The following is a 138,367-nucleotide window of genomic DNA, read 5'->3' as shown; positions in this document are numbered from 1 at the left end:
TTCAGGAAGATTTTTAACTAAAATGGGAATTTAAAGATTTATGCTTTATAAAGTCTGTATAAAGCATTTTAATAAAGCCTTTTACCTAAGTACACAGTTCAACCTTGGCTGCTATTAGTTCCTGAATATTGGCCTTTTGGAGATAATTTGTAGAAGAGTCATCTGTTTCCTCCAGTGGGATGGGGTAGGGGATGCTTGTGAACGGCCACCAACCTTTCTAATTCCTCTCTAAATTTGGTAGGATCTTTTGAAAGTGGAGGTAAAGGGCTTTATCATTTCAAAGATCTGTTGCTGTCCAGGGAACATGAATTCTTTGTGGTGGGAGGTCTAGGGTAAACCTGCAAAGCACATTGCGTTGGAATGCCTGAAGCTGGCAGAACCTGATTACAGAGCCCTGGAAAGTAGATGCAAAGTGAGACTACCAGTCCTAGGCACTTTTGTTAAATTCACTTTTTGGCTTTCAGCATTTATATGAGTAACCTGTACACTTTGGACCTAGAGATTCAGCCAGAGTGCTCTCTCTAAAGCCTGTATGGAAGAGGGAATTTAAAGCAGGCTAATGTGGCTGGATTTTAAGAAGGGGGATTTATGTTGTTATTTTAACCTTAAAAATAAAACTGTTGGTTTTTTGTTTTTTTTTTTTTTTTTACCAGCAAAATGAGTTTATTTGGGCATAACAGAGAATTGCAGTTCGGAACAAGCAAATATGTCAAAACTGCAGGGAAGTCCAACAAACAAAGGAGATGAATATTTTACGGAAAAGAGGGAGGAAATTGGAAGGGGTTGTTTTGGATGAAAGTCGATTGGAGAAAATCAACAGTTCAGAGTGATGACAATTTCTTATTGGCTGAGTTGCTGGACTAGCCAATTTCTTGTAGGAAATGTGGTGTATGTCTTTCTCTGTTAGGATCAGTCATGGATGATTCTTTCTTGTTGATGGTTCTTTTGTTGAGGTCTGTAACTGACAAGTCTTCCTGAAATTTTCATTGAGTGGTACTGCTCCCCCTTTCTGCCTCCCCTTCTAACATCCCAAGTCCATTTTAGTGGTTTCCCTTTATTAATTTTCACATGTCCCCCCTTTTGATCAAGATTTTTTTCTGAAAGCATGACTGATCAAAAATCAATTGTTTGTTTTTTTGTTTTTTTGTATTTAGTGGTTTTGCCCCTCTGTGCCAAGAAAGACCTTTCCCTGTGTCAGAGGGAAAGAGCAGAGCAGTTGGAAACAAGGCCACGATTTGAGTAACAGGGTAAGTTAGGAGAGAGAACTCTCAGGCCCTTATCATCAATAGTTCATATGTATCAAGATCATAAGCATTGAAAACCATCTCTTTATTGGGTACATCATTATTGTAAAAGTTTCACAGGCAAAAAAATATAAAATATAAAATAATTATATAGAACAGAAGTAACATAATAATTCCAAATTGTATGATAGCTCTACACCAGGACACTAGGTCTGAAAGTACCAGTTTAAACATTTATTGGAATTTATTCAGACTTAGGGGTTTTTCCCATCAAGGCAAATGATGTACGCCTCCTGAAAGTCTTTGCTTAGAGTGGCCATGAAAGCAGAATAGTAATACTGCAGGAACACACTGAAAGAGTTAACCTAGTGCATTTGGGAAAATACGATGCAGGCATAAATATGAAGCAATATAATGAACTTTTTGCAATGAAAATAGCAAAGCTTCAAGGATGTATTAAATGTTTGTTATTTCAATGGGGCGCCTGGGTGGCTCAGTCGGCTGAGTGGCCGGCTTCGGCTCAGGTCATGATCTCGCGGTCCGTGAGTTCAAGCCCCGCGTCGGGCTCTGTGCTGACAGCTCAGAGCCTGGAGCCTGTTTCAGATTCTGTGTCTCCCTCTCTCTTCCCCTCCCCCATTCATGCTCTGTCTCGCTCTGTCTCAAAAATAAATGGTAAAAAAAAAATTAAAAAAAAAACAAAAATGTTTGTTATTTCAAAAGCATTATTTGGAACTAAATGTTATCAATAATATAGTCTGAAAAGTTATGAATCTGGAAACCATGAATTTGGATAAGAATCCAGAGTCAGTTAATAGTCTAGATGAAAAAAGACTTTTGTGAATCTTGAACCTTCTAATCCTTCAGAAGGAGCAAGTGAAAATATTTGTCATGAGATCATGACAAGGTTATTTCCAAAAGGCCGTGGTCAAGAGAAGAGGTATTCTCCCTTTGGCAAGGGTTTGGGAAATGCAGACATTGGCACTGTTTCCACAAAAGAGATAGTAGAAGCAAACAGTGAGAGAAAGACAGATAGGTCTGATCCAGACATCTTGGGAAAGCTGTCTCATCAGATGTCTTCTGCTTCAATTCTGAGAAATATTTACTTTCAGGTCACCAGATGGTGTGCAGGTCCAGTCAGGGTTTGGTAGGTTAGGTATGTCACATGAATCTAGGAGTCTATTCCTTGGGAGGTTCCTTGGGCTATTTTCATCCAGTGTGTGGCCTACCCTTCACTAAGCATGTGGACTAATTGATGTAAATCTGAGAAAAATCAGGTTGGTAGGTTTGAATAACTATGTTAAATTCTTCAGTAAACTTATGGGGGCCCTTTAGTTACTTTAGAGAACTCTTTAACTGTGGCTCCCAATTCAGCTTAGTCCAGAGAATGTAAGAATCTTGGGGTTTCCTTAGTTCCTCAGAAGACTTAACTTTAAAGTAACAGGTTTTAAAAGGTTCAGTAAAGGAGAAAATGGGGCAAAGTTTGGAGGAAAAGGGAAGTCCAGCAAAAAGAAAATAGTGCTGGAGGCAGGCCTTGAGCACAAGGTGGCTGCCACAGGTCTGCAAAGAAGATGAGGGAGGTGAAAAAGAGGCCTTGGAAGACATTTCGACTTCTTTCTGTAGAAATAGTATTTTGCAAGGAGAATCCTGAAAACATTTGGAAGCGTAAGGTACCAATTAAACTATGCATTCCCATTTAGTTTAGTTTGTTTTAGAAGCTGTGGCTTTCTAACTTAATTTGGAGAAAAACAAGTTTGGGAGATTTGAAAGTTCCCCATAATGGCCACTGACGTTCTAAATTACTTTTGGTTAAGTCCATCCATTTAGTTAGAAATGCACAGGAGGAGGGATCATAGTCTTTAAACATAAAATTGGGGTCCAGTAAGGCAGGATGCCCTCAAAGCATTTTGGTAGCTGGGATCCCATTTCTTAGAGGTTTTTCTCTAGAGTAGGAAGAAAAATTCCTAAACAGCACAGTTTCAACAGTCACAGCATCATTCCAGAAGGAATCGGACCAAAGACTAGCACAGTTCCAATAGAACAGTCCAGTTCCAAAAAGAAGTCAGACCAAAGGCAAGCACAGTTCCACTAGGAACAATCCAGTTCCAAAAAGAAATGACCACAGGCTAGCACAGTTACAATAGGAACAGTTTGGTTCCAAACAGGAGCTGGAACAAAGGTCAGCACATTTTTCATTAAGGACAGTCTGGTTCCAAAAAGGGATTGGATCAAAGGCTAGTGCAATCCCAACAGGCACAGTTCCAACAAGTATAGTCCACTCACAAAAATGGGAGTCAGACCAAAAACTGGCACAGTTCCAACAGGAACAGTCTGTTTCCAAAAAGGGGTTAGACTGAAGGCCAAAGGAATATTCTCAGAAAGAACCAAGTCTTTAATAGAACCCAAATAAAGCTTGGAGAGCTCAAACACAAAGAGTGGAGCTTGAAATCTGGGAGAAAATTACCCTCAAACTCCAAGGTCAGCAAAAAAGCAGTGAGTAGTCCAGTTGGCTCTGTGGGCTCTGATGAGCACCTGTTTGCTCATCAGCGTTAAGGTTGTTGGGGGGTCTTCCGAGGATCCCACCTCTGATCACCAAGTAATGTTAACCTTCAAAATAAAACTGTCAAGTTATTTTACCAGCAAAGTGGGTTTATTCAAGAATAACAGAGAATTGCTATTTGGGACAAACAAGCTATGGCAGAACCATAAGGAAGTCTAACAAACAAAGGAAAAGAATCTTCTTTTATCCAGAAGAGGGAGGAATTTTAGAGTTGTTCTGAAGGAAAGTCCATTGGAGAAAAGCAAGAGTTTAGGGTGATGACAGTTTCTCATTGGCTGAGCTGCTGAGGTAGTTGATTTCTTCTAGGAAATGCAATGTCTTTCCCTGTTGGAATCTGTCATGGATGACTCTTTTCTGTTGATGGTTCTGTCATGATCTGCAATTGACAAGTCTTCCTGTAATTGGCATTGAGTAGTACTGCTACCCCTTCCAGCTTCTCCTTCTAGCCTCCCAAATCCAGTTTAGTAAAGTGCTTTACTAATTTTCATAGTCATGGCCATTAATTTTTATCTTAAGTGTAATTTCTGTTCTTTTATCTTGTCAAAGGAGTCCCTAATGCTAGCTGTTATACTAATAAGACAATTGAGAGCTCTCCATAAAGATTTTTTTTTCTTTCAAATATAGCCAACTTAAAGGATCCATCATCTGGCCATTGGCAAGTAGGATCTATTAGTAGTGTCTCAAACCAATAAGCCTTTTAATGGCTTAACCAAAGATACAAGAGGCGTTCTTAGGGAATAGATGAATGATGCAGCTTCATGATCCAAAAGTTCCTAAGAAAGCAAAGGCCTTCACTGTATAGGCAGTAAGGATGGTGTATAGTAAAACAGTGTCCCTGGTCTCCCCCCAGAATGTGAGATGCCTCCAGTAACAGATTTGCCGATCTGTGACACCAGGCAGGTGCCACCGGAAAGGGACTTCACAGCACTAACAAGCAACGAAGGTTGAGACAACAAAGATTTCTTATAGTCCGGGACCTCTTTATGACAAACTTCCCTGAGAGCTGGCACAGTCAGACAAGAACTGTGAGGGACTCTGTTTTTAAACAGCTGTGTCAAAACACAGGGAATCACGTGTTTTCCCTACTTTGAACAGAATAGGATGACTTACCAAGCCAAAACTTCACCCCAATTTTTGTTTAATTCCCTAAGTTTGAGTCCACAGCCTATTCAGCTATCCCCCAGATGTGCACTGGTATGTACATCCTTCAGAGCTTATGCCAAGCTCTCAGGACATACAAGATGAAAGGAAAACCTCATCTAATTTTTCTTATGTGCACATTTAACAGCTTTAGCTAAGCCACGGGTCTCTTGGAGCCCAACATATTAGGAGGGATGTGCCATGGAGTTAGAGATTGTGTGGTGTTTTACAGTGTACCATGTTGCATGGAAGTTTGCTTGAAGTTGACAGGTGACCTAGTCTCCATCTAACCCATTCTGTGAGTTGATGGATACGATATGACCAACATAGCCTAACACAGGAGTCTTTGAGTTAGGTGGCAGGCACTCTAACAGCTTTTGAGTGTGCAACCCATACCCAACTATTTTGTGGCTTTGGTTTCCAAGATGTCCCTTCGCAACACCCTTTTCCTCATGTGTATGTACATTAACAGCAAAGTTTATCTAAACAGATGCCAGTCTGGTAAGAACCATGAACTCAACAATCTGTGAGGCCAGGTTGAACAGCAGACTTATAATAGGGCCTATGCCTGCATTCTTGCCCTATGGTTTTTCCTTTTAATGACAAACAACATAACAAAGATGAGAACAAAGACCATCTCTGGGAGGAAATGGATTAATCAAACCAAGAGTACTCTACCAAATTTAGCAAGAGTTGCTAAGTCCAAGGAACTAGTTTTCACAAATATTTTCTCCTGCTAATCTAATTTAGAAAGAGGGGCGCCTGGGTGGCTCAGTTGGCTCAGTTGGTGGAGTGTCCCAACTTTGGCTTAGGTCATGATCTCACAGTTCGTGGGTTTGAGCCCTGCATTGGGCTCTGTGCTGACAGTTCACAACCTGGAGCCTACTTGCATTCTGTGTCTCCCTCTCTCTCTCTGTCCTTCCCCTGCTTGCTCTCCCTCACTTTTTCTCAAAAATGAATAAAATTTAAAAAAAGAAAAAAATTAAAAAAAATAAATTTAGAAAGAGAAATCTTGTTCCATTGGACCCTGCAGACAGAAATTCTGGGAGGCTGACACAGTAAGAAAACTTACCTTCTGCTGTATGTATGTCAAATGCCCAAGAATATCAGTTGAAGCAGTACTGGGGCAAGCTTCCACAAAGTTAAAGTATCCTGCTGACTTTGCTAGCTGTTGGGGAGGAAGAAATTTTACTGTGCCCTTCAAGGTTCTTCTAACTGAACTAAGAATTAAATAGGCGTGAGACAGAGCTGAAAATGAAATTTAATTTTCTATGTACAGAGAATCCACATAGACATGAGATTCCAAAGTCAGGCAAAATGAGGTATATATCTCATCCTGAACTAAGGAGAATGGTAGGGGTCTGGGACTTCAAAGGGAAGGAATACCATTCACAGGAGGATGAAAAGGAGTAAATGCTTGGTAAACAAATGTTTTCTGGGCCATTCAGAAACAATGGGACATAGAGAGGACCTTGACCAGATAGTCCATGCCAAAGTGGTCCATCTTGGGAAGGTCTGACATTGGCCCTTACACAGATAATGATAATTGGAATTATTGAGATCATCTAGGGAAGGTATGAAGCCAGAGACAATTCTCCAGTGCAACAGCGTTTAAGTGATGATCACTAGTAGAAACTAAAGGAAGAGTGCTTTCAAAAATGAGGGGGCATTCAACACTGTTAGATATTTCTCAGCAGTCAGGTAAGATGAGAACTGAGAAGTATGCTTTAGACTTAACCAAAATGTTGATGGCTTTGGAATGAGTGGTTTTATGAGAATAGGAGTGGGGAAGTAAAGATAACTAAATAAATACAGTCATTGGGAAGTACCATGGAGTTGAATTGGTTTATTCATGTATTTTACAAAGGGAAGGTTTTGAGTATGTCTAAATGCTGGAGCTGAGGGACCAGTGAGTCAAACTGTATATAAAGAGGGAGAAGTTAAGTACCTGAATAGAGTCCTAGAGGACTGGAGGTTTGCCTGAGGAACCTGTCTCTGATTGGGATGCATTACAGTGTGTTTGAGAAATGTGTGGAATTGATGTGGGCAGACATAGGTTGGAATTAAGGCATCTCCACTTTCTAAACTCTGTAACCTTGGCTGAGCTGCTCATTGTCTTCAGTGATTATGGCTGTTTCTCTTATTGAGCACTCTTTATGCTACAGGCACTAACCAATGAAATCATTTTGTGGGTTTTTTTGTGTGTGTGGGATTTTTGTTTTGTTTTGTTTTGTTTTTACATTGGAGAATGCTAAGGCTATATAGCCTAGTGGAGAGAACATGTTTGTTAAAGTAACTTAGACCACCGCCCAAATCTAAGCCGGAAATTGAGAAAATCCTTCTATGATAATTTACTTTTTTGTGTGTGTGAAGCAGGAGACAGAATACAGCTGAAGCTAAAGGGAAAGGTGGAAGAAGCCCACTGTATAAACCATGTAAAGAAAGGAAATTCAGAATAACCAAATATTTATCTACTTTAGATAATCCTGTCAGTGATGTCATGGAGTTGACAGGTTTTACTGTGTATTAGGCAGGACTCTTGGAGACTCCGGTACGGAAAAGCCAACTCAAACTTCCTTAAATAAAAAGAGACTATTTTGTCTCAAGTCACTGAAAAATCTTCAGGTGGAACCAGAGCGTCAGAGTGTATCCTGCCCTCCTTCTTCTCCCTTGTCTTCCTCCCCATATTTCATCTCTGTTTTCTTTGCTGTTGGCTTCACAAGACTGACTGTATCCTTGTAATGACAGAGATGGACAAAGTAGCACCAGCCTGCAGCAGTCCTAGATTGGCAAAATCTCCCTAATGAGCACCTCTCTCCGTAATTGCTCTAGAGAAGCACCAAGATTGACTCTGATTGGCCAAGCATGGGGCATGTTTCCACTCCTAGAAATTGGGAATAGGTTTGGTGATGTACACACACACACACACACACACACACACACACACACACACACAATCTCTCCCACTGATTTAGGAGCGGGAAGGATCCCCAAAGAACACAGCAGATCCTTTCACTCAAAGAAAGGATGCTGGGCAGGGGAAAACAACACACTGATTATCTGTTTCCATGTTCTGCAGACTGGAAACATGTTTTTTTATAGTGTATTTGTACTTACAAATTTCTTACTGAATATTTTTTCATTATTGCTAGAATTCCTTACTGGGATATAATGAACACATTCAGTCCATGAAATGTGACATTCTGAAATTTAAAGAATAATGATTATTCACATTTTTCTCTTTTTTATTCCTCTTATTTGGTGATGTTTCTTTTCTAAGTCAGGTAATGCATGTATACATTTCCACCTTCTCTTAGAGGAGATTTAGAAAAAAGAAATACGATTCACCTGAATATGAGTTTATTGGACATAAATCTTAGAAAATCAAGTTGCTCTTAAAAGCAGTGAAAGTATTCTGAATCTGGCAAGTAGCTGGAAAAAGGCAGCCACATCCTTAGTACCTATGTTCTCTTTCAGTTTCTTAGCTCTTTAGCATTTTCTTTGGGTGAGTGGCCATATTAGTCAGGGTTCAGTGAATAAAACAGAAGTCACTCTAGCTATTATTGGCATGAAGGGATTTAATTCAGGAAATTACATGTATACAAAATAGACTAAGGTGAGTTCTAGGCTGGGCCTCTGAGCATAATTTCGAGAATAATGATCTACCTGAGAAGCTTTGGGGAAGTTGCTGAAAGTTCAGGTGAAGACATATACTTGTAGCTGCAGTCCAAGGCGAGGAAAATGAATGAAGAGAACACCACCAGTTAACCCTGCTCTGATACTCAGAAAGCTAGAAGGCTCCCAACACTGAAATTTTGATCTCCACAGTCATGCTCATTAGTAGAAATACCCACTGTGAGTTTACCTTTCAGATCTCAAATGAAGGTATGTATTCATAGTCTCTAACTCACATGCAAAACCCTAGCTACAAGGGACTCTGGAAATGTCTACTTAGCTTTTCCAACCAGAAGGGTGGAATAGAGGTTGAACAAGCCAATCCACAGTTAATTATCACAATGGCTGAGGCATTTTCTTTCTTTTTATGTTTTCTGGCAGGAGTAGTTGGATTGTTTGTGGTGGGAATAGGCAGAGGAAAACTGAAGAACAGTTGCTGCTTGAAAAAGGAAATGTCGAATTGCAAAAGCTTAACTCTTGGAGTCATCCTGAGCCTTATTTCAATCTTTCTGTTTCCTTACAGACTTAGAGAAGTCACTATAACCAGACCGATATATCACTGTTTCTGTGAGTCATCGACAAGAACTGGCATATTGTTCCTCATTCAGTTCTAATGGTGTTCATTGTAATGGAATTTTGCTTCTAGCAGGGCATGTATCCTGAAGGCATGGGCCACAAAGGCCAATGTCATTATCCTTTCAATATAGTGAATACTGTGCACTCAGATATAAGAAAGATTAAAATGTGCCCCCAATGCTCTTTATCTATATGTTTGAGGATGTTAGGGGGTTGGAGGTTGTATAGAGGTGAGTAGGATAGAGTCTGTTTCCTAGGGGCCTGGTTATTCCATATGCCATTTTACAGATGAAGAAATTAAGTTATTAGGGGTTAGCAATTTTTTTTTTTTTAATTTCAATTTCCAGTATGTCTTCTTTATCCATTCATCTGTTGATGGATACTTGGGCTGCTTCCCTAGTTTGGCTATTGTAAATAATGTTGACATAAATATAAGAGGTGCATATATCCCCTTGAGTTAGTGTTTTCATATTCTTTGGGTAAACACCCAGTAGTGTGATTACTGGATCATAGAGTAGTTCTATTTTCAACTTTTTGAGGAAACTTCATACTGTACCAGTTGGCTGCACCAGTTTGCATTCCCACCAACAGTGCACGAGGGTTCCTTTTTCTCTACATCCTTGCCAACACCTATTTTTTTCTTGTATTGTTGGTTTTAGCCGTTCTGACAGGTGTGAGGTGATCTCTCATTGTGGTTTTGATTTGCATTTCCCTGTTGATGGGAGATGTTGAGCATCTTTTCATGTGTCTGTTGGCCACATGTATGTCTTCTTTGGAGAAATGTCTGTTCATATCTTCTGCCCATTTTTTTAAAGTTTATATATCTTGAGAGAGAGAGAGCGAGAGCGCATGCAAGCAAGGGAGGGGCAGAGAGAGAGAGGAAGAGAGGATCCCAAACAGGTTCTGTGCTGTTAGCATAGAGCCCAACACAGGGCTCAATCTCATGAACTGTGAGATCATGACCTGAACCAAAACTAAGAGACGCTTAACCAACTGAGCTACCCAGGGGCCCCTCTTCTGCCCATTTTTAATTGGATTATTTGTTTGGTGTTGGGTTGTATAAGATCTTTATATTTTTTGGATATTAACCCCTTATCAGGCAGGTGTATCATTTGCAGATATCTTCTCCCATTCAGTAGGTTGTCTTTTAGTTTTGTTGGTGGTGTCCTTTTTTGTGCAGGAGCTTTTTACTTTGATGTAGTCCCAAAAGTTTATTTTTGTTTATGTTCTCTTGCTTCAGGAGACCTATTTAGGAAAATGTTGCTATGTCTGATACCAGAAAAATTCCTTCCTGTGTTCTCTTCTAGGATTTTTATGGTTTCAAGTCTCACATTTAAGTCCCTAATCCATTTACTTTATCTTTGTGTATAGTGTAAGAAAGTGTTCCAGTTTCTTTCTTTTTTTTTTTTTTTTTGCATGTAGCTGTTCCAGATTTCGCACCATTTGTTGAAAAGACTGTCTTTTTACCATTGCATATTTTTGCCTCCTTTGTTGAAGATTGACCATATAATCATGGGTTTATTTATGGGCTCTTTGTTCTTTTGATCTCTGTGTCTGTTTTTGTGCCAATACCATACTGTTTGGATTACTACAGCTTTGTAGTATATCTTGAAATCTGGGATTGGGATACCTCCAGTTTTGTTCTTTTTAAAAATTGCTTTGGCTCTTCGGAGTCTTCTGTGGTTCCATACAAACTTTAGGATTGTTTGCTTTAGTTCTGTGAAAAATGCTGTTGATGAGCACTGGGTGTTGTATGGAAATCAATTTGACAATAAACTTCATATATTGGACAAAAAAAATGCTGTTGGTATTCTGATATGGATTGCATTAAATCCATAGACTTCTTTGAGTAGTATAGATACTTGAACAATATCTGTTCTTCCAATCTATGAGCATGGAGAGTCTTTCCATTTCTTTGTGCCATCTTCAATTTCTTTCATCAATATTTTACAGTTTTCAGAGTACAAGTCTTTCACCTCTTTAGTTAAGTTTATTCCTAAGTATTTTATTATTTTTGGTAAATGGGATTGTTTTCTTAATTTCTCTTTCTGCTTCATTATTAGTGTATAGAAATGCAATGGATTTCTGTATATCGATTTTATATACTGTGACTTTACTGAATTCATTTATCAGTTCTAGAAGTTTTTTGGTGGAATCTTTTGAGTTTTCTATATATAGTATCATGTCAGCTTCAAATGATGAAAGTTTTACTTACTTCTTACCAATTTGGATGCCTTTTGTTTCTTTTTGTTGTCGGATTGCTGTGGCTAGGACTTCTAGTATTATGTTGAATAAAAGTGGTGAGAGTGGACATCTTTGTCTTGTTCCTGACCTCTCCTGAGAGCATTTCCCCACTGAGTGTGATGTTCACTGTGGTTTTTCATATAACGCTTTTTTTATGTTTTCGTATAACGCCTATTTTATGTTCCCTGCAAAACTACTTTGTTGAGGGTTTTTATCATGAATGGATATTGTACTTTGTCAAATGCTTTTTCTGCATCTATTGAAATGATCCTGTGGTTTTTATCCTTTCTCTTATTGATGTGATGTGTCACACTGATTGATTTGCAAATATTGAGCCACCCTTGCATCCTGGGAATAAATTGCACTTGATTATGTTGAATGATTTTTAAATGTATTATTGGATTCAGGTTGCGAATTGTTGAGGATTTTTGCATCTGTGTTTATCAGAGATACTGGCCTATAGTTCCCTTTTTTTGGTGGTGTCTTTGGTTTTGGTATCAGGGTAAATGCTGACTTCATAGAGTGATTTTGGAATTTTTCCTTATGGGAATGGTTTGAAAATAATAGGTATTAGCTCTTCTTTAAATGTTATGTAGAATTTGCCTGTGAAGCTGTCTAGTTCTGGACTTTTGTTTGTTGGGAGTTTTTTGATTATTGCCTCCATTTCATTGCTGGTAATCAGTCTGTTCAAATTTTCTATCTTCTCCTGCTTCAGTTTTGGTAGGCTACTTGTTTCTAGGAATTTATTCATTTCTTCTAGGTTGTCCAGTTTGTTGGCATATAGTTTTTCGTAATTCTCTTAGAATCCTTTGTATTTATTTGGTGTTTGTTGTTATCTGTACTCTTTCATTTGTGATTTTGAGTTCTCTACCCCCTCTCCCCCCGAATCTGCTAGAGGTTTATCAATTTTGTTGACCTTTTCAAAGGACCAGCTCCTGTTGTCATTGACCTGCTGTATTGTTTTTTTAGTTTCTATATCATTTATTTCTGCTCTAATCTTTATTGTTTCCTTCTCCTGGTTTTGGGTTTTGTTTGTTCTTCCAGGTTATTTACACTGATGTGGGTGTTATCTAGTTGTATCTATGGAACAAAATGAGGCTAGGATCCTCCTACTCTGCCTTCTTCCCCAGAAGTCAGGGGTTAGCATATTTGTCCAAGGTCACACAAGTAGGAAGTGGCAGAGAAGTAACTTAGACAAAGACTTATCCCTGAAACCATTGCTACCCAAAGTGTAATCCATGGACCAGCAGGTTTGCAGCACCTGGAGCTTGTTAGAAATGTTGATTCTTAGGCTCTGTTGCAGACTGCCTGAATCAGAACCTTCATCTTCACAAGATCTCCAGGTGATTCTTGGCTTGTTAAAGTATGAGGAGTCTGCTCATAGCCACTCTGCTGATTGAGACTTCCTAACCAGGAGTAGCTTTCTCCCTGAGGCAGGTGCCCTAGAACTTGGGTTCTGTCAGTAATTTGATGAAGCAGAACCTGTCTTCCTAGGGGAAAGTGCTCATTTTTTCATTTTTGCCTTTAATAAGTCTTTCAGTCTGTGCATTATGACATGTCAGAGGGAGAAATGGGAGTTTTCAAGCTGTTCTTCCAATAGTAAACTCTAATCTTTAATGTTCATGATGTAAGTCAAGCACAAGATGGGCCCTGTGAGCATTTCCTCTTCTGCATAGCAATAAAGGTAATAAGCAACAAAACGGTAGGGCACCCTCCCACTAAAGGAAACCAAAGAATTGATAGTGTGTGTAAAGAACTAAGAAAGCATTTTAAAAAAGAATCTCCTTTTTTTACATTCTTCTATTTCAGAAAAAAAAAAATCCAAAATCAGTACAAAGCAATTTCAAGATGCCTACACACTGACTTTGTGTGCATGCCCCAACCCCAGCCTGCATTACAGTTATTGTATTAAGGGGTAAGACACAGAAATAAGGTCAGTCTTATTGTACAAAGTAACCTATGTTGATAAGCAGTTCAAATTCAAGACTTCAGTTCACAGTACTTTGTAGTTAAAGGTACTTAAGTTTGTAGGTTGTAGCTATAACACCCACTAGTAAATCATGGAGTGTGATAGACATTGAAGAGTGAGACAGAAGGTCAGTGAGAATCAAAAGAAACTATGTCTCCCCATCTGTGAAATGGGGAAGTAAAACTAGATTTCTCTACTTCCTTCCTACTTTATTTAATGTGTTATGATTCTACATAACAAACAAGTGTAATTACAAAAACATTTAACAAGCACTTCCGAATCATCTCATTTACTCTTTACCAGAACCTATGAGAGGGGCATTTGAGGGCTCACTGGGTTGAGCGTCTGACTCTTGATTTTGGCTCAGGTCATGATCCCAGGGTCGTGGGATTGAGCCCTGCATTGGGCTCCATGCTCAGCGTGGAACGTGCTTGAGATTCTTTCTCCCTCTGTCCCTCTCCCCTTGCTCATGCTCTCTCTGTATAATTAAAAATATATATATTTTTAAAGAAACTGTGAGGTTCCTACTATCAGTCCTGTTTTATAGATGAGGAACCTGGGGCACAAACATGTCAGTCACTCACCAGGTTATATTCTAGGAGCAGAAGCCAATTCACACTCAGCAGTGTGGCTCGAGCCTTGCTCTTATACACCCTGACCACTTGCTTCCTCTCTATGGCAAATATGCCTCTGGCTTCTCAGCTTTTGTTGCTGGTGCGGTGGAAGCACCATAAGCAGAAACGAGGCATTTCCCATGAGTGAAGAGCCCTTTCCATAAATATCCAGGCCACCCAGTGACTTCTAAAGCAGTTGTCAACATCAGCTGCACTTTGAGTCATGTGGGGAGCCTTGAACAGCACTGATGCATGGGGTCCCATCCTGAGATTCCAACAGAGTCTATCTGGCATGTCTAAGCATTGGGATTTTTTAAAATTTTATGTTCCTTAGAAATTCAAATGTGCAGCCCAGGTTGAGAATGACTATTCCAGATTTTCCAGGAATGGGGTTGGTTCTGAAGGCAAGTTCTACCCACATAGGATCAGGTACTCCTCTTATGTCAACCATTGATATCTTAATGCAAGATTTTAAATTCTGTTACTTCTATAAAGTGAGTTCATCTGTGTTTGACAGCACCATCTGTTGTTTTATCTAAACATTTTTCTTTCTTAGAGTCTTTTAAGTATTGCAGTATTTTATTACACTACTGGTAAGAGTTAAAAGAAAGGGAAAGAACACAAATTGATTCCTACTGAAAGCATCCATTACATTATTTTACTCTTTGGGAATAACTTTTTCACAAATTCTGATTATGATTTTTGGTCCATTCTATACAAGATCTGGTAAGTAATATCATTATGTAGACAAAAGGCAGTGGATTTTATATTTAAAAGTATAAATTAGCTATCATGCCATCCAACCACTTTTTTGATTAATTATTAGTTATCATATGGTAGGTTCCACAAGAACAAGAATCAAGTCTGTGTTACTTCTGTATCTCTGTCGCCTTCCATACACGTTGGCCTGTAATAGGTACTTTAACAGGTTCTTTATGACTATTGAATGTCAAAGTAAATGAATTATTATAGCTTCACATAACGAAGAAACCCAAACTATTGCATACTTCTACCCAAAAGTGACCATAAAAGAAAATAAATCATACTTTTGTTAAGATCCTCTCCCATTCTTAGAGGTCAGATAAAAGGTATAGGGAGGACTGTGGTAATGATAGAGAATTTGTGTGTGTGCGTGTGTGTGTGTGATTTTTTTTTTTAAATCAAGGTATAGTTAACACATGGTGTTAGTTACAGGTATACAACATAGTAGACAAGCCTATACATAGGCTGTGCTCATCACAAGTATAGGTGCCATCTGTCACCATAAAATGCTATTACAGTGTTAATGACTGTATTACCTGTGCTGTACCTTTCATCCCTGTGACTTACACATTCCATAACTGAAAGCCTCCATCTCCCACTCCCCTTCACCCATTTTCTTGGTTCCTCGCCACACCCCCTTTCCCTCTGGCAACCACCAATTCTCTGTGGTCATCTGTCTCTGCTTTGCTTTGTTTTTTATATTCCACATATAAGTGAAATTATATGGCATCTGTCTTTCTCTGACTTACTTCACTTAGCATAATGTGCTCTAGGTCCACCCATGTTGTCACAAATGGCAAGATCTCATTTTTTTATGACTAATATTCCACAGAACGTAAATACCGCATCTTCTTTATCCATTCGTCTATCAGTGGACACTGAGGTTGCTTCCTTATCTTGGCTATTGTAAATAATGCTGCAGTAAACATAGGGGTGTCTGTGTCTTTTTAAATTAGTATTTTTTTCTTTGAGTAAATACCCAGTAATGGAATTACTGAATCATATGGTATTTCTAATTTGAGGAACCTCCATACTATTTTCCACAGTGGCTGCACCAATTCACATTCCCACCAGTAGCACATGAGGGTTCCCTTTTCTCCACATCCCCACCAAAACTTACTTGTTTCTTGTGTTTTTGATACTAGCCATTCTGACAGGTGTGATAGGTGTGAGGTGATATCTGATTATGATTTGATTTGGAGTTCCCTGATATTTAATGATGTTAAGCATCTTTTCATGTATCTGTTAGCCACGTGTGTCTTGTTTGGAAAAGTGTCTATTTAGGTCCTCTACTCATTTTTAATTGGATTATTTCTACTTTTGGTGTCAAGTTGTAGAAGTTCTTTATATATTTTGTATATAATCCCCTTATTGGATGTTTCATTTGCAAATATCTTCTCCCATTCAACAGGTTGCCTTTTCCTTTCGTCGGTTCCTTCACTATGCAAATGCTTTTGATCTTGGCATAGTCCCAATAGTTTATTTTTGCTTTTGTTTCCCTTGCCTGAGAAAACCTGGCCAGAAGAATGTTGCTAACTAAGGCTGATGTCAAAGAGATTACTACATAGGTTTTCTTCTAGGAGTTATGATTTCATGTCTCCCATTTAGGTCTTTAATCCATTTTGAGTTTTTGTGTATGGTGTAAGAAACTAGTTTTCCCAGCACCATTTATTAAGACTGTCTTTTCCCTATTGTATATTTCTGCTTCCTTTGTCATAAACTGATAAGTTTGGATTTATTTCTAGGCTCTCTCTTTTGTTTCATCGACATAGGTCTTTTTTTTGTGCTTGTACCATAGTGTTATGATTATTATAGATTTGTAGTATATCTGGGATACATCCCTTTAGCTCTGTTCTTCTTTCTCAAGATTGCTTTGGTTTGCCATCTGTTGTTTTAGGTAAGCTTCCTATAAGAGGTCTCATTTGTATGTATATCCCCAGAGTCTATTACCATCCTTAGAAGCTTTACTTCCAACTGGAAGAAACAGTTAAACGACATCTATCTCCATTTCACAATGACAGGGTGTTAGCAGAATATTCACTTAAATCTATCTACTGGTTATTGGTTAATTGAATGCTTATCTGCTAAGCTCTGGATAACAAAAGAAGTAATGTCATCCCTATAGTTTGAGACTTTTTTGTGAATGTTCTAGAAGAATGAATAGTAGAAAATTTTATCTGATCTCTGCTAACATGGGTCTGTTGCTGCCCATTTCCATGCAACAGACAGCCTGAGAGATGGCATCAGAAGGGCAGAGACTGATGCCCATGAGCTCCACTGACTTATAAAATTTGCACTTGACTCCTTTACTCCAGGGTCCTCATTAACCATTCCCTGGCTGGTTATATACTTTGTGGCACCTTCTCCACCCTCACACTGTGCTAGACCAGTTTTCTCACTCTGATTTGTGTTTTATAATTCACTTATTCTTGGAGGATTTAACCATGAATCCTTTCACAACCGTCCCTCTAGATAGGTCTGTTGTTATCGCCTTTGCACACCTGGCCTCAGCCACTGGTACTCAGCACTCAGTGCTCCCCATTCTAACAGCTGGGCCTTTCAGAGTCAGCAAAACCTTTTTTTTTTTTTTTTTTTTTTTTTTAAGAGAAAGAAAACACTTGCCATTTGACCAGAAGCAGGAACTACTAGAAGAACAGAGGCCTACTAGCTTTTTTTTTGCGATAGCTACTGTTTTGAAATCATTCTGAAGTTAATTTTCTTCATCTCTTTGAACCTTGCCTTCTCCTTGGTGGTTGAGCCATGACTGGACCCTACCCTTAGGTGTTATAGAATTGCCTGTAATCATTTACTTTATGCTACCCCACCTGATCACCACTTTCATACATTCCTGTTTTCTTAGCCCTCAGGTTGTATTCATGTGGAACCCAGCCACCTATAGCATTTCACTCTTTTCTTCAAAACAAAACAATCTGTTAATCCCAGTCTGTCTTCCCACATTGTCCTTTCATAGGTTAGTGTACTGGAGATCACTTCTCAATAAGATATTTTCATTTAGAGTAGAAGGCTTGGTCTTATCCTTACTCCCCTGGTCTGGACAATTTAAAGCATTCCCACTTACATCTCAATAGTCTCAACTAGTCTCAACCCCAAGGGCATGACCCAGCGTGTGGTTGTGGCAAGTAATCTGTAACCAACAACAAAACATCAGTGTTTGTAAATGGATCCCATTACTCTACAACTGTCATTTCTAGGCATTCCTGTACGAGTTTTTAAGAGGGAGAGAAAGGGGTAGAATCCCTGGCGTCCTATAAAGCATTGGCATGATGTCCAGTGCAAGTCATTTATGCCATCACCCTAGCCAGGCCACAGCTACTGACACTCTGAGTGATTACACACTGTAGTAATTAATCTGGGCGGATCCTTGGGACTGTGAATAAGAGGTTCACAGCCACTGGTCTGTCATTAAAAACTACCACATTTCTTTGGGTGGTAATACCTGTCTGATCTTCAGAGAACTAAGACTACAATTCACTATATAATACCAAATAGAAAACTATTAATTTATTAGACAGTATATTTTGCATTGGAAAATTATTCAGGCCAGTGCATGCTGTGTTATCTGAGCACTACATACATGCCTTATTTTTATTTATTAGATTGTGATAAACCAGCTAGAAAAGGTTCATAAAATTGCTTAAATCTAAACAAAATCCTTTGGTGAAGAAAATATTTTCAGACTGGTCAATTCTGCCAGATCAGTCCTTGGTGATCGGTAATGACACATGTCACATCCAAAATACCTTCTAAGAAGAAAGCAACTTTGCCCTAAGAACTTTTACTCTTCATTCCATGGTATCATTGCTAAACGACATCTCTCAATTTGTAGGCATCTTGAATAAACCATCTTTAAGATCATTTTCTTTTGACATCAACTGAACAGTAGAGCCCAAAGGAAAAAAAGAAAACCTTCAATCATATAAAATAAAAACCTCAAATACTTCAGTTTGGCTCCATGGAATAAAAAAAACAATTCAGGTTATAATTTTAGAGTTTGTTTCACATATATAATGTGGTGTTACTAAGCAATGAACACTTTCATAAAAAATTTATTTCACACTTTTATACAAATATCCACAGGTATTTTCTAATCATGAAATAATTTTACAGTGCTAGTTAGTATTAAAATGTATCAAATGCAAACAGACCAGTGACTTGACTTGAGATGACATTTTTAACAATATACACCACTACATTCTTGTTTCATTGTTGTTGAACCACCCTTCCACCTCCTCCCTCCCTTTTATTCATTTTTTTTATAACAAAGGTCTGTAACACTCAAAATACCAGCTTCTTAGCAACCTAGAAAGACAGTGCATTAGGTTACAAGTTACCTAAGGAAGAAATTGAGATTTCAGACACTGGTATGACCGATTTTAGAGAAATTTTTGTAAACAAAGTATCATTTGTAAAACTGTCTTTGTGAATGAAAATCCCAAAGTACAACAAGAGTATCTTAAGGGCATACGATTTCTGAAAAGAAAAAAAAAAAGCTCCACAGCAAAAATGGCACATATAGCTGTATTTTGTTCTTTTGAAAGATTGAGACACTGCTTATACTATATGCAAACAAATTAGCACCTGCTTGCTATTATTCCCCATATAACATTTTGAAATTTTTTTAAATTCAGCTTTACTATCTATTCAATCTCTGTTGAATGTATAAAAATGCCACTTCATTCTTATAATTAAGCCATTTAAAATTGTGGTTAGTGCAGTCCCAAAGTAATTTGGGGGAATACAGATTAGGGGAGGAAACAAAGTTAAAGACAGAACATTGACTCACTGTTTCCAACATTTAAAAACTTAAAAGCCATGATGTTCTGACTTTCGGTATCAGATACTCAGTAGTCTCACGCTGGATCAGTCTGGATCTGCCAGAGGCACCCACCATTTCTTTCAAGTCCTGATTATACAATACTTGCAGTAAGGACTAAACTGCACTGAAGTTCAGCAAACGAACACATGATTTCCAAGGGTTCCTGAAAGTTACAGCACAAAATGCAGGACACATCACACAGGGCTCCAAACTCAGAAATATCCACTGTGTGGTAAGGATTAAACCTCTATGGTTAATTCCTATTTCTTAAACATTTTGGGTCTGGAGGAAGGCGTGTGAGGGCTGTCATGAAGGGAGATGCAGTAGGAACTTTATAAGGAATGTTGTTGTTGTTGTTGTTTTGCAGTAAATCCAAACCAGTGACAATCCAGGTTCTAATTCTGATGGTTTAATCCAACTGGAAGAGAATCTTTGGCCTGTCAATGACAAAATGGTTTATAAAGAAGAAAAAATAAATACCATATACAAGTAAGTATAACTAGCATTCAAGTCTGTTGCACCTGTGTGTTTTAGTGAAAAGGAAGCATGAAACCTGTATGTTATCTAGTGTGAGTATTCACACATCTAGGAAATGGGAAAAAAATGGCAGGATGGCAACATCACCTATTGCACATTTAAGAATAGCACTTTAAATCGAAATACAACTCCCCCGACGGCATAGTCTTGTGATGAGGGACAGTTAACTTGCGAGTTCTCGAGTCCTATGGGAACAATGTGTGCAGAGGCAGCGCCAGGTTAGGACCAGTCTGTTAGCGCCGAGACGGGGAGCCCTCTTCAGCTAGGCTAAGCGGGAAGATGTCACGTGAGCGCCACCCGGCGGTCCCTGTCCCGGCACGTGTAAGTCAGCCACACCAAAACAACAAAGGCAACCCGGAAAGTTAAATTAAGGCAGTGAAAGAAAAATCCATTCCAACAGTCTTAAATTTGGCTGTGCAAAACCGGAGCCTCAGGCTACATGACCACGTCCACAGTTGAAACTGCTCAGTTCGTACTGTGTGTAGTCTGTCTGAAGTTAATATTCCAGGGATGGAGCAGCCTTTTAAGTCCGTTTCGATTTGAGTTGGGAGGGGGAGGGTGCAGTTTGGGAACTGTGAAGCTTTTTCTGGCCCCCTTTAAGAGTAGCTTTCATTTTCATTCCACCTTGTGATCCACTGTTTTTTTTCAAGGTTATCATTATATTTTTCATCTTTGATCTCCCGCTCTTCCTTCCGGATCCTCACAGCATGGTATCGGGGAACGCTATCATCGTACCTAGAGCGTTTAAAGAATCCGCACTGACGAAGGGGAAAGAGAAACAGAAACAAACTAAGTATCTCAAGAAAAGCAAATGCACAAAATGGGAATGTCTAAGCTTTCTGTTCAGCTACGCCTACCTTTGGATGAAGGGGAAAAAATAAACATGGTTTAAGAAGGAACTAGTAGGTCCAAAAGACATACCAGCAGTGGGGATAAACAGAAGAGAAGACAGCTGTAACATTGGAAGAAAAGTCCGTTTTTCCATTGTGTCTCTACTAACAAACTTAAGAGTTATGGAAAAATGCTTCCATTTTTTATAATCACAATATTATATGTTAAAGATCTAATTTTCAGGTTAAAAAGATTGGTCTTTAAAAATGATATTCTAATAAAGGCCATAAACCAAAGATTATTCATACCCCTTTCCCACTAACAAAATGGAATCAGATCACAAATATTTTACAAATTACTACTTAAATATGCCAGTGTTCAAATGGGCCAATTTAAGAATCTTCTCTCCTCCAAGGCTCAGCACATATCTCTCATTAGCTACCAGGCAATTTATACTGCCTGGATTTCCTGTTGTGCTTATAAATTAAGCTGTTTCATTAATAAATCATGTAGTAACTGTGTCCTGTAATAAAATCAATTGTGTACCACAAAGAACTTGAGGACAGTAGCACTACATTGAATTTCTGAGCACCCCTGATTTTTTTGGCAAAGGAAATTTAACACTTAAATTATTAATATATATTTTATTCATTTTTTAAAAAATATTCAATCTAATCGAAAGTAGATTTTTATTGAGAACATATTAGGAAGTTTTTTACTCAAACTGAATTTTTAAAATGAATAAAATATACGTTTAATGAAACAGATGTGTTTTCAATTTAAAAATGCAGATAGAGGGAAGATGAGGAAGACAGTTGGAAGGGTCAATTTGTATCACGTAACAGGAATGGAACATTTAGATGTTATAAAAGTGCCACAGGGGAAAGTAAAATTATATCCAGGCATCACTAAATCAGTAGGAAAAACTGACCAAGACATTTTGTTCTAAGGCCATTTCTACATTGGACTCCATAATTATTCTGTGCAAAAAGCCAAAATACCTATCAGTTACAAAATGTGGCTCTTCATTTAGACAAAGGAGGAAATCAAGGGTGGTATGTAAAACTGAAATGGAAATGCTGGGGTTCATCATGACAATGCCATGGAAAGGGATTATGGAGTCTATCCTCTCATGCCCAGAGAAATGGAAAAAGGAATTATCACCAATTCCTGTTTCCATGGATCTACACACAAGAGAAGCAAAATACATGAACTTAAAATCAAGAACCAAAGTTGAATAAAATCTCTAGGAACATGAAACAAGATCAAACTCCATTACAACAACATTGAAATAGTAACTGTCCAGAGCATTTTTATATTAGAATTTTGCATAATGAAGGTCACTTTAGTATAGAACCATCTTCTGAAACTGGCCATCATGTCCACCATGTCAACAACAGTCATAGTTTGTTGTAATGGTCTTTGACCTGTAGTAGATAAGCAGGAAAAGGAAGTTGCATGCTTAGCTAGCATAAAACAATTTCTGAGCAACAATAAAAGCATTCCAAGCCTTCCCCCATCACTTTATAGCAAGATCAAAAAAGACAGTGAGAAAGCCTTCTCTTCAGGAGAAACACGTTTCCAACATGCAACAGGTTAATTAGGCAGTCAACACAAGCTTCTATCTCTGGGAAATTCCAAAATGGACAAGAAACCGGTCACGATTTCTTATTCATCTTTGAAATTCCAAGTGGGATGCTAGGTACTGGATTGACAACACATGGCAAACTGGGCTACTGTGGAGGGCTAATGCCTCCTTTTGTGTGTACATAGATTACAATCTTCTTCATTGCTGTGGGTGATGTTTGACAACAACACAGAATAACTCACCTGCAACAAAAGATTCTTTGTGCATTTCTAAAAAATAAAAAAACCCTGAGCTTTCAAGTGAAATAGAATAAATCCAAGCAAGGCAAGCCAGTGTGGACATTTGGAAACATCTGTTAATGGGACACACACAGCAAGCTGTTGCTCTTAAAGTTAGCCACCACAACCATAGCACGTCCCACAGCTAGCAATTAAAAAACATTGATCAATTACCAATTACAGAAGTAGATCAATACTATGCATCAGAAGTAAGCCTCTCTTTATCAGATGGCTGAGCATGGATCTCAGCCTTGTGATATGTGGCATCATAATGATCTTTCTTATTTCTCTTGAAGAAACCACACTATAAGGAAGCAAGGTATTTAGTCAGTTTTACAGTTTTGTATATAAGAGCTAAACAAAAGCAAATCTCAGATGTTAACCTGTTTTCTATTTATAGCTTGTTTATTTACAAAGAGACCATGATGGATCAGCCAAAAGTGGACAGCCACCGCACTATGTTACACGGACAGCGACCAAACCAACTCGATTCTCATGGGTCTCTGGTCAGATACTTAGATGACATTACTCAGCTGATTTTTGTATTTGTAACAGAAATCCTGAGGACAAAAATCATTGTAACGGTTATGAATATGAACTCTAAAACAGGCAAAAGACTGACTTTTGCGTTTTACTTAGACAAAGGTTAAGGAAGTTCTCTAAAATTTAGCACAAATCCAAATAAAAAAAGATGCTGCATTTTTCTGTCTTTCACAGTAACTTGTATGGAACAAATGCCATCTACTTGAAGCCTTTGGATTTGTGGGTAAATCACAATATAAATTTGAATTTACCATCATGAAAGAATGATTGCTGTCATTTTCCCAAATTCTGAACCACTATGAAACCCTTAAGTGGTAGGAACCTATGTTCTTCAGGTTAAGTCACTCTAAATGAACACAGAAGTGTAATTCCACTTTCTACTATAATTTCCTTCACTCAATGATGGAGAAATTCTTTGGTCTACTTGTTCATAAGGCTATGGAACTGCCCTTTGAAACATAGCTTGGTCAAATAAACCTGCCCTCCTGGAAAACTGTGCTTCCTAGCCTGGCAACTCATGAAAGTAAAAATCTAGGTCTGTTTTGTATAGCATGCTAACTACTAAGTACATGAGAGTATTCAAATTTAAATGAAAAATACCTCCGTCGCACCAGCCACATTCCAAGTGCTCAGTAGTCACCTGTGTCTCATGACTACACACTGCATAGTGCAGCTGCAGAACACTTCCATTATCACAGGGCGTTTTATGGGCAGCACGGATCTAAACTCTCTATCCTGGTGTTTACTTGTGACTCTCTCCATTTAATACACAGTGAACACACCCAGCCAACTTTCAGTCACACATGCCAGGCAACAGGGTGGGGAGAAGGAATGAGCCAGGAACCCAAAGTCCTGGTCCTGCCTGCAGTTTGGCAACATTCTTAATATCCACAGGCATGAGCATCGTTGCTGGCACAATTAAAGCGACTGGACCAGCCTCAAGGACTTTTTGTCTTTACCTTCCAACAAAACCCTATGTAATATCCTGGAATTTAAAGCAGATATCAGAACTACTCTGGTTGAAGTGGGGATATTTGCACTAACTCCCCTGCCTCACTTCATCTTGGCACCTATGTGGATGTGCAAAACTCACTTTAAAGGCCACTGAACCAGAGTCCTCTCCGGCCCTCCAGTTCTAGGATTTTAACACATAAAAACAAATAGTTCACTTTCAGAAAGAAGAGTATCCGTAAAGTAATAAAAATGATCTTCATGGAGGGGACATAGAGGTTGTCTGAGTTGCACTTTTGAGTTCTGGATACTTTAGAGCTACAAACAACCCATGAGATCACACAGTCCAATGTACGTACTAAAGAGCTAAAACAAACCAGTGCCCTGGGGAGATGAAATGATTTGCCTAAAATTATATAGCTTGGGTTTCTTAACTCTCAACCCACTGCTATGTCTCACCCTCATTAAAGACTGCCAATAAGACCTGCTCTGAAAAAGACTGTCTTTGTGACCTCCTCCAAAGAGTACACGAAGGCCATCCTCAGATATCAAACCTCAAATTCAGTTTTTGATACCAAAATAGCTTCCAGAGCATCTCCTGTGGCTGGCTGTGCTGACCAGAGAAACCTACTGCCTAAAGTGAACATCAGAGGTAGGATTGGCTAATGTCCAATTCAAGGAGGAGTCTTGGCATGAACAATTATGAAGCTTCAATCACACATTTGGAGGACACCAGAAAGTTATCTCACACTAGGAAAAGGAAGTTACTTGGAAAAATAAAACAAAAAAGAAATGTCCAATATTTGAAAGTGACAATATCCTGACTCCTTGTCAATTATACTTGGATCCAAGGGAAGGATATAGATGGTTTGGTCCTGGAGATTGTTGGTAGAGGTTCATAATCATTTGCCCAAAATCCTGTGGACCAGAATTTTTCTGGAAATCCAGAAATTTTGGCATCTTAGAAAAGTAACATGCTGCATACATAATGCCACTGTAATCTAGACATTAGTTTCACAGAACTGCTAAATAAAGGATAAAGGGTATATACTGCCTCTCTTCACATGTCGTCTTGTTCCCAAATAAGTCGTTACAAATTTTCAGAGTTTTTTTGCAATTTGTAATTGTCGATAAGGGACTATGAGCCTCCTTTACTCACTTAGAATCGTCCAAAATCTATAGGTCATAATCTTTGGCAACGAAAGTATGCATCCATCCCACACACATATTTTTGTAATGTAGTCTATTTACTGGCAGAAATCAAGGGGAAGATACTAAACTTTATTTGCGGGACCAAATTCTCATGAAGAACATCAAATTAAACCCAGATCTTCCTCATGTTTGATAGAGGCTATGAGGACTCCCTTGCAGTGGAGTTATTAATTGCATGTTTTTAATGTTTATTTATTTATTTTGAGAGAGAGAGGGAGAGAGAGAATCCCAAGACCTGCTCTGAAGGTGCTGAGCCTGACACGGGGCTCTGTCTCACGAACTGTGAGATCATGACCTGAGCTGAAATCCAGTGTCGGATGCTTAACTAACTGAGCCACCCAGGTACCCCAATTTCATGCTTTTCTATTTCTAATCTGGCTGCAACTGTAAGTAAGCCCCGTTTATTCACAGAAGTTGAAATTAACAAGGATACACATTCAGGTTAATGGGATATCCAACAATTTGGCTTAGATTCCTAATTTAAGATGAAGAAAACGCTGAAGTAGTAAAACTTTTAAATTGTTACTTTCCGAACAGCTAAATTATGTGAAAAGCACCAAGATTTTTTTTATTTAGGAAGCTCCTCATAATGTACAAATGACATACCTTTAAATCTAAGGTGCTTGGTAGATATACAGGTTTCACTGTAAAATTCTCAAGTTTGCTCTATGTTGGCAAAGCTTTATAATAAAATGTTGGGGAAAGGGAAGCATTACAAAGAAATGTACAGACTATCAGTGTAAATTCACTGTTTTCAAAAAACATTAAAACTCAAATGCCAGCCAGGACTTACCTTCCAGAGTAAAAACACTAAGAGAGCAAGCATCAAAATCCCAGCAAGTATAGCCACTAGGATGATCCACCAGGGTACTCCTGAATATTGAGCTACGGTCTTTGAGGGAAACACAGTCACACGAACCTATGGGGCACAAAAGCAAGCACCACTGTAAGTGGGGTTCATAGTTCTAAGTCTGTTCCAGACACATTTTGAATACAGCCTAATTGCGATGCCTTTGATCTAATTGATGCGAGATCTTTTCTCAGAGCCTGGAAAATGCTGGACTGTGTTTTGACAAAGTTTTTTTTTTTTTTTTGCTAACCCCTCTTTTTAAAACCTTTATATTGAATCAAAGTAGAGAAAATTGTATAATAAACCTTCATCACCAAGTTTCAACACTCATCAATACACAGCCAATCTTGTTTCATCTGTATAATCTGGTATCTTTTTGAGAATGATCACCTTCTCTTTTCATTTTCACTAATGGAAATAGAAGGACCCAAAATGGCTAATATAGGCCATAATTAGCCTATATTCCTCAGATTAAAAAAATGTTTATATATTTATTTTGAGAGAATGAGCAGGGGAGGGACTGAGAGAGACGAAGAGAGAGAATCCCAAGCAGGCTCCACACTGTCAGCACGGAACCTGATGCGGGGCTTGAGCTCATGAACCTTGAGATTATGACCTGAGCCAAAATCAAGAGTTGGACACTTAAGTGACTGAGCCATCCAGGCACCCCATTCCTCACTCAGATTTTAAAGATGATGTGAAATATGGAAACAGGGATGGAGCTGCATTGCTGATACCATTTTAACTTTTCGATAGGATGTCCAACTAAGGACCCTAATACACAGTAAGGTTTCCTGCAATGGCCTTGTACGTGTGTTCTACAATAATATATTTGGACAAAGTAAGCCCTGGATTTGTTCTTAGAGGGCTTAGAGCTGTAAGCTGCAGCTGGTGAGAAGCCTAAACTCTAACCATTTGATAGCTGGCAAATACCAATGAAACAGAAATAGTGTCTATTCAGAAACCTAAGAAGTTGCTTACAGCAATTTGCAACAACTCAGTTATGTGCGTTTAGGATTCAGGTGGATTTCTGTGAAACCAGGAGACTATTTTCCCAAGCACGTAAAAGACCTGGTGATAGCTACAAACAGGATTTTGTAAACGGATTAGAGAGCTTCCAGTTGGGTTTCTGATATTTCTGAATTACAAGAATGTAAGGTGAAGGGTAAAGAAAAAGTGTGAGTACTTGGCTTCTGAGAAGTGTTTTCAGTCAAGTACTCTGTATTAGTATCGAATTCCTGATGCTGCCTAAAAGTGCTTCTATGTCTGTCTACATTGTGCTTCCAAACTTACGTGATTCTCTTTTTAAAAGAAAACCTCTTCACTAAAATACCTCTCTTTCTACTTATAATAGAAAGTAGCTTCTCAGCCTCATTTACAGAATATACTTTAAAGCAAGAGAATTGCTTTTCTTTGAACATTTAAGAGGAAAGAAGTCTGTTTTCAGCCTGTTACACCAACTCTGACACCTCTCCCAGCTACTGTGTTTCCTGTTATGCTCTCAGTGAGGTTTCTCTCAAACTGCCAGACAACTGTGGGGGTGAGGGGGCCCCTTTGTTCAATCCTCCCTACCTTCCATCCCCCTTCAGAAAGGCATCCCAGCTGTAAGCTAAAACCACCCCTGATTACTGGGTCTAACACAGGCGTATCCATTTAGTGGGAAGAAAGAATGGTGAGAGACCAGTGATGAAATAGCGTACTCGATGTGACTGGTAAGCCTGCCTACTCTAAACCAAAACAAACAAACAAAATTAGCCTATGCTGATCTCACTTACTTGGGGGCCAGATGACAACCTGGAAGGACCATCCTCATTTTTAAGAATAAGTTCTGATAAATCTGGAAGTGGAGAGTGGAGACTGGTCCGTGGCAGGGGACCCAGCCCCACAATCGCACTGTGTATCAGAGTGCCTTTTAAATGGCTAATAGGGGAAACCACTCCTATAAATGGCAGCAGTCCAACAGTATAAGAGCTGAACAAGGTAATTTTTGATTTGGTGGGGGTGGAGTGTACATCCTGCTGAGAGGTCTAGCCCCGAGTCTGACTACCATTCAAACCAGATTTTGGAGCCTTTCAGAAACTGTGAAACAACTCAGCGTCGAAGACTGAAGACTGAAGCCAGGGGCAGGGCTACACTTGTAAAGGGCAGATGTGCTCTGCAAACCCAGGCTGTGTGTAAGGCCACACTGCAGTCCAGGAAGGTGAGAGAGGCGAGTCAGCAAGATTTTGTTTTTTCCATAAACTTTCACCTAAATTTTGTTTTGTTTTTAAGACAGTCATTCTCCAGCTGGGACTGGGAATCAAGGGGGAGCTGACCTCAGAACTGGGGAAGGGGAGACCAGAAGTGAGCTGTGACCTCCAGAGCTCTGGAAAGCCTGGTCGGATCTTGCCACAGCAGCTATTATTGATGGACAGTGACAGGTTAAGGGGAGTGGGAATTACTCCAACTCCAAAAACATTTGGGGGGGGGGTTGTTCTTTAAAATCTAGGCGTTTGCACATTTCACATATGCATGTGAAGATGAGGCTTGAGCTCTGCTGACGCATTAAATTCCATCATGAGTGAGCAGTGCTTAGACCCCATTTGCCTGCTCACTGCCAGAATGGTTCCCCTGAATCACTCTCTGACATAGTACTCTCTATTCTTAGAACATCAATGTAAGAAATCACGTGAAGGGATTTTCATATCTTTCACAAAACTCTTTATTAAAGACATCATCACCTTTCATGCGCGTTCCTCATATCAGAAGCCCATCTTGTAAAAGGATCCAGATCTCATATTCTCTGAATTTAAAGCCAAAAGAAGAAAATCACATTCCCCTGAAGAATGATATGCCTTTTACCTATTTTCGGCAATGAGGAAGCAGATACTCTTCCCAATTTCCTTAGGAATGAAGTGGGGGATATATAAATACAACCAATAAACAATCTCTTCCTTCCTTGACTTAATTCAACAATTATCTCCTGGTTCACAGTCCCCTAGACCATGAAATTCTTAACAGTCAACACTGTATCTTACTCAACTTTGCTTCTCTAGCATTTGTTCAGGGAAGGCACTAGTGTGTGTGCACAATAAGTACTTGTTAACTGGATGGATTTAATTGATGCTAAAATGTAACCACTTTATCTGGTTCAATTAGGTGACCAGCTCTCTGACTTTATTATAACAATGTGCTAAAATGTATTGAGAAGCAAACAGAACACTCTTAAAATTGGTTGGGTTATAAGGAAACTAAAAGGTGTTTTTTGTTTTTTTGTTTTTCTTCCTTTTCTTTCCTTCTAGCCAGGACTAGAGTGAAAGCAAGGAGAAGTTTTAATATGAAGACCAAAAGACAAGACTGAATTACTCAACCTCCTTTGCTTCTATCTCCAAAGAAAAATGATCTTCAGGCTAGAAAGGACAGATGGACTAAGATAAAGATGAAACTGAAACCCACAATAAGTGAGGGAATAAAGAGAACGGCATCCTGACACCTGAATTAAGCTCACATCTTTAGGCCCAGGAAAAGTACACCTAAATACTAAAGAAAATACTGAAGAAACATGTAGATGGATATCTGAGCTGCTGTATCTCAGAAATCAGAGTCAATAGAAGAGGTACCAGAAGACGAGAGATAAGAAAATGTCTCCATTTTCAAAAGAAATGCACTCTAGATACAAAACCGTAATACATTCACAAATCCACCCATTATTAAATAACCAAGGAGGGTCACAGCAGACTCCACTTCCCATTAGCATGCACGAGTTCTCCAAGCCCTTACATGAAATGCCCCAGAGAACCTCACTTTCACTTGTGACCCAGCCACTAGACTGGGTACCAGCACCCTAGTCCCATCATCTTCCAGAAAACAAGAGCACTTGATGGGGGCCTGTGAGCCCAAGGTCTGGTCTCACGTCACATGGCGGTCCTGTGACCTGAGGGAGAGACAACCTTCCTTGGATTGTTTTCTCATGGGAATCTGACATCTGGAGACTTACTGGGAAGCAGGCGTTACAGAGTCAAAGAATAGGAGCCCTGAAACCAGAGACTTACAGGTTTCAACTCAGGATCCCAACTGTGCCTGCTTCCTTTTAGGTAAAATGGGTAAGTCTACCTTGTCATTCTTCTGAGGTTTAAATGACTGTACATAGGTAAAATGTCTAGTAAATTGTAGACATTTTATTAATGCTTTATGATGTTTATCCATCCCCTCTAAAGCGTTTCTTCTTTTTCCAGCTCTAAAAACTCAGTGATTCTCAGGGTTACTGTTGTTTTTTTTAAGTGTTTATTTTAATTTTGAGAGAGAGTGCACACAAGCAGGAGTGGGATGGAGAGAGAGGAGCGAGATTCCCAAGCAGTCTCTGCACTGTCAGCACAGAGCCCACGACAGTGCTCGAACTCCCAAACCAGCAGTTCATGACCTGAGCCGAAACCAAAAGGCAGGTGCTTACCAACTGAGCCACCCAGGTGCCCCTCAGGCTTACTGATTTAAAGTTCTAGCAAGCTATCGCAGCTGCCTCCAGTCAGAGAGGGTAGAGAAGGGCTTCTCAGGAAGGTTATGGCTCCACTGACCGTCCTCTATGATGCCTTATTGATAAGAGGCAGAAAGGTGGGCTGGAATAACATGCAAAGATAATCTAAGGCCAGGGTGACGTATGTCCTTGTGAGCCTAGGACAATCCTAATTTATATCCCTTGTCCCAGCATCCTGCCCAGTTTAGCATTTGCCCCAGACAAAAAGACAAATGTTTTCTAGTTTGGACGATAGGTTTTAACAGCTAAAAATCACTGTATTCAGAAACGAGTGCTCAGGAGAGCTCACTGCTGGCTCAAAGGACTGAAGCCAAAACACGTCTATAGGCACATCAGTAGATCAGTTTAAGAACGGTAAGTCACAATCTTCTTCTCCAGTCTCTTGTAAAACATCCTGGTCTATGACATGCAGTCACTGTATCTTGAGAGCATGACAGAAGCCCCTGTGGACTACAGACCCCCATAAGGAACCCTTTCCAGTGTGCCCCCAAAGCCACTGCTCCGTGAAGCAAAGGCACGCATTTAGGGGCGTCTGGGGGGGCTCCGTCAGTTAAGCTTCTGACTTCAGCTCAGGTCACGATCTTGCACTTGGTAGGTTTGAGCCCCGTGTCAGGCTCTGTGCTAACAGCTCAGAGCCTACAGCCGGCTTTAGACTCTGTGTCTCCCTCTCTCTCTGCCCCTAACCCACTTGCACTCTGCCTCTGTCTCTCAAAAATAAATAAACGTTAAAAAATATTAAAAGGTATACATTTAGATTTTTAAAAATTGCTCAAGGACAGGATATGGGAGCTATAGCTTGACGGCACATTCTTTTGAAAACACTGGGAAGTTTCAGCAGAACACAAACCGTAGCCGCTAGAAGTGCAAACACAGTCTCCCATGTTCACCACAAGACCAAGTTTTAGGCTGACAGAAGCGTGGAGCCGAGGTGTCTGGAGTTCGGGGCCTCAGGGTGAGGCGAACCAGGCAGACAGCAGGTCCACACTCTGCCCATGTGGGAGTCACACTGCCGGGCCAGTGCCAGCCCAGGAGGAGAGGGCCTGGCATGACGGGTAACTGAAGAGGTGGATGCTTCGCTCTGAACGGAAGGAAAGGCATGTCCAAGGGGCATCTCCGTTTCCTTCAATTATTCCAAAGGCCGCTACGTGGCTAAGAGAGAGGGCTCATTTGGGACTTGTGCCAAGGTGCATAACCAGGGACCGATTTTATAAGATTCACCTCCGGATTCACATGTAAAGAGATCTTTTCCAATAACTGCAGCTGGCCACACGTGCCATGAGCTGCTCCATAAAGTGGTGGTGACCATCAGCGGGGACACTCCCAGCGATGACTACGGCATCAGGGATGGTCTAAGACTTGGGGTTTCTACAGAGGTGGGAGGTGCACCCATTCTTTCACGGGGCTAATAGCTCTCCAATCTGCCACGTGCACTGCAGAACTAGATGACCCCAGAGGTACTTCTTTTTCCAATGATTCTATTAAAATACAGCTTGGGGTGGCAGCACCTTAACGCATCATCTGACTTCTAAAGGAGGGGTCACGGTGCTGTGAGCGAAATGAGTGCCACGGTAGCATGTCCTCAGGCTGGGGCACAGGGCAGAGACAGAGTGATTTTCTCCGAGTTCAGGCAAGACAGGGGGACCTCTCACCTGAGTGCCTGCGTGTGGCAGTTTGATATTCTCAGCAGCGGCAGCGACATCAATGGAAGCCCGGACGAGAATGTCCAGGTAGTTCATTTTGGAATATTCCTGTTTGGAGACAAAGTCAGCAAATGCATTAAGAAAGTGAGAGATGTCCTAAGAAACAGCAAACGACTTGCAGGGGACAGCCTCACGGCAGGACCAAACCTCTAGAAACGTGCTGTTCCATAACCTCGAGCGAAGGACAACAGAGGCCTTGCTGTCCAGCCCTCGCAGCGGACAGCTTATGTTCACACAGTTCACGTTCATGCTGCAATTCTGGACAGGACATAAGAGGGGCAGTTAAAATCCAACAGTACAGGGAAGACCTTCCCGCCACCATCTGTCAAACAGTCCCGGCTCTTGAAAAAATACTTACAAGGGTCTGATATTTTCTTTCAGCAAATAAAGAAAATTTTCTGCCATCATCTGTCTGTTTTTCAGCAATTTCCCGTTTCCTTCTTGAGTTGTGAGACTCCTGAAATTATATCCAAACCAGTTCTACTTAATGTGATTCTTTGTCCCTAGCATACAAACCCTTGAGCGCTCCCTCCCAAATAACGCCAAATTCACGTAATCAGCAATTAACATCTGCCCGTCTCCTGTCTTCAAAGGCACAGAAATAATTTAAGTGTAAAATCCACAAATGTTCCGATCTCATTGCAAGTTTATTGACTAAGGTCATTTATTCCCACTCTGACTTCAAAACTCAGGCAAAGAAAAAGAGGCTTTCTATGCTCTTCTGTCTCCTCACCAGACTGAGTACCCTGAGTTCAGGCATCAGATTTCATTGCTTTATCTTTAGCACCCAGCTCAGTAACTAATGTATGGTACAAAATCAGCACATCTTGAATAAATAAATGACACTGAAGAACAAGGAAAAAAGCAAAGGAACTAGTCAGTGACTTATTCAAAGTAGAGTACTGAAAAGTAAGCCATGTAAGAATTCTGTTTCAAAATAGCATTTTCCTTAAGACAGGATTAAGAGTAATGGACCATCTTGGGTTTCTTTTTTTTTTTTTTTTTAATTTTATTTTAGAGAGAGAGTGTGATCTGGAGAGAGGGACACAGAGGGAGAGAGACAGAATCTTAAGCAGGCTCCACTCTCAGCACACAGCCCAACATGAGGCTCGATCTCACAACCCTAGGATCATGACCTGAGCCAAAATCAAGAGTCAGACGCTCAACTAACTCAACCACCCAGGCACCCCTGGACCATCTTGTTTTTCAAAGTTGATGAACAGAGGATACTTCTATAAGCCGCCAACTGTTAACACTGGTCATACCCGAGTCACTCTACAACTTAAAAGAAACAGACATGCAATAACAAAGCAGATCCTCCAACTGGAGCATAGATGATAAACCCATTATGTGCACCAGTACTGAGCAGTTAAGAACACAGGCTCTGAAAACAGGTGGAGCTGAGCTTGAATGCAGAATCTGCCTCTTAACTGCCGAGCTGATTCTTAAAACGTTAATCTCTCTGAACCTCAGTTTCCTCATCTATGAAGTTGTAGGGATAAGAAAAATACCTTAAAGGCCTATCAAGGGAATGAAATGAGAAAAAGCAAATAAAATGCTTAGCACAGTGTCTGAGACACAATAAAGACTCGACTAAGTATTCACTATTTTAAAAAATAAGAATGAAAGCTCTGAAGGTCACTTGCTAAGGTGCCAATATCCTTTGTAATGAGTTTGGTTCTCCCGGGAGTTAACACTGGCTGGCCAACCCCCAGAAGCATATCCTAGTCCTCTTTATAGGTCATGCTGAGCTGTAAAACTCCAGGAAGCGTCATTTCCTTCAACAAGTGCTGAATGACCCTGCCATAACGATCACTAATCAGCAGCAACCCTCAGCCTGACTTGGATACTCAACTGTAACAGAGAAACTGACACCGGAGAAAAAGTCAACATGCCACTATGTCAGTTTCCTAAGGAAAAAGATGATTTTCCCCTCAAAGGTTAGCTTCCCTATTTACATCGATGGAGACAGGAGATAAATCCATCAACATACCTTTAGTTTCAGGGAGTTTATTTCACTTTGCGGCTCACAAGCTATCTTTTCCAAGCCTTTGGATTCTACTTTCACCAAATAAAGCAACCATTTGCCATTGCTAATTTCTTTTGGCCACTGGATATTCAAGGTTGCTGTGCCGAGGTTTTTAAGAGGTTTACCCAAGTTAATAACCTGTTAGAAAATAATACGTATTATATATCTCAGTGTAATTCTCTCAACATAAAATTAAGTAGCAGCTCCTGTTGCCAAGGAGGAAAAAAAAAAAACAAAAACAAAATATCTGGCATAATCCTACAGTGAAAGTATAGGCTCCAAAAATTGACACTACCGATATGGGGTCCAAAACAGAGACTGATGCCTAAAAAAGGTAAAGAGAAATGATTGCTCATTCCCACCCAGGAACTAGTGTGTGCAACAGCATCTGTGGTGTAGATATGCCACACCCTCAACACACTCGGGAAGTCACCAATAACCTGCTTCTGGGAAGCCCCTCCCACTGTAAACATGAAGCAGGCTCTGTCCTCTACTACCCAGGGGAGGCTTGGGTAGCAACGCAGAGTCTGAGTAAAAACCATTATGACAGCCGCGAATCAGGAGTCCAAGCTGGGGACACAGTAACTTCCCGCAGCAGAAGCCGAAAGAGGCACGAGCTCTCTTTGTTTGTGCGCGGGGACAGCTGTGGAGCCCAGAGACGCGGCTCTCAGCCACCCCTGTGCAGGCATCATCACGGCCACCGCCACCACCTGTCACAGCTGTGTCTATGATGCTGAGACACACAACAGAATTCAACCCCTTCATCCTGCTGGGGACAGGGGTGGGCACATTCTTGCCATCTCAGACCCAAATCCACGGATGAGGTATGAGCCACCTCTGTCCTACACGTTTCTGTTCATCCAACCAGACTTAGAGGCACTGTGTGACTCCTATTTTGAAATGCTTCAGAGCAATCAGTAGTCTTCCTCTCTGGCACTGGGCTTGTGAAATGTTAGGGAACATTAGCCACACACGGTAAGAAAGATGTCCTTATGGTGGAGGAAGAAATGAGTCCTAACACATTCTAAAGCCAGATATGAAGTACTTTGAGATTTTTGTTTTACAGACAGATTCTGGGGAGGGGCGAGGTGTTCCTTGGTCTCTACACCACTTACACATTAAAACTCTCTAACAGGAAAATGGCCAAACTGAACCGGATTTTGAAAGTCCTATGTTGAATGACGGTCGTGTTCTTCATTGTGGAGGATAAAACTTTTACCGTAAAGCCAGTCTGTTGCTTAAAAATTGGTGAACTCACTTTTAACTGAGCATTTATCATGCTTATTTATTAATATTACTTAATATTGATATTACATACTAAAATCCATATCCACATTTATTAAAATTACATCACATATCACCATATATAGTATATGTTAGCTTTTAGTATATATAATACGGAAGACCAACTGTTTCAACTCACCCTGAACTCATACTCTATTAAACTTCCCACCTCATCTTCAGATTTCATAGCTTGCTCACCAACAACTGTTCCTCCAAAATACACCTGGGAAGGTTTAGCAACTCTGTTAAATTAAAAAACACCAGTTTTAGCAGGATTGTAAACGGTTCTTTTAAACACTGATTTGTTATGCTAAACACAAACACTTACCCAGAGACCGATAAAAGCAGTTCAATAACCACTTTTGCTGTAGCTGTAATTGAAGCCAAATTATCTTGATTGCTTGTTCTGAAAATGAAAAGGAAACAATAGGGTTTCATTTTAACCGTCAGTTTTCTCATTACAATTACACTTCTTTTAGGAGTTCGAGCAGAGCTGGTTCTTTGGCTGTGTTTTCATGAAATAATTCTGAATGGAAAGGTTGAAGAAACGCTTACGTTTCCAGCTTCAGATTAATATCCAGATCTGTGGTGTCAAAGGTAACCTCAGTTGTACTTAAAATCAAATAAAAAGTCACCTAAACAAATAGAAAGAGATGTTACCAGAGATCAAGCATGTCAACACTGTAATGGCACGTAGAACAGTACAATACAGTATGTAAAGGCATCACCTACACTGGAATTTCTTTTAAAAGGATTTCCAAGTTCACAGTCTGCTTGTGAGCCGTTCTGATTGGCAACACAACTCAACTGTTTCTCCTGTAACAAAAAAAACACGAGATCACAATGCATTCACTTGCCGCACAGCTCTGGGTGTTTCCTCCTCACAGCTCTCCAAAAACACTTACAGGGAAAGCCCTCAATTCTCTGTAGGCCGAGTAAGTCAGAGTGTCCGGAAAAGTTGCAATGAGTTTAGCTTCATGAGCGTCATCGCCGTCTTTTGTGGGGTTCCTTGGATTGGAAGGGCTGTTTGTCACTGTGATTTCTAAAGCAATGTCCTTCTGGTCTTTTAGAACTAGTTCTGGGACACCTTTTTGACTATTAAAAAAACAATGCAAAAAAAAAAACACAAAAAACAAGAAAAATGACAGAGCCCTCAGTACATTTTCAGTAACCCACTGCAAAGCAGTCATTTTTGCTAGGATGACAGAGCGATTCTTACATTGGTAAATAAGAAAATTTGTCTTGATTTCCTTCCCGGGTACAAAATTTATATTCTAGTTTAAGGTTGCTGTTACATACATTGTCGGCTCCACATCCCTCTTTTAAGAAGTGCACCTGTAGGAAAACAAAACCATTGTAATTTATGCCATTTAGGACCCTCAACAGTGACTGGCTGTTTCCACACAGTCCTTTCCCTGTGTGACAGTTACCACAGCACAAGCTTCAAAGGTACTTTGCCATGCATCCAACGCCCACTCTGTGCTTTAACAGAACCACGCTTTAAGAACATTTTGGCCATGGCATTGAGGTGTAGTAAAGAGCATGAGCCCTGCAGCCACACAGATCCATGTTCAATCCTGGCTCTGCCACTCACTTAGCCATGTGGCTTGGGGGAAGTCACTTAACCTTTCAGAGGCTAAGTTTCACCTTAGGTAATATGGGGATACCACCACCCTACTTGCTAGGGATACTGTAAGAATTACCAACAATAATGATGATGCTAACACACGACTACATATTTTAACTCAATCCTCACAACAGACTTAGGAGGATATTGTTACGGGCTCCACTGTACAAATGAGGAAACAGAGTTTAAGATCAGGAAAGCAAATGGTACAGTGCTAACAGGTGCTCAAGAATCACACTGATAAACAGGAAAACAGTCTCCCTGTCTGTTATGTTTAACTGGACTACAGAGCTAGGAATAGACACAAGAAATATTCACGTGATGATAACATCCAAAGTCTATGAAAAAGTATACGATAGTGTAAGGAACCACACTTTGTGACAATGAAGACTGGCAACATGTAGACTGAAGCAGGTCTCCCTGCTGAAAGGCTTCACCCGTGGGCCACCAGAACCAAGAGCCTCAGAGTGGATGCTCCAGCACCAACTGGATTATGACAGCAAGTGCACAATGACAGACCAAGATGCCACAGCTCTCCAGACTAACCCTGTATGGCCACCACCCTAAGCCCTAACAAATAGACCCCACCTCATATGAGGCATACGGCAAGCCACATTAATTTTTCTTCCCAAGATTACATAGGCTAGGCTACATTAGCCACTAGATGACTATTTTATGGCTAATCTTTTTCTGCCTTGCTGAATTGTTATATGCCTTGACTGTTTTTGAGTTTATTTATTTATTTATTTTTTGAGAGAGAGAGAGAGCACGTGCATGTGCGAGCAAGCTCAGGGGGAGGGGCGGAGACAGAGGGAGATGGAGAATCCCAAGCAGCCTCAACAGGGCTCGAACCCATGAACCGTGAGATCAATGACTGGAGTGGAAACCAAGAGACGCTTAACCAACTGAGCCACCCAGGTGCCCCTGTGGTGCTTGATTTTAATGTTCAGACTAACAAGTTTGTTTTCTACATTTTAATGTTCTCAATGGTAAAATGCAATGTATTTTTCTTTGTACATACGGCTACAAGAGAAACTTGAAGTGAGAGTAAGTTATGCCAATTATAGTCTCAGTAAGTTCCAGTGGCCAAAAATTATTCAGAACAATACTCTGGTTCCAAATTGTATTCCATATGTTTCTATTCTCACTATTAATTTGGGAAACAAATCTCAACCAAACTTTGCATATATTAAAAAGCTTTACTTAATACAAAGGAACAGATTTTAAAGCAAATCACTAGTCATACTGCCTTCAGAGACATGTGATGTAACATAATAACACGGCAAAAGCTTTGGCCATACAAAAATCAGAAAGACTTACATCTCTATGAACTGTCTTGGGTTCGTTTGAATTCAGAATCGGAAGAATTTCTGGAAGTGAATTCACTCTCCTCCGTGTGGTTGGCTCCTGGATCTCTACTGAAGCAGTTATGGGAATGGGGCGTAGTTTATCTCTGATATTTTCCTGAAAAGTATGCAGAGTTAAGCATGGTGTCAATGCTCCTGGGCAAACAATGATTTCCTTTTTTATTATTTTTTAATTTTGTTATTATTTTTTAAAGAGAGAGAGAGCACAAGTGGGGAAGGGGCAGAGAGAGAGGAAGACACAGAATCCGAAGCAGGCTCCAGGCTCTGAGCTGTCAGCACAGAGCCCAATGCGGGGTCGAACCCACGAATCATGAGATCTCTACCTGAGCTGAAGTCGGACACTTCACCAGCTGAGCCCTAAGCACCCGCAATGCTTTCTTTCGTACTGAATAATAAGCCGCTGGCATAAATTTCAGAAATCTACATATGCCACCATAAAACCCAACTTCTGTCCTAACAGCAGACGTGACTGTCTGTGGGCCTCACCTGCAGCCAGAGGGTCTCCTCCATGCACGCACTCTGCTTCTGCCTGTTCAGAGTTAGCTCTTGAGTATACTTGGGCTCAGAGCCTTGGTTTCGAAACTGAACTCTTGATGACAGCCCAGATTTTCTTCTCTCCTTTTCCGCCTCAAGTGTACCCAAAATGGCTAGATAAAATGAACAAAATCATATGAACTTTAAGTGCATCCACGTACAGTTCAGCCAGAAGTATGGGGAGTTCCCTTTTGCGTTTAGTTCCTTGCAGAAGAATACTTTTCCCATTGCCCTTGTTGCTCTTCATATTTCCTGATAACGTACATTTTGACTGATTTATGGTGTTTCAAATCAAGCCGTCCTTTCCTGCCCACTGCTGTTAACAGTTTATTTGAAGTTAAATTTCCATTGAGCCACCTGGGGGAGCTCGAGAATAAGTCAAAACCTCTGAGCAGCATCCAAGGATTTCCGGCTAAATTTCAACAACTCCTAGAGAACTAAAGATAATGGGGGATCCAACACTCCTTAAAGGCAGACACTGATTCCCATTCAGCTGTCTGTTGCTTATGTGGGTCCATGTCTGCATATTAACAAAAGGTCTCTGAACCAGGTCTCCTCAGGTCTGTTGGGAATTCAGAATCTCAAGCCCCAGCCAGACCTAGTTAACCAGAATCTACATTTTAACGGGACCATCAGGTGGTTCTTATACATGTTAAAGTTTAAGATGCACTGATAAAATGTTGGCCAAATGGGAATAATCGATATTAGAGAAGTCTTTTAATAGGAGACTTTTCACTTAAAAGAATTAAAAGATAAAACATATTCCTTTTAGAAGCTAGAGGGCCCAGCTACTGTATCTCCCACAACCAAAGTTTCCAACCTCCTCGAAGGCACATCCTGTTCCTGATTATCTGTACCAACGGAGCTCAGAGGGCAAGCCAGGATTTGGACGACCAAAATCTCATTTCTTGACCTCAGAATGCATTCTCTGCTGGTTTGCTGGATGTAGCTACTGTGTTTCTTCATGGGACAATATTTAAATAACTTACATTCATTCATTAATCACTCACTAACCATCAGGAGGGGAAGAAAACCAAAGTGTGTACAGGGCCACAGAAGGCAGCCTCAAGAAAAAAAAACAAAACAAAACTTCTCCAGAAAATGTAGAAAATGAACCACCCATGTTCTAATATTCATGCTGGAGTTCAGAAGAGGCCTCAAAGAGCATCTATTTTAATACCCTTTTCTTGCAGATGAAGAAATGGGACGCCCACAGAGGTAGGAGACTGGCCCAGGATCATACAGTGAGGGACAGAGGCAGCTCCAGCTTCTAAGTCTCTGTCACAAACACACAAGACAACTGCTTGATGAAGACCTCTTAGATGTCCAGGTTCCCACTTCCTCTAGGCCTCTGCTTCAGTCACTCTCTTCTTCTGCCAGCTGGACCCCTTCCCTCTCCACTTCCCCCTGACTGCCTGGCTAACTCAACTCCTCCTTCAGATCTCAGCGTGGACATCAGTTCCTCCAGGAAGACTTTCCCGGCCTCTCCAGGGGGATCCGACAGTATTCTATTTCCCCAGCCAGTGCACTTAGCTACTGTGCTGTGATCGCCCGACCGTCTTCCCCAGGCAAAAGCGTAGGCAGGGACCACATCGGTCTGCCCGCCACTGTGTTCCCCAGCAACAGGACAACACCTGATGTAAGTATGATTTTTAGAACAGATGAACGGAAGCGGGAGTGACTGGCACAACACCAACATGCACACCGATGCACACACAGGCATGTGCACAAACAACGTGACGTTATTCTTATGCCGAAACAATAGCCAGTCGGATGTGTGAGACCAAAATTTAGAAACACTGACACTTTCAATAGTAATTTCTGCCAAATGGAATGTGCTTCCATTTTAGCCTTGTAGCCTTGACATCATCCATTTATCAATGACCTGTTAACTTCACAATGAACCAGATGAAGGCTCACATGCTGAGTGCCCCTCACAGCAAAAGTAGGGGAGGGTGTGGGTGCATTAAAACCGTTTATCTACCAGGCCCACTCTAACCTTCCCTAACCCTCCAGACAGTTCACATCATCTTAAAATCCTTGCAGGCCACCTTTGCTGACCTTTTGAGGGGCAAGCCAAGTAGAATACTCATTAAGGCTCAATTATAAATATCTGTATGTATGGAACACCGCATCTGAGGACTATGGAGTTAAAATAGCCTGATCAAACAATAAGCTCACATTCTCAGACTCTGGGAACAGATTTGAGATATATCAACTCATATAGCTTTGTGGAAGTTCTATTTGATTTAGAATTACAGGAAGTACAGGAAATGAAAAACAGGGTCCCTCTAAATGTCTTCACAGAAAAAAGTTCTATCCATATTAGGCCATCGGTAAACACCTGGCTAATGGAGTTGTTCATAAACACTTGGTTAATGGAGTAGTTACTGAATACGAATTTCATACCCAGGGCATCAAATGCTGCACGAAAGCTAGAATGAAGTTTGTGACTGTATAGAAATGTTTGATGTGGGAGGAGACGGGGAGTTCTTGAGGAGGTTTCACGTCTGTGGTCAGAGATGTATGGGAAAATGACTGACTGACTGAGAAAGATGTCTCCCCATTTCCTCTCCTCCTCTGGTCAGAGAATTGCAGATTCTCCTGGTCTCTCTAGTCTACTTCAAACCCAGAGGTAAAACGCCCGTTATCCAAACAGACAAGTGTGAGGTACTGCATTTGGGTACAAATAACACAAAAGATACTGAAAGGATGACGGGGTGTGAGAGACCATAGAAGATGTTTTCTTCTCAGTGGGTGCCACGCAAAGAATCGTTTCCAGTACTGAATAAAATACCAGCCACGTCAAAAGGCAAAGGGCACAGGCCATGACACAGCCACACCAAGCACACTTCAGGCAAGGTCTGCAGATCCCAGCGAGAGAGGCTATGGCGGCAGACAGCCCAGAAGAGGGGCCTAAAGAGATCAGGGAGGTAAAGAAACTGCCTGAGGATGGCTCAAAATATGGAAAGACGGAGGCTTAACATACAAAAAGGGGGCCTAGGACAATGTGAGCTGGGTGGAGACAGACACATTTGCCAAATCCTGGGACATCATAAGGGATATACCGTTAATAAAGAAACGGAGTAATACTTTAGGTAACAAGGAGGAAACTTAAGAAAGCTCATTAGCTCCAGTAAAAACTGAACGCCACCCTGTCCCTTCAGAAAGCTGCCCCTGGTAGCATGCTACGCCCTCACCGCAGGCCTCTGGGACTACCGCCTGACCCAGGATGGAGGTCACCGTCACTCTTTGTACCTGCTCTTTGGGAAATGGTTTTCTTTCAATTCCCGTGCCCCCGTCTTGCCTCTGGAGCTGCAGCAGGTGGCTTACACCTGAAAACTCATGGCTGTTACTAAAACATAGCACAGAAGGCTTTGGTGACGAGCACTCCTGTTAGAGTACCATTAGCCTTGTCTAATCCTGGGGCAGAAATCCTGTTTGGATTGTAGGGAAAGGGAGCAGAATAATACCTTGTAAATGACAAACAGCTTTCACCACAGCATCTCCTTTGCTCTCACCACAATCCTCTGTAGTAATTCTATTACAGGCATTTTTCTTACTGACAGGAAAATGCAAACTCAAATGTTAAGAGACTTGCTCTGTGCGGCAGGGTCGGCCAGCCTTGGAGCTGGAACCAGGAGCAGAGCCCAGGGCTCTGAATTCTCAAGACCGGCCTTCCAGCCTTGCAGGAATCTGCACTCAGGGACACAGCGTGGGTGTTCCAGGCCGTGGAGGCCTCCGGGAGGGGACAAGGGAGTGAAAAGAGGCTAAGGCGGCAATTCTGTGCAATGCTCAGGCTGTGGCTCTCACTCTTCTCTAACCACCCCCCACCACCTCACAGCCACAAAACCAATTTTCCACATGGCTCTTCAAAGGCAGAAATGGAGGAAACAGTTGTGGTAGCAAATGACTGCTCTCCCAAGGCATCCTGTCCTAAACCATCTGCTCTGGAAAATCCAAATGAGGACCAAATGGAGTGTTATTCCCTCCTGATTAAAGAGAAGACAACAGATACGCTGAATTCCGTAAACACGAATTTATGAACCCAGCTTGGCCACTGCAGTTTTTATTTTTCCGTTATTTATGCAGAACTTTCACCCTGGCAGATAGAAAATACAGAATTTTTAAATGTACTGGGTACTCACATATCGAAGGATTGTAACCTGTGGGTTTGGCAGTATATTCAAAACAGGCCTTCACCTGGAGGCTGTATAAAATCAAACACATATTCCTTAAAAGATCCATTACTACAGCAGAAAAAAACTCCATGTTCCCCAACTCTCAAATACCCCACTGCCCACCGATGAGTAAAATGTTATATATTCACTTGAGAATCCCTGTCCCCTTTGCCCATTTCTGTCTACCCTTGCCTATGGCTCCCCAGCGCAATCGGGTCATCATAAAGCAGGGCTGTGAAACTGAGGAGGTCATGGGGACCTGGGTGGCTCAGTCGGTTAAGCGTCCGACTCTTAATTTTGGCTCAGGTCATATCTCACAGTTCGTGAGATCAAGCCCCACATCAGGTTCAGCTTGGGACTGTTTCTCTCCCTCTCTGCCTCTCCCCTGCTCATGCTCACTCTTAAAATTAAGAAACTTAAAAAAACAAAAAACAAAAAACAAAAACACAACACTAAGGAGGTTACATACACAAAGCCAAAGCTCTCACCATATCCCACTAGGTGCCCCACAGAACATTTTCTGGCGGAGATCAATCGTGTTCGGTGTTACGGTGAGGGTTTTCTGAATATTAATCACAGGCCGGGACCTGAAAACAAAGGAATAAAAAAACACAGGCTTAGCCTTTTGCTACCTTGAGTGGGAGATGAATTTACATGCTATCAGCTGCCTACAACATCTTAAAAACCAGAGGGGGAAAAAAATGTTCCCCACTGCCAAAGAAAATAACAGATACCATTGAAAACCTGATGACACAATTTTTTTTAAGTTTTAAATATAACATTTTATAATTATAAAATGTTTTATAGTTTTAGCAGAGTTTTTAAATGGTAAGTAATATGTGTGATATGTAAAAGTTCCAGAATTTTCAGGTAAGTGTTAAGTCTCTGTCCCCATCCAAACCCCCAAGTGGCCTGGTATGTATGTCCTTCCAGAAACCTATTTGGTCTTTGTGTTTCTGTTAAAAATATTACCTAAAGTTAAATATAGAAACATACATATGCTTTTCTTCAATGGGAGCTTTACTTGCTTCTTGTTCTGAATGTTGCTTTTTCTAACATTTCAGAGGCCTTCTCCTATCTATCCATAGATCTAGTTTACGGTTTCTCGCAGCTGGTGGTGTTGCTCTGTCCCCACACAACATCATTTATTTAACCAGTCCCTAACGGGTAGACATTTGATGCTGTTTTTAGGCTTCCGGCTCTGACAAACATCCTTGTACCTGCTTCTCGGCACACGTTTGAATTTACCTGTAGGATAAACTCCTAGTGGAACTTCTGAGTCAAAGAATATGGACATGTTTTAAATTTGCCAAAATATGTTCAAAAAGGTTAAAACCCCATATACACCCAACACCTGGGATGCAATCAGGGTTTCTACATACATGAATTGTATTATTACAGGCAATCCTTAGCTCTCGGATATCCATCCTAAAACATTTGCCCTTCCTTGCTCCCATCCGCAGCCTCAAGCCTTTGTCCTCTTGCCACCAGAATGGAGCACAACTTTTCTGCCCCAACAGTATCTCTGTAAGCAGAAACTTCAAGCCCTTTGCCTTTTTTCTGCCCTGCCTTAACCCCGACCTCGCAAATGCTCAAGAAGCTGGAATCCCACACCTTTGGTCCTTCTCACCATATGAAAACATCCTTGCTCTGCCTTCCATCTTCTTCTCCCCTACTCCCCACAGCCAGTGGGGTCACCCCCAGCCCACGTCCTGAACTCTGCCGCAGGTACGAGAAATCCAACTAGACGGTGGCTGGGAGTGTAAGTGGATGGGGAGACAGACCCCTCGCATCTCCATCACTCCTCAGCCAGAACTGAGAATGGGTTCCATGGTTTTATTACCACATGGCTCCAGTTCGACTGACTTCAGCAGTCTTCTGGTAACCTAGCCGTCTTGGGTAAGATGTTTGATAAGCATTCCAAATCCCTTACAGGTAACTGGAACTTCTGGACTCCATCTATTGGTAGGCTAGAAAAGGCATGAGAACATTCGTGGGCAAGGTGGAAGCCTATATAAAAGGACAAATGCTGCCCACCTTCTCATTTGTAGATTTCCTTTTATCTCAATTATTTACCTTTCTATTGTTATTTCAGACAGCTGCTGGTTTCTAAGATGCTAGATATATTTCTAATTAAATTCTAGATATATTTCTAGATATATTTCTAATTAAAGTTTTGAGAGCATATTTAAGAGACAAAAATCCACAGAATCTTAGAACCAATTGCTACAGATGCAAGAGTATTTCATGTATGACAGTATTAAAGCTTTAATGTGACATAAATATCAGAAGGATATATTTTAACATACCTTCTGCCTAAAACATTTTTATTTTTTAAAGTTTATTTATTTTGTAATGCTTATTATTTATTTTTGAGAGAGAGAGAAAGACAGAGCATGAGCAGGGGAAGGACAGAGAGAGAGGGAGACACAGAATCTGAAGCAGGCTCCAGGCTCTGAGCTGTCAGCCCAGAGCCCGACCCGAGGCTCAAACTCACAGATTGCAAGATCATGACCTGAGCCAAAGTCAGATGCTCAACCGAGCCACCCAGGTGACCTGAAATAAATGATTTTTAGTGCTGATTCCCAGCAGTGAAAAGGGGGACTCAAGCAAAGGTGATGGGCAAACTACTGTAGCCCTTCTGGAGGTCATTTTGGTGAATCTGAATCCAAAGTCTGAAAACACATATGCCCTTTGACTTTTGAAATTCACTTTTAGGAATTTATCATAAGGAAATAATTCAGGACATAAACAAAAGTCAAGATTTTACCAGCTTTGTGTATCATCAAAAACAAACCTGGAAAGCAACATAAATATCCAATGACAGTATGGCGGTTCTTAACTAAATTAGGACCCAGCCATGTGACGCCTTATAGGCAGCCATAAACTTCATTTCAGAAAAGTGCTCAACGAAAGGGGAAAAAACACCTGTACATTATAAACTCACTTACATGGAAGAAGTCCACTAATGCATTACAAACTGACAAAAGCAGGTTATAAAACATTATGTACATTATGATCTCAGTTTTGTAAAATATACATGTATGTTCATAGCAAACAAAGGACTAAAAGGATGTAAACCAAGATTTTGGAGCTTACTAATGGATATTAAATACAGGGGATGCTTATTTCCTCCCTTATAAGCTTTGTCCTGTCAAATTTTATGTTTCAGTTTTTACCAAAATATAAGGTTTAAAAAATATTTCCGAAGTAGAATTTTCACCAATTCTGACTTTTTCCTCAATTCAAAATTAGCAAGATTTTACAAAACATGTCACATTGTTATACCACTGTCAAAAGAAAAATCTTCAAAATTCATACAAGCTTTTGACTTTGAAATACAGGTATTACAATTTTCAATTAAAAGGGTCAAAATCTGAGTGTAACCAGATTACTGAACATGCTTCACTGAAGTCAGAGATCGCATACCTGAACACAGTTACTGAGTCTGAGAGTGAACCAACAGCAACATCAGGGTAGGAATTTCTATCAAGGTCCATATTTCCAGCAATTGAATATCCAAAATAAGGTGTTTTACCCTCGAGAATCTGAAATGAACAAAGCATCAGGATGAACGACTGGCCCACCAAAACGAGCTTCTCTGTGCTTTCAAAAAGCCACATGGTTCCTTTTAAACTGAAGTTCAAGAGTTTGCTTATAAATGATACTAAATTATAAATGAGTTATAACTAAGTCTACATGTTATCCAACACTTCATATATTTTATTTCATAGAAGTCATCTGATTTACATTGTATCTCAAAGGTTTTGAGACAAGTTTTGATGAGCTTCTTTACTATATACCAAACAAACCTCTCTGCCTGCTCTCCAAATGTCTTATTCTTCTCGAAAGCAATTTTTAATTTTTGGAGTCTCAATTCTCCATGTAATCACAATCATCTATTTCACTTGCCCCATTTTTACCTCCATTTAGTATGCTACTAAAGGAAAGATATCATATTTCCATCTATTTGTGCTGTCCCGGCAAAATCATCTTTTCCTTTGTATTACTTCAACTCCTAATTTATCTAAGAAATTTTACAATTTAAATAAGCACATCTACATCATTGCATTTGTATCCATTTCCAAGCTATCTTCTAACAGTACATTTTTTAACTACAAAATTCACACTATTATAGATTTGTAAATAAAACATGAGTAACACGAAAATGCACATAAACCCAAATGCCCTATTACACGGCAAAAAGCTAAGACCCTTATTGTAGAAATCCAGGCTGTCTGGTTACCTGTGTTGGCTTGGTGTTTATTCCGTTTGGGGATCCGTGATAGATAAAAACCTTTCCCAGATCATCATAGGGAGCTCCAACGGCAATATCTGTTGAGGACATCACATTTCAACAAACGCTACGTTTTAAAAACGTTCCAATACAACATTTCAAAATAAGATGTCATAAGCACTCATCATCTTAGACAATCAAATAATCTACCTATGAGCAGCATAACTGTTTCACAATCTATTACCTACCTTGGTAGCCATCTTGATTAATGTCACCAATATTTTTTACTGCAATGCCAAACATGGAATCTTTGGTTCCATTGAGACGAATTGGCTTCACATTATTCCACCTGCCTTGCTGGTTAATGTAAACATACACCGCACCTCCGACCTCTCCATCTCTATCAAAATACTGTGGGGCTCCAATAACTATATCTTGCCACCTGAAAATACAACGAGGGATAAAACAACCATCAGCTAAAATGCCAGCAAGCCCACGGAGAATACCTCCAGCCCAGGTATTAGGGACACAGAGACAGGATGTGGAAAGGGTCTCAAATCTGGAATTCATTTCTCATCAATTAAAACATTTTAAGGTACTTTTATGTAATGTTTAGGTAACATACTGTTTAGGCATGTAAATGTTTATGCTTAGGTAAAACATTTTACATGGTAGCCCATAATAAATGCCCAAAGAAAAATATCAAAGAACCTGAAGACAGTCCCCAAGTTAGAATGAGCGTGCACAGAGACTCCCCTCCACCCACCACCCGAAATGGCACCACCAGCCATAACTATTACTCTGTCCCCAATCCAATCCCTACTTTCAAAAGGACATCCTAGATGCTCTGACAGCCCCTGAAGAAATCACAGAAGAACGATGTAGGTGTCATTTTTCAAGTTAACTTTTTTTCCCCCAAATTTCAATTCTCACAGACCCAAAACGTGAGTTTTGATCTGAAAACTGAAAACTGAAATGTAATCCTACACCATGGGGAGGGCAATGAAGGTCTGCTGCCAAAATACAAGTGATAAAGATGTGACAGGATAGTAAAAACCTGGCAGCAAAAACACTCTTTGGAATCCACTAACCTGAAAGGATGGCTCTTCTCAAGACCTAAAGAAGCCAAAGAACCAACGATTTCTTGGCAAGCGTAAAATAACCTAAGACCCTCTTACCCATCTTTGTTAAGGTCCACCACTGCCACATCATAGCCGAATGACGATGCCAGACCCTCCCCGTCGAAAATGTGCTCAGGGAGAAGATGTGCAGACTTCATGTCTCTTTTCAGCAAAACCACAGCTCCACTGTGGTTGGCTCTTGGAGCACCGGACACGAAAGTGAGCTCATCTTTAGAAACGATACCTTTTCCTGAGTCCAAAGAAAAGCCTAGAAACACAAAATAACAGTTCACATCACCCCGTATTTCAGGAGGTATCTACCATTGGTAACTCCATCACTACCTCTTCCTCTGGCTTCCAACCCTCTCCTTCTGAGCCTCTCTACCAGCTTATCACATTTACAACGCGAAAGAGTTACAGAGGTAAGAGGTCTGACTCAAGTACAAAGAAGTAGGCTATTTCATTGCTCTCTCAGGAAATATATTAAGACTTTTAAAGGAAACCACCTATGCTATTTAACATCTGTGTAACTTGAATCATGAAGCATTCATGCATCTGAAGAAGCTGCTCAAACCCCATTTTAATACTGGAACTGTGGGCCAAAGGAGGTCAGGCTAGATACTAAATTATCACGGGAAAGGATACACAGAGATACAACCAGACACAGCATACCTGAGTGCATGTTATAGGGCTCTGCTACAATGTAATGATTAGTGATCTCCTTGGTAATCAGGCAAGAACAAATGCTAACATCATTCGTATACCACAGGCAACATTTCAGTGTTTTGAACCAACTTGATTCTTGGACACAAACATGCAAACAAGACCATGACTTGTGAGATGTAGTATTTGAGAACCCAGTATAAACAATAGAGGTGAGCAAGCTGTCATTGATGACAATTACATACTTGTTCGGAGGGCAGAACATGTGAGACACCGGATTATAAAGCATCAGGTAGGATGTCAGATAACAGACTGAGATCTGGTAGCAAGTGAGTGTAAACACCTCCATCAAAATCACTTGCATTAAGCAAATCTTGCTATGTAAAGGTGAGGCAGATGCAGAATGGTGTAAGCTCCCCCTTTTTAGTGGGATTTATAAAAAGCTTCACCACTACTGTTGTAGTTCTCAAATTGTGAAGTTTGAGTGGCAAAATACGACGAGCTCCAAGTTTAGAAAAGGGTGATAAAACCGAATCCAGCTCTGAAAACCATCCGGGAGCAGAGCCTCAACAGTGGCATGATCTCATGTGTGTGCTCCACTTAAAGGAAATAAAAAATAAAAAGATGGATGCTCTGTATGGATCAAAAAAAAATTTCTTAAATGACCATGACCAAGAGAATTTATTTGTCATCTCAGAGGTCACAAACCTAGGTAGCTATTCATCATCACATCAGGGGACACGTTGGACCGCTCCCTGGGAGGCTGTGTTTTGTAAACAAACTGATCAGGATCTGCGTAGGAAACGCTGGTCAAAAACAGCAGGCCTGGACACGTGCACGGAACGGAAGAGATTGAAGGGAAAAGCAATTACGCTCTGTAAGAGGCACGAGAGCTTCGGCTGCTCCAGCCGGACGATGAGGCCACCAGGCCACCACCGCATCTAGCAAGCCACCCTCTTTGCCAGCTTCCCGAACCCCAAGCTGATCATTTTATTCCTTAAAACCACGGACTCGTTGAAATGACAGAGGCACAGACAGCACGGACAACAAAACATGTAACGACACAAACTTGACGGTTTCCCCCGCCAGACACCCACATTGGAGGAAATCCATTCATCAAAGTGGCAAATGGGCTTAATGAAAAGTGCTGAATCCTTTCAGATGCTCCAGTAGCATCTATGTTTACAAAAATCCATGGGCATCTATCTTCAAGACTAGACCACTGGTTTCTTGACCATGAAGTCAAATTTTCATTTACAATTAAATACTTCTCTCTCTCTCTCTCAAAAATAAACATTAAAAAATTAAAATTAAGTACGTGTCATCACAAATAACCCCTAAGTAACACGCTTGATTGGACAGCACATATATTCAAATAAAATATAGGTTTGCTGACAGTATTTATCCTGAAAAACCGTATTTAATATTGAGACTGCAAACTGCTGGCATCTGCATCCTTTCCTGTCCTGCGAAGCCATGGACGTGGTGGCACTCATGCAATCCAGCCGCCTCCCACCCTGACCCTGTCACTTCCATGAAACTTTCTCTCCTAGGCTGAGGGATCAGTAACTGTATGACCTTAGACTAAGAAATTAATCTTCCTAAGATACACTTTTTTCATCATCAAAAGAGGGATAATCATACTTATTTTATAATGTTTTTGGGAAGGTCAAGTAAGACCTGTAAAGTAGTATATATACCACATGACTTAGAGCACATGAACCACACTTAACAAGTGATAAATTTAATTTTGCTCTGCTCTCTTGTATGCTTTCACATCAAATTTTTAATTTGGGGGCAGGAGGGAATGTCTGAAAGGTTGTTTTTTTCCCCTAAGTTAACAGGATCATTCATGTATATGTACATAATTAGGCCATCTTAAGAATCTGTTTACTAACACATTGATAACAACTATTCTTTGTGTTGACTTATCTTCCATTGTTCCAGTAACATCTCTAGCACAGGGAGACTTTAAAAAAAAATAGGTTACTATTTAGGTTTAGGAGATTTTTTTACATTTTTTTCAAGAAATGTGCAGTAATTATTCTTTATGTCAACTCATACCAAGAATTAAAGCTTTTAAAAGCCTTTGTGTAATTACCATAATGCACACGAATGATTTAGGACGCCCATTAGTAATGCAGACAAGCCTGAGGAGTTAGGGAACTGGCACTTGGACACGATCTGTGTGTCCTCCAGCAGTCCTGCCCAGCTTCCGCTGGAAAGCTGCCGTGCCACCCGCCAGGGGCCCCGTGACATGGGGGCCCCGATCCAGAAGCCGGGCCAACCCTGGAAGATCGACAGTCACAAAGGAAGGACGCAGAGGTTTTGACCCGCCACTGCAGAGTAACTTCATAAACGGAGCTCTCAAGAGTATCTCTAGAAAGAGGATACGGCTCAGCTGACTGCTAACATCCATGCATTTTTTTTCCCCGCTGCATGAACAGCCTGTTTCAGGTTACAGAGGCCGATGCTAGCCCAAGAGATGGGCTTGAATGCAAGAGGTTTTCCCATCTTGAGGGAGCCCAGGTCAGAAGGGAAGGGTCCCAGGCACCAGTCAGGTTACCTCAGGATCACCAAAGCTTAAACCCGACTGCCCATCAGAGCAGCCACAGGCCCCTGGTCCCGCCTGGCCCGTCCTCAGCCTCCAAGTCCAGGTCCAGGGAGGGCGCTGTCACACTGAGGCATCTGAAAAGACAGGCACGCCAAGCTATGCTCATTCCTACCTAAGTAACTGTTAGCAGGAACAGGAACTAGACTTTCGTCATGGTCAGTCTCTCCACCAACTTCGTAAGGCCCATCTTCAAAGATGTTCATGTCAAAAAAAGTGTTATTCTTTTGCTCTACGCGAACAATGCCTACAGGAATGAAATGGCAAAAACAAAAAAACAAAAAAAACAACAACAAAAAACAATGAAGATGAAAACAAAATCAAAGAGATGGTTCCTAATAAACATGCCTCGTGTTATCACTGTCGGTATAGGAAGAAAAGTCTAGAGGAAGAAAAGGCAAAGGAAAGGGGGCTTTTGAAGTTATTAAAGTTTAAAAAATCATGTTCGTGTGAATTTTTACAAAGAAATTGTTCTAGTTATTAAAAAAAATGCACCATGCATTTTTAGGAATTATCTTTATAATGCCACCAACTAGATGGAAAATGGAATGTTTACTTAACTAAACCTACAGAAAATAACTTTTTATTTATTTTTTTTTTTAAATTTTTTTTTTTTAACGTTTATTTATTTTTGAGCAGAGGGAGACAGAGCATGAACGGGGGAGGGTCAGAGAGAGGGAGACACAGAATCTGAAACAGGCTCCAGGCTCCGAGCTGTCAGCACAGAGCCTGACGTGGGGCTCAAACTCACGGACCACAAGATCATGACCTGAGCTGAAGTCGGCCGCCCAACCGACTGAGCCACCCAGGTGCCCCCAGAAAATAACTTTTTAAAAGCTATAGGAGCCTGATGTAGCAATCCTATACCAATTTACCTACTTTACTATAATGTAAAAGTGAAATGTTTTGATTCTTTCTCCAAATCACTTTCATGTGATGGAGGAGACTGGATTTCATCTTTCTAAAATTTTCACAATTAACAATTAAGAATTAAGAAGATTTCATATAGTAAACCTATTACATGACTTTTTAAAAATGGTAACATTTCAGGCCACCTGGATGGCTCAGTCAATTGAGCATCTGACTCTTGATTTTGGCTCGGGTCATGATCCCAGGGTCGTAGGATCAAGCCCCTCATCAGGCTCTGTGCTGAGCGTGGAGGCTCCTTGAGATTCTCCCTCTCTCCCTCTGCCCCTCCCCTGCTCGCATGTGCTCTAAAATTAAATAAATAAATAAATAACGTTTTAAGTCAGGGTTTATAAAGCATATAAGACATGTTTCCCATATATATATATATATATATATATATATATATATATATACACACATACATAATTGATGGGTTTTTTTTGTTATTTTACTATGTATGGCATCTCTTCTTGCTACAACAGAACTAATTCTAAATTCAATGTGTTATTTTCATTAGGTCAGTATAACCTTACAAATACCATCATGTTGGGGGTGGGGAGGCCAAAGGAGATTACTCTCAAAGGTTAACATGGATGATATAAAGAGGAAGGTGTCCTCGAGGATTATTTCTAATAGGAATTCGAACTTGAGCAGGGAGCAGGGGGAGGGGGGCTGGCATCTGGGTGGTTCAATTGGTTAAGCATCTGACTTTGGCTCAGGTCATGATCTCGAGGTTCATGAGTATGAGTCCTGCATTGGGTTCTGTGTTGACAGCTCAGAGCCTGGAGCCTGCTTCAGATTCTGTGTCTTCCTCTCTCTCTCTGCCTCTCCCCAGCTCACACATTGTCTCTCTCTCAAAAGTAAATAAAAACATCCAAAAAAATTTTTTAAAAAGGAATTCAAACTTGGGAGGTTTTTAAAATGCATCTCCTAAGTGTTTCCTAACTTAGTGAAAGTGTTATAACATAGGATTTATTTTAATAAAAAGAAGTCTTCTGTCTAAATCATATACATTTTTCTTCATTATGCATTAGAGTTAATTGTCCTTTATAACATACTGGTTTTCTATGCCTGCCTAATTTCTTCAGAGAAGTTAAACTTTATATAGGAGCTGACCAGGTTCATCCAGTCAAAACTGAGGACCATTCTCCCCTCCCTCCCTCCCTCCGTCTCCTTTTACCTATATCACAATCATCATTAAACGATACCACTAAACAACTTTCCTGTAAATTATCTAAAATTATCATCTCAAAATTCCCCTAGTTCATCTACCCTTCGAACTTTTCTGCTTTATTAGTAAAACACAGCCTTTTAAGATAATATATAATGAAAGATATATCTGTATTAATACACTGTTACTTATATAGGACACCAATTATTTTGTTTTCAGATCACAACCTTAAAATGCAATGTTTACTAACATTAAAACATAAAACTTTCACCTTCAAGAAACAGGAAAACACAAACAGAAAAAACCCACTAATGTTAATTATTATATTCTTACAGAAAAAGGCTACTTGTATTAATATAAATTGCTGAGAGAAGGAAAAAAATATCTTCAAACATTTCCACCACTGTTTCTGAAATCACATAATTGAGAGATTATAAGATCCTACCTTACTTCTATAATACACAAGTGTCTTGGAACACATTTGGTTTCAAATTAAAACGTTCTCAATCATGGTGCATATAGGAGAACTTACGTAGTCAGTCTAATCTCTATTGCTATAAGTACATGTCCTACCTTTCCAGTTATAAGTGCCTGGGGCTCCAAACACAATGTAATGAAAGTCTTTCGTGAAAGTAGCTGCAACTCCTTGCTGGCAAGAACCAAATTTTTCATGGCCTCTCAATCGGCCATCGCAGAAACTCCAGTCTCCTCCATCCATGTCATCCTCAATCCTGAGATTCTGACTCAGGACATAACACCTTCCAAAGATGTCGCGGGATTCCTGCTTTGTATTGACGTGTTGCCTTTTTTCATATCGGTGAGCACATGTCTGCAAACAGATGGAATGAAGCTGCCCATTCATTTCCACAAAACTTAGGTTTATTATGGACAATTTTATGAATTTGTAATAAAGAGGGATTAATTCTAAATGGGATGTGAAACATGTCCTCATCCTGGGCCTGGATCCCAAACCAGCAATTGTTCCCCTAAGTGGCACTAAGAAGACCGTTATCTAGCACATAGGAACTAGGACTCCTGTCTTCTTTTCACCTGGAGAATAAGGCTCCAGTCCAAATACTGAATGCCAATCTGTAATCCACAGGCTATTTATTTGTAAATTTACCTGTCACATAAACAATGGGAAATATCTTATTTCATTTTCTTAATTTAATCGGCTTTAATGGCCGTATGAAATTTCACATCAGTGTGTTTGTGAAAATATGTAATTACATTCCAGAGGAGGGAAATCAGACGTATTTTCATAGGGATCAGGCAAACACAGCTAAGACAAAAACATTTCCCTTTTACTCACACTATTTCCTTATAATCACTCCTAACTTATACTCTAAAGTCTGAGATTAAGTTTATTTTAAAAGGCAGAGAGAATTATACTGCCAGAAAAGATGAAATAATCCCTATAATTTTACAAGATATTCATGGCTACCCTCCATGTAACAGAGGATGAATAGACTTTACAATATCCAAGTTGATTTCCTGTAAGGATCCCTTAGATATCAAAACTTAGTGTTCAGTAAAATTCTCATTTTTTTTTTTTTCAAAACCCTGTGTAAATTTGTTACAGCAACCAGATTTTGAAACAGACACGCAAGGATGATCATAAGCCAGCCTGGAAGGCACCACCAAGGCCATCTCACAAAGCCACCTAACAAACCTCTTTTCTTCACTACACTTGTATTTGACTTTGTTCAGAATAAACAACCAGGAAGTTTTAAATTATCTGATCTTACTTTCCATGACCATTCCCACATTTTTTTTAATTTTTTTTTTAATGTTTATTTTTGAGACAGAGAGAGACAGAGCATGAATGGGGGAGGGGCAGAGAGAGAGGGAGACACAGAATCGGAAGCAGGCTCCAGGCTCTGAGCCATCAGCCCAGAGCCTGACGCGGGGCTCGAACTCACGGACCGTGAGATCGTGACCTGAGCTGAAGTCGGGACGCTCAACCGACTGAGCCACCCAGGCGCCCCATTCCCACATTTTTAATAACTCCTCTGAAAAAGACACATAGTTCCTGAGACAGAAACCATGTCTAGTTTTGTGTTTCAAGGACCATCAGAAATCACAGGAAAAATAATGCCTTGATTTCTTCTTGACACCAATGCCTGCTTTAAAGCAGTCAATCTTCTAGAAGGTACAACTCTGTGTGGGCAGGGGCTCTACCAGTCTTGTTCACTACTGTACGTCTCATGCTGGCACGTAACAGGCACTCAGACATTGTGGAATGAACACGCTTCTCTACACTTACCACAACTTTGCCCCCTGGACCTTGGCTCTGGACGGTGACCCCCATCCATTGATCTTCCTTGCTTTCTGATGAAGGGTCAGCTGTGGAAAGCAGCGCAGGTGAGATAACACAGTTAGGACCTTCAAAGTGACTGGAGCAGTCAAAAAACAAGAGATAAACACAATACAAGACGGTTTCTAAATTGCCCAGATTCTGAGTCTTTGCTACTTAGTAAATTCATGTACTCAATTCAGAAAAATTATTTCTCATTTTAAGAAAATGGGTAAGTGGTTATTGGTAAGAATCTTCTGTAAAATTCTTAAATAAAATATATAGCTCTATTTGGTAGCCCTACATCCTCTCTGACACCTAGGGTCCTGAGTACAGAAAGGCATTTGAAAATTATAAGGCTAAGAAGTAGCCCTCCCCCATATGCCACTTAAAGCAAAGATATATTTAAAAAAGCAGTGATGCAGAAATCCAGTTTCCAAACTCCAGCTATCATCCAAACTAACACAAAATGGGCAGTTCTCTACATAGTATCAAATTTGTTACATAACAGCATGAATCATTCTCTTCATTAGAGATAGGAAGCAAGGCCTCAGATTCACTTTATTATCTATCAATGTCAAAAAGGAAAATAGATATATTTTTAGTCCCTCCCCCCAGGAAAGAGAGATATCACAAACACCATCATGTATGTTCATTTCAGTATCAATCTAATCCTACTGTGTGACCCTATCTCCAAATTGCTGCCTTCCTCAATGAGAAGGCAGGTATGATTTTTAATCTTGAATCATTACAAAAATGCAAACACTAAGTCACTTTAAGTAGACGGAAGCCAAAATGTTAAAGGGTGATTAAGTCTAAATTACCCACAGGTTTTTGGTTTATTCTTTATACAGGTTGGTGTCTTTTTTACAAGTTTCCCACAATTAACATGTATCATTTGCTAATCAGCAAAAAAACAAAAACAAAAAAACAAACGTTATTTCTAAAATATGTAAAATCAAGAGAAGCACCTAAACGTGAATCTGCAAATCAACTTAGACCAAGTATGTCAAATCCAGCTCGCTTGAGCCTTCTTAGTACACTAACTGCTCTGCTCAGCATGGAGGCCTCACAAAACAAGCCGGTCTGAGCCAGCAGGGAAAAATTATCCACGATGGTCAGTTTTCATTTCAGAGAGAGCTGATACTTAAAACAGACTTTCTCCCACATAGTTTAACAGCAAGCGAGAACTTTTGGCAGCTAAGTACAAGCGATGCCCAATTTTCTTGCCGCTGTGAACTGTTTTAACAGCCTCCTGTAGAACCTCAACACATCACTAGGTGGCGACATCAATACACCATATCAGTTTAGAGAGCAGGATTAGGAAGGGCAGCAATTTCAAGCATCCCACCAAACAATTCAAGACATGTAATGAAAACAGGCCCTCTCTCCGAGAATACTTGGACCTCCCTCCCCCCTCATGGAAAGGGCAAGTGGGATACGGGCGAGCTGGCCAAGTGGACACAGTACAGAACACACCATCATTATCAAATTCAATCCGTGTGCAAGGCCCCCGGGAGGTGATGTCGCAGCTGTACAAGCCTCCTGTTCTGTTGGCCCTCTGCAGTGGAAGGGCCACGGCCCGCGGGGCCCCTACGAGCAACCTGTTGACAAAAGAGAGAATTGGGGGATTGGAGTTTAAAACACACTTAACATTTCAATCAGTCAGAACCAAGAGATGTGGGAAATCATTCTTTGTCAAGAGTTCCCAGATGCCCTGCTGGCTTGGGCGCTGGGGAGAGTGAAGGTCGAGTCCCATGACCGGCTCATGCAACACACACATGCACAACTAGCCAAGTCAAGCCTCAGAAGAGGGGTTGTTCAAACAAGGCGAAAAGTATCAGCCATCTGTCACAGTATCAGCACCTCTCTGCTGAGTAGGATTCTGGTGTTTTAAAAGACACACTTTTCATAGATAGAACATGACCCCTAAACCTAAATCAAGGACATATGGAACTTAACAGACAAATGCTCCCACACGGGAGGGGGGGAAATGGTCCCGTTAAATTTAACAAGCAATAATGTGTCAATTTCTAACACTGTGCCTTCCTGAGGTATTTTTCAAAGGTAATTTTAACGGTACCCTGAATCTTCAGTATACATACTGGCTAAATTAATGAAACAAGGAGGCCATTAGGCTGATGTGGCTCTAATGACGTGGCAGCCTATGTAAGCAAAAAATATCTAAGCCTATAAATGCCTCAAGGTTATAAAATCAAACCCAAGGACAACCGATCACAAACAGCCAGTCAGGCTTTAAGCTACAGCTGATTAAATAATTTTTCTTTGATTCTTTACTCCCTGTAAGTAGGTCTTTCCCCTGGTTCCTGTTGGCAGAGCACTCCTAACCACTTCCAACTTGCTGCTGCCAGATTCCCATTGATTTTTGCTCAAATAAACTCGAAGTTTTTAAAATAGGCTTCAGCTTATCTTTTAACAATACTGATTTAGATCCTAAGCTCGCCCAAGTTACAACCAGCCTGAATTTATTTCCCTCTGTCCCCTTCTCTGCCTTTCTGCATCACTTCTTACTTTTGGCACTCTTGAATCAGACAGGGTCCTCCACATTCCTCCTATCAGCCTGGCACAGAGACCACAGGCAGAGTCTGGGCAGTGCCACCTACATACTAGGTATTGTAATGCTCCTTCTTCTTCCCTCCCACCCCAGTGTTGTTAGCTCCTGTAAGAAGGGGCCTTATCCCCAACCCACAATCCTTAAAGTCTCAGTGTCACAGCCAGGAGGGATCTCTAGAGTCCTACTGTCTTTCTGCAGGGTTCCTGTTGCTAATGCTCTTTACTCACCATCTTTGGGTCTGACTGACTCATGGAACAGCTAGGAATAGAGACAAAGAGAAGGAACACACCTGACTGGACAGAGAGAAGCAAGGCTGGAGCTGGGGGAGAGGGCTAGACGCACAAAAGTGAACAAACAACCCCCAAGCAGAAAATAGGCCACTCCTGGCCTTTAAGAAACCCACAAAACTCAAATGCAAAATAAAAATAATAAAAAAATAAATAAAATAAAAATAAAAAATTAAAAAAAACCCACCTACAAACAAAAGTCTCTACCACCTGTCTCTATGATCCCAATACAGGATTTAACAAAAACAACAACAAAAAATTTAAACCAATACAATGCAGCAGGTGCAACAGAAGGAAATGCACTCAAAAATGGAGGGGCCAGACTTTGTCCAGGGAGGGCAAGTGCAGCCAGGTGTCACAGAATGAGAGCTGGCTCATGCAGGAACACACGCCCCTAGCGCTGTCCTTCCTCCCGGAACCCTGGACAGCAGGCACAGTGAGCTTCCACCTCGAACCCCGTCCTACATTTGAAGGGATGAACAGCATACACCAAAACACAGAACTGGAATGGAGACTTAGCAGGACAAAGGCAGGGTCCTTAGTGCCTGGAAGTTTCTGGCAGAGAGTCGAGGCAAGACCAATGGCCACAGGGACTGCCCCACATACATATTCCATGAATGCTGTCCCAGATCCCAGGAGCTCTGACAAATAACTGAGAGGTGAGCTGGCCTCGACCGTCAGTGAGCAAGCTCAATTACCTGGCAGGATGGGGATGGAACCCTGACCCAGGGGCTGGGTGGGACTAGCAAGGCACTGGGGTCAACAGCGCTGAATCACAGGATGTGAGCACTGGAGGCGCCAGAAAGCATCTAGCTCCCTAATTTTACAGAACAGAAAACAGAGGCCTTTGCAAGGAGGGTAAGCAGTCTGCCCCTAAGATCTCACAGCTAGATATAGGTATAAGCATATATCTATATAGATACACAGATATAGACAGTACAAAAAAAATTACTTTGGAGCAATGTTTTTTCCCATTCCTGTTAGATGCTTCCTAGGAAATAAAACCCAGGATTTTCAGGCATTTATAACTTTGCTGAAAGGGCAAAACCTACACAAATGAAACACTGAAACAAGAATTGCTCTGGTAACTGACAGATGTAAGCAAAATATGGAAAGGCTGAAGGAAGGCGGAGTGAAAGGGTTGCTGGAATTGGGTGGGGTGAAGGTTGGGAAGAGGTTATCTGTAAAGGTAACCAACTGCAACGGGAAGGCTATAAAGAGCAGTCGGGGAGTTCCAAGGTTATTACAGCGTCTTCTCTGACCACTTCCTCTCCTCCTCATCCACACCCGAGGCTAAGGCAGGTGCTGGGCTTGTTATTTCATGTTCACTCATTCACTTATTCATTCCACAAACATTTAAAAACCTTCTAGAATGAGTACAGGTTGCCCTCGCACCCTCCCCCCCCCAAAAAAAACTCTGGCCCTGAGGGAGGCAGATTCATAAGCAGGTACTAAACCAGAGGGAGGCAGAGGCCATGCGAGGGCGGGACCGGTAATCCTGCGCACGGTCCGGGGGGGGGGGGGGGGGGGACACCAAAACCTGCCTGCGGGGAAGGGGGTCACCCAGACCACAGCAGAGCTGGGAGTGCAGATGAGGGGCTTGTCACCTGCAGAGGCTGACCGCGGGCAGGGGGAAGGAGCCAGAGGAAAAAGAGGGGTGGGAATCGGTGATGCCACAAGACGGGGCTGGGGAGGCGCAAGCTGGTCAGTGGAGCTGGGGGTTCTGGGGTGAAGGGCCAGAGGCACACGCACCCGCGGAGCCCCTCAGAGCCCCAGGCTGCCGTGCCCTGCAGAGGATAGGCGCTTGCGGACTTCCTGTTCCACGTACATGGACAGTCCGGAGTAGGCCTGCCACCTCCCCCAGCCCCCTTTCTCCTGGCAGAACGGTAGGGCCTCTCCCTCCTCAGTACCTCCACCTGCCACTTGTCCCCCTTATCCAGAGTGGCCAAGACAAGCCTTTAGCAGGCATGTGAGAAATAGGAGGGCTTTCACTCCAGTTTGCCAACTGTGACAGCAAAATTTCATGTGTGCTAAAGACACCAACCTCTCGCAGGAGGGGTCCACCCATGTCTCTCGTGGCAACTGCCGCAGATGAAAGCCGACATACAGAAGAATGGAAACAGCAAGAAGGTCTGAGGGGGTGGGGAGGGGCAGGAAACACAGAAGAGAAGTTGGCAAACACGAGAAATGGACTCCTGGAGAACAACGTTAAGGGTCAAGTCGCCCCCTGGTGGGCTTTGCCTGCACGCGTTCCCACCACAGTCCTTCCTCCCAGGTCCCCGGACAGCTGGCACAGTGAGCCCACTTCAGAACCCATCCCACCCTGGATGGAGGGAGGCTGAGTGCTCTGGGGCCCCCAGCAGACCCCCTCCAGCCTCGGGCCCCAGCCAGTCAGAGGAAGAGCAGACAGCAAGCAAGTACTGGGGCGGAAGGGTGCCCCTGCTCTGGCTGCCCCTGGTTCCCTGGGCCCACACTTAATCGGAAATTCGGGAAAACAATGACTGGGGTGGGGGAGGGAAGGGCAGGTGGAATTGAGTTGGATAAAATGAGAATCGCAGAAAATGCAAGGAAGCACCTTGATGGAAAAACACAGTAACTAACCCCAACCAAATTCAACAACTGGCAGGCGTCTCAATCCTCAAGGTGAAAGCGGTCTTCTCTGGATCAGGAAATAAGCAAACTCTTAATTCTGCTCGAAACCAGCCTTTATCAGGAGGTCACAGTCCGTAAGTGGAGGCTATGTCTGGCAGGAACAAATACTCAAAAAGAGCCGTGTCCACTCAAACGATACCATCCCCGGTGCAAGTCCCATCTAAGTCCTGTAGGATGGGCACTGGTCTATAAGCCATTCAAATACAAGCGGCCTCCTGAGCTAGCCGACTGGTACAGCTCCAAAAAGGGTGGTGTTCATGTAGAGGAACCCTGAGGTCACACCAGAGTCCACAGTTTCTGCTCAAAGCCCAGTTTTCTTCACTTTGCCCCCAACACCCCTAGAGGCTGCTTCGGTGTAGGCAGCACACATTCTCTGGGCATGGCCAGGACACCCACAGCGACTCCTAGGACTCAGGTAGTAGCTGCTGGTCTGTTGAGTTCATTTCCTCTTAAGAAGCAGTGATAGCAGCTGCTGTTATTACTAAGCCACATGTATGGAGGAATTCAAACCTGCAGCGACAATTCATATTCAAAGTGGCAGGGGCCAGCGGATACAAGTTATGGCCTTCAAAGGGAAGTGGTGGAAATTAACAGAACTGGGTCTAACAAGCCTATTCCCATATCAGGTCAAAAGAAAAACTGTCAAGGAAGGGCAAGAATCTAAGTTTTAAACTAAGATTGTCTTAGGCGCCAAAAGGAACAGGAAAAAATACTTCCCAGATTGCTTTCCACAGGGCTAGTGAAACATCACCTTTACTATTTTGAAGCTGCAATCACATAAAAACTGCCCTGGGATTCCAACATATTGGAAAGCCACATTTAAAATATAAAACTCAGAGGCGCCTGGGTGGCTCTGTCAGTTAAGCGTCGTCCAACTTCGGCTCAGGTCATGATCTCACGTTCAGGGGTTCGAGCCCCGCTTCAGGTTCTGTGATGACAGCTCAGAGTCTGGAGCCTGCTTCAGATTCCATGTCTCCCTCTCTCTCTGCCCCTCCCCCCCCTCTCAAAAATGAATAAACATTTTTAAAAAATTTTAAATACACTACTCAGGGCACTTGGCTGGCTCAGTCAATAGAGCGTGGGACTCTTGATCTCTAGGTCATGAGTATGAGCCCCACATTGGGTACAGAGATTACTTACATAACTAAAACTTTTTAAAAAATCCACAAAATTCAAAACCTGCAAAACCACATCATCATCTTTAAAGATGAGAAAATCTGAAATAGTAAAATACAATATGAAAGGCTAATAATGACACAAGTATGACATAAAACTGAGGGTATGGTATTAAAATTCAAGGTCCTTTTGGAATCCCGATCAGAAGTCCTAGCACAAAGATTCGGGACCCACTGTCATGCCATTAACCACAAGGTTATTTCAAACTTCAAGTACTCCTATTTCATATACGCAAGTTCTCCCCCAAACAGAGCAGGTATACTTTTGTATAACTACTTCAACCAAAAGATCTAAACACTGGAACACTTTTAAAACTCTAAGCACAATAGCAGCTTTGCTTCATTGCTTTTGGCAATAACTCATTTCCTCGAGGATTAAAGATTCTGCCTCTAGCTATGCAACTCTGTCCCAGGAAACATGAAATATTGCTTCATTAGAACAAGGACACTATTATTGCCTAATTTAAAACAGTCTTCTTAGTTTCTTCAAATTAAGCATTAGAAAATTAGAAGACCGCCTTACCGTGGATTTGTGTCACCTCTGCATTTAACCCATCCTCAAACTCAAGTTTTAATTTTTGTTAAATACAAATGACAAGAAACCAAACAGAAAGAACTTATGATGGAAAGCAACAGATTCCAAACTCATCCCAAGCCCCAGTCTCTAGGTATACCTCTTTAAAAAAAAAAAAAAAAAAAAGTCTGTATTTACTTCTCCATAATTCCATTACTTCTGCCTATATTTTTATCTCTTGATTTATCAGCTTTGGACAATAACTGTTGACCCCACAACATGAAAAGGGAAGAACTTACACTACTTGGGACTGCACTTTCCCTCCTATGTTTAGCAACTATATTACCTTAGTTCTTGTATTTGTTACCCTTAACATTTTCACAATATACTTAACCCTCTATTTTCCCTTCACCGACTTCCAACAAAATCTGTCTCCATTCCCGAATTGGGGAGACGAAGGCTTCAGCATTCTGACCCTTTCCCCCAAACTTTCCCTTCCAAGTCCTACCACCCATTAGCTAAACTTTTACACTATTATCAGACTATATTACCACTTACATTTTGTCTTGTGTAACCATAATTTGGTCACCTGTTCTTTTACATAACCAGGTAAATATTCAGCGTTGAATCAAACCACACTGAAATTATCCTTTCTTCTATCTGGGACCTGGGTCAGAGTCCTTGGCCTCAAAGGAAACTGTCCCCAGCACCAAGGTCAAATAGACTTCTTACATTCTACCAATGGCTTAGTGTACTTCACATTTGAACCATGACTTTTGCTTTTCTTGGCATTTCTCTTGCCCTTTTCCTTACCTTGTTTGCTTTTTTCTAGCCTCCATTGTTTCTAAGCCCCCAGTCATACCTTGTATTAAATCAGGATTGCTTCTCTGCTCAGGTTTCCTCCTCAGACCTCCCATCACTACACGGATTATTCCAGGGCTGTGGTACTGGGTCACCCTAGGACTGCCCTCCTGGGCTGATCTGCTTTGGAAAACAGATTTCCCTCTAATTGTAATTATTTTCTTAAAAACCATCCTACAGGACAGTATATGACAGGTAAACTTAGTCCCTCCATATACAAAAATGTCATTATTCTGCTCTTACCCTTGATTGATAGTTTGGTTGTTTTTTCTAGGCTGAAAAACATTTTCTTCAGAACTTTAATGTTACTGCTGTTATTCTAGCACCCAATGAAAATTCTGAGGGAAGTCCAGTTTTGACTTCTTTGAACTTTTAGGTTCTTCACTTACCCTGGGCCTTCTCAACAGCAAAACACACAACCACCACCATGTATCTGCACGTGAGCCTTTATTCATTACCTGTGCACTGACTGCATGGCCTCGACCAATGGAATTAGAACATTAATTTCTAAGAAACTCGTGGGACGCCTGGGTGGCTCTGTCGGTTAAGCGTCCGACTTCAGCTCAGGTCATGATCTCACCGTCCGTGAGTTCGATCCCTGCGTCGGGCTCTGTGCTGACAGCTCAGAGCCTGGAGCCTGCTTCACGTTCTGTGTCTCCCTCTCTTTTTGCCCCTCCCCTATTCATACTCGGTCTCTGTCTCAAAAATAAACATTAAAAAAAATTTTCTAAGAAACTTGTACAGTACATTTATCACTTTACAGGTTCTATTTTCTGTGCTCTTTCTGGAACTTCCTAACTAGTCAGGTGTTAGGCCTCCTGGATTAATCTATCTTTTCTCTCATTTTCTTCCTTCTCTAAGGCTTTTCAACTTGATTTTCCAATAGTTCTATTGAAAACCCTGAATTTCAGCAGTTATGTTTGTAATCTCCAAAAGCTCTTACTTGGTTCTGATCGTGCCTTTTACATAACAATGCACTCTATTATTAACTTGTGGATCAGTATGTTCTCAAAACTCTAAGCATTTTACCTAGGTTTTTCCCCCCTCAGGTCTCATTCTGTTCCTGGATTATCTGTTTCCCAGTGTTTTCCTGGGTTTACTGCAGCCATTCCCTTTTATGTTCTCACCACATGCCTCATGATCCTTGGTTCTCATGTGTTGGTGTTGTCTTAAAAGGTCCATTTTTGGCTTGGTCTCACCCTGAGAAGGAATTCTGAAGGGAGTCCCGGGTGGGGCCTGCAGGATTCACTATTGGCTGAGAGGGTGGGGAGCTGCTGTCAGACTACAAACCACTCTTCAAATAAATGCTAGAGGAGGAAGCCTTGAATTCTTGGGGTGCCAGCATTCACACCAGAAGACCTAGCTTTGGGTTGTTTTTGTTTTTGGTTTTTAATAACACATATAGCTTCCTTGTCTACAAGAATCTGTTCTTTGTTTTTGAGTTGCAATCAAGCTCTTAAAACCTGTCAACAATCCCATCCCGCTGCCCCCAAAAGAGTGCTATGGGGTTTGGTTTTCGTTCTGGCCACAGTGTTAAATGCCAACAGACTATATCCTCTGCACAGAGTGGGGAATGATGGTGCTATCTGGCATCTGTGGTCCTGCACACAGACCTTCCCTTCCAGATATATACCTCATTCCCCAGTCCCCGCCTTACCTGAGGATTCCAAGGGTGGTCCGTCACAGGTGGACCACCCCCCACCCCCCAGTTCCCACGTGACGTGCTCCAGACTGCAGTTCCTCCCCTTGTCACAGTCATAAACCAGAGTCCATCTGCTTCCTGTCTTTCAGTAACCTAATCTCACCCATTATGGAGCCTTGAGGAGCCTGGAGGGAAACCCTGTATACCCAGCCCACCATCTGCAACCTTAACTCAAAATCCAATAGTTTCTTGAAGGAATCAGGTCTTCATTCCAGCCTTGTTTCCTGGCCATCTGCAGAGGTCTTTCTCCCTCCCAACTGTTTCCATAACACCTCTTTATCATTACTACCCTCTCTCATATACTGTGTATACCTACTTAGAAGACTCCCTGCATGGGAAAAAAAAAAAAAATCCAAAACAGGTTTTCTAGCCAATTTGTATATGTAAGCTTTTATGAATATAGAGGATAATCAATTGACCACATCTGATCATTTATACATTTTAAATAACACATTAAACATCTAAAAATAGTTTTACTTGTATTTCATGAAGTGATTTTATTCAAACTCCATATGCTTCTTTGACATTACTTTCTGAAAGCCAGGTCTAACCCAGTTTTCAGGAGCATTCCCAGGACATTTTAAAGTTTATAACAACATCCAAGACTTGCAATTATGGTGTCAAATCCTGAGGAATTATTACTAAATGGGAGCTAAATTTCTTTGCCTCCTTTTTAAAAGCAATTTATTTTATTTAAAATATTTTAAAACCAATTTAACCTCTATCCGCATCCACAATTATAACTGATTGAGGTCCTTTCAGGCTAATGTGTTTATAACAAACAGAACTTTGTTGTTCAAAATAAAGTAATCAAGAGGGCAGTTCTCACAGAACATCTTTATAAGGGTTCACATAGAAGGAGGAATCATTTGGAGGTGAAAAAATAGATCTTTCATTATATTCAAGGGTGCACAGAAAACAAATCTTCAAGACCCCCCCAGCCGGAGAGCTCCCCGTGCTGTGGACAGGCATCTCAGGAAAGACCTCTGGGTCACGCATTCTCTCCTGGAAGGGGTAGTCCCGTCTATACAAAGGCCGTGTTGTATGGAGTTATTTTTGGTCAGCAGACTATCCACAGTGTGGTTAAAGCTTTCAGCACTTAGCTCGGCTGACCATATCCCCAGGTTTTCCCAGGACACTCCTGCTTCACACCTGTTGTCCTGGACCTCCCTTACTCCCACAAATATCCCAGCTTGGTAGACCAATTATACAGTCACCCCAGCCTCAGAGAGAGTGCTAGCAATAGAACTGGACTGATGCAGTGGCTTGAATTTAAAAATGCTGTGCTTAAAACTCCAGCTGTGTGGTTGGATCTGACCATGGCTTCACAAGCACTTGGTGAGATGTTCTGGCCTGGGAGGCCCTAGGTTCAATTCCCATATATCTGGGCTACCTGGGGACAGCTTGTCTGGTCCTCAAAGCTCCACTGGCCTTAGGAGAGCTTTTCTCCCCCGACCAGGTTGACTCTCCAGGTGTCCACTGATAGAAGCACTGTCCTGCCTCTGGCTGGAGGGAGAGGTACTTGCTTTCCAAGGACTAGTGGTCAACAGGGAACGTCCATACCCCTGCACCACCACTAGCAACCCAGGTAGCCTGCCAAGATTGCTGAGGCGTCTCATCCTTCTTCTTTTTTTTTTAATGCTTATTTCTGAGTGGGGAGGGGTAAGGAGCAGAGAAGAGAAAGGGAGACACAGAATCCAAAGCAGGCTCTAGGCTCTGAGCTACCCGCAGATCCCAACACGGGGCTCAAATCCACAAGCTGTGAGATCATGACCATATCAGACCCTTAACCAACTGAGCCACCCAGGTGCCCCCCCCCCATTTTTTTTAATGGTTCTTCCCTCTCTTTAAAGACCCTCCTCCTCCTCTTTCTTCTCCATCTGGTAAAGAGAAGCAAAGGCATTAAAGCTTTTATCTAAACCCTGCAACTCTGCTTGAGTTAGATTCCTTCAGGGGAGAGAGGGCCTGCTTCTCTCTCCTTTGCAACTAGAAAAAAATCAATCATCAGACTAATACCTCCTGTTAGGCTTTTCAACCAAAATGTATGTATATGTATTATTAAAGTTATGAAACCTTAAGCAATTTTCCTTATTTTGGTGACTGGTCATTTGGAGATTTAAAAATACATCTGAGAACTCTGCATTCACAAAAAGTTCTATCCAGCAGTCATGAGCTAGAAATCTCTACCCCCACCAGCCCTCTGTGTAAGTTGGGCTGTGAGGCACATGGATTGAAGCTCTAGAAAAGCACAGATCCTTCTGTTCTGAACCCTCGGACTCATCCCAAGCTCCTAGGGCAGGCTCTGGCTCGTGGCAGTGCACCATCAATATTTACTGAAGAAGCATCATGACTAACTGCCGCAAGACAGGATGCATAAGAGCCACTCTCCGCTGCTCTGAGAAGAGCAAACAGATTGTCAGAGGTCGTTACCACCAAGTGACTTGGTGGCAACAGCCATCTGTGCAATGAGACCTGGAGTTGGGCAGGTGTACTAGTTTTCTATGGCTGCTGTAACAAATTACCACCAACTTGGTGGCTTAAGACGACACAAATGTAGCATCTTACAGTTGCACAGTTCAGAGGTGAAAATCGAAGTGTCGGCAGTTGCTTTCCGAAGGTTCTAGGGGAGAATCTGTCTCATCACTCCAGCCAGCATCTTATGCTGCCCGCATTCCTGCACTCATGGCCCCTTCCTTCCGCGAGGCTGGCAGTAAGTGAGATGTGCAGCTCCCAATCTCTCTTCTGCCTCCCTCTTCCACATTAAGAGGAGTCCTCCGATTACACTGGGCCCACCTGGGTAATCCAGGATCATCTCCTGAATCGTAAAGTCATTTGATTAGCAACCTTAATCTGCAACTTTTAGTCCCCTTTGCCACTTAACCTAATACATTCACAGGTTTGGGAGTGGAGGGGTTAGGACACAGACTTCTTTTTTTTTTTCAACGTTTATTTATTTTTTTTGGGACAGAGAGAGACAGAGCATGAACGGGGGAGGGGCAGAGAGAGAGGGAGACACAGAATCGGAAACAGGCTCCAGGCTCTGAGCCATCAGCCCAGAGCCTGACGCGGGGCTCGAACTCACGGACCGCGAGATCGTGACCTGGCTGAAGTCGGACGCTTAACCGACTGCGCCACCCAGGCGCCCCGGACACAGACTTCTTCATAAGCCTTATGCTCTCTACCATGGCAAGAAAGCTGAACAGCCTCTTCCCTATTCATCTTCACCAAGAACTTGAATTTTGGTGATAACCCAAAACATTTTTGCAGAGGTTAAGTATGTCTCAAGAGCACAGTCTGAGTTAAACTCTTCCCTCACTCTGGACCCTTTAACTGGATGGGGCTTCTTTCAAACCCCTCCAGCACATGCTGTCTCCTGGCTCAGGACCTTTGCACATGTTCCTCTCTCTCCCTGGAATCCTCCTACTCAGACTTGAGGTCTCTGCTTAAAAATCTCTCTATACCTTCCAGACGAAGCCAGGTGTCACCTCTTGTAAGTTCCCATTTACCTCTCCTTCACAGCATTCACCATGCTTAGTAATGTGACCACTTGCATACTGTTCACCTCCCTTACCTCCAGGTCAGATCTATGGGGACAGGGGCCACATTTCGTCTGTTCACTGCTACATCCACCCCCCAGCATCCAGCTCAGTGCCTGACCCTTAAAGGACACTCAACAATTCTTTTAATAAATGAGCCCTGTTTGGGGCACCTGGATGGCTCAGGTGGGTAAGCATCTGACTCTTGATTTAGTCTCAGGTCAAGATCTCATGGTTTGTGAGGTTTAAGCCCCACATCGGGGGATTCTCTCTCCCTCAAAAAAAATAAATAACTTTTCTTAAAAAGTCTTAAAAATAAATAAACAAGGGGCACCTGGGTGGCTCAGTTGGTTAAGCATCTGACTTTGGCTCAGGTCACAAACTCACAGTTCGTAGGTTTGAGCCTGGCATCGGGCTGCGGGCTGTCAGTGCAGAGCCTGCTTGGGATTCTCTCTTGCTCCCTCTCTCTCTGCCCCTCCCTCACTCGTGCTTTCTATCTCAAAATAAATACATACATACATACATACATAAGCCATGTTCATACAGTAATTTACACAATTAAAAGTTCACTGTTAACAATTTCAACACAGCAGATCTAAAATCTGAGAAACCTTCAACCTTCAACCATTTCTACAAGCAGCCCTCTAAAGGCAGGGGACAATGGGGAGATCTTTTTTTTTTTTTTTTAAGTTTATTTATTTATTTTGAGAGAGACAGGAGAGCACGAGCAGGGGAGGGGCAGAGAGACAGAAGAGAGAGAATCCCAAGCAGGCTCTGCACTGTCTGCACAGAGCCCGATGGAGGGCTCGATCTCAAGAACCATGATGAGATCATGACCTGAGCCAAAACCAAGAGTCGGACGTTTAACCAACTGAGCCACTCAGCCACCCCAACAATGGGGGAGGATCCTAATACCAGAAAGCCAAACACTCCTTTGAGGGCTCTGGTTTATTTCTGAAAAAAGCATTTGCACTGTGAATTTTTAAATGTAAAAGTTAGACTAATAAACATTTAAAATTAAAAAAAATATATATACACACACACACACACACACACACACACACACACACAGAGAGAGAGAGAGAGAGAGAGAGAGAGAGACATTAAAAACTAAAAAAGAAAAGAAAAGAAAAAGAAAAAAAAAAAGGGAGGGGTGCCCGGGTGGCTCAGTCAGTTAGTTAAGTGTATGACTTCAGTTCATGTTAAGTATATGACTTCAGGTCATGATCTCACAGCTCGTGGGTTCAGGCCCAGCGTCATGCTCTATGCTGACAGCTCAGATTCCAGGTCTCCCTCTCTCTCTGCCCCTCCCCTGCTCGCACTCTGTTTCTCTCTCAAAAATAAATAAACATTAAAAAATTTTTTTCTTAATGTTAGACTGTATTAATGGGACACTGTTTTAAGCAAAAACGTTTTGTCTGTAAACCTTTGAGTGAAATGACATGGAAATGCTGGCTGCCAGTTTCAATCCTCTGTTCGCTCCTTCATTCATTCAGCAAATATTTCCTGAGCTCCTCACTGAATGAGTGCTCTGTCCTATGCGGTGACTGACCCACTTCCCCACCTCAACTGGACCTATTAGAGGAGTCAGTGGTCCCGTCCAGTGATTCCTACTGACTAATGCATTTGCAGAGGAAATGGGTTTTTCAAAACGGGACCCTTAGCAACACCTTGCACAGTGAGCCGTTTTTCCCAGATGCCCACACATTTGGAAAGTCAAAAGAGGGTCTACAAGGTATCAAAACATAGCTTTAAGTAACATAAATGCCTTCAACTAGAACTCACCCAAAAGGACAAACACCAAAATAAGCCCATTTGATGGGTTTTGAGAGAAAGCTTTAGAAACTTCTACTTGTCAAATGAAATCTGAACTCTGTTTCTGGTTTTAAACATGCAGAACTCATAGCCCTAATGTTTCTGAATGCCTTTAACTCCACCCACTTTGGATTCTCCACATGGCTGCTTGTACAGATGAGAAAATACAGGAGAATCACCTATTCCTATATAACAGTCCCCCTTATCCGCAGTTTCTCTTCCTGCAGCCTCAGTTACCCGTGGTCAATCGCGATCTGCAAGGTTAACCTCCTTCCAACTACAATCAGAAGGTCAAGAGTAGCCTAACACAGTCTCAACAGCATCACAGTGCCTACATCACTCACCTCACTTCATCTTATCATGCAGACACGTTAGCTCACCTCATTACACAAAGCGGGGGGGGGGGGAGTACAGTATCTTAAGAGAGACCACATTCACATAACTTTTATCTCAGTATATTGTTACAATTGTTCTATCAGTTATTAATCTCTTCCTGTGCCTAATTTATAAGTGACAATTCTTCATAGGTAAGTGGGAATAGGAAAACACACAGTATGCATAGGGTTTGGTAATATCTGTGGTTCCAGGCATCCGCTGGGGGTCTTGCAACGTATCCCCCTTGAATAAGGCGGCACTGTGGTATATGAGGTCACCATCTGGAGCTGGTCCTGTACATTCGTCACTTCCCCCTCCACACCCACCTAGACTCCAACCAGATAAACCCTCTGGGTGCATTCTTTCCACCAGGCTGGTGCCTCTGCGCTCTGCAAATGCCATCCATTCCCGCAGAACGTCTGCCCTATATCTTCACTCAACTCGAGCATCCCCTCACGAGTGAAGAAAGCCCTTTCTGCTTCCTCCAGTGCTGGCCGCCATGCATACTCTCTCTGAGCCCTGGTACCCCCTGGGCATAGCCACTGCCCACCAACCCCCACCAGTCCCTGGTTTCCTGGAGGAGCTCAAGAATCCCAGCTTGATCTCATTTGATTTCCTAATTTTAGGGCAACAAGGATGAAGGTTCACAGAGGACCTGCCCAGGTGCCATGGTCAGTTATATACAGCCCTGCATTTAAGAACAGAATGGTGAAAACAATTAACCACAAGGAGAGAGGAACTAGAAGGTCAAGGGTAGCAGGCCAAGGAAACAGACTACCTCTTTCTGAGTCCAATTCTAAACCACATTTCTTTACCTCGTTTGAGAGGAAGCCCCAGAATGTCAAACTCCTGCAGAATCTTAGTGAGATTAAGCACCAGGGGGCTCCTCTTCATTGTTAGAGCTTTAAACAATAATTCTAGGAGGGTACCATGCAGAGAGGGCCCCTCCTAACTGCTTTTCCCCCAGTTTAATGGGAAGTGTCCGTTACCTATATATTCTTCACTTTGGGAACTGTGTCCACTATGACCAGTCTTGTCTTGCCCTGCAAGAGCTCTGAACTGCGGGCTCATTTTCCTTATTTAGGAGGAGAGGGACAAGAGTGTGCCTGTGACTTCCCCTGTCTAGTTCACCTCTGACCCTCAAATCTTGTCCAAGCAGGAACTAGACGTGCCTGGATGAAGAAAGGGCTCACTTTCCCTCCAAACCCACGTCTGACGCATCCATCCATTCTCTTAGCTCTGCCTCCTCATCTCACTCTGACCCACTTCTCGGGGGCCCCTCTGCTATGGGAGCCACCCTCTGGTCACAGCTGGACAAGTGCAGTATCATTCTACCTGGTCTGTTTCTACTCTTACCCACCCCAGTGCATCCTCCACAGAGCAGCCACTGTTTTCTTCTTCTTCTTTTTTTTTTTTTTTTTTTAACATTTACTTTTGAGAGAGACAGCACAAGTGGCAGAGGGGCAGAGAAAGAGGAGGGACAGAGGATCCGAAGCAGGCTCTGCGCTGACAGTAGCAAGCCCAATGCAGGGCTTGAACTCAGAAACCGTGAGATCATGACCTGAGCCGAGGTCGGACGCTCAACCAACTGAACCACCCGGGTGCCCCAACCACTGTTCTTTCTACATCTTAAGGCACATCACATCAGTCCTCCACTTATCACCCTCCCATCGGGCCCCATGGCCACTCACATGAAATTCAAATGCCACCGTGCTCTGCAAGGTGCTATGAGAACTGCCCTTCATCTGCCCCTTCTCACTCCCCACCCCTACACTGGCCTGACTTCTGTCCTTTAACACATCAACCTCGTTTCCATCTCAGGGTCTCTGCCGTTGCTTCCTTGGGCTCAGAACATTCTTGCCCTGGGTCTTTGCATCTCTCGGAGCTCAACTCCAGTCACCACCTCAGAGAGACCCTACCTTGATTATCTAGCTAGAGCTCTCCCTCAGTCCCTCCCTACATTCACCCTAATAACCTCCACAGTCCTTACCAGTGCTTGAAATTATATTCATTTTTTGTGTCAACTTCCCACCTTTTCTCCAGAATGCTACCAGTCCACAGGTGCAGGGGTTCTTCTCTTGCTCCCTGAATACAAAACCTGGAGCAGTACCTGGCACAGCCTTGGCCTTCAATACATGGGTTGGCTGTAACCCTATGTAGACACTGTTCATGCATCCCAATGCTTTTCTTAGCAAGGGAGGCAGCACACCTGAGTAGGGGGAACCCGCTTGCATGTGTGGGACACTGTAATTTATTAAAGTTATTCACATATGCTTTTATTCGAATGTTCCAGATAGGTATCTGCATCCCAGAGGTGAAGAAACCGAGGCTGGGACACTGCCTGATTAATACCTTCCTCCATGCCGCCCGCTGCCTGCGACAGCTGAGAGCCCGCCCCCTGCACCCAGCCAGGCCCTAGCCATTGGGCACAAGTTGCCCCTGCTCTCTGAGCACACAAAGGCCTCGGTGCCTTCCCTCATGACTTCCCTGCCATCCTGCCCCACTCCAGCTACTTCCAGACTCCAGCTCCAGGCTGTAAATAGAAATGTGCCTTCAAGATTCTGCACTCATGTGTCACCCTCCCCACAGTAAGCTTTCCTAGACAAGGATTTCTCCCAGCCTCACTTTAATCAGGCTATAAACTCCTCAAGGGCAGGAATTTGGTCCCATTTTGTGTGTGTGTGACCTCAAGAGTGTTTGGCCAAGAAAAACCAAAACGCTATTTAACTGTACTAACTGGCTGATCCAGTTGGGCAAGTAGGAGTTAAAATTCACAGTGCAACAAATCTGCTCATCTCCTTGCTTCAGGTTTTCCCATTTACACAGAAAGGTGATTAAAAGGCTGAGGCTCCCTTTTGAACTACAATCTCACTTTCAAAAGACTGGCTTTCTAATAACCTTCCAAGAAATCACATAAATACACACCTGACCTGCAAATTAGGGCAAACAAGCTATTATTAAGAACACACTGGCAGCCATCATCTCTTATTATATACGAGGCACTCTGAGTTCATGAAGAAGCAGATACCATTATCACCACCCATTTTACAAACGTGGATGCAGGTTCAGAGAGGGCAAGTAACTTGTTCAGTGTCTCACAGCTGGTAAGTGGTAAAACAGGAGTTGTGCCCCATACTCCCTAATCTTGCTCTAAACCACTACACCCTAGGTCTCCTTTCTGCTTGACTGGATAACATCACCAAAGCACTTTCATTTATTTACCTTTACAAAAAAGTACGTTATAAAAGGATGGCCAGTTATAACTAAGGTCTAAAATACAGCGCTTTGAGAGCCATGCCACAGAGGCCCAAAGAATACCTGTTGCCTTTTTGTGGGCCACAAAACCAATAATCTCATCCTGGCCATCCAAAACTCTTACAAGAGACTTTTTTCCTGGCTCCTTGGAGACACATGCCGGAACTAAATCCAGTTTCCAGTGACTACGAAGCTCCCGTGATGTGTGAACCTGAAGGTTCTAGTTCCTACCTGACTGGGTACATTTTCCAACAGGTAGGTCTCTGACCAAGAACAAGGAGCTCATGCAATAAAGAAACACACAAAGCACAAAGGGTTTTTATTATCCCCAGCATTCACCTCATCTTCCATCTCAGAAACCTCGACCATCTACCGGGGGAATAAGAGGGAAGTCACGGCACCGATTTCAACTACTTAAATGGAATACCAATGAGAGTGGTCCGATCAGCAAGAGGGAGACGGGCTGGGGAAGGATTTCTGGTTCCATCCCTGGCATCAATTTTTGGAGTGTCTTTGGTGCAACACTGGCTTCTAATCTCCCAGGAATAAGGATTTAAATAATCTGAAGGAAAAATATAATTAGCACCCAATAAGGTAAAATCATAAAGGACTCTATTTAAAATGTCCAAGAATTCCACATCAACAAAAATTGAGAAAGTATAGGTATCGATACATAACCAGCTCATTTAAAAAATAATATCATTAGTGAAAAGAGCTTTTCAGCAGATCAAGCAAATCATTACTGGTATGTCATCACTCAAAGAACTGTAATAAAAACGCTATTATCCACTGCAGTAAGAAAAGGGAAAATGAAAGGTCTCCGAGCAAAACTATTCCTTTAGTTTTACAAAGCAGATGCCTGACCTTGTCAAACGTGCCATTTGATCACTTCCTGTGCTTCTGAATTTTCAGATACCTGACTTCCCAGCTGCCAAATCGAGTCACATTTGTCCTTCTGGTGACTTGACCTTTCAAGGATCCAAGTCTGAGAAGCTGTACGAGCTGGGCAGTGAGCCCAGCCTCCCATCCCCAATCTTCACACACTGCTTGGCACACAGTAGGTACACAGTAAGCTCAGTTAAATGAATGAAGTTTATTTTAGAAGTAATTTATTACATGTAATAATTCTAGACTTGAGTATGTTGTTACCAAGCAGGTTTTTATATGCCCAATGTACCTACCATGCATCAATCGTATCAGTGCTAACTCTTGGGGGGAAAAAAAGTCATTCTTAAAAGCTGGTACCAAATAGTTACTTGCAAAGGAAAAAGTGACTTTCAATTTCCATCATTCTTCAGTAAAATATTAATAAAAACCAGGGAGACAAAAGGTATATTTAAAAAACACACACCTGGTTAGTCACCATATCCATTTTACTATTCCAATATCTCAGGAAATCCAAATGTTTCAATGTTTAGAAAAGGAAATTAATATCACATAGTTTATTTTCTAAATGAGCTAACTGAAACGACAGGCTTAGCTGGGCCAGAGGCTGCCGGCTGTGGCCCAGTACCGACCGGTTCTCCGCTCTTCCCACAGTGAAAGGATTACCGAGGCACCAGGCCACCCTGAAAAAAGGCAGCTCATGCCAGCCTCCCTTTCCAGCTGGACGTGCCACAGAACTCGGTCCTGCTAAAGGGGATGCAAGACAAGGTATCACATTGCTGCTTCCAGGAATCTCCTTTAAGAGATGGCGCCCGTGTGCCTTTGGCTCTATTCTTTGTCCCCTCGTTTGTCCCCCTAGAACTCAGACGCCACCCTCCTGGATTACAAGGTGGAGGCTATGCATGGTGCAGTAGCAGGGAGAAGGAGTTCCGGTTCCCAGACACCTCAAACCAGCTACCCTGATTTTTATACGCTATGGCAGAACAATCAACACCAAAAACAACACAAAAAAGCAAAGCCAAAAGAGGTCTTTCAGGTAAAAAAAAAAAAAAAAAAAAAAAAAAGATTTAGAAATAAGGATACTGTGAACAAAAAAATACCATTTCAGAAGTGTATACAAGATTTATAGAAGGTACACTGCTAAACATTTATGCTGTTTACCACTCCACGCCTGCATTTAAAGAAGTATTTAGTGACCAATTAGCACAGATGGTGGCAAAGTATTGGAGGTGCACCCAGAAGCCCCCTGTTGTGTTAGGACACCTCCCCTTTAGTGGCTGGATTGTGGGGAAACATGGCGGGAGCATCCAGGCAGAGCGGCCAGCGCAGTTGTCAAGGGACACTCAGGGGGTTTGGGACATAACTATTTGCCAACTAGAAGCATTTCAATAGCCTAACAACAAGTACTGCTTCACCGGCATACCCTGGCTGAGCAACAGTTCTGCTTGGACCTGCTGCGGTCAGAACAATAGGGCACATGCTTGTAGCAGTTACCGCCTAGTGACCTGTCCCGGAGCAGACTGCCAAGGCAAAAACCATAATCGGAAACACTGAGGGAGTTACCAGAAGGCCTGATGGGTTCAAATCCTGGCTGTACAGCTGGGTATCATCTGTGAAATGGTTCTAAATTTTCTCATAGGGTGTTGCAAGGATCAAACAAAAAAACATCAAATAACCTTGTAAACTCTGATGCAGTGATGCTCTTATCAGTATTCAGTTAACACACATTCCAACATGCCACTCTGACTTGCAAATAGTTTTTAACAAGTCTAAGTACAGGGGGAGCACAAATGCTGAAGCCATTAGGAATCCAACAGTTTGAATGTAAGACTGTCGATTGTAGGGGCACTTGGGTGGCTTAGTTGGTTAGGCACCGGACCCTCACTCAGGTCATGATCTCACGGTTCATGGGTTTGAGAGCCCCATGGGAGTCTGTGCTGACAGCTCAGAGCCTGGAGGCTCCAGGCTCTTCTTCAGATTCTGGGTCTTCCTCTCTCTGTCCCTCCGTCACTCACTCTCTGTCACTGTCTCTCTCTTTCTCTCAAAATTAATAAACATTAAAAACAATTTTTTTAAAAGACTGTTAATTGTAGTTGTTGAGAAGATTCCAGTAACCCCAATAGCAGGGTAGTAGTCTGTGACAGTATCAGATGGTAGGACATCATTCGTGATAGGCAGTCACGAAGAGCAGCCAGTCACTCCTCAAGAATCAACTATGTTCATGAAAACAATGCTGGGCAAACCACCATGCTGGGAATTGACCCTTGACTTAAGGTAAAGCAAAGCAGGGCATAAAGTTCTTCACTATAGCACTGCTTTTAACAGCAAAAGATTAGAAATTACTTGAACATCCAGACTGGTTAAATTAATCATGGCTCCCTCTTAAAACCGAATACTATGCAGACTTTAAAAATATCAAGGAGGGGTGCCTGGGTGGCTCAGTCAGTTGAGCGGCTGACTTTAGCTCAGGTCATGATCTCGTGGTCTATGAGTTCGAGCCCTGTGTCGGGCTCTGTGCTGATAGCTCAGAACCTGGAGCCTGCCTCGGATTCTGTGTCTCCCTCTCTCTCTGCCCCTCCCATGCTCATGCTCTGTCTCTCTCTGTCTCTCAATAATAAATAAATGTTAAAAAAAAATTTTTTTTTAAATACCAAGGAAGCTCTTTATTTACATCACACAAGCTCTAAAACATGTCAAGAGAAAAAAGCAAGGTGCAAAAGAATATATACAACATGTTACCATATGTGTAAAAAAAAAAAATGCATGTATTTGCTTATAAATGTATAAGTGCCTGTGCAAGGATTCACAACAAGCTGGTTAAACAACGGTTGACTCTGAGAAGTACAGAGTAACTGGAGACCAGGGGTGGGAGGGTGATTTTCACTTCACATCTTTTTGTAGCTTTTGTATGTGTACCTGTGACTATATTACCTATTCAAAAATAAACTTAAATGTGCTTTTAAAAATAACATCAGCCGATGAACACTGGGTCACTGAAAATCCTGCAGAGTAAAGGACAGAGATGGTCACGGAGGTTAAAATCCGTGCCTGGAAGTCATGAAGAAAGCAAAGCTCAGAACTGCAGAAGACAAGCTCACACATGCTATCTTTATGTAGGCAGCTGCAGGCAGGCAAAAGTCAAAAGCTGATTTTTACAGCCCATTCCAGAGGCATGAGGACACAGCAATAAAGAAGCATATAACCCGTACTGTGCTGGCCATCTGGGCATTACAATCAAGTCCACATGGAGGGCAGAAGTTGAAAGATACTGAGGAGAAGAAATCCAAACAACTGAGAAGGTGGACAAGCTTCCCGCCATGGTCAAGTGAGCTAGAGAGTAAAATGCATGGACACCAGAGAGGAAGCTGCACACTCATCATAAAAGTCCACACTGCTAATAGCATTCAGGGGAACATGTCAGCTACAGAGGAACATCGACACAATTCTCACTCCTCATATCCTCCTTTAGAAGGGAATGAATCTACCGAGTTCAGAGGCATCCCAATATACAGAGCTATTTATAAATAGCTGCTGGGTTTAAATGCCTTAGTCTTCCATGCTATGGACACTACCCAACCCTCTCCGCAGTAACCACCTGCTAAAGGGAGGAGCAGGAATGAGTCATGGCCTGAGTCAGGCACCTCACCTTTCGTCTAATCTACAGCATGAATGAGAGGAGTGTAGGCGACCAGGACTCCTGGTCCAGGAACATACCAGAGGGTGTGGGGATCCATACAGGGAACACATAACTGCTTCTGGATTTGTGGTCAAAGGCAAATCCAGGCCCAGCTCCTCATCAAGAAACGCTTAGCTCAGACTCAAGATGGCAGCTCTTTTTGATGAGAAAAGATTTTCAGAGAGGCTTGGTAGGACTTGAACAGATCTGCTTAAGCTTCTCTTATAAAAACAGAAGCATGGACTACACAGACCCCTGCTTGGGGGTGGAGGTGGAGGACGGGGTTCAAGTGTACAAAGACTTCTGGATGGAGGAGGGACACAGGGGCAGCTCCACCAGTGGCTGGCTACATGACCTACAACAAATTCTAGGCCTCCATTCCTTGATCCATAAAACAAGGGAGATGGTCTACCTTTCTAGATCATTTATTGGGTTCCTTGCCAACTTCTGCAGGTGATAAATAATTCCAGTGATAAAGAAATCCACAAAAGCATTATTGGGTGATATTACTAGAATACGCCCACTCTTTGTGTGCAGATGAAAACATCTATGGCTTGTGCATAGGCCTAGATTTCTTTTAAAGCACTTTTCTGTTTTATTTTGAGGAATGACGTGTGCCAGGCTCCACATTAAAGCCCCAGGAAGGCACAGGTAAATCAGACGCAATTCTGAGGGCCCACAATTCAGAACCATCAGTGAGTTTCTATTCTGACGGCTCCCAAATAGCTTACTAGAAATTCCATGATACACACATCAGTAAGAATAAAAAGAGTTTATTAAGCTAAACAGAATAGAGAAATTAGTCACTAGAAAAATCAAAGAGATGAAGAACAGAGAAAGAAAATAAAGCTGCTCCCAGGTAACAGATGAACATGGCTCTAAAGGAAGCTGGGGTTGGGGAGGTAGGAACAAGGAAAGAATGTGCAAGACAAGCTAATGATGACCATACTGCTAGGGACAGCTGTTAGTCTAATCTGATGTTCCCTGAACGAACACACACACACACACACACACACACACACACACACACACACTTCCTTTCAAACTTCAACCGGCAAATGTGCCACTGTCAGACCAAACCTCAACTCTGACCTGACCTCGGGGTGCCACTGAAATGGAGGTTTCATTCTAAAGCTGCTGAGTTAGGAAGAGCAGCAAGACGTAAGTGACAAACGAATACGGCCAGGCTTGGTATTTGCTGCGATTTTCTCTTTCACTCAGTTAGAAACTGAAAAACAATTACTTTAGTTTTTCAAAGGGCAGGTGTTGAGGAGACTGGGCGTTCCACACGTGGAGCTGGGAGCACAGCTGTGGGTCCAACCGGAGCACAGCCCTTCCGAAACTGGAAAACACACACTAAGCTGCGCAAGGGGGTTTTTAACTTCTACCGTAAATTTGTTAAACTTTTAATTCCGTTGCCACTAATCTACATTAGAATATTCTATCAGATGACAGGATGTAGCACAAGTCTCTATTTAGTTATTTTAAGTTTAGCGGGTCAATATTTTCTGGCCTCATAACATGGACAAGCTGATTTCTGGTGGCTCCAAAACAAGTTTAACAAGTACCAGGCGCGTCTGGGTGGCTCAGTCGGTTGGGCAGCCAACTTCGGCTCATGTCACGATCTCATGGTTTGGGGGTTCAAGCCCCGCGTCGGGCTCTGTGCTGACAGCTCAGAGCCTGGAGCCTGCTTTGGATTCTGTGTCTCCTCCTCTCTCTCTGCCCCTCCCCTGCTCGCACTCTGTCTCTCAAAAATAAATAAACATTGAAAAAAAATTTTTAAAAAGAAGTACCAAAGTATTCACAACCACGTGACTATATTTAACACTACCGAAATGTACACCTAAAAATCGTTAAGATGGTAAACAAAAGAACAGTACCAAAATGAAAGGATCATTCTTAAAAAAATGGTCATCCCACTTCCTGTTCTCTAGAAGTCTTTAATGTATTTGGGAAATTAAATCAACTCCAAGAGCTCAACCAGTACCACCGGGTACCCATTTCCATGAAATCCGAGCCAAAAAAGGACAAGCTACCAGCCTTGCTCTTAAGCAGCTCTCAAACCGGTAGGGATAATATCCATCAGGCAGACATTTATATAGAGTGCCTTCCATAGCAGGGGATCTGGCCAGACCAAGTAGGCAAACAGGTGTTGTCTTATGTGCAGACAACCATTCACCAGCGGAGGCTAACTTATGCTGACCTGGAGAATTCTAAGACTCGGCTGAAAGAAGTGCCATGCTCACTTGGAGTGTCCACAATTAGCAGGGTAAAAGGGCAACAGTGGCTATATACTTGCTGTCCTTATTCCAGAGAGACACTTAAAAACATAGGACACCGCTCTATTAAGGGCAAGATTATGTGGCCCATGATTAATTCCAAGAACAGCCTGCTTCACCAAAAGGTAGACGTGTAGGGCATAGCATTAGAGGGACTAGGCATCAGGCAGCCGTGTGCCAAGGCCCTCACTGCCATTATCTAGCTGTCACTATTCTAGGTCTCAGCTGTCCCTCTATAGAGAGGAGGCTGGTGGGTGCTTCTCAACCACTTCTACGAAAGCAGTGAATGACCAGGGAGAAGGTGAACATGCACGGGGGCATAGCCCAAAATGCCTAAAAGCTTAAACTGTCTTTAAAGCCTCATGTTTTAGGTTAAAAACTTACATATATTTCATTCTGCACTAGAAAGAGATAACCTTTTTTTTTTTTTTTTAATAACTCACCACCATGCTGCCTCAGGGAGATGTTCTGTAATTAATTTGTGGCACACCCCAGGGCAATAGAGGATAAGGTCCTGATGAGTCATCCTCTTGCATAATTTCAGAGACAGTCTATTTCCTTTTAGATTCAGATTTACCTCAAGCTACCTAGTTAGCCTATACCACTTGTCTTGTGAGAAGAGGCTGAAAATTGGCAGTATTTTAGACTCCAAAGGGTTATTTAGTCTAGTTTTCTACCTTCTTGACAATTCAACGAGGCCCTAAGTCACTCTGACTGGATACACACCGTGGTACACTAGATACGTTAACCAGGATTACAAAGACAATCAACCAGGCCCCAGGAGCAGGAAGCAAGGCGACAGCACTCCTGCTGTGCTCCTGGCTCACTGCCACCCTGCACAGCACATCCCTGCCTGCCGATGCCCTGATGCCTACAGCGGGAGGATGATGGACACATGGGCACTACGCCATCCTAGACCGTTCCAGATCCTGGAGCTGCATATACTCCCATATGGGTGATGTTCACTCAACACCTAATACGAGCCTTGTAAGAATTGAACAAAATAAAAAGCTGCAGTTTTCTGCAGCTCAAATATAGCACAAGGAACTAGAGATGGCTAAAGGATTTTGATGTGTTGCCATTTTCTCTTCCTTCTTCCAAGTCCCATGTTTCCCTTTCTTCTCCTCAAGGCGAGACTATAGTTCCTGTCTGCCTACGGACAGCCCCCAACTCCGGTGACAGCCCTGCCCGTGGGGCAACTTCACCTTTGACCTAACCCCCCAGAGGAGCATCTGCTGCCTGCCAGACTGTCAAGACAAGATCACTACAGCAGCCTTTACCACTAAGGGGCCCACAACAGTAAAAGATGATGTTGACTGGATGTGCCAGGCACTATGCCAAGAGCTTTATCCTCACTGCATTCCCTCTTCACAACCCTATGGGGTAGGTACCATTAGTACCTCCACCTTCCTGAGGAGGACAAGCAACCCGCCCAAGGTCAAATCCACAGAAAGTGAAGAAGCGGGGATTCCAATCCCACATTCCTCTATCTCTAGAATGGAGTTCTTACCCCTGCAAGGCAAACTTCTACACAGGTATTGAGTAACGTTGGGCTAATGAGCTACTGTTATTGATGAGAAATGAGAAGCAACCAGAAAAAAACCTCTCGCAGCCTCCCACCAGGACAAGAACCCACCGGCCTGCATCTGTACGCCCTTACTCTGTGGTATGATGAGCCACCTGTGCTGTGGTCCCAGCTAGCACACTGACAACCCTCCCCTCTCCTACGCTCACTTTGCCTTTTCTACTCAATCATCCTCATCAATGGCCCAGCTCACTATCAATTGCTCCCACCATAAAAATAATAAAATTCCCTCTTGACCCCATTTTCTCCTCCAGTTCTTGCTCTGTTCCCCTCTTCAACAAAATTTTGACTTCCTACTTTTTGTCTCCAATTCCTCTTCTATTCTCACTAACCCACTCCAGCCAGGCATGGCTCCCAGACCTCCACAAGTGCTCTGATCAGGTTGCGGATGGCCTCCACATTGCTATCCCAGTAATCAGCTCGCAGTGTCATTGACACAACTGATGGATCATCTCCTCTCCAACATGCCTTCATCACGTGACTTCCAGGAGAGCACATCTACTCCTGCTTACTAGCCATGCCCCCCTTCTCCCTAACCCCTGCACAGGAGTACCCTAGAGCTCTGCCTTTAGACTCTACTCCCACTCCCTTGACCTCATTCATCATTCAGTCCACCAGGAGGCCCAGGACTGTACTGTTTGTATCTCCCACCCAAACCTCCCCAACTTAACTTCACACTTCTTCAACAGCCAACTCAACACCTCCACTGGGGTGTCTCAACCTCTCAAACCTAACGTGTCTAAAATCAAACTCCTGCTCTTCCCCCAAAATCCATTCCTCTTATGCTCTGTCCTAAACCATCATAGGACAACTTTATCCTTCCAGGTGCTCAGCCCAAAAACCCTGAAGATACTGTTTTCTTCTCTCTCTTGCTTCGTCCTATTGACTCCATTTTGAAAATAGATCCAGAATCCAATCATTTGCAACCACGTTGGTCCAAACTACCATCATCTCTTATCTATTATTACAGGAGTCTCTTAATTAGTATCACCACATCTATCCTTGCCCTCATAGAGTCTATGCTCAATCCAGCAGCTAGAGAAAACCATTTAAAATCTAAGTCAGAACATGTCATATTCTTCTCAGAACCCTCCAATGGCTTCCCACCTCAGTCAAGAGTAAAGCCAAAGTCTTTCAATGATCTATGAGGTTCTGCACAATTTGCCTTCAAGGAAAATACAGGCTTCCTTGCTGTTCTTAATTTGCTAGGCATGCTTCTGCCCCAGTACCTTTGCACTTGGTGTTCTTGCTGCCCAAAACACTCTTTCACCCCAATACTGTCATGGCTTGCAGTTTTGCCTTCTCAGTGAAGTCCTCCCCGGCTGACCTACTGCCAAACAACCCCCCAGTTCCTTTCTCCACTTTCTTTTCCTCTGTATTGCTTACTACCTTCTAACATAATACCCCTATTTGTCTGTCTCCCCCAAGAGAACTAAGCAGGGATTTTATCTATTTAATTTGCTGCCATAGCTCCTGCACTAGAACAGTGCCTAATACATAGTAAACGCTCATTGAGTATCTGTTGAACTTACAACTTCTATAGCAAAACCCCAAAAAAGTTGATTATGGTTTCTCCTAGACGTCCAGAGCACGTTCCCCTCTAAGTTTTTACTTGCTCGTCATGGTAAAGTAAGAAAAAAAAAATCCCTTTAAGTTGAAACATAAACTATACATTTATACATAAATGTGCACACATAGAAATAAATGAGCTTACAAAAGATCAATTTCTTACCCTACAACAGTGAAAAACCTTCTCAGACGGCTTCTGGATCATGGTGCTGTCGAACTTGGGGGATTCTCATCTTGCAGCCCTCACCTCCTGGGATCATCCTGAGTGAGGAGGCGTCTCCACGTCTCCACCCTCAGTTAATAATCTCTGTAGCAGCCCTGGGCCCTTTCTAAATATAAGGCTTAGAAAATACATGTCTTTCTGAACTGGCTGATAGGATATGGTATCTCAATTGGCTTTACCATGTCCTAAGCATTAAAACTCTTTTCCAGCTGGCCCCCAAAGCCCTCCCTTGGGCTTTGGATCATCTAAATCAGTACCCGCCTTCTCCAGGTCCTCTATCCTTGAGCCTCTAAAAGGCCCAACAGTGTCCAGGCCTACCTCTTGTATTTGTGGGTTCATGTGAGACCTCTTCATTACCCAGCTCTTTAAGTCACCTCTCAACTTTTTCTGAATATTGTCCTAAGTGTTGGCACCTAGGCCAGGTCCCACTAGCAGCCAGAAGGCCTCAAGGGCAAGTGCCATTTTCCTAGAATTATGTCTTTACGTATCGACCTGATCACATCTGAGTCTCTTTAAGCTTCTCCTTGTTTGAAAACTCTTAGGTTTATTTGTGTCACAGCAAAGCTGGATTCCTTAAGCCCCAGTCAATTGGTTTTCAACACTTCTCTTCACCCCACATATTTTATTTTTTTTTAATTTTTTTTTAACGTTTATTTATTTTTGAGACAGAGAGAGACAGAGCATGAACAGGGGAGGGTCAGAGAGAGGGAGTCACAGAATCTGAAACAGGCTCCAGGCTCTGAGCTGTCAGCACAGAGCCCGACGCGGGGCTCGAACTCACAGACTGCGAGATCATGACCTGAGCCGAAGTCGGCCGCTTAACCGAGCCACCCAGGCGCCCCTCACCCCACATATTTTAAACATCTTTTCCTACTGATCTCCAATCTCACCAGAGCCTTGCAGAATTCTGAACATGTCCATTTCACTTCAAAATACCCTCGTTCTCGGGGCGCCTGGGTGGCTCAGTCAGTTAAGCGTCCGACTGCGGCTCAGGTCATGATCTCACAGCTCGTGAGTTCGAGCCCCGTGTCGGGCTCTGTGCTGACAGCTCGGAGCCTGGAGCCTGCTTCGGATTCTGTGTCTCCCTCTCTCTCTGCCCCTAACCCACTCGCATTCTGTCTCTGTCTCTCTCGAAAATAAATAAACACTAAAAAGAAAAAAAAAAAAGTTAAAAAAAAAAAAAACCTTGTTCTCATGAGAGGGTCCTACACTGCCAGTTGGAGGGGGCTCAGACCATCATCTGACAGATGGATCAGTGGAAAAGGGACCCAGGAAGGGCTGCTTACTCTCCTCAGCAAATAGAAAGAAAAACAGGACTTCAAAATCCCACTGCTATCAATCAAGCGGTCCATTCACACCAGGAATAACCATCCCACAGCCCTGGCTGTGACTCACCTTGATGAGGATCCTCTTGCTAACTTTAGATCATGCTGCTTTATCAATGGCAGTATATCCTAAAGAGAAGGGCTCTAATTCTGCAAAGACAAGAGGCTATTTGGCTCAAGAGACTTCTAGTTCAGTGACATCCTACCCTTATGGGCCTGAAATGTTTACCATCATTTGTACACTTCCCCCCACACCCACGCTTAAAATAACCTCAGTACAAATCGATGTCCTTTACAAAATGAAGAAACTACAGTGACATTGGTATCACCAAACAAAGCAAACAGAGACCTTGGGTAAACAGGCATTACTCTGTGCTCCGTTTATTCTTCATCTCATTAACCAGCGTGCCCCTTTCACATTATTCCAAAGTTTATTTTTATTTCTATGCTTCCAGGCTTAGAAAGCATATTTTGCTAAAAGGTTTTCCTATACTATATCTGAAGTGGTTCTTCAAAAAAAAGTAATCTTCGGATTGTACGACACGCAAAATATATGTTGCTGGTTAGCAAATAAACATGCGAGCGGACATCTGTGGCTTCATGGTACTTGCTTTTGCCTTCCACGCTTGCTTCAGTAACGCTTGCCCCACCCCCCTAACTCAGAACAGCCTTCTGTGCAATTTCATTGGTTTTAGAGTCTTAAACGTTTTCTAAAGTCTTTCTCCCAATTTGGGATTAGGCAAAGTGACAACAGTAACTGACCCTAGCATCCAGCATGTGTGTGGGAGAGAGAGAGAGAAAGACACAGACACACAGCGAGAAAGCAAATTGGGGTCTGACCGGGCTACCCTGTGGCCTGTGAAAGAAGTCATTCTACACGCAACACCAACTATGGAGTAAACTGACTTGGGATTGTCTTGCCTTCTTTACCCATAACCAGAAAAGCCAGACAGCAGCAGATTAGATGGTGATCATTCCACCCTGTTATTAGGCTAATAGGCACGGACACTTGTGAAGAACCAATCTACCTGTCCTAGTTCAGGGCTAATTAACAATTAGTCTCTTAATTTAGTTCCAAGGGATCACTCATTTCCAATTCCAAGTGCCAGCTTAAGAAACAGAAATCTGCTAGAACATTACTTCCACACTTTGTCCGTGCACCTTCAACGTTAAGCAGCTTCACTGTGAACCATCAGACCCAGCTTTGCACAAACAGATCCAGCTTTCCTACCATACATTAATGCCAAAGGACCAGGAAAATAAATCATCATCAACCCTGCCCTGGGGGAAGTGCAAATTACCCAGTCTCCCAAGGATAAGGATGAGGGGGTACTTCCAAAGTCAGAGGTCTGAGAAGATCTGGAAACCGAACAGTTGGTGTTCCTTATTAACTGCATCCTGCAACGTCACAATCCACGCTCCAAGGGTATCCTGTGCACAAAGTCACTGCCCGCCCAGCACCTCACTGTCCCTGCACCAGTCTGCCTCCTGATCTCCACATAGTGAAACCACACCGGTATTCATCTACTGCTTGGCAGCTACCAAAAGACTACGAGGCACAGTTCCTCGGAGATGTACTTTCCAAACATGATAACTACAGAATGGAATTAAAGGGAGGATGTACACTTAACCATGATCAAACTCAAACCCAAAAGGAGAAACCACATGCTGCACAGGCCAAGAAGGATGCAAGATGTAGATTGAGAACCAACCTGCCCAACAATGTGCCATGGTCACTTCACCTCCTTACAGCCTTGGTTTCCACATTTATTTAACAAACACCAAGTGCTTATTCTGGGCCAGGACTAGTCTAAGGTACAATTATCCTCCTTTACAATTGTGTAAGGAGAGCATAGACAGATTAGATATTGTGATTTGAAGTAAGAAATACATATGTTTGGGGGTGCCTGGGTGGCTGAGTTGGTTGAGCGTCTGACTTCAGCTCAAGTCATGATCTTGCAGTTCGTGAGTTCGAGCCCTGCATGGGGCTTGCTGCTGTCAGCATGGAGCTGGCTTCAGATCCTTTGTCCCCCTCTCTCTCTGCCCCTCCCCTGCCTGGGCGCTCATGCTCTCTCTCAAAAATAAACATTTAAAAAAGAAATACATATATTTCGTCTTTATCCATGGTTCCTTTTGGACCACACTTTAAGGATGGGGGCTGACTGCCATGAGAACCAACTGCTTGATTAGAGGGTTGGAACTTCCTAGTCCTACCCTCCTGACCTCCAGTTAAGGAAAGGGGCTGGAAGCTGAGGTCAATCACCAATAGCCAATGACTTAATCATTCATGCCTATGTAATGAAGCCTCCTTAAAAACGCAAAAGGATGGAGTTTGGAGAACCTCTGCTTAGTGAACATGTAAAAATTTAAGGGAGGGTGGCACACCTGGAGAGGGCATGGAAGCTCGGTGCCCTTTCCTCATCCCTGTCCTACGCACCCCTTCCATCTGGCTGTTCTTGAGCTGTACTTTTTTTATAATACACCGGTAATCTAGCAAGTAAAATGTTTCTGAGTTCTGTGAGCCATTCCAGCAAATAAATTAACCCAAGGAGAGAGGTCATAGCAACCTCCAATCTACAGCTCATCCATCACAAGCACAAGTGACAACCTGGACTTGGGACTGGCATCTGAAGTGGGAGAAGGCAGTCTTATAGGACTGAGTCCTTAATCTGTGGGATTTGATGCCATCTCCGGGTAGATGGTGTCACAACTGGATACTGTAGGATTACCCAACTGGTGGTGTGTGGGGAAAAAGCCCATACATTGGAACCGGGTGCAGAATTATAGCTGTCCTGCACAATGTCATAGCTAGTAAATGGCAGAGCAGAATTTCATCCCAGCTGACTCTAGGCTCCAGCTGGGAACTAGACTATAGCTCTAGGATCTGTTCTTACCCACTACATTATGCTATCTTCTGTGTAAAAAAAGGAAAGCTCATCTGGCTCAAACCTAGAAAACTTTAAGAGCAGATTCTTGGATCACATCCACATACAGTAGACCTGGGATGAGCCTAGAAGTGTATGTTTATATAAGTTACCCTGATGGCCAACAGGTTTAAGAATCCCTAATATTCTGGGGCACCTGGGTAGTTCAGTTAAGTGACTGACTCTTGATTTCAGCTCAGGTCATGATCGCATGATCTTGAGATTGAGCCCTTCATCAGGCTCCATGCTGAGCGTAGAGCCTGCTTAGGATTGATTCTCTTTCCTGCATGCATGTGTGGATGCTCTCTCTCTGCCCTTCCCCTGCTTGTGCACACACACATGCACACTCTTTCTCCCAAATAAACTTAAAAAAAAAAAATCCCTAAGGTTCCTTGCAAATATAAAGTTATTTGATTTTCAAGTTGTACACAAACACAGAAGGGTAAGAAAGAACGGGGGCTGGCCTTGCCCCTGGTGCCCATTACTGCAGCTGAGTCTTGACCACCCTCCCAAGAAGCCGTCCGAATTTGTTTCTGACACAAGGTCCCAACCAAATCACAACTGGGATCTAGACTATAGCTCCCACTGGAGGAAGTTAACAGCTTCCCCACCATGGCCCCTAGAGTTACACATATCCAAGATTCCCTTACCAGCCATGAATAACTAAAGCTTTAGCCATCAATTCACTAGTACCCTCACATGCTTACTCCCATTTGACCCATGCACATCCTTGCCAAGTGCTTTCAGGATCTTGTTCTACAGCCATCATCTCTATCTAGTCTCATTATAACAACCAACAAATCCTAAGAACCCACTGCAGTGTGGGTCAGCCACCTTTAAGGCAAAAATCAAATGTAATTTAAAATCACTCCTGAAAATCCCTTAGCTGGGACTGGAATCCTTGAAAATTCAAAAACCGAGAATGAAGGTCTTGGATGCCTATTATGCCTATTATGCTTCCCTTTCCTTGGGGGTAGCAGAGTCCAAGGGCTACTTTGAGCAGGGAATGGCAAGGGGTTAAATAAAGGGATTTCTTTCTCTCTCTACTCTGAGCTGAAAGAGTGGATTTCACAAGTTACATTGACTGTGTGATAGGACTTCATGGTATTTTCAAGGCATATGCTAGGTGCTATCAGGCAAAGAAATGAACATAAAACCCCTGCCCTCACATTACCTATAATCCAGCTGGGGAGACTGGTTCATCCTTTGAAAATGGTAGATAACAGTTAAACACAAAACCATCAGAACTGTCAGACACATGATACTAAGTGCTACAGATTTCAAAGAAGAAATTGCTATAGTGTAGGTTGGGCTCAAAAGGCTTTCATGGAGAAATTTAAACTGGCTCCTGAGATATGATTATGTTCTTTCTTACGATGGGCTGCCTGAGAACCAATCAGTGTTCCACATAAAACCGACCTGGTCAGCTAAACATACAATAGTATTTTCTATTACGTCTCCACTATCCCTCTTGAAAGTGCCAAATAATTCACCGGCCAATTCTGTCCACAGTAGTATGTGGAGCCCAGGTCCCGGGGTAACCATGTGCCATAGCTCGAGTTCCATTTGGTTACCAAAGCTTAAACTAAATCTTAATGTTATTGTTATGCTAAAACAGAGTACAACTAAGAACACACAGTGACTGCTTCTTTACAAATGTGGAGAGTCTTACAAGAGCATTTAACCTGACTCTTAACAAATTATTCATACCATGGGTACTCTGATCTGTTTTTCAAACCCTAAGTCATTACCTGGTTGGTCTCACACCACCCTGTGTTAAAATTAAACTGGTCTATTTCTCCTTCTTGCGGAGTCCTAAGATCTCTAAGTCTCCCTGCCCATTTTGGAGCTTTCTCTAATCTCAGGACTCAAGGTGACCGAGCACAGTCCCTGGATGCTGGCCCTGGGCCACATGGCACTGTGAATGCACTCAAGAAAGCAAGCGCTAAGGCATACATCTTGGATGCAACTCTGAGCCCTGGCTGGCTCCAGCCACCCCTCACTGGGCTTTTTTCAGAAGGGGAGGGAATAAGAGGCAAAGAAAGAAGAACCCGGAAGCTGATCCAAGGCCAGCTGGATAAGGGTCAATTAGAAGAGAGTCCAGGCACAGATACTTAAACAGATAGCCCCGATTCACATGGAAAGCAGTTTAATAAATCAACATAACACAGTGCGTTTCCAAAACTCAGATGCCGGCCAATTCCTCCAGGTCTGAAGGACATTTCTGACTTTTCCTTTAGGAGATGGCATGAGCACAAGTCAGAAACACCAAGTTCAAATCCAGATTCTATTCAGATTCTGAACCAGTTGTGAGACTTTAGACATTTCCTAACTTTCAGCTTCAGTTTCTTCATCTATAAAGGGAGTCAGTCGGACTAGATGACCTCTAGTTAATGATTTTTAAAGCAGGAGCATCACTAGTCTGAGAAAAATCAAAAGCAAACATCACAGAGTCAGAAGGGACAAGGGGCCTGGAGAGCCTCTGGAAGATGATGAGGATCAAAAAGTTCCCCAAAAGAAGATAATGGGCGAGGAAAAACCCAGAACTGCTCTACAAGAATTGCACTTACAGATTTCTTCCTTCTAGTTTCTGCTTTATAGTCAAACATAGATCCGTCTCTTCCAAGAAGAGCTAAGGGTGATGATTCATAGAACGGACATACCCACAGGTGTCATCCTGCACCATCTACCTGGCAGGGGTGGTAACTCAACCTTAAATATCTAAGAGAAACGAAAGATCCCAAGGAGTGCAGACCCTGACCTCGGTAACTCAGACGACTATCTCATCATCGTTTGGAGTCTCAAACTTCCTTAATGCACAGCCTAAAACCGTGACTGAAGTTTTATAGTCTCTAGGTCAGTTTTATAGTCCCCAAAGTCCTGGGAACACCCAACATGTCCCAAGGCTCTCAGATACGTTATTCTGTTATAAAATCTTAACTTGAGTTCAATTGGTGTTAAATATTTAAATAACACTGTAGAAAATTTAAGTCACAAAAATCTATGACAGTTTCGATAACAGTGCATTCATCTGATATTCCCACACATCTTTACTTCTCCTGCCTCAATGAAGTCCCTTGGTCAGCAAATCCACTTTTTGTTATCAGTCTAATTATGACCAATTAAAGTTAAACTGCTTTGAACACAGGTTTCATAAATGTAACTTAAGAGTTTACAATATCCATCACGCCACCTACAATAATAAACTTTGGCTTTGCTCTTTGGCAGTCACAATCAGAATGGTTAACACCAGTCCAATAGCTGGCACATAGTAGGAACTGAATTAGTGCTTCTAAATTTATCAGCACTAACAGCCACTTAGTCAGCAAGTACCCATGCCAGGCAGGAATTGAGCACTGTACGTGCTATCTCTTAATCCTTACAATAACCTTATTAAGCAGTAATAGCTCCATTTTACAGATAAAGAAACTAAGGTTCAAAATAAATTAACAGCTGCTACATGGTCCAGAAGGAATATGAGCTCAGGCCTCTCTCACTGGTTCCCTGAAATACTCCCACTGAACTTTTCTATAGAGTGCAGAGTTTAGGACACTGGACCAGAAGTTGTGGGGTCTCAATCTCACTGGCTGTTATTTACACCCACAACTGTTACAGTCAAAGGTGACAACTGATGTGATTATGGCCTGTGTGTGTGGTTTTCCCGGGAGGACCAAAGCTGCTCCTGAAGCTGGAATACTTTACCAAAAGAAGGGGAGGGGACTCTAACAGCAGTAACAAGTTTTAGCAGGCATGCTTCGTAGTGACAGAGATTCCTGGCTAAAGTCACATTTTGCAAGTCTCCATCCCAGATATTTCCTTGCCCCAATACTTCCCCTTCACAATGTTTGCTTGAACAAGTATTCCAAGGAAGCCATCACCTTCAGTAGGCGTCAGGTCAAGAGAATACCAAGCAGAACGTATTCCCTCCGCTGGCCCACAATCATTGCTGCACTAACCAGTTCAAACTCTCCATATGGGTGGAAGTACATTTACACACTAAGTATTCAGAAACACTAAACGTCATCCATTAACTGAGGTAACAGAAACCACCTTTCATTTCAGATTTACAGCTTGACAATTATTTCTACTAAAAGAAGGCAGAGTATAAGCAGTTGGCCAGCCCTCAGACCACCAGCCCTGGGCCTCCCCACCCCCTACTAGTTTCTTTGCTTCACTAGCAGGTGTTATCAGAAAATCCTGACTTTAAGATTCACCAATTCTGAAGTTCTTAACTCAGAAATCAAAAGGTTTCCTCCAGCTCTAGAATCCCATTCGTCTCTCATAAACACAGTCTTCTCTTTACTGGGGCTGCACTTTGTTTTCTCAGGTCTGTTGGTCCTGGAAGGGCTTCGGTTCCACTAAAAGCCTTGAGGGAGGAGGGACCTTCTGTGAGTTTATTTTTCGGTAGTACAGATCAAGAATGAAGGCCCACAGCGATTAGGTCGGACTAAGCTCCCAAACCCTCTCCAGCCTAAATAGTTTGATCATGTGGGAACCAACACCGTCTAAGAAAGAAAAGGAGAAGCTAAGCAGTGCCAGTCTCCACTTTCTCCCGGGAGGAACACCGCTATGCTATGGTGGGGGAGGGGGGTCATTTCCAAACCTTGTTTGCAAAGCCCCAGCCCAGATCGGACATTTTGCTTTAACCCTTCAGCTTGGGCCTGCCCAGTGCAGGGGCCCAAAGTGTCTTGAGGTACCCCCCGCCGGGCGCTTTGGGGCCTGGGCGGGGGACCGGGAACACCACTCATAGGGGCTTGTTTTCTCAGCTGATCTTAGTCAAGAGAACAGGTGCTTGGTCAATTTCATCTTTTTTTTTTTTGGGGGGGGGGGAAAGTTGGGGTGTAAGAGTAGCTCCCAGAGGAGCGCCCGCCGTTCAGAGAAAGCCACGCAAGACAGGATAAAAAGTGGCTTTCCAACTTCTGCCGGGCTCGCGAGTCTTCAAGGAAACCAGGTAGTGTGTGCGGTTGGGAAAGGCCTGGATCTTTCCGAACAACGCTCCCAGCAAGCCCACAGCAGCGATGCAGCGACCCTACACCCCGGGTCACCCTCGCCCCAAACATACACGTGAAGCTCAGCAAAGCGTGCCACCTGCCGGGTTCCCAGCAAACATGCCCGGAGGGAAGGACCTCCGGAAAGCACTTTTGTTTAAAAAGAAAAAAAAAAAAAAAAGTAAACTCTCCCGGGGCCGAGGACAGCCCCGCCTGGCACCGGGGCCGGGGTCCGCGGGGCTCGGCCCTCGGGTCCTCCGGCTTCCAAGGCCAAATGGGGGGAGGCGCCGCGACGGGCGGGGCGGCGAGCAGCGGGCCGCGCTCCCCCGGGGGCCGGCAGAATCCCGGGCGGGGCAGACGCACGAGTAGGGCTGGCTGGCGGGAACGCGGCGCGCCCTCGCCCCTGCTCGCGCGCAGGCCGGCGCCCTGGCGGGGGTGGGAAGTCGGGGAACTTACAGCCGCCTGTCCTCGGGCTTCTGCTGCCAGTGCATGGCCAGCGAGAAGCCGAAGAGGCTCCCGGGGTCCCCAGTTTTCCGGATCACATTGTCCTCGCGGGTGTCCAAGTTGAAGGCGGCGCCGAGCCGGGGCAGGAGACCCGCGGACAGGTAGAGCAGCCACAGCTGCCCGGCGGCCGCCATGGGCGGGCGCAAGTGGAGAGGAGCGGGAGCCGCGGCGGCCGCCCTGCGCTCGGGGCCGGGTTCGAGGCTGCCGCGCTGCTGCTGCTGCTGCCGCTGCTGCCGCCGCCGCCGCGGCCACCTTAGTCTCCTCCGGCCACCGCGCCCGGCCCCACCCCCGGGACGAGCTGCGCACTCCGCCTGGCCGCTCCCCCTCGCGGGCAGCTCCCGGTGGCTGAATGAGCCCGTTGTTCTCTGGAGACTCACAGGCGTTTTATCAAGTGACGAGGACGCCGGCCCCGCCCCTCCCCACCCCTCTGGCCCCTCCTCGCGCGCCCGCCACCCGGCCCGCAGCCGGCACCTTCCCGGCCGGCCCGGCTGCGCTGCGTCCCCGCGCTGCCCCTCCCCGGCCGGCCCCTGGCCGCTCCGGCAGCCTCCTACCTGGCCCGGAAGCCGGAGTGGGAGACTGGAATTGGGGGGTGGGCCTTGAGCTCTCGGCCCAGCAGCCCCGTCTGGGGGGTCCTTCGGGAAAGAAGCACTGGGAATTGTGGTTGCAATTCGGCACCGAGCCAGAAAGGCGTTTACTATCTGTTAGCAAGGAGTCTTGCCGGTGTTGCGCCGGCACTGATCGCCTTAAGCAGCGGATTCTCGCCGACCCAAGCCCACGTGCAAATGCGCACTTCATTCAGTTCACAAGTGTTTATGGAGCGCTTAACGCGTGCCAGATACTCGGGGAAGGGAGCTGCATGGATTGTTTTCAGCCCTCAAAGAACTAACCGTCAAAAATGATCATAGCCCAAACTTTGATGGTGCTATACAATTTACAGCTCACAGCTATTATCTCATTTAACCCTCCGAACACTCCTATGAGATGGGTATTTCTTTTGCAGATGAGAAAAACTCAAGCTCAGCCTGGACCCAGAGCACCCAGGGAGGGATCTGACCAGGTGAAAAGGAGAGCTTTTGGGAGAAGTCACACTGGTATCAGCAATTTGAAACTTGGTTTGTAGGTGCTCTGAAGCTGAGAAGAAGCCCCTCAACAGTAAAGGATGGGTGTTTAAGGTGGTACCGACAAGGGCTCAGGAGCCCTTCTCTCCTGCCCCCCAAATTGCCGGGACTAGGTCCCCACCCAGAGTCAGCTCTGAGCTCTGTGTGGGTGGCCTAAAGGCTCCTGCCTCCAGAGCATGGGTGGGGCCTCCAGTGAGGTGTTGATCTCTGGGGCAACTTTATCCCCAGGGATTCTTAACCAGGGAAAAGAGAATTCAGAGTTACTGTGAAATTTGGATGACAAAAAAAATTTTTACATTTTTATTTTCACTAACCTCTAATTGGCATTTAGCATTTCCTTCCTTTATGAAGGTAGGCAACGCACCACGGGCAGTAGGATAAGTACCTATGCTTTAGTCTCGAGTAGAACCCATAGATTTTTTTTACATCACATCATAGTTACAATATCTTCAATTACAGTCATTAGATAGACCCTCCACTAGATCTTGTTGTGCAATAGGTCAATTAAAAAGTATATAGGGGCGCCTGGGTGGCTCAGTCGGTTAAGCTTCTGACTTCTCTCAGGTCATGATCACATGGTTTGTGAGTTCCAGCCCCGCCTGGCTCTGTGCTGACAGCTCAGAGCCTAGAGCCTGGAGCCTGGAGCCGGCTTCAGATTTTATGTCTCCCTCTCCCTTTGCCCCTCCCCCACTCTTGTCTCGCTCTCTTTCTCTCAAAAATAAATAAACATTAAAAATCTTTTATGAACACGTCAGGAGACTATAGATGCTGGAGAGGATGTGGAGAAACGGGAACCCTCTTGCACTGTTGGTGGGAATGCAAACTGGTGCAGCCGCTCTGGAAAACAGTGTGGAGGTTCCTCAAAAAATTTAAAAAAGATCTACCCTATGACCCAGCAATAGCACTGCTAGGAATTTACCCAAGGGATACAGGAGTGCTGATGCATAGGGGCACTTGTACCCCAATGCTCATAGCAGCACTTTCAACAATAGCCAAATTATGGAAAGAGCCTAAATGTCCATCAACTGATGAATGGATAAAGAAATTGTGGTTTATATACACAATGGAATACTACATGGCAATGAGAAAGAACGAAATCTGGCCTTTTGTAGCAGCGTGGATGGAACTGGAGAGTGTTACGCTAAGTGAAATAAGTCATACAGAGAAAGACAGATACCATATGTTTTCACTCTTATGTGGATCCTGAGAAACTTAACAGAAGACCATGGGGGAGGGGAAGGAGAAAAAAAAAGAGGTTAGAGAGGGAGGGAGCCAAAACATAAGAGACTCTTAAAAACTGAGAACAAACTGAGGGTTGATGGGGGGTGGGAGGGAGGGCAGGGTGGGTGATGGGTACTGAGGAGGGCACCTGTTGGGATGAGCACTGGGTGTTGTATGGAAACCAATGTGACAATAAATTTCATATCAAAAAAATTTTTTTAAGTATATGTACTGCTACAATGTAAGTTTCTTAACATTTTGTTAATTTATCTCAATATAATTGGTTTCCTTTGTAATCCCATGTATTTTATTTTATGCATTTAAAAACCTTGTTCTGAAAAGGGATTCGTGGTCTTTGGCAGCCTGCCAAAGGGGTCCCATGGCATGAAAAGGTTTCAGAAGTGCTAGCCTGAGGCTCTTGGAATGCCTTGGGGAGGCTGTCTTGGAATCTGATGTCCCTGCATTGGAAAGGGAAGCAGAGCACAGCCCCAGGGAAGAGCTGGAGCACTGTGTGTGCACGTGGGGATGGGGATAGGGATGCCCCTTCACCTCAAGGAGTATTTGTACCAAGGGAGCAGCCCACACCGCACAAAACTGCCTGAACACCATCAAGGGTCCACGGGTGGTAACAACTGCCAGAGTGTGTCCCTCAGGTAAGAGGGGCGTGTCCTACTTCTCTTCCAATCAATAACTCCAGTCAAGTATTGTCAAAAGTGGGGTGCAGAGGACTTCAACAGGAATTCCACAGAGGGGAGGGACACAATTCGGTCCATTAACACTTGGCTTTTCCAAATTCTAGAGGCCACCTGCTTTTCCTTGGCTTATGGCTCCTTCCTCCACCTTCAGAGCCAGCAGTGTAGCACCTTCAAACAGAGTCTATCCTCTGACTCTGCTTCCATTATCACATCTTCTCTAACTCTGACTCCCCTGCCTCCCACTTTCCCAAAAGGCCTCCTGTCATTAGCACCAGGCCCACCAGATAATGCAAGATAATCTCCCCATCTCAAGCTTCTTTATGACATCTACAAAGTTCCCTTCGCCGTGTGAAGTTACATAGTCACAGTTCTATGGACTAAGACGAGGGCATCTTTGGGGGCCAGTATTCTGCCAAAAATAGCCACTCAGCTGGTTAGTCCGTGACCAACAAGCTACTGGGCAGATATCTTCCCAATAGATATCCAAGCATGTGCTGGTTACAGCACCTTGTGTCTACTGAGCCCCTTGTGTAACTTGAACTCCAGTGCTTGTAACCACATCATTGGCAAGGAAGGATGATGCCGCAGATGGAGGGTCAAAACATAGCCCAGGATTCTAGAATCCTGGAAGTATGGTCCTTCCATCTGGCAGGTACCACATCCCAGGTGCATTCATTACCCCATCAAATTCTTGTTGCTTTTCATGGTGTTTTGAATTGAGTGAATAAACCATGTGATTTGAGCATCTCAAAAAGAAGTGGGGTGCAGTGAATTCAAATTCAGTGGGCAAGGCTGAAGATCACACTGTTTTAACAAATGCGTAATAACCGTGGTAAGATTGAGAAACTGTTGGAAACTAATTGAGAAAGCTAAGGAAAACATCTGTATTATGATGTTTCATGCAAGATAGCCTTTCTTCTTCATGTTGAACACCTACTATTCCAGAGAAACAGATCGGAGCTATTACAGTGAGAGTACAGTGAGCCTCACTGCAAGCTGGTATTCAGGGAGAGCCACTGATGCAGCTGTACTGGTTGCCCTTGTTTTTTTTTTAAGTAACTCTTTGTTTTTTTAATTTTGAAATGCGACTCGATTTGACACCTGACACTGTCCAGCGTAACAACGCTTCCTTCCTTCTCTAAGCCATTGCTCATGCAGTCCTCCCCACCGCCTTGTATCATCTTTAATACATATTCCCTACCGTGTTCAAGGTCCAGTTAAGGCCCCACCTCTGCCTTGTGTATCTTCCTCCCACTCCACTGAATTTCCATCCTCTTTGTCTTCTATTTTAGAAATTTAATATTTACACGGTTAAATGTGGTATTATTTTATTCTCCAGTGGTTTCATTTTTAAATCTTGGGTAATGATTAAAGTCAAGAACTTGAAAAGGGCAAACACATTATACTTTTTAATCTTCTAAACTACCTAATACAGGGCTTGTAGTATAGGCATAATAAATGCTGATTCTCTTTAATGTACTAACTCATTCTCAAAAACATTTAAGTAAGTTTTTTTTTCCTGATAGTAAATTGTTTCATTTATTTTTTTTATTTTATTTATTCTCAAGTTAGCTAACATACCATGTAGTCTCGGCTTCAGGAGTAGATTCCAGTGATTCATCTCTTACATATATCACCCAGTGCTCATCCCGACAAGTGCCCTCTTCAATGCCCATCACCCATTTTCCCCACCACCCCAACCCCCATCAACCCTCAGGTTGTTCTCTGTATTTAAGAATCTCTTATGGTTTGCCTGCTGAAATACTTCTGAACTGGTTGATAAAAACTCTGCCCTGAGCTCCCCAAGTTCAACTGCCCCTACCCTGGCCACTTTCCTAGGACCCACCCCCACAATACAGCAACTAAAGGTTTAAACCCTTAAGCCCTTGTGTTGCAAGGGCATCTGGTGGGGTGTGCCTGTGTCATAGCAGCTGTTCACCATACTGGAATATCACTCCTTGCTTCCAAGGGTAATTCTGTGCACCGTTTGCTGCTTCCATCCCAAGATATGTTTTAGTAGATGATGTTTGAATGGCCAGTTATCTACTTGATCCCAAATATTGATTGTGCTCAAATTGACATTTTAAATAACGTTAAACTTAAAATAGCAACTAACTATAGAGTGCTATGGAATTGAATGATGTGTGGGAAAAGAAAGGGATAAGGAAAAACAAGGATAAGAGACTTGTTCTGGAGTGTGCCGAGTGCCCATGACAGATGGAAAACTTTGAACCACCCTCCTACCTTCCACCTATCTCCTGCCTAGGATGCCAAACATACTTGAAGTTGAGTCAAACTCAAAGACTCTTCACAATAGTCTCTTTGAAGGCTGTCAGCTTTGCCTGATTAACTGTAACAAGTTTTGTGAATCAGTTGTCATTTCCGTGATAAATAGAGTTAGGCTAACATAAGAGAAGTCTCAAAAGGGAGATGTAGACGACCTTCACGATCTGCTGAGGACATTGTCAGTTTCAGGACCAAAAGAAATGAAAGAACCAAGAAAGCTAAAAATTATGAGGTAAAGACCTGGGGAAAGAGGTACATAGTTTTAACGAAAAAATAAATCTGGGACAAGAAGACACTTGTCTGGAAGCAAAGGGAGGAAGTTAGCTCGATGATAAAGATGTGCTGACCGTATAGGGCATGAGGTGTGTGCATACACATATTGCAAGAATTGCTCGACAAATCCAGTAATGACAAACTCGGGTCATGTTCCAAAAAAGGCTGATTAGAAAACAGGAATACCTAAGAATATGACTATAAGATCATAGAAGATACTTCTACAAACCGGAAATTTTAAACAAAAAGGCAATGAAAGCTATGAACAGACATTTGCTCAGATGAGAGCTTTTGAATTATGTTTTACCAATACACTTTTCAAAAGAAAATTATTTGTTCTATATCCTACCTTAGGTAGGGGAGCTTTCAAGTAATTTTAAACTGTGGGTCACCTGTGGAGAACTCTGAGAAACTCCCATCATGCCTGAAATATTTTCCATTTCCTAGGACCTACTGTAATACTGTAATCATTTTGCTATCAGGTTCACAGTTGTACTGACTTCATCATCACCAACTGCAGAGAACATCATGTTTGCTGCTTTTAGGCAACATGGAAACTAACTATTGAAAACATCTCTTTATTCTCCTTCTGTGGTTGCATTATACTAATGGTTTTACATGTTTCCTGGAGCACATGGTCTGTGGACCCCATGCTTCAAATTCTGCCTCTGTGTCCAGACTGGCCACATGACCTCATGTCATTTAATCTCTCTATGCCTCAGTTTCCCCAGCTCTGAGATAATGATAGCATCTACTCCCAAAGAGTTGCCTTGCCTTAAGGATTAGTAAGGTTGATGGAATCTGAAGCACTTAAAATGTTACATTAAAATAAAAACTTTCACGTGTGTACAAGCTTTCAAAATCTGGCCTTTACAAGTTATGCGTTGACCCATGATACACATACAGTTTTGTGAGCTAAACTTTTTAAATAGGGATTCTACTATTCAGTGGCAGATTTTATGTTTCAGAAAATGAAAAAGAGTTTTCCATGTTGCTTTTTTGTCTCTTTATGTAAGCGGTCAGAGATTTTCCTTCCACACTAAAAATGTTTTTTGTTTGATGTTTTATTTGCTCTAAGTCACAGCACATTTTCTAGGGGCAAACCTACCTCTGGCTGGAATCAGGAGAAACCAAATTTCCAGCTATACCTTAGTTTAAAACCCAGATCTATTTTATTTATTTTTCCAGACTTTATGTACATTTTTAGTGAAATAATCACCACAATAAGTTTAGTTAACATCTGTCACTTCACAGTTCGATTTTTTTTCCCCTGGTGATGAGAACTTTTAAGATTTACTGTCTTAGTCACCTTTAAATATAAAATACAATATTATTAACTAGAGTCACCATGTTGTGCATTAAATCCCCAGAACATATGTATATTATTAACTGGAAGTTAATTTGTACCTTTTGAACACCACTCCCCCACCTCTGCTTGTGCTAACCACCAATCTGTTCTGTTTCTATGAGTTTGGGTTTTTGTTTTCTTTTTTTTAGATTTCACATATAAGTGAGATGATACAGTATTTGTCTTTCTCTCTCTGATTTATCTCACTTAGCATAATGTCCTCAAGTTTCATCCATGTTCTCATATATGGCAGGATTTCCTTCTTTTTATGGCTGAATGATATTCTGCTGAATGATATCATTCAGAATGATATTCTGAATATCATTCTGAATGATATGGCTGAATCATAGTATATATATTATATGATATATATATATATATACTCACACCATGTTTTCTTTATCCATTAATCCATCAGTGGGCATTAAGGTTGTTCACCCAGATCTATTTTAAAATAAATTTCACTTGAGTATTTCAATTCACTTACAATGAACCCGTTAAAATGGTCACTTTAGGTGGGATTCTTTTCTTACTGTTTGTTTTGAGGGAATTTTTCTAAGCCAAGAAGCCACATTTTGCTAGACAGCCAAAAATAAACTAAATTTTAAAAGAATCAAGTGAAATATAAAACTGAGCTCCCAAGGCTGAGGCGAAACCACCACTTGGAAAATTTGGTTTTCCATCCCACCATCATCAGAAACAAACATGAAGTTAAGTGTAGCTCATGCCATATGCAATGTAGTCTTTTTTCTTTTAATTCAGTTGTAATTAATATACAGTGTTAGATTAGTTTCAGGTGTATACTGTAATGAATCAACAATTCTATACATTACTCTTTTTTTAATCTTTTGTAATGTTTATTTATTTTTTTAGAGACACAGAGAGAAACAGAACACAAGCAGGGGAGGGGCAGAGAGAGAAGACATAGAATCTGAAGTAGGCTCCAGGCTCTAAGCTGTCAGCACAGGGCCTGATGCAGGGATGGAACTCACGAACTGCAAAATCGTGACCTGAGTGGAAGTCGGATGCTTAACAAACTGAGCCACCCAGCACCCCATGATAAGTGTACTTGTAACCCCCCTCACCCATTTCACCCATCCGCCCCTAATCTCTCCTCTGGTAACCATCGGTTTGTTCTCTATATTTAACAGTCTGTTTTTAGTTTGTCTCCTTTCTTTGTTCTTTTGTTTTCTTTCTTAAATTCCACATACGACTGAAATCATACGGTATTTGTCTTTCTCTGACTTATTTCACTTAGGATTATACCCTCTAGATCTATCTATGTTGTTGCAAATGGCAAGATTTCATTCTTTTATATGGCTAAGTAATATTCCATTGTATAAATATACCACATCTTCTTTTTTTTTTATATATATATATGAAATTTATTGACAAATTGGTTTCCATACAACACCCAGTGCTCATCCCAAAAGGTGCCCTCCTCAATACCCATCACCCACCCTCCCCTCCCTCCCACCCCCCATCAACCCTCAGTTTGTTCTCAGTTTTTAACAGTCTCTTATGCTTTGGCTCTCTCCCACTCTAACCTCTTTTTTTTTTTTTTCCTTCCCCTCCCCCATGGGTTCCTGTTAAGTTTCTCAGGATCCACATAAGAGTGAAACCATATGGTATCTGTCTTTCTCTGTATGGCTTATTTCACTTAGCATTACACTCTCCAGTTCCATCCACGTTGCTACAAAAGGCCATATTTCATTTTTTCTCATTGCCACGTAGTATTCCATTGTGTATATATACCACAATTTCTTTATCCATTCATCAGTTGATGGACATTTAGGCTCTTTCCATAATTTGGCTATTGTTGAGAGTGCTGCTATGAACATTGGGGTACAAGTGCCCCTATGCATCAGTACTCCTGTATCCCTTGGATAAATTCCTAGCAGTGCTATTGCTGGGTCATAGGGTAGATCTATTTTTAATTTTCTGAGGAACCTCCACACTGCTTTCCAGAGCGGCTGCACCAATTTGCATTCCCACCAACAGTGCAAGAGGGTTCCCGTTTCTCCACATCCTCTCCAGCATCTATAGTCTCCTCATTTGTTCATTTTGGCCACTCTGACTGGCGTGAGGTGATACCTGAGTGTGGTTTTGATTTGTATTTCCCTGATAAGGAGTGACGCTGAACATCTTTTCATGTGCCTGTTGGCCATCTGGATGTCTTCTTTAGAGAAGTGTCTATTCATGTTTTCTGCCCATTTCTTCACTGGGTTATTTGTTTTTCGGGTGTGGAGTTTGGTGAGCTCTTTATAGATTTTAGATACTAGCCCTTTGTCCGATATGTCATTTGCAAATATCTTTTCCCATTCCGTTGGTTGCCTTTTAGTTTTGTTGGTTGTTTCCTTTGCTGTGCAGAAGCTTTTGATCTTCATAAGGTCCCAGTAATTCACTTTTGCTTTTAATTCCCTTGCCTTTGGGGATGTGTCGAGTAAGAGATTGCTACGGCTGAGGTCAGAGAGGTCTTTTCCTGCTTTCTCCTCTAAGGTTTTGATGGTTTCCTGTCTCACATTTAGGTCCTTTATCCATTTTGAGTTTATTTTTGTAAATGGTGTGAGAAAGTGGTCTAGTTTCAACCTTCTGCATGTTGCTGTCCAGTTCTCCCAGCACCATTTGTTAAAGAGGCTGTCTTTTTTCCATTGGATGTTCTTTCCTGCTTTGTCAAAGATGAGTTGGCCATACGTTTGTGGGTCTAGTTCTGGGGTTTCTATTCTATTCCATTGGTCTGTGTGTCTGTTTTTGTGCCAATACCATGCTGTCTTGATGATGACAGCTTTGTAGTAGAGGCTGAAGTCTGGGATTGTGATGCCTCCTGCTTTGGTCTTCTTCTTCAAAATTCCTTTGGCTATTCGGGGCCTTTTGTGGTTCCATATGAATTTTAGGATTGCTTGTTCTAATTTCGAGAAGAATGCTGGTGCAATTTTGATTGGGATTGCATTGAATGTGTAGATAGCTTTGGGTAGTATTGACATTTTGACAATATTTATTTTTCCAATCCATGAGCAGGGAATGTCTTTCCATTTCTTTAAATCTTCTTCAATTACCTTCATAAGCTTTCTATAGTTTTCAGCATACAGATCCTTTACATCTTTGGTTAGATTTATTCCTAGGTATTTTATGCTTCTTGGTGCAATTGTGAATGGGATCAGTTTCTTTATTTGTCTTTCTGTTGCTTCATTGTTAGTGTATAAGAATGCAACTGATTTCTGTACATTGATTTTGTATCCTGCAACTTTGCTGAATTCATGTATCAGTTCTAGCAGACTTTTGGTGGAGTCTATCGGATTTTCCATGTATAATATCATGTCATCTGCAAAAAGCGAAAGCTTGACTTCATCTTTGCCAATTTTGATGCCTTTGATTTCCTTTTGTTGTCTGATTGCTGATGCTAGAACTTCCAGCACTATGTTAAACAACAGCGGTGAGAGTGGGCATCCCTGTCGTGTTCCTGATCTCAGGGAAAAAGCTCTCAGTTTTTCCCCGTTGAGGATGATGTTAGCTGTGGGCTTTTCATAAATGGCTTTTATGATCTTTAAGTATGTTCCTTCTATCCCGACTTTCTCAAGGGTTTTTATTAAGAAAGGGTGCTGGATTTTGTCAAAGGCCTTTTCTGCATCGATTGACAGGATCATATGGTTCTTCTCTTTTTTTTTTGTTAATGTGATGTATCACGTTGATTGATTTGCGAATGTTGAACCAGCCCTGCATCCCAGGAATGAATCCCACTTGATCATGGTGAATAATTCTTTTTATATGCTGTTGAATTCGATTTGCTAGTATCTTATTGAGAATTTTTGCATCCATATTCATCAGGGATATTGGCCTGTAGTTCTCTTTTTTTACTGGGTCTCTGTCTGGTTTAGGAATCAAAGTAATACTGGCTTCATAGAATGAGTCTGGAAGTTTTCCTTCCCTTTCTATTTCTTGGAATAGCTTGAGAAGGATAGGTATTATCTCTGCTTTAAATGTCTGGTAGAACTCCCCTGGGAAGCCATCTGGTCCTGGACTCTTATACCACATCTTCTTTATCCATTCATCTGCTGATGGACATTTGGCTCTTAACGTGGCTATTGTAAATAATGCTGCAATAAATATAGGGGTGCAAAAATCTTTGGAAATGTAGTGTTAGTGTTTTCATATTCTTTGGGCAAATACCCAGTAGTGAAATTACTGGATCATATGGTATTTCTATTTTTAACTTTTTAAGGAACATTTATACTGTTTTCCACAGTGGCTGTACCAATATGCATTCCCACCCACAGTGCACGAGGGTTCCTTTTTCTCCACATCCTCACACAATATTTCTTGTGTTTTTTATTTTAGCCATTATGACAGGTATGAGGTGATATCTCGTTGTAGTTTTGATTTGTATTTCCTTAATGGTAAGTGACACTGAACATCTTTTCATGTGTGTGTTGGCCATCGTCTGTCTTCTTCAGAGAAATGTCTGTTCATGTCTTCTGCCCGCTATTAACTGGATTATTTATTTTTTTGGTGTTGAGTTGTATAAGTCCTTTATCTATTTTGGATATTAACACCTTATTGGATATATCATTTGCAAATATATTCTTCCATTCGGTGGGCTATCTTTTTGTTTTGCTGATGGTTTCCTTCACTGTGTAAAAGCTTTTTCTTTTGATTTAGTCCCAATAATTTAATTTTCCTTTTGTCTCCCTTGCCTGAAGAGACATATCCAGAAAAATTTTTCTACAGCTGATGTCAAAGAGATTACTGCCTATGCTCTCTTCTGGGAATTATATGGTCTCAGGTCTCACATTTAGGTCTTCAGGCCAATTTGAGTTCATTTTTATGTGCGGTGTAAGAAAGTGGCCCAGTTTCATTCTTTTGCATGTAGATGTCCAGGTTTCCCAACACCATTTGTGGAAGAGACTGTCTTTTTCCCACTGCATATTCTTGCCTCCTTTACTGAAGATAATTGACCATATAATCGTGGGCTTATTTCTGGGCTCTGTACTCTGTTCCATTGATCTATGTGTCGATTTTTGTGCCAGTACCATACCGTTTTGATTACTACTGCTTTGTAGTGTATCTTGAAATCTGGGATTGTGCTGTCTCCAGTTCTGTTCTTCTTTTTTCAAGATTGCTTTGACTATTTGGGATCTTTTGTGGTTCCATACAAAGTTTTGGGGGTGTTTGTTCTAGTTCTGTGAAAAATGCTGTTGGTATTTTGATCGGGATTATATTGCGTCTATAGATTGCTTTGTGTATATGGACATTTTAACGATATTTGTTCTCCCAATCCATAAGCATGGAATGTCTTTCCATGTGTATGTGTATCTTCAATTTCTTTCATCAATGTGTTATAGTTTTCAGAGTACCGGTTTTTCACCTCCTTGGTTAAGTTTATTCCTAGGTATTTTCTTATTTTTGGCGCAATTATAAATGGGACTGTTTTGGGGCACCTGGGTGGCTTAGTCAGTTATGCATATGACTTCGGCTCAGGTCATGATCTCATAGTTGGTGGGTTCAAGCCCTGCATGGGGCTCTGGTGTTGACAGCTCAGAGCCTGGAGCCTGCTTCGGGTTTTGTGTGTCCCTCTCTCTCTGTCCCTCCCCTGTTCTCTGTCTCTCTCTGTCTCTCAAAAAATAAATAAAAAAAAATGTTTCAAAAAAATTTAATAAAAATAAAAGGGACTCTTTTCTTAATTTCTCTTTCTGCTACTTCATCATTAGTGTATAGAAATGCAATGGATTTCTGTATATTGATTTTCTATATACTGAAAGGCCAAACTTAGAGGAAACATTTTAAAAAAAAATTTTTAATGTTTATTCTTTGAGAGAGAGAGAGACAGAGCATGAGTGGGGGAGGGACAGAGAGAGAGGGAGACACAGAATCTGAATCAGGGTCCAGGCTCTGAGCTGTCAACACAGAGCCCGATGTGGGGCTCGAACTAGTGAACCAGGAGATCATGACCTGAGCCGAAGTCAGACGCTTAACCGACTGAGCCACCCAGGCACCCTGAGGAGACATTTTTAAAATTGATTTCTGTAAAGAAAAAATTGTTTTGTTTTCTAGGGGAGCCTGGGTGCCTCAGTTGGTTAAGCGTCTGATTTCGGCCCAGGTCATGATTTCACAGTTATTGGGTTCAAGCCCCTCATCAAGCTCTCTGTTGTCAGCGTGGAGCCTGGAGCCTGCTTGGGATTCGGTGTCTCCCTCTCTCTCTGCCCCTCCCCCACTCGTGCTCTGTCTCTCTCTCCCTCTCTCAAAAATAAATAATAAACATTAAAAAAAAAAAGTAAAGAAAAAAATTTTGCTTTCTACAAAAAGAACTTCAATGAAAAACAATAACAAGCTGACTCTGAGTCAGGACTTAAACCAGTGATGTCTGGAGTGTGTCAGTTCAGATCAAGGCAAGCACTCAAGAGTGGCAGCTTAGCCTCACCTACTGAGGTGAGGGGCTGGAACGATTTCCTCTGCATCTCAAGGACTCGGTTTTCTAATCCACAAAATGTCCAGCATTCTTGTCTCCCTGGGTTGTTACACGAATTAAATGAATTATGGACGTGAGGTATGGAGCACAATGCCTACTATTAAATACATAGAGAGTAAAATAGTAGCTATGAAAATGAAGAAGGAGAAAATATTCTAGAAAATAAAACAAGAGCAGGCTTCAGGCAATGGGTATTAAACACAGGGCAGAGGCTATGTACATGAGGTCACCTGCACCCCACAGTCACTTCATGTAAATGGTCCGGATAAACCGTTCCTTCCCTTTGAGCTTGGCCAATAGTCCCTGTCATTGCACTTCCTCAGTGCCTGGCGTTTGGGCGCAAGCACGTCCACGCTTCACACTAGCTCTGGGCCACTTGCACCTCTTGCCGTGTTTGCAGAAGCAACGATGGGCCCCAAGCTCCACACCAGAAGCTGGAAAGGGAAAAACAGCTCAGAGGACCAGCCGGCGAGGAGGCCGGGCGGGAGAATGAGGTGAAAGTGGAAGGACAGGGGCGCCTGGGTGGCTCAGTCAGTTAAGCATCCGACTTCCGCTCAGGTCATGATCTTGTGGTTCCTGAGCTGGAGCCCCGCATCGGGCTGTGCGCTGACAGCTCAGAGCCTGGAGCCTCTTCAGATTCTGTGTCTTTCTCTCTCTGCCCCTCCCCTGCTCACACTCTGTCTCTCTCTCTCTCTCTCTTAAAAATAAAACATTAAAAAAATTAAAAAAGAAAAAGTAGAAGGACATTTCCAAACACATTCTTATCTCCTTCCTTTCACAGTCTGTCCAACCAGGGGAAACGTTAGTGATAAAGATCCTCCAAAACTGTGGCCGACTTAACAAATCACTGCTACTCTGTTTGAAACTTTAGCTTATTGAATACATCTTGCTGCTAATGTTAAAGCAGCTTATACTATTGAAAAATCAATTGGCGAGGTAGTTAAGAGAACCTGCTGCTTAATAGAGAAATCAGACTCTGAACGTCAAAATTTCTTCACAGTTGAATCTGGAAAGCAAGCCATTTGCACATGAATAATTAAGAACTCACTATTCAATAAGTCGCTTCTGTTAGCACATTAGCAAGACGTTTGAACTCAAGGTAATAAATTCTGCCCTGTGAACGTACCACTGTATAGAACAAATAACAAAGAAGGAAAAGAATGCAGAAATTTGGACCACCTAATAGTTGAGAATGTTCCTGTAACAATGGCTTTGCTGTCCCAGATCACATGATTAAAAGTGAGGGGCCTAATGATTCTGCATTATACAAGGTATTTCTGGGCAGTCCTGGTGAAAAAGGAGAAAAATGGGCTCACTGGCACTTATATCACATTTCATCTCTCAAAAATCTTTAGAAAGTCAGTGCATTTCCAAAAGGCAAAGCCACTGTCCTAATTTTATATCTGGAGACATTAAAGCAGGGACTTTTCCTAAGAGAGAATGCCAGGGTCTCTGAACAAATTAAGACTCAGGATATCTCGACTTCTGATTTGGTAACCAACACCACACCTTTATAGTCTCCTTCAGCTTTGGCGGACAAAGACCAAATTTCCTGCCTCCCAAACCAGGAACTGTAGCAGGTCACCAAGAGTAATCTCCTGGGGCGCCTGGGGGGCTCAGTCGGTGGAGCCTCTGACTTCGGCTCAGGTCATGATCTCGCGGTCTGTGAGTTTGAGCCCCGCATTGGTCTGTGCTAACAGCTCAGAGCCCGAAGCCTGTTTCTGATTCTGTGTCTCCCCCTCTCGCTGCCCCTTCCCCGCTCATACTCTGTCTGTCTCTCTCTGTCAAAAATAAATAAACATTAAAAAAAAAAAAAAAAAGAGTAATCTCCGTCCAAGGTGTTCTCTGGCAGGAAACCACCACCAGGAACATTGTATCAGTTAGGTTGGGGTGTTCAGACATAAACACATGTGCTTGTTCTTCCTGCTTACAGAAGGGTGGAAAGTGTAGAAAGGCTAACCAGGGGGATTCACTCTCTACCCAGTCCAATGAACCAGGGTGAATTTTTTTTCAGCCTTGGACCCTACTAGTAAATAGAGTCTCCACGCCATCGCTCCAGAAGTTTGCTTTCCCAGAGTAGCCAATCCACCCCCAGTTGCTATTGGTTACAGAAGAGTTTGGGTAAATGCCACACTGGTTGAAAGGAAGGTAAGAGGGTGTGGGAGACAGTCAGCTCTTTGATTTTGAAGGGCTATTAGAATATCCTAATTTACACTCTGTAAATAACCAAAATATTTTCTTTCTCTGAGCTTTCTTTATGTGCTGGCTACAGTCATCTAGCAATGTCTTTAGTGGTTATAAATAATTTCTAGCTGTATTTTGTAAACAGTTCAAACGCAGGAAAAATAGTTTTAGTGTTATGTGTATTTTTAAAATATATTCCTTAGTTGAAATCTTTTCAAATGTTAATTAAAAGGATATAGATGTATATAGAATATATATATATATATTCTATATATATATGCTAGCCATTAGCCACTTACAATAAATACTCAAAAAGGAGAGTAGCATTAAGTAGACACCCTGTCCATCTGTTCAGATTCCATCAACAGTATGCATACATCTCTCTCCCACTTCATATTTGTGATACTGTGTTTCATCTGCTTACAAAACTGTCTGCTACAGGGGTGCCTGGGTGGCTCAGTTGGTTGACTTCAGCTTAGGTCACCATCTCACGGTCGGTGGGTTCAAGCCCCGCACTGGGCTCCATGCTGACGGCTCCGAGCCTGGAGCCTGCTTCCGATGCTGTGTCTCCCTCTCTCTCTGTCCCTCCCCTGTTCACACTCTGTCTCTCTCTGTCTCAAAAATACGTTTATGGAGCCCAGCGCGGGGCTTGAACCCACCGACCGCGAGATCGTGACCTAAGCCGAAGTCGGACGCTTAACTGACTGAACCACCCAGGCGCCCCTAAAATGAATTTTTTTTTTTAAACTGCCTGCTACTAAACTTAATTCCTTCAGTGTGGAGGTCAGCTTTATTCAAGCTTTATTCATCTTTGTATCCCTGGTACCAATAACTAGTCCTGGAACACGGAAGCTAGAAAAAATGACTGACTATGGTACCTAAGCATTTTTTTTCTTTTTTTTTTTTTTACAGAAAATGTGTCACCCTTGTATTATATGCTGCAAATGGAGCATACCCAACAGTATACTTTATTCAAAGGGCACATCCTCCCTCCCCAGATTCCTCTAAAGATCAGGAATTCTCATGGAAATGCAAAACGCCTTCCTCCAGTCAGCCAATTAACAAGGCACCATTCTGGACTCAAGGTCTCCAAAGAGCTAATCCCGCCAACAATTCAAAGACAGCTAGGAAAAAGTGAAAGTGGACTGCATAATCTGGAGCGGAAATTCTTAGCAAAGGATTTGGGGGAGGTTAGAGGGAGAGTGAAGAGGTGGGTGGATGGAAGAGGGGGGTGTGAAAGCTGAAAATCCAGAAGCCTTTTGAACAAAGAAAGTAGCAGTGTCCTTGGAGGGCTAGATCCCCTAAATTGGAAAATCCATGGTTTCACTCCTTGGTCTGCTGTCCCAGCGTGCTCACAATGCTGCCACCGTCAGTGTGCCTCGTCCTTTAGTCACCAAATAAAAAGATGTAGTGACCTGAAGTAGGAAGGGTCCGGGTGACACGCTTCCTAATCTCCCCCGTCTCCCCCGCCCAATCCACCCAACAGTGTGTGACTGGGACAGTCTCTGCACCTGGCCTTCTCCCAATCCCAGCTGTCCTTGCCGAACTGGGAGAAAGCTTAATGCCAGCTAGGCCTTCTCAGGAAAGGATTTCTGGGAGAGAGCATGCATTGAGTATACATGGCAGACCAGCTGAGGCTCACAAGCTTGAAGCAATACTACAGATGTAACTTTTTATTACAAAAAAAAATCAAAAGACCTGAGAAAATAGGCTTCTGTTCGCCACTACAAGGATGATATATTATGGTTAAGAGCCACAACTATAGTTTACATAGAATTCTGGAGACACGGTTAGTGTGTGTGAGGGCATATGGTTACGGCAATAAATGACAAACCATGAGGTAAACAGCGGGAAAAGGCATCCAATGTGTGAGTCCCAGAGTTTAATACTTACAGACTAAATTGCTTTATATAAACATCAATTTTCTCTGGGATTTGTTCAAGGTTGATAGTAAAATTGTCAGCCAAGAGTTATCTGTTTAGAGCCTGTGCAATTACTCTCAATCATATATTCCATTTAATAGATCTCTCAATTGTTACTACATATTAAGAATTCAGCACATACCAAGGTTTACTCAATATTATTAAATACTCAGTGCATGCTCAGTGTATACATAAAGGTTTCTTGAGAGTTTTCTTCCATTTTTTTTTCCATCATTGGGTAAGAGATTTGAGAAATGACTTGTAATACTGAATTCATTCTTAGAGTTCTAAGGTCACTAGAAAGTGTTTGAGGAAGACTCAAGATGGCCACACGTTTTTTGACATTCGTTTCATTGAGAGATGGGGTCTAACTCCCTCACCTTAAATCTGAACTGGCCTTAGAGATTTTCTTGACTAATAAAAATGAGCAGATGTGATGTTCTGAGACTTCCCAGGCTAAAGCGTAAGGAGCCTTACAGCTCATTCCTGGGACTCTTGGAACACTCATTCTTGGGCCCTAAGCTATGCAAGAAGTTCAACTTCTATGGCACAAGAACCATGAGACCACATGGAGGGGGAGAGGTCCAACAGAGCCCAGCCTTCAGCTGTCCATGGCAAAGCGCCAGCTATGGGAGTGAAGCTATCTTGGGCCCTACAAACCTGCCCAGCCACCAGCCGAATACCGCCAAGAAATCCCAGCGGAGACCATGTGGAGAAAAAGCAGCGTCCAGCCAATCCCTGCCTGGAATCCAAACCCACAGAATTGTAAGATGTTCATACAGCGGTTGTTTTGAGACACTAAGTTTTAGGGTAGTTTGTGATGCAGCAACAGCTAACCACAACAGATGAGGTATAAAGTTCCCACGTGGGACCCTTCTGATGGTGAGCATCACCTTCTATTCAGCTGGTCCGTCCTCTGACATCTTTCTCAGTGGGAGCAAATCCACAGTGCTAGGCCGTGGTTGGCAAAATTTTGGGGTCATGATCTTCGAGAAATGAGGGCAGTTATACTTGCTTAAAGGTGACTAGAACAGAGTTTTGAGGGTGATGATTTCATGGCTCCATGACTAATTTTCAATCACTCAATAATAGATCCAAAGCATGTGCAAATAGGGTAGGCTTTGTATGGTTTCTCCCAGCCTCTAGCATGGGGGATAGGGGAGGAACAAAAAGCGGCTCTGTCTGGTGTTGTGCGGTTCATAAGAGCTTCTGCTGAGCCACTTGGTGCTCCCTGACCCAATTTTACCTTTAAGAGTCTTTTCTAGTGCCTAGGGCCAGTAATGTTACATATATCCATTATGACAACAAAATGAAAATGGCACCGCAGAGTGTCAGGTAAGCAGGAAGGCAAATCCCAAAGTGTCATTCCAACACGGAGTGGAAGAATCCCAGCCGAAGGGAGGCTGCCTAAAACTTAAAAGATCCCCCACCAATGTCTGTCAGCCTCCCTCTTCATTAAAGGCCTTTCTCCCCCTCTCTCCAGCTCTAGTTTCATTTTGTGAGAAGGTTCACTGCCTTATGTGCCATGAGCAGACAAGCTTATCGAATGAACTGTAAATCTAATCAGTTTGGCGCAGGGGTTTCATGGGAGCCGTGTAAACAATAGCTGGAGTTGTGTTAAGCCTCACTGACTCCAACTGATTCCCAGTTTGGTTCATTTGTGCAGAACAGTTGGAGATACAAAGCCAAGCCCATTAATTTCCAGAGAGCAGTTGTAACAGAAGAACGAGCTGTCAATCCCCAGGAGGCTTTCAATCCAAGGTCTAACTCCAGGATTTTATTCAAGGTATAAGGTGTGTCTTTGAGTTACTCAGTTTCTTTCCATTTCCTCAATATTCTGCATTTCTAGGGAGATTCTGGCAATTCTCGTTGAAACTGAGATCCTGTGGAGAAATGGGCAGAGAACGTCTCCAAGTTCTTATAGCCCCTCATAATAGTGATCAAAGTATGGTCCTGAGTCCCCACCCATGATTTTTTCTTAACATGGTTGTGCCCCAGATCACCTCTGAAAAACAGACTTAATTAGCTCCGGCAGCTAATTCAGTTCGATTTCTTATTTGTATACTTTTACAGCAACACGTTCATTTTTTTTAATGTGAAATACACCCTCCTGACTGTAAAGTTTATATAGTTACAGTGCTGAAGTCACACCAATTTTCAATCTCTTAAATAGCATATGTTTAGTTTCCAGATGGAAAAAATGAATATTCACCACGGCTCCGTTAGGAATACCAATTTCCCATCACTCCCCAGCATTGGGCAACGCAGTTATAATACTGTGTTAATTTAAGGCATTTTCTGGTCCTCTGAGCCTTGTATTTACATTCTAGCTGAAACTGCAAATGGCAGTGAATGGAGATGATGATATTTGCCTTATCTCAATTTTTCTGTGAGAAGGAGAAAAGCACTTAAGCTTGAAATAAGCAGATGTGGAAACACTTCTCACTAATCAAAATGTTTACCACTGGGTTAGAAGAGGCTGCCTGTTTACAGGCATTGAACCTGATATGTATCCTTAGCAAGATGAGTGTATTTAGTGTGACAGAACCTTGGGGCAGAACTTGCGCAGCTTAGTTCAGATGACAACTAGCAAAACCACATTTCTTTATTAGGCTTTTCACACTTCGTGAACTTGGATTCAAGAGTGTCTCTTGTGTCTATTTTACTATAGACTCCCACACCACATACCCACAGCTTCAAATCACCATAGCCAGAAGAAATAGAGAGGAAAACAAAACAAAAACAATGTCACTACAAGATTCAAAGAATCAGCTTTGCAAAAATATTTTATATTAAATGAAGGACGCTTTAATTGGAATAAATGAAATTAAATATCTAATATTCTGGAAAACAACAGAAACTGTGCAACTGCTCTCAATTTGATCCCAGGCAGTTGAAAATATTCATAACAGGAAACTAATGAAATAATATATATGAAGATGACAGGAGATTGCCAGTGTGATTCTGTAAGGAGCTTGGCAAAACAAACCAGTCTCCAGTCTTTCTATAGTAAAATCATGGCCACATTGATTGGGAGAAAGTGACAAGAGACCCACCCGCATTTTCTTGAAAAAGACCACCATGGTTTAAAAATCACAGAATCCCACCTCAAACCAGCTTGAGCTATACAATCGGTATTCAACAAAAGTTGTGGCACTACTTATCACAACAATAACAATTATGGCTTATTTACCGTGTGATAGGTAGCTCCCAGAGAACATTTAACATTGATTCGTTTATTTAATCTTCACGAGAACCTGTATCAGAAATATTCTGGAGGGGGTGGGGTGCGCCTGAGTGGCTCAGTTGGTTAAGAGTGGGGCTCTTGATTTTGGCTCAGGTCATGATCTTACAGTTCCTGAGTTCAAGCCCTGAGTCGAACTCTGCCCTGACAGCATGGAGCCTGCTTGGGATTCTCTCTCTCTCTCTGTCCCTTCCCTGCTCTCTCTTTCTCTCTCTTCCTCAAGATAATTAAATAAACCTAAAAAGAAGTTATTTAAAAAAAATATATTCTGGGGCACCTGGGTGGCTCAGTTGATTAAGCATCGACTCTTGGTTTCAGCTTAGGTCATGATCTCGTGGTTTGTGGGTTCGAGCCCTGTGTCAGGCTCTACTTGGACAGTGCAGAGGCTGCTTGGGATTTTCTCTCTTTCCCTCTCTGTCTGCCTCTCCCTTGCTCTCTCTCTCTCTCTCTCTCTCTCAAAAATAAATGAATAAACTTAAAAAAATTTTTAATAAAAAATATTCTTAGTGGTCCCATTTCACGTATGTACGAACAGCAGGGTCACATAAGTCCCCCAAGTTACACAGATCAGAAGTGTCAAGGCCAGATTTTGATTCTAAGTAGGCCAGCTCCAGAGCCTGTATACATGACTCCAACCCCCAACCAATTCCCAGAATATGTGACTTTTTAAAGTTATCAATCAAGAACAAGTATTATCTTTTGGTTTTATTTTGGTAAGAGTTGGAGTCATGGCTTCTAGACTTAAATCACAAGTTAAAAGTGGTCAATAGGGACAGTGTCCACCTGTGATGTTCTGAAGAGAGTCCCATGGGGTTCATTCTTAGAATCTATCTCATTCAGCATCAGTATTTATTAGGTAGATAAAAAGAGACTGTGTTTCCTCAATTTCTGTATGCTAATGACTTCAGTGAAATTGTTAACAGTATGCTAATGACTTCAGTGAAATTGTTAATATCTTGGAAGACGATGGAAATTCCAACTAACTCTCAGAAAAGGGGGGGAATAATTATATAAAAATTATTCAATTCACTTTAGATGTGCCAGAGATGTTTATTAAATACAGTGCCAAATCAGCCACTCCACGCTACATGTGCTCACGTGCCCGGCATAGGTGATTGGATGTGGACCAACACTTGACCCAGGGGTGTTGGACTGCCCGTGGGTCACAGTCTGTCCATAGGCTGGAGTGGGCCTATCAGATCTCTGCTCTTGGCAGTTCTCTAGAAAACAGAGTGTCCCAGTGGGCTACAGCAACTCAGGTTGAAAAGTTATGATATAAGGAAAGAAAATGAGAGGCCATTGTGGCCATGTACACATGCAAGCCAAAGCTACGGGGGAGCAGAAGCTTTGAATGAGCAGAGCAAGATGGCCCATTGGGAGAGAAGGATGAAGAAGAGATACAGAGTGAAAGAGAAAGGGAGAGAGACGAACATGAGAAATCAGAGCACGGCTATGCTTTGTGCCTCTCCAGATTCTGGCGGTGCTCATGTTCCACTGTGGTCCACAGGAACTCTTACAAGCCCCATGGCCTTAGAACTCAAGAGGGGCTCTGTTCCTTGCAAACAGAAAAACCTAACCTGAAAATTAGATGAGCGAAAAGCAATTCACTTTTGGACAAAATCTCTCTACTCCAAAATAGGTTAGGGAAATGTTGATGCACGAAGAGAAAAAGAAAAATGACTTAAAGAATAATTTTACCTATGTGAAACCATTTTTCAAAGAAACAATACAATACTGACCTATATGAAAAGGAATGTATTACATAAATCATGATTTTTTAAGAGGCAGGTTTCAAAAAACTTTCTGCTCTCTTTTAATCAAATCTTACTTAGCACACAGTGTCATTTTTGCCATCCTTTAAAATAAAAAAGATATAGGGGTGCCTGGATGGTGCCTTGGTTAAGTATCCAACTCTCGGTTTAGGCTCAGGTCATGATCTCATGGTTTCATGAGTTCAAGCTCAGCATGGGGCTCTGCACTGGCAGCACGGAGCCTGCTTGGGATTCTCTGCCTCCCTCTCTGTGCCTCCCCAACTCGCATTCTCTGTCTCTCCCAAAATAAACTTAAAAAAATAATAATAAAATAAAAAAAGATACAGAGATATAGATCTCCTGGCAAGTGTTTCAAGAAATTTTAAATTATTAAAGTATGACTTATAAGTGAAACTGTAAGGAATTGGGGCTCTTTGGTCTAGAGAGAAGAAAGTTGAGTAACTTTTTATTGTCTTCAAAGGTATGGAAGGTTTTTAATCACAATTATGTCTTGTATTCATAGAAGTAGGAATGAGCTTCGGTCAAATCTCTTCTGTCAAATAGGAGGAGGAGTCTGTTCACAGGTTACACAAGGCCAAGGACTGCCTAGCCCTGAAGACATGTTCAAGAAGAAATTTAGAAAACACATGGAAGTCTCGCATGGTTGACAAACAGAACTCAGTAGCATCTTTGGATCTGAGGCTGCCAACAAAAATACCCAATGCCAATCCAGAAGTGCCATGGGGAGCCATGAGTCAGATGAGAAGGAATAAATAAATAGAGTATAGAAGAAAAAGAGAGGAAGAAGAAATAAACAGATAGGGACATGTGTCAGAGGAAGTGGTCATGTTAGCTTTCACCTTTCAGATGATGTCCAAAGGTCACTCTTTGCTCTCTTATTTTGTACAATATACTATGCAACGGGGTAGCTGTCATCAAATCACATCCCGGTTTAGAAGTAACCCAAGTTGAGCATGACAAATAGAGTGGCCAAGAGTTCAGGCACTTCATGTGTAGTCGTCCTTCCTGATCTTCACAAGACCTTCCTGGGGGAGACACCTGAGAGTCAGTCTAAGACTGACTCATCAACTACCTTCAGGAACCCAACTGAGAGTGGACCCTACCAGAGTGGGAATGCCTTGACCACAATATCAATCATGGTGTCAACTTGGAGTGCCCATTCTATGCAGAGCTCTGCCCCTGGGCAAAGGTGTCACTTGAAGGAAAATGGGTGACACGGTCCTTATTCCTAAGGTACTGTGCTGATGAAGAGAGATGTGAAGGCAGCTTTGTCTCCATGTTGGAGCATAGAGGGCTAAATCCTAATTCCAAGTCCATGCTTATTTTATGAGAAACCTGAAGCATACCACTTCTCTTGGTTCTCCAATTCCATTCCTATAATACAGGGGAGGCTACAGGGGAGGCTGACTTTTCTTTGACGATATATCATGTTACATATGACGTACACATATGTGACTGAATTGCTGTGTTTAATTAAAGTTGGGCTTTTTTTTTAAGTTGTGCTCTTACTAATGAGAAAGAAACGGTATGGTACTCACTACTCAAAATTCTTGCTTTATGGACCGCCTTAGAGGTCATAAAGCTTTTGTATGAAAAGAAACTTGAGGGATCATGTATAATTCAATCGTCTCAGGTATACAGAGTTGAGGAAACTGAAACCCATAAAGGGTTAGAGGCAGAATCAGGATTAGATCATGAGTCTCCCTAATCTCACCAAGTATTTTCCCTAGCAGGCCAGATCAACACAGAGGTGACATGCTCTTTTTTTCAAGCACAACCCCCCACACTAGAATTCCTAGGGCTTTGCATTGGAACATATCCATGGAAGTTATATTTGCCCAGAGATGCTAAAGTTGTGAGCAAACACCTGGCAGAGTTTGAGGTGATTTCATGACTGTGTTTTGCCATCACATTCTACTGAGGCTGGATCTTGTCTGCTTTAATAGGGTCGCCAGTCACTGCCACTCAGGTTCCACACAAGGGCTTGCAGTCTCTCTGACTTCATACTACTTCTAATCCAGACATGGAGAGAAATCATCCCTTCCCCCTCTTCTAGAGGTTCTACCCCAGATTGTGTCTATGTTCACAAGTTCATCCTGAAGTCAATCAATTCAAATGGACTTATTCTAATGTGCCTTAGATCATACTTGCTCTGGGTTGAGTGTGAATCTAGTTTCATTTTCCATAAGGGAATGAAATTATTCTAAATAAAAACAGTGTTTTTAAAAAGTTAGAATATGACTCACATGCTCACTATTAAAGCAACTGAGACATGGGGTGCCTGGGTGGCGCAGTCGGTTAAGCGTCTGACTTCAGCCAGGTCACGATCTCGCGGTCTGTGAGTTCGAGCCCCGCGTCAGGCTCTGGGCTGATGGCTCGGAGCCTGGAGCCTGTTTTTGATTCTGTGTCTCCCTCTCTCTCTGCCCCTCCCCCGTTCATGCTCTGTCTCTCTCTGTCCCAAAAATAAATAAACGTTGAAAAAAAAATTAAAAAAAAAAATAAAGCAACTGAGACAATAGAAGTGTATAAAACAGAAAGTGACATTTTCCTCCCTGTCTAATGCCACTCCCCTGAGATAATCATTGTTAACAGTGAGGTTTACATCCTCCCTTTTATGCATGTAGGAACATGTTTATAAATATTTGTCTTCCAAACCTTGCACGATTTAAGAAGCTCCTTATTAGAGATCATAGGTCAAACTCCCTCTTAAGAGTGTATTAGGCCCTACTTTGGGGACCCTGAAAATGATAATAATATAGGTATGGAACAGGGCAACCTGGCTTACTAGTTTGGGCAGGTTACTCTAAACATGCAAATAGGTCAAATTTGGTAATTTAAAAATAGGATGCCAGCTCTTACTAGAGTTAATAATAAGAATTATGGAACTGAAATTATTTCTCAGTGCTCTTCTGCTGAGTTGCAGAAAGGTTTCAAACATAGGAAAGTTATATTTAATACTAAATGGTATCTTATTTTACATTAATTAGGAACCTACTTGGCACAGTTTGGAATTCTATGTTTGCTGGTGATTTCTTTTGGTTATAGTAGTCACTAATGGCTAGGTGATGTTCCCCTGATATTTAGGGAAGCGGTTATGACTTCATCTGATTTGAAGGAATATTCTCTCTAGTCTTACTATGACGAAGGCAGGTCCATGCCCAAATACCTGAGGGCTGTGCCTGCACATGCCGCAGTTGAGGCAATGTAACCTGAGGTACTATTTACGCGAGGGCTCCCAAGCTGCTGAGCACCTGGCGGCTGCTCAAGGAGAAGGGACACCTGTACTTGGGAAAGAATAGTAGCTCCCCATGGTAAGCATTCACCCCTTACAAGTCTGTAATTAGAAGTGGATAACACCTTTAAGCTGACTGCTGGCTCTCATGGTCTCAGACAAGCTATTAGCTTTCATTGAGTCCCTTGTAGCTGAATAGGACACATGGGGGTAAGGTACAGGGAGTGTGTATTTAGCACAAGTGCTCAATGAGGCTCTGTACCTTGTGGTCTGAGATATCAAGGAGTCCTGCTTAGCCAGAAGAAGAAAAGAGGTAAAGCCTAAATGATTGTCAGAGCAAGCCAAAGGCTCAGCAATTTGTGTGATTACCACTCACTTTCCCTATCAATGAGATACAAACGACTTCGACCTCTAATCTAAATCTCACCACAATTTTCTCTGTGCTCCCGAGTGCTGTTCACTGCCTCAATTTCTTGTTCTGGAAAGTAGGGTTAGCGGTGCCTGTCTCCAAAGGAGGATCGGTTGGTTCATGCCACAGATGGTGTTGAAAATATAGATCAACGGTCAAAAATCTATTTACAACAATCACAAAATGTTGCCCCATTTGCTCTCTTATTCTGGAATTTAAAAAAAAATCAATTACTATTTGAAATAGGCTAGGGCAATGTTTCTCAAACTAAGATTTATAAGCTCTGAAAGAATTTTTTAATTCAGAGATTTCTTTTAGATTATAATCTAAGAAAAGTAATACAAGAGTGTTCTGGACCATTGGGATGACCACTTATGACCAAACACTATCTTGAGTTCAGCATATGCATTTGTGTTTCCATGAGACCTGGTGCCAACCCTACAGTGTTGTACACAACATTGTACACGAATTATATGCTAGGCAATGTACTAAATTCAATGGACAACCACTATAGAGGATCAATGGATAGAACTGCAAAAACTAAAAATAACAGCAGTAACACCGAGGAAGCCTCAGATAAGGGTCCTTCATATTGAAGATTGAAAGAATCAAGTCAACTAGTGAAATGTACAACAGCTAAACACATCTTTCTATTATTAAACCCAACACCAGCAATTTGGTTTTCATTAAACACCATCTATTGCTTATTTGGATTTTACTGGTTTTATAATATAGATGTTTAACTGATAAATGCATTTTGGTATTATGCTTGCCTAATATTCATAAACCTAGAAAGGATATACCTAGTTTTACTTGTATTTATGTTTAAGTACCGTTAGTTTATTATTATTTTTTTTTATTTTAGAGTGAGAGTGTGAGTGGGGGAGAGGGGCAGAGGAGAGGAGAGAATTTAAGAAGCTCGATCCCACCACCCTGGGATCATGACCTGATCCCAAATCAACAGTCAGATGTTCGACTGACTGAGCCACCCAGGTGCCTCTAAGTAATGTTACTTTAAAAAAAAATTAAGTCATCACTTGGGCTTTTTTTTCCATGAAAAGCAGTCTATAAATTAATTTAATTTGAGAAATACCTAACTAAGGTATTAGCTGCAGTTTGGTTTGTTAAATAGGAAATCTCATTCTAATGCCAGCCGTTGAAAAGGAATTTTGTCAGCAACTCCCAAGCGGAGATTTAAAGCTGGTGGACCATCCTAACGTTATTCAAAGTTTTCTTTCCAATGCACATTTATTAATATAGTCACTTATGCATCAAACATTGAATACCTCTAGGCACTGTTAATAAACTGAAAGAATGCCCAGTAGAAATGTATTTATCTGGGAAGTAAGAAGCCTCTTTGGGGAAAGAAACCCCAACTATATGTGTTCACTACCATGTCCAGCCAACTGGTGGAGTGACCAAATATGTTACTGATTCCGGTCCTATTTACCTATTCCTGTGATAATGCCATATTAGTTTTTTTTTAATTTTTTAATGTTTATTTATTGAGAGAGCATGAGCATGGGAGGGACAGAGAGAGGAGGAGACACAGAATATGAAGCAGGTTCTAGACTCTGAGCTATCAGCACAGAGCCTGATGGGGGGCTCGAACTCACAAACCATGAGATCATGACCTGAGTTGAAGTCAGACGCTTAACTGACTGAGCCACCCAGGCGCCCCATAATGCCATATTGTTTTGATCAAAATAATTATGATACATTTTTAAACGTGGGCAAATCCTACATCATTATTCTACTTTTTCAGGATTTTCCTAGATACTTTTATCATGGATTTTTTTCTTCAGACAAACATTAGAACATTTTTGTCAAGTTCTCCCTAAAATCCTATTGGCATTCTCATTACAAATTTGTTAAAAATCAAAGCTTAATTAAAGGGGATTGACTTACTAATGGATATTATTATTATGTCTTTGCCAGGAGAAAAATAGAATTCAAACCTCCTCTTACATGTCTCAAAAGGAAACTGGGTTTTTTTTTCTACAGATAGGTATATTCCTATGTTGTTGATGTTTTGTGTGTATCAACATCTTAGTATGAACGGGATCTGTATTTTTCTTATATTCCTATGTATTGCTTGCATAGGGGAGCAGTCTTTTTTTTTTCAATATATGAAATTTATTGTCAAATTGGTTTCCATACAACACCCAGTGCTCATCCCAACAGGTGCCCTCCTCAATACCCATCACCCACCCTACTCTCCCTCCCACCCCCCATCAACCTTCAGTTTGTTCTCAATTTTTAAGAGTCTCTTATGCTTTGGCTCTCAATAGGGGAGCAGTCTTGATCTGCACAGTTATCTTGTAACTAATCCCCCTAAATGCTTATTCTTTCTGAGAACTGAGTACTTTCAATTCTTTTTACCTGAATGCTCCCCATGGCAGATACCATTTTAACTAATGTTATTAACTCAGTATTTTTTTTTAATATTTATTTATTTTTGAGAGAGAGAGAGAGAGCATGAGTAGAGAAAGGCCAGAAGGAGAGGGGGACACAGAATCCGAAGCAGGCTCCAGGCTCTGAGCTGTCAGCACAGAGCCTGATGCAAGGCTTGAACCCACAGACTGTGAGATCATGACCTGAGCTGAAGTCGGACGCTTAACCGACAGAGCCACCCAGGCGCCCCTAACTCAGTCTTTAAATCTCGCGCTTTGCAGATATTTGCATTTGATTCCTTACTACAGTACTTGTGATAGAAATACATTTGGAGATACAATTTTATTAATAAAACTGATTGTCAAGGATGATGTGTGATAGATCATTCCCAGTACATTTATTCCAAAGTAACAAACAGAATTTGTTTTTCTGTTGCTTCCCTTGGTTTGGACAGTCTTTCAATATTTACATAAGGAGTACTTATGTCCTTTTAAATATCTATCTCTCGCAAAACATTTTGTTATAAAACAGCAAAGTAACAGGTTCACCACCGTTTAGTCAGATGCCTTACATTAACTTTGAATTTAGTGATAACACTGAATAATAACACACTGTTTCATATTTCCAAACAGTGACAGGTCAGAAGCGAAAATCTGGTTGCTAATCTGCTGTGCTGGTGCCATGTTAAACTCTGGTTTTGGAGCAGCAGAATTTTGGCATTTTTGTTCTGCTTGCTCACTGCTCTGGCCCAAGGAAATGAGTTGGATGAGTGCCTTTCTTTTTTATTCAGAGATGCCATAGATTAATTTTAAAGACTGCCTTTCATCTACATAACAGAATGAGTTCAGATAGCCTTTTAAGCTATTATCTGCAGTTGGGAACTTTGTGCTGGAAAGTCATCCCGGTTATACAAAAGAGGTCTGTTGGAAACACTGAACAATGAGAGTTTGACATTTTTCTCCTTCTGCCTCCAGAAAAGAAGCAAAGCAACTATTTTATTGCATTTATGTGTTTCATAAAAGAATGTGGGGTTATATTTCTATGCCAGCAAGCTTCATGGAAATGACACAACTGTGCAGCTTGTTTAAGGGGACACTCTCATTAATACCTTATCCTCACTGAGTTGGTTGAAAGAAAGGGGCAGAAAATTATTCCATGTGTCCTCCTAGGCACTCAAACTGTGTACTTGTTTAAGTGTAAGAAAAATAAGGAGTTAGGCTTCACGTAGGACGGAACTCAGCCTTATTTTGCAGGGGGAGGGCAATCAGGGAGGGGGAGAATAGGAAACAGTATGCAACACATTTAGAATTTTGGCTGAAATGAGGCTAGGTATACAAATATTCTCAATAGAAATTGAACACAAAGAATTTCTTTTTGCCCTTCCACATAAGTGCCACTTGGTTACATTCTTTTTTTTTTTTTTTTTTTCCGTTTCCTCTCTTGATTTCATTGATTTCGTGTGAGCCTGCATGTGCATACATTCTTTGAATATAAATTGCTTTAATTAAGAGCCACCTGAGCCAGGGAACTCAGTTCTCAGCTTATCAGGGTGAAGATTTAGCAGAAGGGTTTTTGCATCCTGGTTGCCCTTCCAAAGGAGCTGTGATTTTCCAGGATAATCTCTTCTTTGAACCCAACATGAAAACACATCAGAGCTCTTTTTGGAACAAAGAAATATACATAGGAAATAAAGACATTGTTTTATCAAATCCTCATCTTCTACTCTGACGTAAGCTGGCCGAGAAAGAGAGTGTCTCCTTCCAAGAGGAAAGTGGATCGAGTCTGTTTTCTCCAGACTGTATCCCATGAAACTCAACTGGTATGACCACTTTGTAGCATATACAGATAGCAGATTATTAGGTTGTAATTTGAAGCTAACGTAATGTTATATATGGACTTTACCTCAATTAAACACAAAAACGTAGAAGCAAGATTTCCTACTTTGCTTCCCTGGAGTTTCGTCCCCTCCCCGCTCAGTGCATCGACTGACAGTCCAGCTCATGTGAATCACTGGCTGGGTAACCAGGCGGGCCTGAACGCCTCTATGCAGACTGCTTCTGGCGCATTATTATTCATATTTATTCTAGCTGATTCAGCCTCATTCTGGGATGAGGAGGAGTTTTGCTGTCTGAATCTGGGCTGCTCAGAATAGTTAGGAAAAAAGCAACAATCCCAACCTGCAGCCTGTCTTTCCATGAGACTGGCACAGCTTCAGGCCCCAAAAGTGCCCTGGGGGAGACTGATCCGGGCTACATGTACCCAGGGTACGCTTGTCTACTTGGTGTCCTCTGACCCCCATGGAATGTTTGTGGTGGCCCTCAAGCTTGCCACTGCAGAGAGCCAACAGACCGACTCCTTCCTATCCCTTTCAGAGCTCACTCATTACCCCTCACAATCCCTTTCCACCCACAGACTCCATTGTAGGTTTGCAGTGACAAGGTCCTTGCCGCATCCTGGTGCCTCTGGGAGTCTTTCCAGTACCTTCCTTCAGGGGTCTCCCTAGCTTCCTCTCCCTTCCAGATTCTCTACTTGGAATCCACTACTTGCTCTCCACCTACTAGTATGAACTTGACGCCAGGCCTACCCCTACACTCATTTTGGCCACAAACTCTAGCCCCATACATCCATACACCTCCATCACCAGTCTGAGGTCTTAAGACCCCAGCTCAGTCAAAGACTTGGGCCCACTCTCCAAGGCGCCTAATGAAGACATACCTCAGGACATAAAGAAGGTTGTGTGATGCACAGAATGCCCAGATTGTGTTCATTGTCTCTGAGTTTATTCTCATCCTAAGAGTAAGAGAAGTCTAGCCATGCTACTTAATAGTCTGCTACCTGGGGACATTTAAGGAACATCCAAATCAAGTGTTGACAAAAGTCACATGGCTTAGTACACATTAAACTAGCCAAGCACTTCAACAGATACAAACAAAAGGGTACATAATAATCTGCCAGTTTGCAATGTTTTAATTAAAGAGCTATAAGTTTAAAATATCTTTTACACTTATTTAGCACCCACTATATATCCCACTGGATGAGGTGACAGATAACAGGTATTCATAAAGACATAGTCAGTTACCGCGAGGAATTGTACAATGTGATAGGGGAAATGAGACACACAGACAAATGGCAATGGTGTGCACTGGGCACAGTAGGGACCTGCAGCAGAACTTAAGGGACTCTGAGTGGAGGGAATGGGTCATTCTCCAAACACTTATCAAAGGCCCACTATGTTCCCGAAACTAGGAATAGTGTTAAAATATAGTTCCTATTTTCCAGAAGCTGGGCGTCTACCAGCAGAGAGCAAGATAAACAGAGAAATACCAAGCAATGTGATACCGGGCATACTAGGGAGATATATGAGATTCAGTGGAACTCAGAGAAGGGGCTCTAGCTGTAGGCACTCCAGAAAGATAACTGACCAACCAGAAGTGACTCCACAAGCAAACCATTGGCTCCACAAAAGGCTATACCCGCTGATTATGAAAGAATCTTGTCCCTAGCCCAGGCTGGATGGCTAGAAAGCTTCCTGGAGGAAGCAATGCCTGATTAGACACTTAAAGAACAAGTAGAAATTGACCAGGCAAGGGCATTTCAGACAGAGATAACAGTACACGCAAATGCTTGGGAGACTGAGCATGGTGCATATCCGGGAGAATCGGGGTGCCCTCTCCAAACACACCCCGTGAGCACCCAGGCCATGTACATCCAGTGGGGCTTATCAGAGCAGGCCCTATGAAGAGAGGCAGCCCGCTTGTTGAAACCATCTAGAAGCCGTCAGAGGTGACATTTGACAATAGTCAAGATTGGAAACGACACTACATGCACGCACACACTCTCACACACACGCACACACATGCACACACATACACCACTGCTGTTAATAACCAGAAGCCCAAAATACACCCTGGATGACGAAGACCAACCTGTGAGCTGAGGATAAAAAGAGAGAAATAAAAGCCTGGTAAGTAAAGAAAAGCGGACCGCAGGCTACCTTAAGAAAGGCCTGAAAAGATTGCCCAAAGGGGGAAAAAAAGAGGTAAAGATCAAACCATAAAACTGTCCCAATAATAACCTAATGCAGGACTTAAGACTGAATGCAAAAAATGAAAATTAAATGGAAAATGAGTAAATCCAATGTAACAAGTGGAGTGAGCATCCATTGTTTCCCTGTCCAGAACCACCCCCATTCTTCTGTAATGAAGCCCCCCCTTCCTGTGAGGGCCTTAGATCACGTGGCTCAGGGGAAGCTGACCCTCCCAGCCCCTCTTCCACCCCAGGTATGGGAATGTGACCCGGGCCTATCTGAGGTGGTCCATTCGCTCAGGCCCCAGTGATGGCTCACAAGTACACGTGTAATGGAAGCCTGACCAGGCGTCGTTGACAGGGCTTCTCTGGTGGAGTTTAATGAAGGACCTTCTTCATCGCTGGGAGCTGGAAGCAGGTGGCATGTGAGCCTTAGGGTGCTGGAGACCATCTTCACCAGCGGTTAGAGACGGGGTCTTGATGATGTCATTTCATCCTCTAGAGCGGATATTCATCCCAATAACAAATTCTTTGGTATTTGAGCTAATTTCTCATTTTCACTTGAGACTAATTTGAGTTGGAGACTGTTACTCATAAACCAAAAGGTCCTGATTAATTCAAGGAGACTTTCAGTCACTAAAATAATGTTTTCAAGCAGCAAGCACTCTGGCCAGTGGCTAAGGACTTTCCTAAATGGCTAGACCTGGCACACACGAAGCTCTCACAAACGGATGCCATGGAAGAGAGAGCTAGGTAGGGTTCACAGAAAGCACTCGGTCCTGGTTTATTAAAGAATTTCTGATGCAAAAAGTTCATGCCAACAAAAAGCACTGAATAAGGTGTCTCTCAAAAATATTTCGCCTACATCAGAAACAATGCCTAATTGATACCTTCACTCCATAAACACTTACTGAGCAGGTCCGGGGCCAGGCACTGTACTTGGGGCTAGGGAGAAATGCGAGACAGTGTCCCTGCATAGAGAAACTCGCAGTCTGGGAAGACGGACATGGGAACAGGAGCAGAGTAAGACTATAATCCAGGAGAAACAAAGTGCCGAGGGAGCCCAAAGGGGGGAGCAAACAGCTTCCTTGTATCAGAAGGAAAAACAACCCTTCCATTTCAGGGGAGATCAGATCACCACAGCTTACCCATCGCATTTGCTTTAAACACATTCATTCAGGAGGAGAATCCCTGAAGCTTTGAAATGTTTCCACAGTCTGGTGGAAGAAAGGGCACCTAGAGTGGTTTGTTGAGTCCCTGCTCTATGCTGGCACAGGTACTTTGTCTATGTTAACTCAGAGTGGATGGCTCACCGTGACAGAGAAGTGCCTTGACATGTTCTGAGACCATCAAAAAAACCAATTCAACAGCTAACTAATCAGACAGTACTGCTCATTAAAATACTATTGGCTCAGCCAAAATGTCAGGGGTCGCCGAAGAAGTCAGTAATCCAGATAATTAATATTTTAATGCAAAAAAAATCCAAAAAAAACAAAATATCAAAATTTTAAATAAAGATGGGGTTAAACCTTCACTTATGTGACTTGTCCTCATTTTCCTTCACTCCAGTTCCAGTCTTGCTCTGGAGGTGGTGGCTCCACGCACCCTGTAAGGTTTGTCATCTCCTGTCTTCTGGTCCTAAATAGCAGAACAATCCTTAAATTTTTTTTAATGTTTTATTTATTCTTCAGAGAGAGAGAGAGAGAGAGAGAGAGCATGAGTGAGGGAGGGGCAGAGAGAGAGCAGGACACAGAATCCAAAGCAGGCTCCAGGCTCTGAGCTGTCAGCACAGAGCCCCATGCGGGGCTTGAACCCACAAGTGGTGAGATCACGACCTGAGCCGAAGTCGGACGCTCAACTGACTGAGCCACCCAGGTTCCCCGCAAAACAATCCTTAAAATGGGTGTGGTTGGTTGCCCATATCTAGGAAACATCAAAATAATGTGAAGCCAGACACCGTACCTAAGAACTGTGCCTCCCTAGAGACAGAAGGAGGCAGAGTGAAGCACTCTATACCCATCTCGGCTTGATGGGAAGAGGAAAGCCAGGGTGGGTCATGGGGCCCCATCTTCACTACTTGAGATAAGGACGAGGGGACTATCAGGCACCCTATCAGAAGGCATTGCTCACCAGGGTTATGAAAACAACATCAGACCCTCTCTAGTTCCCTGACTAGCCAGATGGGCTCAGGAGTTTTGACCACAGTGAGTAATACAATGCAGGCCGTTCTCCCTGTTTCTGCTCTCAGTCCCTAATCCAGCTCCATCTTCCAGGTGACTTTGGGCCCACTATCCCAGCTGTAGAACTGTCCTCATCAAGCTCCATGCAAAGTACAGGGAATGAGGCAGAAGTAAAAGGAAGAACTAACGGGCTACCAACTCAGAATTAGTTCTCTGAAGAGAGATTGGGACCTACGATTGAGCCAAATTCTGCTAGACCATCAATTTCCTTCATCTATAAATGTAAGGGACTGTTTCTTGCCTTGCTGTGTGAAGGCATTCCTAAAGAACAATGACTATAAAACAGACAGGACTTCAGATTTAAGAAATTATTCTCTATGCTTAACTGAAGAAGTTTCCCAAGTCATTCTTTGTTTACTTTTTTTTTTTAATTTGCTTTTAATTTAACAAAAGGTTAAGGGAGTTTTTGGCATTCGCTGTGATTTGCACTGAACGAGGAAGCTTGCCGTTTCGTTATCTACGTTAAAAAAATCAAAGTAGCTAAGATTTACATGTCACACACCATGCTACGTTTATATATGTTATCGCTTTTAAAGGTAGGGTTTTTCTTTTAACAGTGGAGTTCCAAGAAAATTAAAAGGACTGGGGCACCTGGGTGGCTGCATCAGTTAAGCATCCGACTTTGATGCAGGTCATGATCTCATGATCTCATGGTTCATGAGTTCAAGCCCCATGTTGGGATCTGTTCTGACAGCTTGGAGCCTGGAGCCTGCTTTGGATTCTGTTTCCCTCTCTCTCTGCCCCTCCCCCGCTCATGCTCTGTGTGTGTCTCTCTCAAAAATAAATAAATAAACGTTGAAAAAAATGTTTAAAAAGAAAATTAAAAGGACTTCTGTGTCTTCTGTTTATTGAAAGATTCATTTTCCATTCATTTATTCATGTGACACATATTTATGGATGGATAAATGAGCAAACAGGCTTTTTACTCCTTTTTTAAAAACGTGTATTATTTATTTTGAGAGAGATAGAGCACAAGCAGGGGAGGGGCAGAGAGGGAGGGAGAGAGAGGATCCCAAGCCGACTCCGCACTATCAGCACAGAACCCGACATTGGGTTCAAGCCCACAAACCGTGAGATGATAACCTGAGCCAAAATCAAAAGCCGGATGCTCAACTGACTGAGCCAGTCAGGTGCCTCACAAACTTTTCACTTCTACATGTTTAAGGCCTCATAGGATTACTTCATGTCATCTTGGGAGACTTTGGATATTTTTTTTTAATTTTTTTAAAAGTAGGCTTCATGCCCAGCGCAAAGCCTATCATGGGGCTTGAGCCCACGACCTGAGCTGAGATCAAGAATCAGATGCTTAACTGACTGAACCACCCAGGTACCCCTGGAGTCTTATTGGTAAGAAAGAAAACCAATTTAATCATAATTTTATTATACCAATGCCAAAGTTAACTCAGTGTATGAACTCGTAGTATTTCCTCTATTGATACCTTGACACCGTGAAGTTTTAAAACTATTTTGACTCTTGGTAGTCTCATTTTTCCTGGAAAATCACCAAAATGCCCTGATGCTGTTCCTTCAGTCAAGTAACATTTAGTTAACCCTTACTATGTGCTAAGAACTATATGCTGTTAGTTGCTGAATGTACAGGAATAAATAAGGCACGACTCTCACCCTTCAGGAGATCATTGTTAAGTACAGGAGAAGGACACAAATAATATAATACATCATGGTTTGTGACACCAGACAGGAATGCACAAAAAGCTGTGGGCACATGAAGGGAAAAGGTGTAAAACCCATTTCATCATAATGAGCATTGAGGGGTGTTTTCAGACTCAAGAGAAAGATCTACGACCAAGGAGGAAACAAACCCAGGGAGAGTGGTGTTTGGAAACCTTATCAGGAAGCATGGATTATCACGCTCTTGAGAGCCGTCCGTTTTACCCTAGTGTGCTAGTCTTTTGGAGTCAGATGGTGAAATCAATCATTGAGGCATAGGATTTCAGAGCCAGCTGGGAAGAACTGGCGTGATTCCACTTCTACAGAGTGGCCGGAGAGAGGCAGCTCTCTGGATAGGCATCTCACGCTATTTGCTTAAATCCCTTTCAGACTAAGCTATAGGCAGCAGCTGAATGCACTAGGACCCCCATCCCCAGGCCTTTCCCAGGTGTTCTGATCAAAACCCACCCCTGGAAGTCATTGAGTCTGGGGGATGGAGGACAGAGAAACAGAGCACAACAGAACTTCTGAAATGAGTCGGAAAATGAATTCTCTCTCTTGCCAAGTCAAAGAGGATCCATTTAATCTACTGAGGCTGCAATAAGGGGGACAAATTTCTTCCAATTAGCCTTTTATTTTGGCCGCATCTCCACAAAATAAAAAGAACTGACATCCACGTGGATTCAAGTCACTTGGAAATAGCCCCCTACCATTCTTGCCAGTGCTTGTAACTGGTTTCCTATACATGTTATTTGAAGGCTATTGACTGTTGACACCTTATATAAGGAGTAATTTACTGCACCACAGAAGTCGCTAGCACAGGTAAATATCCAGCGGTGAGAAATCTGAAGCCTGGACAAATGTACTGAATTGTCACATGGGAAGTTAGTGGTAGAATAAAGCGTACAAGACCACACCTGAGCTCTGGACTCTGATCTAAGGGTTTTGGTCAGAAGCTGTCTTGCATATATTAAGGCCCTCACCCATATAATAATACTGAAGAAGAATGATAGTGTTTACATTTGTGAAAGATCTTCTACATATTAACAAGTTCTTATGTACTTTCGCTTTTTCTTGGCAAGGCTGTTGTCTCTTCCTAGCTATCGGCTCCGTCCCTTATTGTGCTTCAGATCCTTCAAATCAGGGTGAACAGCCCTAGGGCTCAGCCTGAGAGATCTATTCACATTCCCCAGTCTCCTCACATCTGCTGTGGAAGATCCACCTGGAAGCCTCCCAGGGCAAGTCCCCCTGAGAGAAGGGGAGAGAATACCACCCAAAGAGCTCTGTGAGCTCCCACCACTTCTAATGCGCTTGTGTTCTGGGCTCTGGCAAAGACCATCGCTGGAATTTAGCAAGAAGCCTGCAGAATAATTACTATTGCTGTGCGGCGGACAGCTGTTAAGGACTCATTAGGGAGTGTCAGTTTTCCAAGGCAACTGTATTTCTGAGAAAAGGGCCTGACCTTGGGGCGGGGGAGCCCACAAAACCAGCAGCTATTTCTATTTCAAGAGGACAAGCTGTCGAACCTCAAGTGACAAGAGAGTTCATAAACCCCTTAATCGCCCACTTCTGGCACATTCCATCCACTCTTATGACTAAGATGTGGATCAGGACTATAAAATAAGCACTTGATGAACATTCCTCTTCCCTCCTCCAAACACATGCTAAGAACATAGTAAATTGCCTTAGGAATTCTTCGTAACCATGGAGGAAGTTGGGGAGACTTGGTTTTGAAAGATGAGACCAACCAGTTATGGCACATACTTGGATATTCATTAATCAGCTCATATTTGGAAATGCCAGTAAGTGGCTGGTACTTTGGAAGAAAAGAAAGAGGCATCAGATAACATCCCTGCCCTGAAGGAGCATACAATCTGGAATGAGAGCTAACCCCTTGGAAACAAAGACCAAAACAAGACTGAGCTCCACACATAATTCAGAGACGGTCTCTTGTGGCACATACAGAGTTGAGGGACCAGAGAGGTCACTGAGAGCTGGAGTGTAGTCCCCAGCCTCCCTTTCTTCAGGCCCTCTGTAGACACTTGCTTCTCAAGAGTCTGTCCCAGTCTTCTCGCTCAGTCTGTCTCTTCAAGTTCAGTGGTTCTCCAGAACCTATTTCAGGGCTCAGTTGCTTTTGGATACGTACACAATTTGAATGAGCATAACTCAGCGGGTCTCCACCTTGGAAGCACATTAGAATCACCTGGGAAGCTTTAAAAATTACCCGGGTGGCTCAGTCGGTTAAGCATCTGACTCTTGATCACGGCTCAGGTGGTGATCTCATGGTTCATCAGATGGAGCTCCACCGAATCAGGGTCTGTGCTAAGGAGCCTGCTTGGGATTCTCTCTCTCTCTCTCTCTCTCTCTCTCTCTCTCTCTCCTCTCTCTCTCTCAAAATAAATATATAAATAAAACTTCTAAAAAAAAGACAACAACCTATCTGTGCCCAAGTCCTATCCCCTACTGACTGAAACAGAGTCCCCAGGTAAGGTGTTCAAGCATCCGATTCTAATGGGCAGCCAGGTTAAGAAGGACCAATTGAAGCAGAGGTGGCATTTGCAGACTCGCAGAGGAAAACCACAGGAAGGGCCAGGTGGAGCTACCCTTAAGGACGACCAGAACCAGGACATTGAACACTGTGAAGATCCTCTCTGCCCCCTTCTCCCTTTTCCCACATATATCTGCTGCATCTTCTCAGGCCAAGTCCTCTGTGAGATGGGAATCACTTCTACTAGCAGCTCTGACTCGCACTTCAGCACCTAAAGAGGACAGGGTTTCCCTCTCTCAATTCCATATTGAGCCCCTCAACTCCCCAAGTTAAAAACACAGAAACTCTGATTGGCCCCACATGGGGCCATGTGCCACCCCTTGGCTTGTGTTGAGATATTATCATTGCTCCAGCTTGGCTCATGTTCACATTCCTACCCCTGAGGAGGGGTGCTAGGAGACTAAATAAAGCCTCGCTATTCAAAGGAAGGGCCATGGACTGGCAGTGTAGGCATTACCTAGGTGCTTGTTAGAAATAGAAATCCTCAGACCCATCTCCGATCTGCCGCCTCAGAACCTGCCTTCCAACAAGATCCCCAGGCGATCCGTATGAACACCAAGGCTTAAGAGGGACTGCGCTATGCGCTGTATCATTTTTTCAGGTTGGCAAGAGTACAGGTGTTCCTTTCTCTTGGTTTCGCATCACAGTGTCAGGAATAGGAGGCCACCACTCACTCCCCCTTTTCTGCTTCTGAAAGCAGCAGCGCCAGCACCCGGTCTGGCCTGATTGGCAAGAAAGCTAATCAAGAGCCATGCCCTATTTCATTTTCCCCTTCTTAAATCTGGCCCTGCAGGCTTGTGGGATGGGGTCTGTGGTTCGCTGCAGTAGCTGATATGGAAGAGGATGTGCTGCTCCGGGCCAAGTAGGGTCCAGCAGCTGGTGCTTATCAGCCACACCCCAATGCACACACAGATGTGTTCATGCTGACCTTCCTGGCTGAGGATGTGTGGGAACTCGGAGCTTCCCATGGGAATGGATGACAGAGCAAGGAAATGAGAAGGTTGATGTAGGTGTGGTGGCACCCTGCCAGTTGCCCCTGAGAATGGAGCCCAACACCTCTGCTAGTTGGCGAGAGGGATTTGCCTCTGGAAGCACGTGGGAGGCACAAACACAGAATCTAAGTGTCTGGTCACTCTCTTTGCTTGGTGATGCTCTCGGTCCTCCCTGGAGGATACCATTTTCACACTCAGTGTGCTCTCAAAGCCCCAAACCTACCTTCTCTGTCCAGGCAGTCAGCAGTTTTTTCTCTTACCTTTTTCTTTCCCTGTCCATTCCTTTCCGACTCCCAGAGGAAAGGGTGAAAATCAGTGGTCACCCAATAAATATTAGTTGAAGAAATAAATAGATGCATAAATTAATAAATGAACTTTTTCACATTTTTGGGAAAGTTGAGCTCAGCTTTCATCTGCTTTGATGGATAAATAGCTTCAATTCTGGGAAACTATATAGAATGACTACATGAAAATCATCATTTTGGTTTATAGCCATCCTCCACAAACAAGAAGTCCTCTATATATTTGTGCTTGAGAACCTCAAGTTTTTATTCTTCCTAATATGAGCTATAGGAAAAGCCTAACTTTGGTCTCAATGGTTTCTTACCAGCAGTGCCTTTAGGGGTGGAGACAATTTCCCTCCAATCATCTGAGTACTTTCATCCCAAGAGAGATATATTTCCATCCCCTTATCCCAGAGCAGAATTAGAACTGAGAGCTGGTCTATCTCCTTCATTTTGTAGACGATCAACTGACCTCTAGGAAGGGACTAGTCCTGTCTAAGGCAACACAACTAGTAAGAGTTTCCTGAGTTTGGATCTGGTTCTTTCTCCTTTTGCACCACAACGTAGCCTACTGATGGCCATGCTATCAGCCCTCAACTTAGGGGCAACCTGCTGTCACTATCCTGTGACTAGAAGGCAGCCTACGAAAGGACCCCTAAATGTTCAACCTAGTGGCCCCACCTCTAGGGGGGGCTGTGGAAGACAGACCAAATAGGATTCCAGTGGCCAGTTTCACACCATCCCCACAGTTACAGACCTGATTTTCCAAAGGCCCATTTTTTTCTGTCTCCTTAGCCAACCCAAGCAGCAGTGGAGAGGATTTTGCTCAGACTTTCCAAAATAACTTCCCTTTGGGCTGAGACCAAACATATGTAGCTTCAGGCCAAAGGAATATGGAGAAGTTTATGAGCCACTAAAAATAGCCAGTTACGACAGAAACTCCCTCCTCCTTCTGCCATTTTCCCTGTTGGCTACACAAATACGGAGGCAGACTCCAATCAGGAAGGGTGGGAAAAACAGCACATCCTCCAAGCCACAGTGTAATCAGATGGGAAATAAGGAAGAGTCGTGCCATTTCAGGAATGGGTCTGACCCAAATATCACACCTGGACAGTAGAGAACCCGTTGGCATATCCTCTGGCTCTGAATTCTTCCTCCCACAGCCAGAGAAGGACAGAACTAAACCACAGCCAGGGTGGCAAACCCACCATAGGCCTCTGCTCATTTGCAGGCTCTCATGTCTTTGGGGAATGGAAGCCAGATTTAACCATACTGTAGATTCAAGAACATTCCAGAACAATTCCAACAACACATATGGTTTCTCGGAAGTATGTTTGGGCTGGCTATGCAGACTATCCTTTGCCTTCTGCCTAGACTAGGTCTGTACCTGAGTGCTTTAAAGATTCTGTTTCACTTTATTCACTTTCTAGAGCCTGGAAAATAAGCAAGTTAAGTCTCCAGGTCCCAGTGCAATGGGTTTCCGGCCTGCCACGAAGCAGAAATCCCTGAAATACACTCCACTGAGGTTAAGGCTGAAACTTAGAGGCTTGAGTTAGTCCAGTGTCCACGAGGCTTGTAAGGCTCTCTATATGGCACGGGGATGAAATCATAGAACGCTATCGAGAATGAGGATCAACACAAGTGCTTAAGAGGAAGCAGTGGCACATTTGGTGTACCTAAGCAAATGACTTATGACCCTCAGACTATACTAGGTCTGCCATAAAATACCTGAAGTTACACAAAGTCATAAATCAAGAACAACAGAGGTCTACAGAGGAGAAGGCATATCTTTTCCATCCACTTTGTCCAGAAGGTGAATGGGGCCCTGATATAATTCTCCCAATACTGGTTCTCCCCCAAGGGAATAATTTAAGGTTGTGCATGTTCCAAGCATCACCTGGGTATTTCTTGTACTTGAACTCTCTTTATAGAACCCCACATTGAACAGTGACCCACTATTGTAGGATGGCTCTGTTCTTTCTGTTTTTAAAGACTCCCAGAGGAGGAGGAGAACCAGAGCCCTCCTGTACTGGCCCTTTTAGTGTTTTAACAGCGCTTTAGAGAAAATAAAATCATTCCTAACCTAAATCCTTCATGCTGCTGTGTAAATCCATTTCTCCTTGTTTGGGTCTTGGTAAAGATAGGAAACACCTGGCTCCCTTCCTGTGTTGCACGTGTTGTCTCAGGTTTCCCGTTTTAGTCTTCTCTTCTTAGCTGTCTCTTCTAAGTCCTCTCTAAATTCTCCATCTCCCCTCCCCGTTATGATCCAGAAGTATTCACAATACTTGAAATTGGACACTGGTGCCCATAATGTGAGATTTATGTAATATAATCTTATATAACTATACACATAATCTTTTTTTTCCTTTTTTTTTTTGACCCACTTCATGCAGGTCTTCCACCCCCCTACACCCTCTCTCTGGCAACCACCAATCTGTTTTCTGTATCTATGAGCTTGGTTGGTTTGTTTGCTGTTGTTTTGTTCGATTCCACATATAAGAGAGATCACACGGTATTTGTCTTTCTCTGTCTGACTTATTTCACTTAGCAAAATGCCCTTCAGGTCCTTCCATGCTATTGCAAATGGCAAGATTTTATTCTTTTTTATGGCTGAATAATATTCCATCATATATATACATATATATGCATATATGTATACATATGTATGATATATATACATATATCCCACATCTTC

At 42.5% G+C, this 138,367-nt stretch overlaps 1 protein-coding gene and 1 long non-coding RNA gene across 4 annotated transcripts; one reads left to right on the top strand and one right to left on the bottom strand.

Moving 5' to 3' along the window:
* Nucleotides 1-18,828: 18,828 nt before the first annotated feature.
* On the bottom strand, nt 18,829-95,585 carry ITGA6 (integrin subunit alpha 6). Of its 2 annotated transcripts, XM_030326861.2 has the most exons (26): nt 95,306-95,585; nt 58,128-58,252; nt 56,619-56,698; nt 54,926-55,181; nt 52,388-52,519; nt 49,056-49,266; nt 48,126-48,319; nt 47,887-47,975; nt 47,070-47,188; nt 44,129-44,227; nt 43,608-43,669; nt 39,412-39,572; nt 38,879-39,022; nt 37,151-37,266; nt 36,837-37,026; nt 36,664-36,747; nt 36,487-36,566; nt 36,260-36,337; nt 36,071-36,173; nt 34,612-34,785; nt 32,977-33,075; nt 32,766-32,876; nt 32,568-32,666; nt 26,352-26,477; nt 23,027-23,156; nt 18,829-20,913 (listed from the first exon to the last, which is right to left on the bottom strand). In XM_030326861.2, exons 1-25 carry the CDS (start codon nt 95,485-95,487, stop codon nt 23,049-23,051), a joined length of 3,222 nt encoding a protein of 1,073 aa, XP_030182721.1. In that variant the 5' UTR covers nt 95,488-95,585; the 3' UTR covers nt 18,829-20,913; nt 23,027-23,048. The 2 variants fall into 2 exon arrangements, with proteins under 2 accessions (XP_030182721.1, XP_030182720.1); XM_030326860.1 differs by lacking the exon at nt 23,027-23,156.
* On the top strand, nt 20,018-30,168 carry LOC115521562. 2 transcript variants are annotated; one of them, XR_003971104.1, is made up of 2 exons: nt 20,018-20,107; nt 29,690-30,168. It is a non-coding gene; the product is annotated as an uncharacterized LOC115521562 (long non-coding RNA). The 2 variants fall into 2 exon arrangements; XR_003971103.1 differs by lacking the exon at nt 29,690-30,168 and adding an exon at nt 20,806-22,470 and having other exon boundaries at nt 20,020-20,107.
* Nucleotides 95,586-138,367: the final 42,782 nt, after the last annotated feature.

This window comes from Lynx canadensis, chromosome C1 (genome assembly GCF_007474595.2).
Source record: "Lynx canadensis isolate LIC74 chromosome C1, mLynCan4.pri.v2, whole genome shotgun sequence".
NCBI lineage: Eukaryota > Metazoa > Chordata > Mammalia > Carnivora > Felidae > Lynx > Lynx canadensis.
Note: the sequence above shows the minus strand (reverse complement) of the source record. Positions and strands in the feature narration are given on the sequence as shown.

Excerpts from the sequence above, each read along its gene's own strand:
- ITGA6 (XM_030326860.1), bottom strand. The coding sequence starts at position 95,487 with ATGGCGGCCGCCGGGCAGCTGTGGCTGCTCTACCTGTCCGCGGGTCTC. Across the intron at positions 43,670-44,128 it reads GGGGCACCTAGTGGGATATG|CCTCCAGGTGAAGGCCTGTT; the intron begins GTGAGAGCTTTG and ends GATTTTATACAG. Across the intron at positions 37,267-38,878 it reads CCAAGACAGTTCATAGAGAT|GTGCACTTCTTAAAAGAGGG; the intron begins GTAAGTCTTTCT and ends GTTTTCCTACAG.